Below are 144179 nucleotides of genomic sequence, written 5' to 3' on the forward strand. Positions count from 1 at the left end.
GGCTCCAGCCAACTCCAATAGCACATTCTTAGGAAGTTGATGTCTTTGTTTAATTCCGCATATTTCTCCTCTTAGAGAGAGAGGGCAAATGAGGACAGCTATCAGTTACAAGATGTGTGGAACACATAGATAATCTAGCACTCTATTGAGAAGATCATTTGTGTGAAGAAGATCCAGTAACTTTCCACTTACATCACCCATTCTCTTAAATCTTGCTCCTTCCCAACCTCCCTGCCTCCTCTGACCCCATCCCGCCCCTACTTTCTTTCATCCTAGAACAGAAGGTTTACATCAATTAAAAGGTTGACTTAAGAGACCTTTGATTCTCTATTAGGCTATTTTTTTTTTCTTATTTACTGTTGTTTTATAGCATTCAAGAGGCTATTTCATCCTAGAGGCTTTGCCTACATTTGGAGTGGGTCCAAAAGAATGTCACCAAAGAGTGTCACCAAAAGAATCTTGGTTTTGTCCTTGGAGTCTGAACAGCTTGGTTTCTCCTAAGCAAGGATGCGTTAAATATATGTGTGCTTTTATTTATAAGATTGTTTTAAAATAAAGGTTTAATACAAAGATCTAAGATTATTTTTCAGAGGACCTTTCAGCAATGTTTTCCAGACTACAGATATTCCTCATTACTGGATTGTGAAATAAATGATTTGGTGATTCCTGACCAGCACTGTTTTTAGTAGATGGGAAGAATGGAGGAGAGAAGACAAAATATCAGAGAGTATCTCACATTCTAAGTGTAATCTTCTTTTTCTTCTTCTCTGACAGAACTCCCATTTCAATCATAGAACTGTAAATTGTATTACTGTGAGTTGTGTTAAAAAAGATTGAAAGCCACTGACCCAAAAAAAATCATCTGCCAGCCCACCTTTATTCAGAATCTTCCAAAAACAATTATAATTTAATGATAATTCATTATGATTTTAAGATGCTCAGATAAGAGATCAGCCTGCTATTTCTGCACAAAAAGGCAATCTGCACAAAAATAGCCCTCTCAAAAATAAATAGTCCTCTCATAGATTAAAACCTCCAATTTCCATTTTTAATCAGATTGGAACTTTGGGTTTTATTTGGTTCACTTTTGTGCAGACTCCTCTTAGTCTATCAGGCTTCCTAACCACAGATATTTTTCTTGTCTTCAGTTTACACTTGTTTTTTTTTTGAGACCCTCTTTAAAGTTTTTGAAGCTGCTGTGTCTTAACATTGGTGGTTCTGAAAATCAAAGGCTCAAAAGGAACTGAAATCCCATAGTTCAGCACTGTTCTGGACTGCTGTTACCCCTGGGAGTTCACAAGACTTCCCAACAGATAGAATGGTTTGAAGGGAATCAGGTTGGATCTTCACCCTTCACATATTTTCATTCTTGAAATTGAATGGACTGGGAACATTATTACAGTCAAGCCATCCCATTTACAAATGCCCTCTTCCACTTTACAGAAGAGTGACATACATTCCACCGTATCCTATATGGTGCATTGCTCCAGGGTGTGAAAACCCATAAGACACCAAATGAATTCAAAACGTTGGTAGAGTACTGGGAAAGTGAGTGACCCAAATGGCTGAATAACAAATTTGTGTGCCTATCGGGTAGTTTCCAAGGCATGCTTTAAAAAAAAAAAAAGTGAAAATACAAAACTGTGTTGTTGGATTGTAGATCATTAAAAATAACTTTTCAAAACATATCTTGTGATTTTTGACAATAGCTTGAAAGGAGTTCCCAGAAAATTAGAAAAAGCTCTGTGTACAGAAGTGGGGCTTGTCTGCTAGAGGGTGTTGCTTTAGGCTAAACAGATAAGGAGTCAGCTATTATGTTTGGACACTCCCAAATTTCAGATAAGAAGGATTTTGCTCTAGGGTCTTAATAGCCATGTTTAGAAGATATACTGAGAAAATTTCTAAGAATACAGAACAAAGAGAGACAGAAAAATAGGAGAATAAAGAAAAATGACAATAAGGATATATCTAGGGGTCCCAATATCTATCTGATGTAAGTTCTAGAAAGACTGACTAGAGAAAATGGAAGAGAATATTTCAAAGAAACAGAAGAAGTCAATTTTCTACAGCTAAAGAAGAATAAGGATACCTATATCGAATGGGCCTCTTGAGTGTCCAGCTAAATGAATAGGAAGAAACCCACAGATGTGCCATCATGATATTTCAAAAGATCAAAAATAAAGAAAGGGTCCTTAGAAGGTTTTAGGTCAAATCTCCACCAGCCAAAAAAAAAAAAAAAAAAAAAAAAAAAAAAGAAAAGAAAAAAAGAAAAGAAAAAGAAAAAGTCCATCAACAATTAAATGCTAGAAAACTAAGCAGTATTCTCAATGTTCTGAGAGGACTATATTCAGTCAAACTATCAATCATGTACAAAGGTAGAATAAATATATAGACAAATCTTACCTTCTAGCATAAAGATATATAGACAAATATTACCCTCTTAGTAGTAATTTGAAGATATGCTTGTGATATTGGGATTTATAATAAGAAATATATATTTGGTCTTTGTCCTTGTTTCTGGCACAGATTTCTAAAACCCTTGAAATTACCTAAATGATGAGAGCATAAAGGTGTCTTCTGTTATGTGAATGAAGTGACTTCTGGACAGCACTTAAGGAAGGGGGCTGGGCGTCAGGAGAATCAACCATGTGATTAAAGGGTTGTGGCTTTCAGTCCCATCCCACTGACTTTGCTGGGGAGGAAGAGGGGGATCAAACCATTTTGGAGGGAAAATCATTTGCCAATGACCTATGATCTAATAGCTCAAGTCTCCATAAAAAAATAAAAAGAGAAGTTTGGACCACTTCTAAGTTAATGAGCATATGGAGATTTAGGGAGACTGGCACACGGTGGGAGGGCATGGAAGCTCCACACGCTTCTCCCATACCTTGCTCTGTGCATCTCTTCCATTGATTTATTCCCCAATTGTATCCTTTTGTAGTAATCTGATAATCTAGTAAATGAAAGATTTCTCCAAGTTCTGGAGAAAATTAATAGCAAATTAATCCAATCCCAGGAGAAGGTTGTTGGAACCTTTGCTCTATGGTCACTTGGTCAGAAGCCCAGGTGTCAAGCTGAACTTGCAACTGACTTCTGAAAATGGGGTGGGGGGCAGGCTTGTGGGGCTGAGCCCTTAACCTGTGAGAACTGATACTATCTCTGAGTAGACAGTGTCAAAATTGAATTGATTTGTAGTACAAATCAGCAGGTATCAGAGAATTGTACATTGGTGATATGTGGGAAACTACTCCCTCCCCCAACCCATGCACACACATTGGAAATTGCCTCAGAACATCTTTCACACTTGGAAAAAATGAGAGAACAAACCCAGAAAGAAGAAAATATGAGATCCAGCAAAATGATCAATCTAACCCAGGAGACCAGAGAAGGGAAGTCCTGAGGTGGTAAATTTGCAACAGAAATAGAGCAAAGTTCTGATTCTAGGAGATCTCTGTGGGGGGAAATAAAATGTTAAAAGTTGTCCAGGGGTGCCTGGGTGGCTCAGTGGGTTAAGCCTCTGCTTTCGGCTCAGGTCATGGTCTCAGGGTCCTGGGATCAAGCCCCACATTGGGCTCTCTGCTCAGCAGGGAGCCTGCTTCCCCCTCTCTCTCTGCCTCCTTGTGATCTCTCTCTCTCTCTGTGTCAAATAAATAAATAAAATCTTTCAAAAAAAAAAAAAAAAGTTGTCCAGTGCCTCTCAACCTTTCTCACATCATGGCACGAATTAAAAAAATGATGATATGTAATATACATCAGATACACTGAAGTAAAGGGAGAAGGCTACATGTCCATAAAAGCTTCTTTGTACACCTTGAGCCTTGGGTCCCCCTGGCTGACCTGCGGGCTGAGGGATGGAGAACCTGGCTGACCTGGAATGCATTCATGAAATCAGTCGTTGGGAAGCTCTAAATTATACTATGTGATTAACATCATGGTGTGACTTGATAATATAATAAGGTAATTGATGGCTTATTTTTAAAAAGAGAGAGAATCCAAACTTTGAACCAGAATAATTGCCTTGTAATGACATTGACTCATAGAGAAAAAACATGAAATCTGGGCACACTCTTTGAGTCTGCAGCAAAACATATTTACATAGTCATAATATATTATTTATTGATTTTTACCTTTTTAGAATCAACAATGATAAATCAAGAGAAAGGGTATAAAATGTAAATATTCTTAATATTACCCATAATTAAAAGAAAGACATAGCTAATGGAGGCTGTAGGGGTACAAGAGGCTGAGGATCACGGAGAGAGCACTAATGACTTTATTTTATGAATTTGGGAGCCAAGAGATACTGTTCATAAAGAGAGAGGCTTCCCTCAGATTTCTGCCATCTGCTTCTGCTATTGGGGTCTCCATGAAATATTAAGCCTTTCACTCTTCGATGTCCTTCACCGAGAAAGAAGCAATGCGAAAAGGAGTGCCACCCCAAGGCACCAAAGGGTGAAAATTAAAAGCAACTAAAAAGAGCATTGGAAAACTCCCAAAGACATGAGAAAGATTTCATATTTCTGTTGCCAAATTGCTATTAGGAATCCAATAAATGCTAAATGCTGAGAAGGAGAGAGAATGTGTATGAGTGTTAATCTGTGGTTTATTAAATAAGAAACAAAAAAACAGATTTAAATTCCTATTTGAGGGGAGACTGGGTGGCTCAGACAGTTAAGCTTCCTACTCTTGATCTCAGTTCAGGTCCTGATCTCAGGTTCATGAGTTCAAGACCCACGATGACAAAAAACAAACCACCAAAAAACAAAAACAAAACAAACAAAAACAAAAAAACAAAAACAACAACAACAAAAAACAAAACAAAGAAAGAAAAAGAAAAAATCAATTCCTATTTGAAAATAGGGGGGAAAATAGGTACCATATATATATATGGAGAGAGGTAGGAGAGATGGCTAAGATATAAAATAGCTAAATCCTTATGATTCATGGCAGGAAGTCAAAAGACAATGCCTAAGTTTGATATATCAAGAAACTGTACCATAAGCATATAATTTAGCATATGGAATAACACAAGGAGAAGTAAAAACTGAAATTTCTTACTGTGTCCCCAGTACCTAGAACAGTGCCTGGCTTATTGTACATAATAAATATCGCTGAACAAATGCATTTGGGGAATAATGTGCAGTAATGGGGGGAGGGGATGGCGGACTTTGATACTGATGCTTAAGTGCTTTCTAAACCTGGAGGAGTTCCATTCATGTACCTCTTTCCTTGCAAACAGAATTCAGATTTCTACTCCGGGGAGAATATGATCTATGTCTGACTAAGGGGGAAATCCCGATTAGTCCAACCAATCATGATAATCCTTTGCCGCTAACCTGTGATTGGACTAGAGGGTGTCAGGTTGTCCCATTCTGCCCAATGAGATATGAAGGGAGGACTCTTAAGAGATTGCTATCTTCTTCATTCTCTCAAAACTGACATGTCTGAATTTGATGCCTGGATTGAGACATTTATCTCAAGAATAAGAGGAAGTTAGTCTGGGGGTGGGGGACGACCAGCCACAGAATGGCAGGGCCTGGAAGGAAAGTGAGTGCTGAATGACATCACCAAGCTGTGGGTTAGACAGCCCTATCTTGACATGGTTTGTAGGTGACATATTAAAATTTCCCTTTTTGTTCCAACTAGTTGAGCTGGGGACTACTGTTATTTATTCTCAAGGCATAGCAACAGATGAGGATCTTTCTGTATCTTCTGGTATCAGTAAACATATGCCTGTGTTAATGTTTCTGAAAATAAAAAATAAAGCTGGGAATAATTTCATCGTATTACAATAGAAGAGTATTTTTAAAGATCTGTATATAAATCATCTTGTCTTCTAAATTTCAGTGGCTGGGTTTCCAGCCCCAGTAACCCTTCCCTTTATTTTCACTGTGATTCTTGTTTTCCAAGACAAATTTTACAAAAGTTCTTCTCCAATCTGATAACCTCAGAAATTTCACCACAATCAACTCTAGTTGAAAGGACAGACCTCTTCCTGGAAACAAAGAGGAGAACAGAGAATATGGCTACATTTGCCTATTTAGTTTTCTTATCATGATATTTATTCTTTCAACAAAGTGTGAGGCAAAGTCAACAGCTGAGAGGGAATGAAAGAAAATGAGCACAAGATACAAAGTGAAAGGAAAAGGCATAAAATAGTCATCTCAGGGACTAAAGGAAATAAATTACAGAGGTAAAAGGATTTTAAATGGGATATTTCCTATTATTTCTGAGTTTCACTTAGAGCCCAAAAGCTGAGAGAGGGTCTGCTAGACCCTTGTATGAAAGGTTTACGAGAAGTAACAAAATGGCCTAGTAATCATCATGTTATACAGCCTATATAACATGGTCAAAGAATTCACAAAGGAGGATTGTTTGGAAGGGAGTTTGGAGAAAAGGAGTTTATAATTAATCAATTCAGGTTAATTCTATTGCCTTCCCATAGGCAGTAGAAGGTTTGTAGGGCCCCAAGGGAGCCATCAGATGGATTCTCAAGGAAAAAAAGAGAGAGAGAGAGAGAGAGAGAGAGAGCACGCCAAAAGCCTTGAGCAGGTGCTTGCTTCTGACTTTCACTTATCCATGATGAGAGCACAAGAGAAGAGTTCAGTAGAGTAATCATCCAGAAATGTGCTGATCCAGTAGACCAAGGGTGGTACTTTGGTCTGGAAGATGAGTGGTTGCTGTAGAGGGGGCTCAGATATGAATATCTTATAGCATTTTTTGCTCAAAGAATTTTCTGCCTTTAAGGCACAAGACACTCAAGGCTTAAAGGGACTTCTGGGTGGCTCAGTTGGTTAACTGTCTGCCTTTGGCTCAGGTCTCGATGCAGGAGTCATGGGCTCCCTGCTTAGCTGGGAGTCTGTTTCTCCCTCTGCCCCTCCCCCTTGCTCGTGCCTGTTCTGTTCTCTCTCTCTCTCTCTCTCAAATAAATTATTAAAAATCTTTAAAGAAAAAAAAATAAAAGGCTGTTTTCTTACCTCTTGTCATGGAGGCAGTGGAGGTGGTAGGGTGTTGAGACTGGTGGTAGACTGAGGTGGTAGACTGAGGTGGTGGGTTTCCCTCTGCTGGGGGAAGGGGTCATTACAGACAACAAAAGAACTGGCAATTTGAAGACCTGACCCAGGTTCAACTGGCAGACAAGCAACAACTTCCATTAGCCTGAGCTGAGTGATAAGGTCCTTCCCTATTTTCAATTCATTCATCCTTTCCTGATCTTGAGTCTCCAGGAGCCAGAAGAAACATGACAAGTTGGGGGTGGGAGTGAGGGTAGGGAGAAGAGAAATGGAAGAGCAGGGTGAAGAGACATTGAAAATGCACACTATGCTCTTCTTCCCCACTGAAAAACTTCACGCTGTGGGTTCGTCCTGAGCTGGGGAATAGGAGAAACTCTGAACCGAGTGATAAGCTTGAGTTGTCATTTAGACTGGACTACACTTTTTCCTTTGACCTGAGAATGTGTCTGCTTATGACTGAAAGTGGTCAGACAGCATAGAATATGCCTGAGCCGATATCAGGGGGTAGGGAACATAGATCCTACCTACTAGGTTGGAAAGCAGTGGCTGGAGAAATTAAAAAGCTCTCTGCTTTGTCCCTGTGAAGAGAAGCCTATTCGTTAAGCCTGCCACGCTCCGTGAAGGCATTGTAACAGGAGTGCCAAGCAGTACCCATTTTGGGTTTCTAGTCATGGATTTGAGATGATGCCAGCCAGCCATATTGTGATTTTCCCCCAAATACCCTGTTCCTCCAGGATAGGCATAGAAGTAAAAAAGAAGAAAGCTGGGTTTGACCAAGGTTGAGATTTTGTTACATGAACACATTGGGAGGGAGTGAGGAGACGTGAACAGAAGATGTTTTCAAGGAAGTAACTACAGTGAGGGATTAAGGATGGAATCCAAATGGAATGAGGAGGAAAATAGAGACAGCAGGGAGAGGGCTAGAGGAGAGGAAGTGGAGTAAAGGGGCAGAGGCATCAACCAAGGCAAGAACTGTTACAGTTAGGAAACTACTGGAAATAACTGGAAGAATAAGTCATGGTGTCCGAGAATGATTTGCTTGACATGGAAACTTCAGAGCCTATACAACTTTTCATGGTGGCAAGATTTAGGATGAGGTTCATTGATGAAAAGTCATGGGAGATGAGGCAGTTAAGTAACTGAGTGGTTAAAAGTGTAATTGTATAGGTTAGTTAGAACTGGTTTGAGTTAGTTTTGACTTTAAAAGAGTGACCAGATTTTCAGTCTGAACCAATAGATTTATCTATTTGTAATTATATACTTTATTGGTTTTACCATGATAAAAATACCTAATTTAATACCTAATTTTAAAATACTTACATTAAATTATGTAGTACATTAGTATTAAGTATTGTTTTTTACTATGATTCGTAATTTAGAAGATTAGATTAGCATGATAGTGACCTTGACTTTATTTAGAAAATCCATGCAAGTGTTAAGGAACATTCCCACTAATTAGAGAATCCTTTTGAAGAACATACAAAATGGTTTCACCAAGTGGGTCAATCCACTGTAAGGATAATAAAAATCTTAAGAATCCATCGTGCTTTCTTCTCTTCCAAAATGTGAAAATTGTCCTGTAGTTTGAATTTGCCCTGCAAATTTTGACCATTTTTCTTAGTGTGAAAGACCCTCTCCTCAGACTATACCTAATAAGCCTTACTTACATCTCATTTGGTCCATTTGATGGTATTGTTTCTCAGCTATAAGCCTATATATCTGTGATTACCTTCACTTAAACAAAAAATACTTTCCTTGTAACTAAAAGAACCTATTTGTAAACAAATTGAAACACTGTCTACCAGTGAAAACATATTTCCATCAACACTCTGAGAATCATTTAACTGTGTCATTATTAAGTGAAAATGTGCAAGAAATTGAAGGGGATATGGTTGGGTCCTCCTTTCCTTCATTTCAAGTGGGCTGGGCCACAGCTCTCTGACTGTCCCAACGGTGGGTTCCTTACTGCTTTCAAGCCATGAACACTATGTTTTAAGGTGCAAATGCCTCTTCCTGTTAGTTATAATCACAGGGTGATTATAACGCTGCTTTATTATACCATATCCATGAACACAGCCCATTCAACAATCACAAATTACAAAGACCAAAAATTAATTTGAAAACAGATTAGTTTGCTAGAAACATACTTAACATCTGGATGTCTCATTCCTCCTATTATTGGTGCTTTGACATAAACCAATATTCCTTTCAAGTATAGTTTTAGGAACCTACATCTGAAGCATCTGGGATTATTTTCAAAGTGCAGAATCCAGGATCAAACCACAACCTAAATGATTTAGACTCTCTGAGGGGGAGGGAAGGCCTGGGAATTTGCAATTTTAAAAAATCCCCCAGCTAGTTTTTGCATGGGAGACAATTTGGGAACTGTCTTTTAATCAAGATAAAATACCCTTATCCCAATAAATCAAGAAAACCAGGCATTAAAGTTACAGACTTTAAAAAGCCCATATATTTAAGTGCACACATGAACTCAAATTCAGATAAATAAAGGTTCTTCAACAATTGTCCTTTGAAGTATTGAAGTGGGCTTATTTCCATAGGATTTATCAGTAACACATCTTTATGGACAAATCCAAATAGAGATTGAGAAAAAAGTTGGATAATTCCATCTCCCTCCCTCTCTTCCTCTGTCCCAAATTCAAATCCCTTTATTCTTATCATCTGAAGGTTTGGCTCTGAGTCATTGAAAAAATTTTCCTTAATTCTGATATTCTAATTTCCTATGCAAATTTTTGGGTAAAAAAAAAAAAGAACAAAATTATTTCAGATTCCTTCTTGGTGAGAAGTGAAAGGTTGCACTGTAAATTAGAATTCAAGTACATTTTTTAAAAAATGTATTTATTCATTGGGGAGAGACAGAGCATGTGAGCAGGGGGAGGGGCAGAAGGTCAAGCAGACTCCCCCTGAGTGTGGAGCCTGACGTCTCGGTCTCATGACCCTGAGATCATGACCTGAGCTGAAATTAAAAGTTGGAGGCTTAACCCACTGAACCACTCAGGTGCTCCAGAATTCAAATACATTTAAGGCACTTTCCCCCCCTAGATACTTCTGCTCAAATGATTCTCTTTGTCTCCTGCCTCCTCAGTCTTCACTGGCTCTTTTCAACCTCTGTTACCTGACTGAGTAAAGTCATGAACATTTCAGCTCTTTCTCGTTTTTGGCTCTTACTAACACTTCTCTTCCTGCCCAAGGTCACTCACCTCATTTTTAATTTGCCCAGACCTATTCTACTCTGCAGAGATTAGAATTTTTTTTTCCTGGCTCCTTAAAATGCTCTTCCTGTACTCATAAGTGTTTGTCTTTCAAGACTTTCAGCCACATCGGTTCTCCCCCTGAACCTGAGCAATGTAGATGAGCTACAGAGGGAACATTTGCAGTCAGTTTAGAGATTTTTAAGTCTGGTTCTCTATGCTTTTTAGAGGAGCCATTCAGCTTTGCAGTCTTTTCATTTGGATAGTTGCTCCAGGAAGAAATGGCAGAGTAATTAAGTTTTAGAAATTGGCTCTTCAGAAAGTGGAAAGACTCAACGGCCATTTATATCATCTAAAACAACTCACTTCCCCCCAACAATCTGTGTGTGTGCATGTGTGCGTGTGTGTGTGTGCACGCAGGCCAGTGCACATGTTTATAAACAGAGAGGAGAGAGAGAATATGACAGTGAGAGAGAGAACATCTACTTCTTGTCAAGCACCATGATGATTGCCCTCAGAGGCTCAGAGATAATCACAAAACATTCTGTACTTCCAGAAGTGTTTTCAATATAAATTTGGACACAGAGAGGTCCACAAACACTAAGAGAAAACTAAAAAACAGACGCCTGAGTGGGACTGCTGAATCTAAGTTTTCATGCACAGCTGCGCGGAAAGAGCCCAGGGGTTGGGCGGGGGGAGGCACCTGATTTCCTATCCCAGCTCAGCTTTTCTGGGACCCTGGGGAAGTGGTTAACATTTGCTGAGCCTCAGTTTCTAGATCTCTAGAGGACAGCAGCATCTAGCTCCTGGGGTGGCTAGAAGGAACAGAGAGCAAGTAGGTAACGTGTCTAATGCATGGAAGGGGCTTCAGAAAGAGGAGTTATTTGTATGGAAATAGCCAGCAGGTGCAAGTTTACAGATTGAGCTCTCCCTAACTGTACCCGGAAAGCAAACTCCATAGCCCTGGCCCCCAGATGCAAACCTATTTTTATTTCAGGAAAGGTAGGCTCCAAATTAGAATGTAGTTTTGAGGGTGGGATCAGCTTGCTATGCCTCTTGAAGCCTCGTGGGCCAGGTTAGAGACTGGGGTTGTGGAACAGGTGGAAACAAAGGGATGACTAAAAACCCTGTACTTTAGAATCACCTTAGGCTAAACAGATAAGAAAAAGGTCCAGGATAACTTTCCTTGCTAAGAGAGGTTCTGACCTCTAGTTATTTCATCCATATTCAGAAACTGCTGCACCATATTTAAAGGCTAAATCTGCAGGCGCCATAAAAGAAGGTCCATGACACGCTCATGCATGAAGTTAGAACGCGTATCTGAGGTTTTTGCTTTACAAATCCATTGCCTCAGCTTCTGGCTATGGAAATGTATTTTGTCTGAAGACCATCCCTTACCCCTTTTCAGTCAAGATGCCTTGGCCAAGAGGCAGGTTCATGAGTCAGGTGAAAGTAATTGGATGCTTTCCCAAGAGTCTGGACCTCAAATGAGGTGAACACAGCCTGAAAAGGGACAGAGCAGATGCATGCCTGTCTCAGTATCCTGAAGAGACTCCTTGGGCTCCTGCTACCACAATGCAGAACTACTGACTCCTGTCTTTTCCAAAGATCTTCACCTAGCTCTCCCACCTTTGCTTCAATTCTTCCTAAAGGAAGAAATACGCTTTACTACCTTAATGGCCTTTCTTGTGCATCCCCGATATACAGATCTAATCCCTTAAAATTGCTTCCAATAAACTTCTTTCCTTTTAAGTTAACCAGGGGAAACTTTTGTGGCTTTCATGCAGGAGACCCTAAAATACAGTGATAAAGTAATAAACACAGCATTTAGTTTCATATGCATATTTTAATTCATTCACTTTATAAATTCTGCAACTAAACTTTTCTTGCAACATGTATTTTTGTAAGTAAAAAGTACTGATGGTTTCAAAAGAAATCTAGGGAACTGGGAGTGTCCTCTGAGATGGAGATAAATTTCTCTTGAATCCTCTTGGCAAGCTAGGAGCAGTTTTCCCTGGGACGGTGAGGGCTGTGTGTACGGCAAACTGCCGGGAAGCACCAGAAGGAGGTGGGGAGCAGTCCTGACAGGGGGGAAAGGGACTGCACTGGGGGAGGTTCAAGTACCAGTTACTCCATGCTTTACTATTATTTATGTATGAAAAGGCCATCAGATCAAGAGACAACTGACACTGAAAAGAAAGCTGTTATAATTATAGATCCCAAGAAGAGCCTGCATATCACACCATGGGGGGCCCATATGGAAAGAACTGGGATTGATTGGAGGCGGTGGTGGGGGTAAGGTGGGGTGGGGGAATCTGCTGGCAAGAGCCCTTATTGTGGCTTACCTTTAAAAGACACATTTATGAGGGCACCTGGGTGGCTCAGTTGGTTAAGCATCTGTCTTCAGCTCAGGTCATGATCTCAGGGTCCTGGGATGGAGCCCCACATTGGGCTCCCTACTCAGCCTGGAGCCTACTTCTCCCTCTCCCTCTGCCTGCCCCCACTTGTTCTTCTTCTCTCTCTCTCTCTCTCTCAAATAAATAAATAAAATCAATAAAAAAATAAATAAAAGACACCCTTATGGGCAACCTATTTACTCCCTTTAGGAATTGGCTAGCTCTTGGAGGGGCAGTCCCTCCGGAATCAGCACAGCCTTGGATGTCAGAGCATCAGAACTCAGAACATACAAGCTGTGGTTAATACACCTCACAATCTAGATAGGACTGGAACTCCTGCCCCTTCCACAACCCACAGAAGTTCAAAACCCTCCCTGGCAGTTCTGTACGTTTTCAAGAATGCTAACATTTTATTCTCAGAGTAATCCCGATCTCTGGGATTCTGCATTTTTGCATGTTGCTTCTGTTCTCTAACATATCACCGCAACGGAGAATGCAGTCAATGAATCATTGAACACCACATCAGATGTACTATATGATGGCTAACTGAAGATAATAAAAACATTAAAAATTTTAAAAATTAAAAAAAAATTGTTAATCATTAAAAAAAAAAGAATGCAGTTCTCTCTTCAGTTTCGGGGTAGAGAAGGAGGAGTCAAGTTAAACATGCTTTTGGGAAACTAGAAATCTTTACTCAGATGGGTAAAGGGGGGGGTCCCAAAGGTGTTATATCACCTTGGGCCTAACATTCTACTGGCTGTTCTCTTCTTATCCCCCACTCCTTGCCAGATTGGCCCCCACAACTCCAAATGTCTCAGCTTCTCTTGTACAAAGTGATTTCCTCTCCCTATCACGTTTTTGCCCTAGATGGTGCGTCTTTAATACATTTTCTGGCATAGACCAAAGTCGATTCTCATGGTATCTTTCCAAAAGAAGACAGTTCCTCTTGCTAAGAGGAGTTCTGGTACCACCTGTTAGGAATAAACTTTCCACCAGCACCCCCCCAGATTCACATGTAACATAGAGCAAGATATTAAGCTTTGTGTAGGAAATATATACTGTGCAGTGTCCATAGGGACGAAGCAAGAGGATGGGACCCTGAGATTTTGAGAAGAGAAAAAGGATTTACCAGAAAATTGCCTTAGCCACAGAACTTCCATAACTGCATATCCTTTGTTGATGAATTCCACAAATATTTACTGGGTGCTTACTATGTGCCAAGAGGTATTCAGCTACGGGCTTGGGAATAAATAAGATAAATAAGACATGATTTGAGGAACAAATGCCAGAAGGAAATATAGATACATAAACAGATAGGAAGAAGTGTTACAATGGGAGGCCATAAAAAGTTGGAGTGATTTGTACGTACAAGCCTAAGCTTCTCCCAGATATTTGGAGCCTAAGCAGAGTATAAATGGAGGTCCATGTATCCTCTTCCTCAATATTTCAAATATATAAATCGAGCTAACAGATTGCTAAATAAAACACACTCTGCTCTTCTCATGTGACAAACAGAACTTCGTAAGACCTGAAAGGCCAGGTGTGAGTTTGGAATTCTCAGACTTCTGAGACCCAATGGCTCCCAGTTCAAGGCCCTTGGCATTCTTCCCACCTTTTTATTTGCCAATTCCTTTCCATACTTGCTCCCATACATGTGGACACCCAGGCCATGTGCGTAAGTGCCAGCCTCAGTCTCCACAAACAGCCATCCTTAGTCACTACTTAGTCCAGGCTATACCCACCACGGGAGCCATTTTTCCCTTAGGAGCAAAGCCCAAAGGAATAGACTTACCCAGACTCTGAAAATAGGGTCAAGGTCATTTAGATAGAAATTCTAGAGTCCTGGGGCGCCTGGGTGGCTCAGTGGCTTAAGCCTCTGCCTTCAGCTCAGGTTGTGATCCCAGCGTCCCGGGATTGAGCCCCGCATCGGGCTCTCTGCTCAGTGGGGAGCCTGCTTCCCCCTCTCTCTCTGCCTGCTTCTCTGCCTACTTGTGATCTCTCTCTGTCAAATAAATAAACAAAATCTTAAAATTAATTAATTAATTAATTAATTAATTAATTCCAGAGTCCTAAATATCAGGGGAGGATCTAAAATGGGGGTATATCTTTGGACTGGCCTACCACATTGGCTGCAGGGACTATAGCCTGCACTACAAGGCACAAGATGAGAGCTACCATGAGGCTTTCTGAAGTATGGTCACTCTCTTGCCTGGGTCATCAAAATGAAATATTGCTTAGCCATTTCATCATACTTTCTCAAGATGAATCATCCTAAAATTCATGCAGCAGTCCAGTTTTGGATGCACTGGTTTTGTGCAAGGGTAGAACCAGTGTGCTGATTTGATTTTTAGTTCCCACCTGATGGATCCTTGAAGACCTATTATTTCTGGACTCGTGAGCACGACAATTCTATTTTCCAATGGCAATGGCAGCTCATGAGCTACCACCAGGGAAGAGACAATAGGGAGAAATTCTTCTTTTTGACTGGAAATCCCAATGTATAGTCCCTAACCCTAACCCTAACCCATCTTCAAAGACAAAGGGCCATGTGTTTTCAAGCATTTCTTTCAACCAGGCATTTTCCCGGCAACTACCTGTTTTCACTTATGACCATGTGCAGGCCAGACTCGTCCTGAACTGGTTTGTCTCAGGGTCATGGGGAAATAACACAGCTCAGATAGAGCAGGGTGATTCCTTCCCTGCAGGGGTGCCGCATCTGTTCCCCCGTCATCTTGTCTTCCCCTCAGTTCCTGGTTGTGCCTGACTTTCTGATTATTTTTTAATCGTTCTTTCGATTTTTCTCAGTGTCTATGGATCTTCTAGATGCTTACTGTCCCTATCAACTTCTGGCCACTTGCCACGTTTTGTTCTTTAGTACTTATATTCTCCTGGCTTCTATTGGCTTCCAGGCCTGATACATTGCTATCTTGACCCCTAAGTTTCTTGTGGTTTGTGAAGACCTAAGGCAACCTCATCACCCTAACAGTTCCCTGACCTGTAGCTACCCAGGCATTACCTAGCGGAGTGAACGTAAACAACAAGTCGTGTCTTAAAGCAAAATCCCCTCCTCCTTTCTTAATGTTCTTGTATCATAGTGCCAGTAATGAGAGGATTTTCACTTGCATATACTTGGCTGCCTCTTTCCCAATAACATTTCCTCCACTCAGCCCCAAGAAATCTATCTCCACCCATCACACTGTGGATATCAACGTTATGTAAGACCACTCTGTCTTCACATCATGAATCACACATGACCTTGTGACCCTGACCGCACACTCCCAACTATTCCCACTTTGGATTCACGAGAACCTCTAGTCTACTGACCCCTCTCTGCTAAGCAGTCCTCCAGTCTGTTAATCTCTTCACTTCTCTCCTTTTCCTGTTTGCATGCTATAATCCTTTATTTCAAAACCACTCTCTTGGGGCGCCTGGGTGGCTCAATGGGTTGAAGCCTCTGCCTTTGGCTCAGGTCATAATCCCAGGGTCCTGGGATCAAGCCCCGCATCGGGCTCTCTGCTCAACGGGAAGCCTACTTCTCTTCCTCTCTCTCTCTGCCTACTTGTGATCTCTGTCTGTCAAAGAAATAAATAAAATCTTTAAAAACAAAACAAAACAAAACCACTCTCATTGTTATCTCAGATTCCTCTGTGCCTTTGCATTTTGTCACATTCAACCTGGGATCAACCCCACTGTCAGGCTTTCACACTTACACATCTGACAATTACTGGGGAAGAACACCATAAAGTAAATTGTTATTATTATAAATCCATAATCACTAGCCTCAAGTGAGCCCTTAACAGTGCCCATCAATCCTACCTATTTCTCCTAGCCAACTGATCTGGCCCTCACATTTCACAATTTTTCCCAAATCCAAGGATGGCCTCAACCCTATTTGTGAACAGCCATCTTTGTTCCTTCTTTCATGGAGACAATGGAAGTTGTACGAAAAAAAAATCCCCTCAATTTTTAGTTATCAAATCTACAAACCTCCCTAATGTTCTCAGGATAACGACCAACACACTGACATAGCCTGCCCCCCATCCCACAAGCCCTCAGTCTTCATGCTACGGCCACAATGGCCTTCTTTTAGGTCCCTACTAATGTCATGTCTGAACTTCCCTGATAACAAGAATCACTCAAGTTATAAGATAAGTTAAAATTTCCAAGCCCACTAGATGATACCTCAACAGGAAGAGCCTAGAGAGTGATATACTTAAAAAGAGTTTCAAGTCATTCTTACGGTCAGGAAAGATTGAAAAACACAACCTATAATCTCTCCTTCCACTGCACTTTTCAAATGTTTTTCACAGTCCTAGGAATCTCTTCCATCTTCCCTTTCTCTCCCTGTCCCTCTTCCCATTACACCAGACTTAACCTTACTCACCTTCCAACTTTCTCCTCAAGCAGCACACCTTCACAACTGCCAACTCCACCAGCACCAAGTTCAGGAGGTGTCCTTTCTCGTACCCTCTTATTGGACCACATCCCTCCCTTCCTGATGCTCATCCCAAGTACTCATTGTGGGATTATCTGGTAACTCTCTCTCTCCCTGCCAGCCTGTGAGGTTAGGGACCATATCCATTGTCATTGTCATTGTTTCTACAATAATTCTTAAGAATCATTAGTACTTGAATGAATGTAGAATAAATTAATGAATTAATTGGCTCAAAATGGATAAGAGGTATCGGAGAGCAACAAATTACAAAATTACTTTCCTCAACAGAAAGTACTCTAGCCTCTACTTGGATATTTTTAATTCTGGGAAATCTGTTCCATTGTTGGACAATATTAGAAAATTCATTTTCTATTAAATTCAAGTCTGCCCCCATGTAACCTCCCACACCAATACTAACAGTTCAGCCTTGTTGGAAATACAATCTGTCTGTTTCTTCTTAATGATATTCTCTTCCAATATTTGAATACTTTTAGCATGTGTCCCCTAAGTTTTTTCTTCTTCAACATGAATTAAAAATTTTGCTTCAGCAGCTCTTGATTTGAGATAGTTCTCGGACTTAACTATCCCCTCTCCAGTTTGAGCACACTAATAAACACCGAAACAAGATAGAGACCACAGAGCCACGGAGCTCTTCAGGACAGTAGCTTTAAGTCATTACTTTGAGACGATGAGGATGTTTCTCCTTCCTTCTGCTGGCCACGGTTGAAATTACAGAGTCATTACAAATTACCAAACTGCTTATCTCCAAGAAGGATGGTATTTATAAAATGATGAATCCACAGGACACATGGGATTTATTACAAGCACTTTTATTGGAGCAATTTGTTGACAAATGCCCAAAGAGAAAGACATAGTGATCAGTAACAATAAAACCTTATGAAGATCATTTCCCCAAATGCTGTCTGAGAAAGGGAGTCAGATTCCTTAACTGAATCTCAGTTTTCTGTACCCTTCCTCTAGTAGTTTTTATATGTCATCTCTGGAGAAATTTCAGATGTTTCAAAACTAAACCTTTATCAAAGTTGTGATTTATAAAAATAGCAAAGGGCTTCTATTTATCTCTATTTGCTAATCCTAGCCAGCTGCTGAGAAGAATTGGAGTTTAAATCCTATTACTCTCCTGTGGACCCACCTCCCAAACCATTATGTCAAGTTGATACAATTACTTTTGGAATGAATGAGGAGGTCTGTCACACTGACTGACCGTTTCCAGTGCTCAGGAAAAGAAACAGTTTGGTCTTCTAGATTAAGAGAATTACATGTCCCCCCTAATGGGGGGGGGGACCTTTCCCAGGGTCATTCTTTCAGGCTGCCCTGAAAACCAGAGGCAGAAAAAACCATGTCATTGCTTGGCTTCGGCCCAGGGGGCCAAATGCCACTTACGAGAGAGTGTTGAGAGCTACTTAATATGGTATGGTTTAAGATAGTGATACTACTAACTTATAGTAAAATATGGCAATAAATGACAGCCTACAATTTGTGCCTAACTAAATTGCTCTTTGGGTCAGGATGATGCAGGACAATACCGATCCAGTATTTTTAAACCAAGAAAATTAGGAACATACCTGGGGCACTTGCTATGGGGACTAATTTATAAGAAGGAGAATCCACAATCAGAATTGACAAAAACTGCAGTTGTGTCTTACGCTACAAACTTCACACTGCCCCACACCCAACCTTCCTTCCTCTCTCCTTCCTGCCCTCCCTTCCTTCCTTCTATTGCATAATTATTTTTTAAAGAAATTTTAAACATTTCCATAATGAAACAGTCAAAAGTAAATAAAAGGCTATTCTCAAAGAGATCACACTTCTAGTCCAATTCTATGCCTTTGTGCCCACTCACCTCCCATAGTCATTTTCATTTGCTTCTGGCTTATATATACATCTTGTATAACTTCTTACCAAGAAAAAAAATACATATTTATATTTTACTTATCAACATATCCTGGAAATCACTGTATCAGCTCAGCAAGATCGTCCTCATTCTCACTCACAACTGCGGAGTACTCCATTTCGTGAACATCCCACCACTTATTCACTTAATCTCTTTAAGAACGGACACATGATATGAGGAAGTGGTGATGCAACATGGGGGCTTAAGTGGGTAGGAGAAGAATAAATGAAACAAGATGGGATTGGGAGGGAGACAAACCATAAGTGACTCTTAATCTCACAAAACAAACTGAGGGTTGCTGGGGGGAGGGGGTTTGGGAGAAGGGGGTGGGGTTATGGACATTGGGGAGGGTATGTGCTTTGGTGAGTGCTGTGAAGTGTGTAAACCTGATGATTCACAGACCTGTACCCCTGAGGATAAAAATATATGTTTATAAAAAATAAAAAATTAAAAAAAAAAGAACGGACACATGTTGTTTCCAATATTTTGTTTATATAAACAATGCCACAGGGATGAATCTTCTGCATGTGTTGTTGTGTTTTTTTTTTTTCCCACGTTTGCAGAGTGTATTTTCTGGCTAAAATTCCCAAAGGAGGGGGGTGCTCTATAAAAGGGCAAATGCATATGAACTTGTGTTAAGCATTGCCAAATTTTTCACCAAGGGTTTACACCTCTTAGCATTCAAAAGAAGGCATAGTTGTGAGTGGCAGAGTGTTTGGGAAGGAGTGAGAGGGGGATAGAGACAGGAGAACTCTTTTCTGATGTCCTTTACAAAATTCTTTGCCCTGTCCAGCCTGGCTTTGTGGTTAAATCTCCTTTGCCAAGAATGCTTTCTCCTAAATTTGCTGTTTTACCTTCAGGAAGCTACTGATAACTGAACCTAAAAGCTGGTGATCGCAGCTCTGTTGTACACTCATAGGAGTCTTCTCTCCTGCGAGGCCAACACAGAGATGAGGAAAAGGCCCAAAGAGCCTTCACCATCTACCATACCTACTTTTCTGGCCATGCAACACGTGCCTCACTCAGGACTAAGCTTCTCTGGGCTCCGGACCCCACCCTTTCTCACCTTCTCACGGACTTCCTTTCTCGCAGGTCCCTGCTCTATGTTTTAGAGCATCAATTTCCACACCACCACCCTCTCCCCACGCCCACTGGCCATTTACCATCAGGAGACCAACACTGTGTAACACCTTCCAGCTTTAGAAAGCAGAAGAAACCTTCCTTGAGCTCCCATCTGTCTTGTTACTGCCTCATTTTTGCTCCCTGCTTAGCCCAACTTTTCAGAAGTGTTATCCCACTGCCTCATTTCCCGTGGCATAACTCTATCTGTTCCAGAGCGTGTTTCTCCTCCAATTTCAATCTTCCCTGTTTCAAATGACCAGCAAACACCATGCTGCCTGGTCTCATGGATGTTTCTCGCTTGTTTCCAAGATCCTCTGACAACTGTTGACACTGCTGATTCCCCTCCTTCCTGAGCTGCGCTCCTTTGATAGATCCAAAAAACACAATGTCTTTACTTCCCCTTCCTTTACAGACTTTTTTGATGGTTGTTTCTGTGGGACCTACTCTTGTGACTTCCCAGTCATGGAGTTCCCTAGGACTCAGAACTACACCATTTTATTGTTTCTTCTGTCTCTAGTGATCACACCTGTTCTTGTGACCTCTCCTAATGGGGCCCATATTAACTTGTCTCCAAGCCCTCCTCCTTGAGCTCGAAACTTGTTATTTGACAACTCTTCTTTGTGGCTTTACTGACATCTTAGTACAGGGTGGCCAAAACGGAATTCCTGATACTCATCCCTAAACCTATGTCCCCAACACAGGGGCCATCCTTAATTTTTTCATTTCCTTCAATTCCCACAGAGAGTTCATTAGGGAATTCTGCTTTTTCCTACCTTCAAGATGCTTCCCAGTCAGTTGGATCTCCCTGCTTTCCCTGCCTCCACTGTAGGCCAGGGCTCATGACCTCTTGCCTGAGACACTCAACATGCCATTGACTGACCTTCCTCTTACATTCCTGCCCCTCAATCCATGCTTCATCAAATGGCTGGAAAGATGTTCTAGACATAAATCAGGTTAAGTTCAGTAGCTTTTGCTTGAACTCAGAATAACCAAACTTAAGGGCCTTGCATGCCTGGCCTTTGAATAGTTCCCCAGTGGTCATCTCATTCTACCGTTATCTCTATTGACTTTCTTTCTGTTACTCAGATGCACTCAGGCTCCTCTCTGCCTCGCTACATACTTTCATTTTGTCTTTAAGATTGAGCACAAGTGTCATTTTTATAAGAAAGCCTCCCCCGAGTTCCTTATAAAGGACCTAGCTCCTAACTTACTATTCTCTCATTTTCATGTTTGTTTCATTCGTTATACTTATTGCTGTTTGCTGGAGCTTTTTGGCCAACTGCCCCCAACTCTACACATATTTGCTGATGCATCCCCAGACCTACCACACTGGCTGCAGATGATAGGAACTTAATGACATTTTTGAATAAGTGAATGAATTAATGGATGAATGTAAATGCCACAACAGTAGGGACAATTTCTGCCTTGCCCATTCCAGGGTTCTCATCACTCAACACAAGAGAAAAACTCAACAAATATGTGTTGGATTAATTCTGCAGCCCGCATCTTAGAGCCAATGAAATTGAGTCTTAGTAACCTTGAGCAACCTCCTCCTGATCACTCCACTTGTAAAAAGGAAGAACCAGGACCTGAAACTGCACATCTCACAACTCAATTCTTAAAACATTCATGCTGGCAGGGTCTTTGGAGATTATTTTATCTAACAGCTGAATTCTATAAATGGAGAAGTTGAAGTTCAGGACAGTGAAATGACAGATTCAACTCATCTGGTTTTCACCTATTTTGTAGGACCAGCTCTATGATCAACTAGCATGGTGAAGCTAGTTACATTACCTTCCCTGCCGTTCACTGTCCATATCTGTACAAGGAGTTGAGAGAGGCTGGATGGCATTATTGTAGCATTCCTAGATTTCAGGGTTCTTTCCAGCCCTGAACTTCTGACTCTTCTTTTCTCAGTTTGCTCTGGCTCCACCCCCACTGTTTCTGTCTCATTTTAAAGTGAAAGAGAAAATTAAGTTGCATGATACGCAGTTTGCTCTCTACTCCAATAAGACCATGAGGGGGGAAGAAAAGGAAAAAAATAATAATAATCATAAAGTTTTCCAATCTTTATGTACCTGAGGAAGAACAAGAGTGCCACCTGAAAACCACCTTAAGGGAAGGTGAAAAATATCTCTAGGTGAAAAAGTCTGTCTATAATAGTCATCCAGAAGAAATATCATTATCAATCCCTGTAATGAGGCAATAAATTGGAAAAGCAAAGGGTAAAATGATGTTCATGGTAATAACTGAATATAAAATTCCTTGGTGTATATGCAAGAAAATGAATAACCCTACATTTCTGTAGTTTTCACTTTATTTTCACTGCTGGTAAGGAGTGACTTATACTGCAAGAGGACAAACCATTCTTATTTACACTCAAAATGTCAAATCCATTTGCACTCAAAATGCCATCACCTTGCATAACTCTACCAATTTAACCTGCACAGAAAATAAGAGCTAAAAGCAGAATATGAGGAGACCTGGAATATTAAATCTGCTCTCTTTTCTTGCAGGCTTGATCAAACACCCTGATTTGCAGCAACCATTCCAAGATGGAAGTGTTTTGAATTCTAAAATAGCTTAGCACCAAATGTGTCATAATTATCTGAACCTATATTTAGAATGATGAAATTTGCCATGAAATCCGAAATATGCTTCAAATGTCAGTCTTATTTTTAATTAATATGCCAATCCACCTTTGCAATAATCAAGTTTTACAGTCTCCCAGTGCTAGAGAACTTGGACGCTGTTTGTATGTGTGGTTTTTTTAATCTCACAATTATGAAAATGTAGTTCTCCAACAGATCCTTCCTTCTCTACAGACTGTCAAAGGAAATCGGATTGCGTCCCCATGGTATATTTCATCTATAAAGCCCAATGATATGAAATGAAGTGTCCCGTCATCATGGTCACAAGTTAACAAAATCACTAACACTATCACATCCACCATTCTTATGATCTGATATTTGTTGAAAGCGGGTAATAGGTGATAGTGCTTTGGTCAATCCATTTCTTTTTACTTACATTTGAGGGTAATGGTTCTGGAAGTCCTGGATTTAAAAGAAATGTGTCTTTTATTTTTTAAAGCAGATATGGCTTTTGAAAACATGATCAAATATAAATTGTGACAATTCATTTCACACTCCTTTTTAGGTCTCTTTAGTGCTTTTCATTGCATTTTTGAATATCTCATATTTGATAGAAACTTTAAAGAACAGTTATGTGGAGTCCTTGAACTGTAACAAGTCTGTTACTGCCTCAAATTATGGTGTATAAATAGAAAGCTTTCTGCTAATACTGATTTTCTTACCTTCACATACTCATTTGGTGAGAGAGACAATAGTTTTCCAGAAGAGTCATACACATCTTGAGACTTGCCTGCCACTGCAAACAGGAAGACACTGGTTATAGAAGAAGTAAGAATGCCTGAAAAACAGAAAAAATAATGGTGGAGAGTGTCTAGAAACTCTGTTTTTATCAACCAGACAAAGTAATTTTATGTTTTTTGTACCTAAAAAAAATTTAAGCTTATAGATATAAAGATAGATATAGTTTATTTCGGTTTACTTTTAGTTTATTGTACTTTAAAAGATACTCTTTGACAATTTGGAAATTCAGAAACTTGTACTTCCCCAGCGATGGTCTGAAAATCACATTATAGAAGATGTCTTACTTTACATAGAAGATGTCTGTCTTTATAGAACTATGTCACTAGGACTAGAGATTACAAATAGTCCAAAAGCCATTAGTACCTATGAGAAGCTGAGTATGCATATAAGAACAATGATATTCACTTGGTTCTTGCTCAACTGACCTGAAATGGAACATGCAAGCTTTGAACTCAGGTATCTTGAGACATCACGGTGTTGCCAAGAACAGAAACTCCAATCATTCCGTAATGATTCTCCAAATCCTAAGGCTGGAGGGCTTTGTTCTGTTCTGTTCTTAGGTCATGATGTAGGCCTCATATTTCTCTGATGTGGATGAACACCTGTTCACCGTCTATTACCTTTAGGAAGATAACACAATCTTCATTAGAAGAGCACAGTAGTATTGAAAAGCACCCCACTGGGGATTTTGTGCTTATGAATTTATTTATCAGTCAATATCCAATTTATACATAGCAAATAGGACACTGGGTGGGAAAAACCTTGCCCTCATGGAGCTTGCAGTCCGACAGGGAAGGCATACGGAGCAAGCAACTGTGTAAATACATTTAAGACTCAAACTATGATAAATGCTATGCAAGAAAGGGAAAGGATGATATTTATTGCACAGGGACTCTAACCTGGTTTAATGGATTAGGAAAGACTCGCCCGGGGGATACATCTTTCGCTGGGATGCAAGAAGAACTAAGACAGCAGTGGAGAGTAGCAGGGTGAGCAGTCCAGCAGAAAAAAGCTAGGTCTCTTTTCCTTGCTGCCACAGAACCTGTTTTACTGTGTGTGTATTCATTTCTCAGTGGAAAACACTGGCTCCATACAATCATACTTGAATCATTAAAACCTTGCTCTTAAATTCCACAGCTTCCCTGAAGTTTTTTCCCCCCAGTTCTATAATTCTACTTTGTACCAGTGCTATACAGATGTGGGCAAGACTGGGGTTTTCCTTTAACCAAGGCAGCTTCTAAGGCTTGTCCTTCCACAAACCCTCTTTGCCTAAGATTTCAGTTGCTGCCTCTCAAATCTCCCCGGTAAGATCTTAATGTGCAATGAGCATTAGTCTGGCAGTTGCCCTCTCCTCAGCTCTTGCTCCATCATTCCGAGATATAGGGGTGGAGCCCAAGACCTAGGCTTGCCAAGTAAGCAATGCACCATCCTGATCCATTGTGACAAGGTTATGAGAACCGACCCAAAAGATGAACATTTCCAAGGTAGGAGAAAAAAGACAGAGATGGAGAGAAATAATTTTTCATTATGTTGTTTTGAGCCTTGATACAGATTTACTGATATATATTTGACACACAACACTGTGAAAATTTAAGGTATACGACATGTTTGTATACATTTATATAAAATAAATACATTTATATATTGCAACACGACTGCCATTGTAGTACTCATTAGCACCTCTATCACGGCATATCATTATCATTTCTTTTTAGTGGTTAGATCGTTAAATTTTAGTCTCTTAGCAAGTTTGATGGTTATAATACATTGTTTACATTCACTACACTGTGAATTAGATCTGTAGGATTTATTTACTATTCACTGCATGATTATACCCTTAAGCACTATCTCTCCTATCCCCACTCCTACCTGCTGGTAATCAACACTTACTCTCTGTTTTTACAAGTCCAGCTCTTTTAGATTCCACGTGTAATTGATACCATACAGTATTTTCTTTCTCTGTCTGACTGATTTTACTTAGCATAAAATCCTCAAGGTCTATCCATGGTGCTACAAATGTCAGGTTATCTTTCATTCACATAGACTTTCTTTTTAAAAAAAAAAAAAAAAAGATTTATTTATCTATTTGAGAGAGAGTGAGTGAGAGAGAGCATGAGTAGGAGGGGCAGAAGGAGAGGGAGAGAGAATCTCTAGCAGAGTCTACACTAAGTGTGGAGCTGACATGGGGCTCAATCCCATGACCCCAAGATCACGACCCGAACCAAATTCAAAAGTCAGACACTCGGGCGCCTGGGTGGCTCAGTGGGTTGGGCCACTGCCTTCGGCTCAGGTCATGATCTCGGGGTCCTGGGATTGAGTCCCGCGTCGGGCTCTCTGCTCAGCAGGGAGCCTGCTTCCTCCTCTCTCTCTCTCTCTGCCTGCTTCTCTGCCTACTTGTGATGTCTCTCTGTCAAATAAATTAAAAAAAAAAAAAAAGTCAGACACTCAACCGACTATACCACCCCGGTGCCTCCAATACAGATTTTCTTGAAGCCAGACACATCCCTGGAATTTTTCATTAGATGAGATAATGACTTTCCCCACCTTATATTATTACCTTAGTGAGTTTTTTTTTTATTTGCAAATCAGAGTCCAGATATATATATATATATATAACATACACTTATAATATAGTATTTATTATATAAATTTAGTATAAATATTCATGTTAAATATACATTTAATATAAATATACATTTATTTATATATAGATAAATTACATTTATCTATATATAGTATTCTCTCTTGATATATATATATAGCCTGTGTCAGTCTTCTATCTGGTTTGTGTCGTGAGCTCTAGCTATGTGCAAGGCTCTGCCTGAAGTCCTGAAGCCTTCCACAAAAGACAAAATTATTCTAATTCAGCAACAGTGGAATGTCAATTCACTCCAACCAAAGGCCACCAAGAACACACCTAGGGATGGCTAAGCTGAGGGGTTTATTTAGCAAGGGAGAGTGGACATCACAAGAACTGTGAGTGTCTCACTAGGAGACTGTTAGAAAGGGCTTATGGTCACCTGAAGGAGAGACTAAGGAAGCAGGAGCTCTCTTAGGATTGGAGGCTGTCTGAAAATGGCGACAATTCTACGGTTGGCTCTCTCAAAACATAACTCTTCCCTCTAGGGAGGGCAGGCTAGAACGACAAGCAAGCTGTACTTGGTATAAAAGAGGCCACACCCCATATTAGCCAACAGAGGGGATGGCTGGTATTTTGTGAGTTACACAGTGATTTTATTTTTCTGTGCGTCTGACAAAATTACAAAGTCTTGAATGTTCTCATGGGATCATGGGCTGAAAGGGAACTTGCCTGATGCTGGCATGTCAGTGAGATGGTGTATGTCCCTACAGGAGAACAACACAGTAGGGCTGTGAGCTCGAGGCCAGTGTCTCACAATACTGAGTCCTGGCTGTGACCATCAAACTGGTTCCTGGATGTTTGGGGCTGCTGTTTTGTTGTGGTTTTTTTTCCCTATCTTTCTTGAAGGTTAAAAGATGTAGAATCACAGTGAGAGCCTCTAGATCTCTTTTAGGTTAAACCCTACCGTTCTGTTCCTAACAGTCCATGCACAGGCAGAGAAGGAAGGTGGCCCCCCGATTCTGTTTGGGAAGAGCTAAGAAGGCCTTGGTAAAACCTCTTAATTTCTCTGTGGTTCAATAATGATGCCAGATTCCCATTAACAGGGATCAAAGTCTCTCACTTCCTAATGAAAGAAATGCCATAAAATACAAATACCCTGAGGAAAGACAACACATTGTTTACCTTTTCACCTCTCCCAATAAGGACATGGTGACCCACAAGACAGAACATATTGGGATCATCATTCCAGAAGGAAGCACAAAGGAATTTTATGTTCCTTTACTGAGCACAACATGAATAGAGGAATCCTAAGTTCTTTCCCACACAGAGGGTGACCTAGTTCCCCTTGGTGATTCCCTGTTCTCTTCCATTTACCTCGAGAAAACCACCAATAGAGAGAAGAAAGGCTATTCTGGGTCCAAATTAGCTCAACCAAGAGGCTAAGCTCCCACCTCAAGGAAGTGTAGCTTCATGATCTATACAGAGTGGGCAGGAAATGCAACAGGCTTGCCTAACCCAGAACCTTTCTGGGTTACTATGAACTGATCTTTTTAATTTCCAAGAACCACCTTGACTTCTTTCCTTCCTGCTATAGAATACATCATCATGCCCTAGTAATTTCCCTCCTGAACCATCCTTTGCCCTCACTAATGACATCAGACCAGAACAGGTGGGAAGGAACTGAAGGAATTCGATTTCTACCAGAAGGTTCAGCTATCTCTCTCCTCTCGCCAGTCATTATTCTTCTCCTAAAACAGGTATCCATTTCACTTAACCACTTTCTTCCCATCTGCCTGATGAAGAAGACTGGCGTTGCAAAAATGAAAGTGTGATTTATTTATTCTTTTATTGCCAAAAAGATCTGTTCATACTGAATGACCCATTTCACCCTTTTTAATCTTTCTTTCCAATTAGTCTCTCCGAACTGGAATAAAAAAGAATAAATGAAACAAGATGGGATTGGGAGGGAGACAAACCACAAGTGACTCTTAATCTCACAAAATAAACTGAGGGTTGCCCGGGGGAGGGTGGGGAGGGAGAGCGGTGTGGGATGATGGACATTGGGGAGGGTATGTGCTACGGTGAGTGCTGTGAAGTGTGTAAACCTGGCGATTCACAGACCTGTACCCTTGGGGCTAATAATACATTATATGTTAATATAAAAAAAGATTCATTCATTCATTTATTCATTCAGTAACAAAAAAACTTATTGAGAGCCTCCCACCAGTGAAGGAAACTGATTATCAGAGAGCTTCCTGATAAATAAAAGGAAGAGAAAAGAGCTCTCTGGAGGGGATGTGAGCAGGAAGTCATGGAGGGAGACAAAGTGCAAAGAAAAGAGAGCACTGTCTTTCATCATTCCCTCTATGAAGGTTGGGTCCTGTTGGGATGTTCAGGCTCAGACTTTCTATCACTTCACTGTGAGCCAACGAATCCAAAACTCCTAGGGAAAAACTTTAATATGCAATCCTCAGGATATGAAGACCCTGGCCCCAGCCACTTCGGCAGTGACTTGGGAGAATTTCAACATTCTCATTTGAGAGCACAGGACAGTTACTGGGCTACCGTGGAAATAAAAACTAAACACTAAAAAATGCAGCTCTGAAATAGTGTGGTCCAAGAAATTGCTGAGGTTTGGAATGAAATATGTTTGTTGTAGGATAAGAATAGGTATGTTAATCTCATGCAATTTTATCCTTTGGGTTTCTCTGGCATTTTTAAGTGAAGTGATCTTATTTTCATTTTCAATAACTTTAATAAAATTTGAGTTTGAGAGAAGCATAAAAAAATCCATACTTCATCCCAGGTCAATGTTCTGCTCTATTTTAATTTTTAAGGCAATGTGGGGGGAAAAAAGTGCAAAAAATAAAACAAAGAAAGTCTCTGTTAATGGTGAGGAAGGATGAGCAGGGCGGTATGTATTTTGAAACACATTCATTTCCAACCTGAGTGAGATTTTTGTGGCTTGCCCCCAGGTGGGAAAAATGTCATTGGAAAAATTGCTTACATTGTCTTCAAAATTATGATATATTTAGCAGAAAGAAAATGAAATTTGTACTATAAACTTTTGTGGGCTTGACTGGTATGTTATCTGTGTGCTTTTTTCTGTTTTATATTCTTTATTTTTATAGAAAATTATAGCATTTTCAGTATCTGCATAGAAGAAGCCACAGAGAGCTAAGGTAAGTAAATACCCGGCTATCTAAATCAGTTTCAATCTGCCTTTTGCATATATCTGCCCCATTTTAGTCTGCCCATGTTTCTGTTATTCATCTACTGTTGAAGAAAACTCCCACTGGTATCGTACACAATGTCCATAGGTATTATAAATATCCTTTCATTTTTCTCCGCTGAGGGATAAAGCACGGGGTCAATTCAAAGTCAATCTTAAATTTTTAAGGCAGGCGAGTATATCATTTGCATACAGATCAGCAAGCTGTCCTTTAGTTAGGGAAAGATTTACAGATACTTTAAAATCAGGTCTAATCTATAAAACAAACAAGCACAGAGCTAAAGCGAAGCCAGAGAAAGAGAGGAGAGAGAGAGAGAGAGAAAGAGAACACATCAGATTGTAATAGCTTTGAATGTTGGTCACAGAAGAAATTTCTTCCTGTATATTGCTTTTGGGTAAGATTCCAGAAGCCCCAGTGTGACCTAAACTGGGGAGCCTAAACTGGGGAGCCTGATCTGGGAGCAGCTTCCAGGTGCCAGGCATCACTGAATTGCCACTTAAACTCACCACCATAAAGTGTAGATTTCAGGCACCCCTTGGTTTGGGGTTTTGTTGTTGTTATTTAAATAAAACCTTTCTTCCCCCCAATTATCTCTGGCTTAATCAATGCATGCTTGCAATTTGCTTTGGTCAAACAGAACTTAGCCGTAAAGGTCATCCTCTGAAAGTCATTCGTGTTCCTCTGGCCACCCCGAGGGAAAAACACAGTATCCTAGGAACAGCCAGGGCAGATGGCCGGGACCCAGGCACGTGTTCTGCTCCAGGACTTAGTCATGGAGATGGCTCTCTCAGATCTCCTTAAGGGGCTGCCTGCGTGGCCCCAAGTCAGAAGATTAGGGACAGAAAGAAATAAAAGGGCAGAAGAGAGACAGCGACACGACAACTGCACTTAGTGATGATGTGGGTGTCTGGGAGCCAGGCCAGACCCTGGAGACTCGAGACGTATTGCTCTCATAGAACTTCTCTTCTCACCTCCCATCCCCCACATCACTACCTTGAGGTTGACCCTCTCCCTCTTCTCTGGACTCGCACGAGTCCTGATTTAAACCCAATGTGCAGAAAGGATCAGCTCTTCACACTTTCTAAGGTGTCAGTGAGGAATCACAGCTTGGAGGGTAACGTCCCTATAGCAAATGATTAGTCTCCTAATCATTACAAAGAAATACCCTTCAAAATGATAACTACAAAGTACAAAAACTTACAGTGTTATTTATGGTTAGCTCTCCCAAATCACATAATTACAAAATTATTTTTAAAATTATGAGAAAAAAAAGGAAAAGAGCCCTGACAGTTTGGTTTTATAGGAGGAAAGGGTGGAGGGTCTCTCCCCAGCATCCAGCAGACACGATCATTATTTCCTGCACATGCTCAGGAAGCACCCTTTGGCCTGAGCTGTTAGTAGGTATTTTACACACAGATGAACAAACACAAAGATGACTGAAACTCTAAGGGAAAGAGAGTACAGGCTTTCCCTGAGCTGTCAATATGTTTAGGTGGACTTTGGGTCTCTAAATTACAGGTAGTACGTACATCATTTTCCAAACCTCTTTATCCACAGAAACTGTTTTGAGGCATATATCTAGGTAGAATCCTTTTTTTCTGTGGCCATGTCAGCTCAACCATGAGATAATCGGACGAAGTATACTTTCAAGATCCCTCCTTTAATTTTTTAAGACCTTCGTTGAACACCTTATCACGTGCCCTTCCACTCCTACCGCTTTTGCGTCTTCCTCCTATTCCCACTCCCAGCTCATTTCAGCTGGTCACTCCAGCTCTGCTTTCCGGACTTCATTCAGACACGATCTCTTCCAGAAGTGTTCCTTGACTTCTCCCAGATTCTGCCCTGTATTAGTTTCCTAGGCGACTGCAGCAAATCACCAACAACTGGGTGTCTTATTGCAACAGAAATTTATTCTCTCGGAGCTCTGGAGACCAGAAGTCTGAAATCAAGGGGCTGGGAGGGGCACGCTCCCTCTGGAACCTCCAGAAGACAGTCCTTCCTCTGATGGCTGTTGACATTTCTTGGCTTTGGAAATAAGACTCTAATCTCTGCCTCCATCTTTGCATGTCCTTTTCCCCACGTGTCTATATCTTCTCCTCTTCCGTCCATCCTAGGGACACACTGTCATTGGATTAAGACCAACCCTAACTCAGGATGATCTCATCCCAGATCCTCAACTTAATTACATCTGGGAAGAGCTTTTCCAAATAAGGTTCTGGGTGGACACACCTTTGGCGGCAGGGGGTGGGGGCATCATCCAACCTACTACACACCCCAGGCTCCTTCACTTACCTCACTTACCTCCCCCATGCTTTCTCGGTACCTCTGGCTTGTGTTTGCCTTGGCATTTACTGTACTGTGTTGAAATGACTTGCCTCCCTGCCCCCACCCCTGCATCATACCTCTCTATCCTGTGAGGTGCTGGTGGGCAGCATCAGTGCCTTATAGGTCTTCAAATCTTTATCACCTCTGCAAATGGTTTTTATAAATGTCTGAACGAGCACATGATTGACCCTTCATGCAAACAGCTTCCTGCTCTCTTAAGGCTTCCTGCTCTCCTTCCTTTCCCTACATGATAGTCAATGATTTCTACATTGTAACTGTTCCCCCACAGTTACCTTCTTTATTATTTATTTTTCTTACTTGAGTAGAGTTGCCATACACAGTCACATTAGCGTCAGGTGTACAAAACAGGGATTCAACTTCCCTACATGTTAGGCTACGCTCACCACAAGTCCAGCTGCCATCCCTCACCATCATCAGTTACCTTTTAAAAATTTTGCAAGGGACTGATTCGTAATTTTGCCATTTGGTGGAAAATGGTTACCTTGTCCTAAAAAGGCTGGCATTGATGCACGGACATTGCTTTGGTAACTGGCATCATTATAATTTTTTTTAAGATTTTATTTATTTATTTGTCAGAGAAAGTATGTGTGTGAAAGAAGGGGGAGCAGCTGGCAGGTGGAGAGGAAGAAGCAGGCTCCCCACTGAGCAGGGAGCCCAATGTGGACTTTGATCCCAGGACCCTAGTATCTTGACCTGAGCCAAAGGCAGACACTCAACCGACTGAGCTACCCAGGAATCCCTAGCATCATTATTTTTATTAATGTATCAAAAGGAAAGTGAAATGCCTTGAAATGTGCATTTTTGTCCAAAGAACCAACTACTGCACTGTTCACCTACTGCGATTATTATCCGCTGATGGTTTGGAAACCATAAAAAGTTGGCAGGTTTGGTGGTTGCCTTATTTTGAGGTGACTAAGGTTTTTGCCTAGGTGTCTTTGCCTGGGTTCTAGCCTCGACATAGCAACCCCCAGTAGGTTCTTTTCTATTGGGAAATACATTTACAAAACCTGCTCTTTGCCCTTCAGAAACTGATCATGGATTTGGGGTGAAGGGAAATATAAACAAAGTTTGGTGCCTAATGGAGAGGTACCACATGTGTGTTGTGACTGACCTCTTTTCCATGGAATCCACATAATGCAAATGTTCTAAACCCATCCGGAGCGGAGGCTTTGAGACTCCTTGGTACAATTCAAACACCCTCCCACGATTACAAGGGTCTTTTCCTTCTCTCTTCAGCCTCATCTTCCTCCTCCCAGAACAGGTGTCTGCCACATTGCAGTCCCTGTTCCTTCCCCATGTGCTCCCTCCTCCTTCTCCTCCAAGTTTCTGATCATGCTGTGAGCTCTTCCGATGCCATAATTCATGGCTTTCTCTCTGCTCCCCTGCTCCCCTCTGTCCACACAACTGGGGTGTCACCTGGCTTATTCACCCTTTGAACATCAACCTAGTTTCCACCTCCCGTACAAAGCCTTCCCTGAACTCCCCAAGTTGGAAGTGAATACATCCCTCCTGAATACACTCTTAGAGCTCTTACATGTGGCCGCTGATTCTCTGTCCCCTCCATAAGACTGTCAGCAACCTAAGTGTTGCCAAACCTTGCTCACCTTCTTGTCCCCGGTGCTAATAAATGCCCTGGTACATAGAAGATACTCAGTACAGACTCACAGAAGGGAGGAAGGAAGGAAGGAAGAAGGAAGTGTCTTCCAGAATTAGCTGGGTGTTTGCCTGTTCTGCTTGGAAAGTGGCCAAGCCAGCCCTCAACCTCTCCTCCTCCCGGCAAGTTTGAGCTCCCAGCAGGGTGTGGATGTGTGTGAGAGGAGCCCCAGTAACACCCAGCAGAATGTAGCCACTCATCTGCTTCTGTATGCTTCTAGCCATGAGAAAACGATGATCTATTTTCTGACTTTGATGCTTGTTGCATTTTAATGAAAATAAAAATACCATTTCCTTTTCTCACACTAACGAGAGGAGGCTTCCGGATAGGCAGAGATGCCAAACTTTCTTTCCTGATTTCTTTGCCTCCCTTACCTCATTTAGATTCCATTGCTTATTGCATCAGAATAAATCATCAGAGCCTGCCCGAATTGAAGCAGCTGCTAGCTTCCCTGGTTTTCCCTAAAGGCTAGATAGGTTTTTTGCTAAGGTGCCCTCATATGGAAAAGGCTGCTGCGAGATGTGTTCCCCAGGCCTGCAGAATGTGGTTAGGCCCCCTAACTGGCACTCTTTCATTTGTTGATTCAACAGAAGCTCTCAGAATGAGTGAATGAATGGACGGGTGGAGGATGTCTTCCAGAACTGAGTGCCATCTCTTTCTTTGCCCCTCCAATACTTAGCCATCTGGCTTGGAGCCTGTTCTAGAAAAGGTTAGAACAAGATATCTATTCATCTTCAGGATCCATCATTTTTAAGAACTAAAACTTAATCACCCTGTTTTCTGACCCTTTGAAGACTAAGCAGGATCTGCAGTTAGTATCCTTTTGTTTCATAATTAAACACATTCTTAATTCTCTGGGCTGTAAATCAAATTATCATAGATTTAAAAAAAAATTTTTTTTTAAATTTTAAAGACTATTCTCAGAGCACATCCTTGCCAGCCTTTGGTGTGGTCAGGGGGTACTGACCACACTCACCATTCCGGTGAAGTGTTATCTCTTTGTTGTTAGCTTGCCTTTTCCTATGACAGACGATGCACACCTTTTTTCAAGGAAGAGAAGTCTTCCTGCCTCCAGACCCTGCTTAGAAACTCCAGAAAGAAGGTTACCTCTTCAGTTCCCAGCTGCCTGCCTTGAGGGTAAAGATAGGAAAACGGTGATAACAGGATTTTAGATCTGTTTTTTTCAGGTTCAGATCCTGACCGATAAAGGCCCGGGAGCAAGATATCCTTCAACGACGGGCAACCATGCTCTGTCAGATGATTCTTTTACATGAAGAGCAAAAATTTTGTTTTAAAATATGAACTTAAACAAGAAAGGTTTGGCAATGAGAAAGAAGGGCTACAAAACAAGGTAATTGGCCCCTTTATTGCAGTCTCTGGATAGCTGCCCAGAGGGGATTACATTCCGTGGGGCCAGAGTTCCGAATCAATTTATGGTCCTGGTGGTCTGGATGGCACAATAGATTTCCTACTTGCTACTTGATCTGTAAAACCCAGACGGTCCTAATTTAAAGCCAGAGTTCGCCAAAAATCATTCCAATAGACGAACTCCTGTGATCCCAAGTGAAATGAATTTAGATGTCACAGATAAAATGTTTTGTGAAGGTCTGTGATAATTAAACATCTAATGAAAATGCAGTATGACCTATTGTCTCCTGCAGCAAGTGGAAGAAAGATGTGTTTATGTAGGTCTTTAGATAAATAGTACTTTGGGTACCATTCTTAGTGTTAGAGAACCTTATGAGATATACTGAGATGTGTAACTGCAGTAAATATCTATTTGTTTTTAAGCCTTTAACATGCATTTAACTTGGGATCAGTAAGTTTACACCACTTAGCTTTACTTTATGTTCTTCACTAAATTCTTAGCAACTGGCCCCTTTTAATGGGCACCTTGCTTTCTCCAAAGATGAGTGATCTAATCCTCCCACTAGGCTTCCCTCTGGGTGAAGAGAAAATTGCTTGAACTGCATACTACCAGATACCCCTAGCCTTGTCCCAGTGCCATTAGCGCAATGACATCTGTCTTCACACTGTTCGATGGAATTCCTCTGAGCACATGAGAGACATAGTACAATGGAGAGGTGACCTCCCTAGCCTGGGTTCTTTAGAATATGATAGTAGATATTTTCACAAGCTAGTCAAAAATATTTATCCTTATCAAGAATTGACTGAGGGCAAATAGGCCATAAATGAGATAATCCACAATATTCACCAAATTATTCTGAACAGAGGGAGAAAAGAATTCCAGCTTCTGTCATGTGTAAAACAAGAGTAGTCTTTTTGAGAGAATGCTAAACTCTCCATACTGGAACCAGATTTTCCCCTGGGGACTGACAATCTCTAACTCAGAAAGGAAAGCTAATGACAACCCCTTAGCCAGAGTTCACCAGGAGCCAGACCAAAATCAGCTCTATGTCACTCCCACTCTCCAGTAGACCTAGAGAGCCACTTAAGACAAAAAATGTTCATCTTACTTTGGCTGTGCTTGGAAGATCTCAGCGTTGTGAATTTAACTGGCCCTTCATAAACTGACAGGAAACAACTGTCAGAAGGTTGCCAAATAAATAATAGAGAAGTCACTTGCAAAGAGTTTTAATGCATGTCTTATTGACAAGCTATTAACAAGTGCATGTAGATACCAGAATCACGCTCTATCACCCACCCTCAGAGGTCTTCCATATGCTAGGCACTTACAGCTGCAAACAAAGGTATTCTTCCTGCCCTCAGCAAGTTGAAGGACCAATGAAAATTATACACAAATAATTACAGTAGAAAACAACAACTGATGTAATAGAAGCAGATTCCAACGTCTTTAGGTGCCCAGATGAAAGAAGATTAATATTTCCTTCTTCAGGAAGGAAGGCATTCACCACCAGGCTAAAACTCCCCAAACTACACATATCCATAGCAACAAGGACACCCAAAGCCTTGCTATTCACAGCATGCTGCCCAGGCCAGCCACACTGGCATCACCTAAGAACATGTTAGAAATCCTCCAAACTTCAGAGTCCTCTACTAACTCAGTCTGCATTTTAATGAGGTCCACAAGAGTTTCATACACCCATTCATTTGGGGAAGCATTAGTCTAGAACAGTGTTTCTCAAGCTTTAGCATGCTTCAGAATCGCCTGCAAGGCTTGTTAAAGACAGATTCCCTTATGCTAACCCCAGCATTTCTGATGCTGTGAGTCTGGGTAGGGCTCTAGTATTGGCACGTCCAGCAAGTTCCCAGAGGATGCTGATGCTATGATCTAGGGATCATCTTGATAATTACAGATGTAGATCATGCTTAATATTGAATCCAGAGAAAGAAGAGAGCATGGAATATCTCTATGGCGATTTAAGAAAACTACCATGTGACTCTGATATCTTGTGTACTCAGGAGCAAACCTGCTGGTCAGTGGTTCATCAAGAATGATACTTCCATCCCGTGTGCCCTGCCCAGATTATAAGATGTGCAGTGGTGAAGGACAGGACCTCTTTTGCTTGCCATTTTATCCCCAGACCCTAGAGCAGAGTAGGTGCTCAATAATATGACGTTTTCTTTTTCCATGAGTCAAGCATAGAAGATCCTGTTCTCTGACAGATTGTCCATCCTTATCTACATCACTGGTCGGAAAAGGAGACACTGAGTCTCCTGGAATAGGCCACATGTTCAACTTGCCAGAAAATCTCGGCAATGAGAGGACATTGAACACTTATCCTGCTATTAATAAAATAACCCTGGGTTTCTCATTTGTTTATGGTGAACACCCATCTTCTAACACACACCAGAGAGGGCAGGCCAGGAGTTGATCACAGAAAGTCATCTCAAAAGCTTAACATCATAGACAACAGCCTAGGCCAAACCAAGTAGTTTAAATTCGTAACTGTTCAGGCAAAACAAATTGCCAAGGGTTAGAGTCCACTACTTAGAGTGGTCCTTCAAAAGTTCTATTACTTGGAAATCTCCCCTAGATGTTTAATTTATGTTGAATTTTCAGGACAACTACATCATTTAGTGGTAGATTACAATGGTCTGTGTACAGGAGAGAAGCTAAGAGAGCTTTCCCCACATCCTCCATAGACTCTCATGCTTTATCAAGGTTATGATCATTTCTACATTAATTTTTTATGCTGAAAATTTCATAAGAAATACAAATCATGAATCCTTGGATGTACCATTACCCCCATGCGGTGTTTATTCATTGACCCTACTTATCTTGCTTTTTTTGGTCCATTTCCGCTGCCTTTTCTAGTCCACACAAGCTCCAGGAAATAAGAGGCTAGGTTGGAAAGCTTCTGCCTGGCATTCTGGATGTGTCTACTTCGATTATTATTCAATAATTCCAACCAGTCATACATAATGTAATATGATTTATGGCATGTTGAATGATAATGCTGAAACATGCATTTATCTCAGCAGTTAAGAATCAGGAAAAATAAGAACAAGAAAATAATATCCTCACCCACATGAAGTAAATCCATTACTCTAAATACTGTATGTATTTCCCAGGCCCTGAAGATAGAGTCCATCTTCCTTATTTTGTTGAAGAAATACAAAGTTGGTTTTTTTTTTTTCTTCTCAAAATGTTCCAGAGTTGTCAACAAAGCCTCTAAAAGCTTAAGCTGTGAGGGAGCTATGAACTCTGTTAACACTTATTTATTCAAAATAATTGGAAAAGGCAACTGACTTTTATTCCTTTATATTATCAAACCTTTAGAATCACCATCTTTGAAGGATGGGCTGATGTCTTAAGGGGAAAAAAAAAAAAACCTTAAACCACTCTCGCTACTCATCTTGGATAACTGCTGACATCCGTGTCATCACGGACTCGCTCCTTCCAATATCAGAAGGGAAATGCATATGGTAGGTAAGGGGGCTGGTATATGATATGCTCAGCTTGGGAGCATGTGGGTGGGCTCAGTCAGTTAAACTCCTGACTCTTGATCTGGGCTCAGGTCATGGCCTCAGAGTCCTGGGATGAAGCCTGGGGTCGATTCTCTCTCTCCTTCCCCTCTGCCCCTCCCCCCACTCATGCACATGATCTCTCATCCTCTTAAAAAAATGATGATGAGGAGGAGGAGGAGATTCTCAGCTTGGCCATCACAAATATATACACTACTCATCCTACCCCTAATATCAGGGAGGACTAGCTATACCCAGTCTATATGAATATGCACACACACACACACACACACTCAAGCAATACGGATGTTTGTGGAAAGGAAAAGTTAAAAACCAACTTTTCTTTTTATTTCCCCCCTCCCAAAGGAAGAAATCAAAGGCTGAAGAGAGTTTTTACATTATCCATATAATTACCTAACCTGCCCCCTTCTTTTTGCCTGGGCAGAACTAGCTGTGGGGACCAAAGAATGACAGACCCTTAAAGGGCTTAATTGGTCTCATATTGCCAGAAGTTGCTGCTGGTTGTTAAATGTTACTGCACTTTCCTTCTCTCCCTGACATTTCCTTTTCTACCACTGCTAATTGCTAAGATAAGTTTTCTCTAATGACACACCTTTGTCCTTCACCTTACTCAACGGTGTGAAGAAAATAAAGAGACCCACAGAAAACAGGCGAGACATTGTACACTGAAGGTTGATAATATATGATACTGTCATTTCAATTCTTTCACGACATTTGTGGTACATTTTATGCAAAGAATAATGAACAAAAATATCTTAGAGAAATTTCCTGAACTTCGTCCTATACACATAGACATTTTCTTGCAATATTATGAGGGGTGAGAGGGGGTGAAAGGGGGTTGGGGAAAATCAAAAAAGACACTAAATTCAAGGAATTGTCCTTTTAATGGAGTCCATTTGGCAATTGAGCAAATAAATCTCTTTACCCAGAACCAAAAGGAAGCTGGATGATGGTGAGTTCTGTTCTGCAGGTAAAGTATTAAAATGAGCTTTTAAAGTATGCTCATTTTATACAAATCTATGGACTTAAGTCAGCAGGGATATAAGCAAATTCCAATCTTTCTTGGCCCTTCTGTCTTGGGAACTCTTTCTAGGAATTACCCATTTTCACTGACTATAATATGACCTATTTGGCCACCTGCCTTCAGTTATACAAAAACAGTGATTAAAACTTGCCTGTGAACTCGGTCTGCAGCCTTTATCTACCGCCTGCTATTCCAAGGTGGGTAGAAGGAGAAACTGGAAAGATTCAGAATGATGGGGAACTATCCACAAAGAGATAGACTGACGTTTGAAGAGCTGACCCGGAGCCATCCGTGCTCCAAGGCAACAAGTGATGTGTGGAACATGGAAAGAAATGGATCGTAACCCTCTATCCCAAATTTGCTTTGTAGTCTCAGATGCTCTTTTATTTCTAGTGGAGCTATGCTGCTGTAGAGACAAGAACAGGGAACAGTGAGTCCTTCTACTATTTATTAACTGGATGATCCTTTTGCCTTGCTGAAGGATGCCTTCTTTATCGAGAAAGGGAAATTAGTATTACCCACTCAAACTGGGCAATTCTAGAGCTCCAAATTCTCTATGAATGTGAATATCCACAGAGCTATCAGTGAACTGAAGTACTCTTGGAATGCAGAGATTTGCAGGGATTTCCTTTTTTCTCTGAGACTTTCTTCCGAGAAGATAAAGGGAGATAATAAATACATTGTGTTCAGAAGCAATAAAGTAGACCATCAATAAAATCACCTTTTATTGCTACAAAAGCTATTCTGGGCTAACACAACTCTAAGAGACTACAACCCACAAACATAAGAATTCATACAGGAAAAAAAAAAATCAACTCTGGACCCCAGTATACATACTACTTTTGAAACATCAAAGGCACCTGAAAATGTAAGGTGGTGAGTTATGGCACAGAAGGGTTCTAGAATCACTCAGATTCCCAAGAATTCTCTCTGGACCTTGCACTTTACTCATTAATTACAAAAAATATGGCATTGTATCCCATGGTAACTGCTCTGATGATGTCTTTATTTAGTGCGTGAAGAAGAAACATGATCATTGATTCAGGTCTCATCTGTCTGTTTCCTCTTGTATAATGCAATCCCTGAATGGGTCCTTCAATGTTCAGTGGTGTCATTTTACATCTTATTTATGCCCTATAAACAAAGAGAATTCAGGTAAAGTGATGTGTGTGCTGAGCAAAATGACAAAACTATCAGCTTTATACAATAATTCCCATAGTCTAAACACTATTTATCAAGGCATTTTGTCCCTATGAATTATATTGTCAAGGCCCTCCGTGTGGTCCTCCCTTTGTTGTGGGTTGTTCATAAAGTTTTAAGCTGTTTATGTTTGCAGAGGAGAGAAGCTGAATAAGATATTAGAGTTGTATGAGAAAATTCTTACGCTCAGCAAAACCTAGCCTATTTAAGGGACAATCTTAATGGGCGAGGTATTTTTCATTCTGACCTTTAATGACTCAAGAAAACAAAATCAATGTGATGGTTTTCCACGGAGGAAAGTGTCGATTTTCACTTTAGTGCGAATTTGAACTTGTGTTTGCATCTTTTCTTATTAGAATGAGTTAAGGATAATGAGTCTCCGCTTTCACCTTTGTGCCATGCTCTTACCCACTTTCCACTTTTTTAAGCAGAGGATGTCTTTCAATGGTGCATTGAGATCTTGGCAATGAAAACATCACCCAGGTCTTCCAAGGGCATTGAGCCAAGGTCAGAACGTGCTGCGTCACTTTCTAACGACAGCAGAAAGCTAAGAAAACTGCTTTATCTGCTATCAAATTCAGTACTCTTAGGACCTAGCTTAGGTGTTAAGGTTGGGAATTGGGTGGGTAGAAGACTGAATGATGTAAAGTCGAAGACAAGTTTATTTATTTGTTTAAAGTATTTCTTGTTATTTCTAAAATGAACTATACTTCAAATGATCAATGAAATAAAAATACATAACTCACATTCAGATAGCATCAAAATCTTCTAAACTATCCCACCTACTTGGAAATAGCTAATTGCCATTGCTGGTGAGGCTGTGGGGAAAATGGCAGGCTCACTCATTGCCATGGCAGCAGCAATTGGGAGGGCCATTTCTACTTTCTTACCCACTTCTAGAAATTCATCGTACGGCAGTAATTCAAAACGCCGCAAAAGCTATAAATGTTAAAATATTGACTGCCATTATTACCTCTGGCTATAGAATGTAAATGAACTTGTGAATCCAACAATAGGGGAATAGTTAAATCAATTTAGTAGTTTAACAGCATAGAATACTATAAAGTCATTAAAAATAATTATGAATACTACGTGACAGCATGGAAAATATTTATGATGTACTATTAACTGAAAAAGCAGAATATAAAGTTACTATGATTGCTATAATTACAACTACATAAAATATGTGTTCAAAGAGTGAAAGAGGACATAACAAAAGTGATAGAAAAAATGTTTTGTGGTGGTCCGAATAAAGGTACAATTTTCAACATTATATTTACTTTAGTGACTTTAAAATTATTTTTTGGCAATTAAAAATACTTTTTTTATCTGTAAACATTTTTTTATTGTGTTAGTCACCATACACTACATCATTAGTTTTTGATGTCGTGTTCCATAATTCATTGTTTGAATATAACATACAGTGTTCCATGCAATACCTGCCCTCCTTAATATCAATCACTGGGCTCACCCATCCCCCTACCTCCCTCCTCTCTAAAACCTACAGTTTGTTTCTCAGAGTCCACAGTATCTCACAGTTTGTATCCCCTTCTGATTTGGCCCAATTCAATATTCCTTTCCTTCTCCCAATGTCCTCTATATTATTTCTTATGTTCCACAAGTAAGTAAAAACAACAGGGAAATAGAAACAATCATCAGAAATTACTAGCAGCAGTTATATGCCAATAAGTTAAGCAGGCTAGATGAAATGGATGCATTCCTGGAAACCTATAAACTTCCAAAACTGAATCAGAAAGAAACTGACAACCTGAATAGACCAAAATCTAGTAACAAGATTGAAGCAGGAATCAAAATCCTCCCAAAAAACCCAAAAAACAAGAGTCCAGAACCTGACCGATTCCCTGGGGAATTCTACCAAATATTTAAAGAAGAAATAATACCTATTCTCCTGAACCTGTTTCAAAAGATAGAAACAGAAGGAAAACTTCCAGACTCTCTTTATGAAGCCAGCATTACCCTGATCCCCAAACCAGGCAAAGACCCCACCAAAAAGGAGAATTTCAGGCTAATATCCCTGATGAACGAGGATGTTAAGATTCTCAACAAGATCCTAGCTAATGGGATCCAACAGGACATTAAAAAGATTATCCACCATGACCAGGTGGGATTTATCCCTGGGATACAAGGGTGGTTCATCACTCACAAATCGATTAATGCAATAGAACAAATCAATAAGAGAAGAGAGAAGAACCACATGGTCTTCTCAGTTGATGCAGAAAAAGCATTTGACAAGATACAGCATCTGTTCCTGATTAAAATGATTCAAAGTATGGGGCTAGAGGAAAAATTCCTCAACTTCATAAAATCTATCTATGAAAAACCCACAGTGAATATCATTCTCAGTGGGGAAAAGCTGACAGCCTTCCCTTTGAGATCAGGAACGCGACAAGGAGGCCCACTCTCGCCACTCTTGTTCAACATAGTATTAGAAGTCCTAGCAACAGCCATCAGACAACAAAGAGAAATAAAAGGTATTCAAATTGGCAATGAAGAAGTCAAACCCTCTCTGTTTGCAGATGACATAACGCTTTATATGGAAAACCTAAAAGACTCTGCCCCTAAACTATTAGAATTCATACAGCAATTCAGTAATGTGGGAGGATACAAATTCAATGTACAGAAATCAGTTGCTTTCTTATACACTAACAATGAAAATACAGAAAGGGAAATAAGAGAATCTATTCCATTTACTATAGCACTAAAAACCATAAGATACCTTGGAATAAACATAACCAAAGAGCTATCAGGGAGATTCAAATCAAAACCACACTGAGATATCACCTTACAGCAGTCAGAATGGCCCAAATCAACAAGACAGTAAACAACAAGTGCTAGAGAGGATGTGGAGAAGGGGGAACCCTCTTACACTGTTGGTGGGAATGCAAGTTGGTGCAGCCACTTTGGAAAACAGCGTGGAAATTCCTTAAGAAATTAAAAATAGAGCTTCCCGGGCACCCAGGTGGCTCAGTGGATTAAGCCAGTGCCTTTCTCAGGTCATGATCTCAGGGTCCTGGGATTGAGTCCCACATTGGGCTCTCTGCTCAGCAGGGAGCCTGCTTCCTCCTCTCTCTCTCTGCCTGCCTCTCTGCCTACTTGTGATCTCTCTGTCAAATAAATAAATAAAACCTTAAAAAAAAAAATAGAGCTTCCCTATGACCCTGCAATTGCACTACCAGGTATTTACCCCAAAGATACAGATGTAGTGAAAAGAAAGGCCATCTATACCCCAATGTTCATAGCAGCAATGGCTGCTGTCACCAAACTGTGGAAAGAACCAAGATGCCCTTCAACAGACGAATGGATAAAGAAGATATGGTCCATATATACAATGGAGTATTAAGGCTCCATCAGAAAGGATGAATACTCTTGTGTCAACATGGACGGGACTGGAAGAGATTTTGCTGAGTGAAATAAGTCAAGCAGAGAGAGCCAATTATCATATGGTTTCACTTACTTGTGGAGCATAAGGAATAACATGGAGGACATTGGGAGATGGTGAGGAGAAGTGAGTTGGAAGAAATCAGAAGGGGAGACAAACCATAAGAGACTATGGACTCTGAGAGATAAACTGAGGGTTTTGGAGGGGTGGTGATGGGTATTGTGGAGGGCACGTATTGCATGGAGCACTGGGTGTGGTGCAGAAACAATGCATTTTGGAACAGTGAAAAATAAAATTTTAAAAAATATATGATAATTGACTTTCTCTGCTTGACTTATTTGACTCAGCATAATCTCCTCCAGTCCCGTCCATGCTGATCCAAAAGTTGGGTATTCATTCTTTCTGATGGTTGAGTAATAATCCATTGTATATATGGACCACATCTTCTTTATCCATTCATCTGTTGAAGGGCATTTCAGCTCTTTACAGTTTGGTTATTGTGGCCATTGCTGCTATGAACATTGGTACATATGGCCCTTCATTTCACTGCATCTGTATCTTTGGGGTAAATACCTGGTATTGCAATTGCTGGGTCACAGGGAAGCTCTATTTTTTTTTTTTTTTAAGAATCTCCACACTGTTTTCCAAAGTAGCTGCACCAATTTGCATTCCCACCAATAGTGTATGAGGGTTCCCCAGCTGGTATCAGGGGGTATCTCAATGTGTGTGTTTTTTTTTTTAAGATTTTATTTATTTATTTGACAAACAGAAATCACAGGTAGGCAGAGAGGCAAGCAGAGAGAGAGGAGGAAGCAGGCTCCCTGCTGAGCAGAGAGCTCAATGCGGGGCTCGATCCCAGGACCTTGGAATCATGACCTGACCCGAAGGCAGAGGCTTTAACCCACTGAGCCACTCAAGCGCCCCCTCAATGTGGTTTTGATTTGAATTTCCCTGATGGCTAATGATGGCAGACATTTTTTCTTGTGTCTGCTAGCCATTTGTATGTCTTCTTTGGAGAAGTGTCTGTTCATGTCTTCTGCCCATTTTTTGACATGATTATCTGTTTTGTGTGTGTTGAGCTTGAGGAGTTCTTTATAGATACTGGATATCAGCCCTTTGTCTGTACTGTCATTTGTGAATATCTTCTCCCATTCCATGGGTTGCCGCTTTGTTTTGTTGACGGTTCCCTTTGTTGTGCAGAAGCTTTTGATCTTGATGAAACCCAAAATTTCAATTTCGCTTTTGTTTCCTTTGCCTCTGGAGACATGTCTTGAAAGAAGTTGCTATGGCCAGTGTGGAAGAGGTTGCTGCCTGTGCAGTGTTGAAGAGGTTGCTGCCTCCTCTAGGATCTTGATAGATTCCTGCCTCACATTGAGGTCTTTCATCCATTTTGAGTTTATCTTTGTCTATGATGTAAGAAAATGGTCATTTCATTCTTCTATACATAGCTGTCCAATTTTCCCAGCACCATTTATTGAAGAGACTGTCTTTTTTCCACTGTATATTTTTTTCCTGCTTTGTCAAAGATTATTCGACCATAGAGATGAGGGTCCATATCTGGGCTCTCTACTCTGTTCCACTGGTCTGTCTGTCTGTTTTTGAGCCAGTACCATGCAGTCTTGGTGATCACAGCTTTGTAGTAAAGCTTGAAATCAGGCAATGTGATGCCCCCAGTTTTGTTTTTCTTTTTCAACATTTCCTTAGCAATTCAGGGTCTTTTCTGGTTCCATACAAATTTTAGGATTGTTTGTTCCAGCTCTTTGAAAAATGCCAGTGGAATTTTGGTCGGAATAGCATTGAAAGTACAGATTGCTCAAGGCAGTATAGACATTTTGACAATGTTTATTCTTCCTATCCATGAGCATGGAATGGTCTTCCATCTTTTTGTGTCTTCTTCAATTTCTTTCATGAGTATTCTGTCCTGCACTCAATTGTCCTTAAGTACAGATCCTTTACCTCTTTGGTTATGTTTATTCCAAGGTATCTTATGGTTTTTTGTGCTATTGTAAATCAATTCTCTAATTGAGTGACTTTAAAATTATTAAAAATTTTGGCATTAGGAGAGATATTTGGGTCCACTAAATGATCCATGGATGCAGTCTAGCAGTTACTTAATGAAATCTCTCTCTTTCTAACTCTCCAGCCTCTGGGGCAGGACTATATGCTTTAAAAACCAGACACTACCCATCTTGCAAGAAATGCTGGGCAAGTCGTTTAACACTGGGGTTCTCAGCTTCCCTCCTTAAAATGGAGATATATCCATTCCTATCTCATAAAATTACTTTGAGGATTAATAGTTTTATACAAGTAAATAGCCTGATACCTAGTAACCACTCGATACAGGTTAACAATGATTATCATCTCAATAGAGCTTGGGCTTAAATGCTTTGGGGAACTTGGAACTAAGGTTACCATAGGAAGCGGCTTAATTTAATTTTAAATTATGAAAGCTCCTTCCTTTAGAGTGGTGGGATGCTATAGGAAGTGGAGGGTAATTACATAGAGGTGTCATTCGTAAAATGTCAGCAGTTTCTTACACTGAAGGTAGTGTGGATGGACCAAAATAGTCAAGAAAACTTTTTGCAAGGCTAATTTAACCAAAAGCATGATCTATGATGAGATAAACAAAAACGGAAATCTCTTTATACTCCACCTGGGAGTCACTGAATAAAATTACAGATGCAAATTATGTTCACAGTCTGAAAATGCACCAATCTGTTCTAGTTTGCCTTATTGCACTGCTTCTCTCCCTTCAAATTGCCATAATGTGTGGCCTTCCTTGATGACATTGATTAACCTCACTTTATAATGCATGGCTCTGTGGGTAGAAACAGATTCACATCGGACATTTATCGTCAAAGCAACTGGACAGTGATGTGGAATTGAGGGTGGGCAATTGCTCTTTCTTGGCGATTTACAACCTGGTACTTTTTTGTAGCTCCCATCACCAGATGGGGGTTTTATTTCTTCCTGGATTTGTGGGACACAATGCTCAGGTTTGGATGGATCATGTCCTTTATCCCCTTGTCTCCAAACAGTGGACTTCACACAACGGGGCTTTTCTTTGCCCTTGAACGAGTAAGACACTGCACTATCTTAAACTAGTCACCTCCTTCATGTATTCACTTAGAACTCCCAAATCATGGGGCACCTGGGTGGCTCAGTGGGTTAAAGCCTCTGCCTTCAGCTCAGGTCATGATCCCAGAGTCCTGGGATCGAGCCCCACATCAGGCTCTCTGCTCAGCAGGGAGCCTGCTTCCTCCTCTCTCTCTTCCTGCCTCTCTGCCTACTTGTGATCTCTCTCTGTCAAATAAGTAAATAAAATATTAAAATAAAAAAGAACTCCCAAATGAAAGATCGCAGAGTGCAGAGGGAAGTGGAAGTGGGAGGAAGATACTGATATGTAAACAATGACACAATATACAATTTTTTTTTACCTCTTGCACTGGCAAAAATCTAAAAAGTTTGATGCTATGCTCTTTTGGCAAGGCTGTGGGGAAGCGGGCACTTACATCTTTCTGGTGTGAATATAAATTTGCACAACCCATATGGAGGGCTTTTGGCAATAACCACAAAAATTATAAATGCATGTACCCTTTCAGTCGGTAATTCCATTTATGGGAATTTACTCTACAAGGAAGCTTACACCCTTGTGACATGATGTGTATGCAAAGTTATTCATTACAGCATTGTTCATCAGACAGTTGAGGGGAGTTTGGATAAACCAATGTCCATCAATACTATGCAGCTTAGTAAAAAGAAGGAGAACACAAAATAATAAGGACAGATTTTTAATATATGTTATCAAATGGAAAAAGCAGCACAAAAACAACCAATGTGACATTCTTTCTGTAAAAGGAGGGGAGGATAAGAAAATATATTTGAATTTGCTTACTTTTATAGTAAAAACTCTAGGAAATACATAAGGACTTAATTTTAAAAGCTGTTGTTCCTCAAGTACAGATCCTTTACCTCTTTGGTTAGGTTTATTCCCAGGTATCTTATGGTTCTTGGTGCTATAGTAAATGGAATTGATTCTCTAATTTCCCTTTCTGTATTTTCATTGTTAGTGTATAAGAAGGCCACTGATTTCTGCACATTGACTTTGTATCCTGCCACGTTGCTGAAATGCTGTATGAGTTCTAGTAGTTTGGGGGTGAAGTCTTTTGGGTTTTCCATATAAAGAATCATGTCATCTGCGAATAGAGAGAGTTTGACTTCTTCTTTGCCAATTTGGATACCTTTTATTTCTCTTTGTTTTCTGATTTCTGTTGCTAGGACTTCTAATACTATGTTGAACAAGAGTGGTGAAAGTGGGCATCCTTGTCTTATTCCTGATCTCAACGGGAAGGCTGCAAGCTTTTTCCCATTGAGGATGATATTTGCTGTGGGTCTTTCATAGATAGATTTGATGAGGTTCAGGAATGTTCCCTCTATCCCTATACTCTCATGAAAGAAATTGAAGAAGACACAAAAAGATGGAAGACCATTCCATGCTCTTGGATCGGAAGAATAAACATTGTTAAAATGTCTATACTGCCTAGAGAAATCTATACTTTTAATGCCATTCCGATCAAAATTCCACCAGTATTCTTCAAAGAGCTGGAGCAAATAATCCAAAAATTTGTATGGAATCAGAAGAGACCCCGAATCACTAAGGAAATGTTGAAAAACAAAAATAAAACCGGGGGCATCATGTTACCTGATTTCAAGCTTTATTACAAAGCTGTGATCACCAAGACAGCATGGTACTGGCATAAAAACAGACACATAGACCAGTGGAACAGAGTAGAGAGCCCAGATATGGACCCTCAACTCTATGGTCAATTAATCTTTGACAAAACAGGGAAAAATACATAGTGGAAAAAAAGACAGTCTCTTCAATAAATGGTGCTGGGAAAATTGGGCAGCTATATGTAGAAGAATGAAACTCGACCATTCTCTTACACCGTACACAAAGATAAACTCAAAATGGATAAAAGACCTCAACGTGAGACAGGAATCCATCAGAATCCTAAAGGAGAACATAGGCAGTAATCTCTTCGATATCAGCCACAGCAACTTTTTTCAAGATATGTCTCCAAAGGCAAAGGAAACAAAAGCGAAGATGAACTTTTGGGACTTCATCAAAATCAAAAGCTTCTGCACAGCAAAGGAAACAGTCAAGAAAACAAAGAGGCAACCCACGGAATGGGAGAAGATATTTGCAAATGACAGTACAGACAAAAGGTTGATATCCAGGATCTATAATGAACTCCTCAAACTCAACACACATGATACAGGCAATCATATCAAAAAATGGGCAGAAGATATGAACAGACACTTCTCCAATGAAGACATACAAATGGCTATCAGACACATGAAAAAATGTTCATCATCACTAGCCCTCAGGGAGATTCAAATTAAAACCACATTGAGATATCACCTTACACCAGTTAGAATGGCCAAAATTAGCAAAACAGGAAACAACATGTGTTGGAGGGGATGTGGAGAAAGGGGAACCCTCTTACTCTGTTGCTGGGAATGCAAGTTGGTGCAGCCTCTTTGGAGAACAATGTGGAGATTCCTCAAGAAATTAAAAATAGAACTTCGCTATGACCCTGCCATTGCACTCCTAGGTATTTACCCCAAAGATACAGATGTCATGAAAAGAAGGGCCATCTGTACCCCAATGTTTATAGCAGCAATGGCCACGGTCGCCAAACTATGGAAAGAACCAAGATGCCCTTCAATGGACGAATGGATAAGGAAGATGTGGTCCATATACACTATGGAGTATTATGCCTCCGTCAGAAAGGATGAATACCCAACTTTTGTAGCAACATGGACGGGACTGGAAGAGATTATGCTGAGTGAAATAAGTCAAGCAGAGAGAGTCAATTATCATATGGTTTCACTTATTTGTGGAGCATAACAAATATCATGGAGGACAAGGGGTGTTAGAGAGGAGAGGGGAGTTGGGGTAAATTGGAAGGGGAGGTGAATCATGAGAGACTATGGACTCTGAAAAAACAATCTGAGGGGTGTGAAGTGGCGGGGGGGTGGGAGGTTGGGGTACCAGATGGTGGGTATTCTAGAGGGCACGGATTGCATGGAGCACTGGGTGTGGTGAAAAAATAATGAATACTGTTATGCTGAAAATAAATTAATTAATTTAATTAAAAACAAAACAAAACTAAAAAAGCTGTTATTTCGTGTGTCTAGAGGCAGAACTAAATCGTTGAAGGACAGGAGTCTAAGGAGAAACAACATAATTGGATTAGTGTTTAAAGGAAATCTAAATAACACTTTTTAGAAAATAATATATATGTGTGGAGCTAGAACTTATTCTCAAGTAATTTGATGGCTGCCACCAAAGTATCCCAAGCCACTCTTCATTGGCTGCCCTGATCATTTTTATGAGTTCATGGACTCATCCCTCTGCTGGCTTGTTGAGACCTTCCTTACTAAGTGTCTACTGTATGTCCTGTACTGCTGTTAGCACTGAACGTGAACCAGGACATAAGCGACATTCCCTTTCTGGCCCCAAAGCGTGCTCAGACTCTGGATCCCATGACCCAAGCAAACATCAGTTGCTGATCTCAATAGAGCTGAATGGAGCACATGGAGGCCCCTAGAATTTCTTCTCCTGCTTGAGATCCAGGAGAGAACCACCAAGAGAAGGAATTTCTGGAAAAGAACAGAAGGAATCATTTCCAACACTCCTGAAGCTGGGCTACCTAGTAAAGTCTGGGAATGCTTCAGAGTCACTCATTGAAAAAGAGGATTCCATAATCTTCCTACCCTCCAAGAGCCAGGAGGCAAATGGGAGCAGGTGCATAGGCCACAGCAGCTGTGGATCCCAGCTTATAGGGCACCTGGTGCCGCAGACACGGAGCCAACTCTTCCAGAGTGTCCTCATCTGTAAGAGTCTTGGACTGTCTTCATCTCAGGTAGCTCTTCCCCAATAGAGACTCCACTGTTTTATTCAGGGGCCATCTTGTGGTCCTCAGTCCTAACACAGATTAAGGGATCTCTCTACCTTCTCACTGCCTGGAGCTTGCCCCATCCCACATCCACTCTGCAGGTTGGCTGACACCCACCTCCTGCCTAGGCATGAGCAAGACCCAGCATCAATCCTATTCTTACTTGTCTTACTTCTTCTGCATTGCAGATTATGGCCCATGAAGTAACCTTCTCTGGAGCACTGAGTTATGTCTATCACTCCCACCAAAAGTGAGCATCTTAAGTAGTTCTTATTGCAAAAGGCATTACAGAGTTCATATAATGTCTTGCCAGTTGTCTATAAATCTTGGGAATCCTTGGGTCTTCTCTTGCTGCTGCTTTGCCTCCCAGACCTGTTTGCCCATTTCCATCTTCCTGGACGTTTTACAACCAGTAAAAATAAGAAGGGTTGGCAAGTAACTAGAACACCACCCTTTAAAAAAGGTGTGTCCAACATCTGTGGGGTTTCACCCTGGGGCTTGAGTGTCCTGGGCCCAGGTATGGCCCCAAGGTGAATTATCAGGAACAACATCTCAGTCAAAGAAAGACATGTGTCCTTGTGGCCATCTGAGTTTAAAGGAGGCCAGAGCAGCAAGGATTTGGGGGAGATTGAATTGTTACCCAGGAAATTTTCATGGGAGGGGCCCAGAAGAGCTTCATCTAAAGACACATGGAAGGATCTCAGGAATGACCTAGAGAGGAATTTGACAAATCCCATAATAAGGGGCTCTACATGCTACCTCCTGATAGGACTGGGGCTGCCCCTGAGAAGGAGACAGGTGACTGCTGAGTCATTCAAGGGGATGCTGAGGGAATGAGCTCTCAGGAGGCAAAGGGAGAACCTCAGCCAGGAGCGACTAGATGTGGCAAGAGGCAGAGAAGATCCATCAGGGATGGGCCTCTGTGTGGCACGTTGTCGTGGCCAGCTGCCCACTCTGTTGTTGTTGGCTTCCAGGGAGACCAGCCAGCAACCTCAGGACACTGTCTCCATCTTTGGGGATATTTCCCATTGTCAGTCAGAGTTCTCCTCCAACCCCACTTGAGAAGAAGAGTTTTCTTCAGCTCTGAGAAAGAAAGTTCAGCTTCAGTTTTGCCAGAGTGTCTGCTCTGACTTCTAAAGCATGGCCCAGTGCATGGAGAGAGTTGAGAAGGGCCTGGCATACCTATCACCACCCAGGACCTCTTCATTTCTACCTGCTCACATGAGCTTGGAGAATTTTCACTCAGAAATTCCATTGGCTCTGGGAGCCTGAGCCTAAATAAGCCTATTATTTTCTTACAGCCACATGGGGAGCTTTGGGTTTCTTTAGGGGTGCCAATGGGCAGTTGGGACACTTGGGACAGCGGCATCCCCACCTCTCCCCTGAGAATCAGGGTCTGATTCTTCCTTATGTTGGAGAGGCTTGGGAGGGTGAGCACTACAGTGGAGCTTCAGGGGTCTAGCCAATCTCTGGTATGGGGTGGAGTTTAGATTGACAGTGATGGGAAGTGGTTACTTCTTTCTACAGGTATTTCTCATCTACCTTAATCTGCACCAGATAATTTACATATATTACAGGTCAACATCCCAAACTACAAATTGCTGTCCTGAGTCTCTGAAGAGGGTACCCCAGGAGGATAAAGAGTTCACTTTTTCCATTCAGTTGCTAGAAAGTTCTGGGCTTCTGGAATTAAGGCTAATTCATGGAGTTTCTTTCTTCTGGTCCTAAACAACATGTTAGGTGCTTGGTCTCTTATCCATCTCTATCCTAGGGTCTCTGGTAGCTGGGTGCTCCTGAGAGGAAGGCGATGGGATCGGAGGTGGGGGGCAGGGTGCTAGCCTGAAAGAAAGAATGATACTTCCAGAGGTGGCAAGAGCTCCGGGGACTTGAGGAAGCCTTGTGGAGAGCAGTTCCAGAGGCAGAAGGGGCCTACGGAGGTCGCAACAGTTCTGATATGGAGAGTGGATGTTTTAGCTCGAGTAAGTGAGCTGAATAATGTTCATTTTATCCCCAAATGAAAGGAACTGGAAAACTAATGGAAAAATAAATGCAAAGAAGCAGTGTGTACATGCATTCAGGAGGCTTCTGCGAGCTTCTCAGGGTATAGGTTGCTCTGCTTTTGAGGGGGTCTGAGACCAATCTCCCCTTAACATCCTTCCCTGGGTGTTGTTGCCCTGGGTCACATTTCTAGAAATATAAAGACACGCCTACCAAAGGCTAGATGCCACCTCAGAGTCAGCTCTGATGTTCCTGCAGGGTGGGTGTCCAGGGTGGAAATGCCTCTTGAGCAGATTGGCTTTGGAAAGACCACACTCATCCAGCTGATACTTGCCTATGTTACTCCTTGTTGGTTTTAAAAATAAATTCTTTGTGGACTATGTATGGCATGCCAGGGGCTGCCAAGTGCTGGGGCCAAGGCCAGCTGCAGGGATCGCAGGGCCCTGTGCAAAACCAGAACGTGGAGAACCTCATTCAAACAGCAGGAAACAAGAGTGTAGCTGAAGGTACTAAAATAGAGACACATTCCTTTCTTTGTGGTCTCTCAACTTCTTGGGATGTCTTTAACTTTGCTATTTTATATTGTTCCAAGTAAGGAAATATTGAGAATGCTGTTCTAGCATGAATTTTGACATTTTCTTTATATTTTGCAATTCCATCTTCGAGGCAGACCCAAGCATTGAACTCACATGCAGAGTCACAGAAATCCCACAGGTATTTGGTAGCTCGGTTACACCTACGTACTTTGTTCTTAGTAGAGTCATGCCAAACCTTCCTAGTCAAGGGACTTTCTGTTTATTTTGCTTTTGATGTGCTCACGTTCAAACACCACTATACCAGCAGCTCCTGTCGAGTAAGGAGGGACTGATCTGTCAAGGAGCTGTGGGTGTCTTGCCTTTCCCTCTCCTTTCGGTGCCATCATTTTCAGCACAGACAGGTGTCTGATAGAAGAAAGGGGTATGGCCAAGACAGGATGTGGGAGGGTGTTGTTCATTTTCTATGGCTCCTGTAATAAACTACCACAAACGTATGGACTTAAAACAACACAAATGTATTATCTTACAGTTCTGGAAGTCAGAAATCTGAGAAGGGTTTCACTAGGCTAAAATCAAGGTGTCAGCAGGACCATATTCCTTGCAGAGGCTCCAGGGAAGAAGCTCTTCCTTTGCCTTTTCCAGGCTTTAAAGGTCACCCTCATTCCTTGGCTCGTGGCTCTTCCTCCTAGCTTCTAAGCCAGAAAGATTGGACCAAGTCTTTCTCCTGTAGTCACATACCAGCTTTTTTCTCTTCTGCTGTCACTCTTGAGAACTCTTGTGGTGACCCAGACCATCAGATGGTCCAATGATGGTCCCATCTCAAAGTCAGCTGACTAGCAACCTTCATTCCCCCTTTGCCACATAATCTAATGCATTCTACTTTACAGATATTAGGATTTGGCATCTTTGTTGGGGGGATAATGAGGGGACAGTTCTTGTTCCTAAGAATGTCAATGCCTCTGTGCTATATTCAAAGCAAGTCTGGTTCCAGTGGAAGTAAAAGAGTGGCCTCTTGAGGCTGCCAATGTTCCCCCTTGGCCACAGACCTAATACATTGACTTTGTACTCGCTTTCAGTCTTGCCAAACTCCCAAGCATGATGGGTCCCCTGAAACACTGCACCCGTGGGCATTGCAGACACTACACATGCACGGGGCAGCCAGGAATTGTGGGAGATACAGACCACTTTATATCTACACTGCAATGCTCCATTGTCCCATCAGACTTCACTTACAGAACACCAATTCCAAGACAAAAGTGTCAAGAATTTTAAGATGGTGATAGAAAACTTTAAACCAGCTAGAGGGCCTTCTGAGACTGCAAAGTTCACACACCCAGGCAGCTGGCCTTGCCCTCTCAAATTCTGGCAGCATTACTGATGAACTGAAAGTAACTTTTTTTTAAAAAATCACATTAAAAACAATAAGGTTTGGGGCATCTGGCTGGCTCAGTTGTTAAGCGCCTGCCTTCGGCTCAGGTCATGATCCCAGGGTGCTGGGATTGAGCCCCGCATCGGGCTCCCTGCTATGGAAGGAGCCTGCTTCTCCCTCTCCTACTGCCCCTGCTAGTGTTCCTTCTCTCACTATCTCTCTCTGTCAAATAAATAAATAAAATCTTAAAAAAAAAATAAGACTTGAATACAATAACAACAGAAACAGACTTATGATTTGCAGCAGATTTTCAATTACAAATTTTCCCTCCCAGATGCAAACACACATACCTCTCCCCTTTCAGTTGTATATATGTTCAGTGATTCACTCAAATGCGCCACTTATGGATAAAGAGGAGAAATAAATGGTCTTCATGGTACCAGATGAGCTCTCTTTTCAAGTACTATTGGGTCTAGTTAGTAAGGTTTAAAAAAGAAATTTAAATTAGAAATTACAAAAAATACATAAACACCATAAACTTCTTCCTTGGAACTTAAAGTATATAAATCTACATTCATTGGCAATCTTTTGATATAGGATCATGGTCTTTACTTTGAGTATGAAAATTCTGCTCGGTCTTCCAAATCTTTCTCCTATAAATGACAGCCATGATTCATATTCTTTTTGCAATTTTGCAATTAATTACTTAACTCTTTTGTATCAGTTATTTTTTTTATGATTTTATTATTTGAGAGAAAGAGAGAGACAGCCTGAGCAGGGGGAGGAGGAAAGGCAGAGGGAGAAGCTGACTCCCTGCCGAGCCGGATCCCAGGACCCCAAGATCATGACCTGAGCCAAAGTCAGACGCTTAACCGACTAAGCCACCCAGACACCCCATTCTCAGCTTCTTTAAAGTGAGATAAGACACTTTAATGGAAATATTTAGGGACTGTTGAATACAATTTTGGCACAATATGAGCTCAGAATCTTTGTAGTTTCATAATCCCTTCCCTGAACTGATATAACAGTTGTCCATACATAATTAATTCATCAGAATATTTTTACTTGGTGACTGGTCTTTATGGAGTCTCTTCAAAGCATTCAATTATGTTTTACAAGGAATAATGACTTTTCTTTTTTTACTTACATTTCATTGATCTATTTAATATTTAATTAAAGTTCTAATTACATAAGTACAATGGGCATACATATTTAATCAAATTATGTCATTTGCTAAGTATAACTGCCATATGAAGTTTAAGAACAAAGTAAACTGACTTCAATGAGCAGGTGGCTTACCTGGTGGGAGTCTGGAAGTGCTCAGGTTCCAAGAGATTAGCAGAAGACACATGAACACCAGTCATCATGTCTTACAGCGGATAATGGAGAATGTCATTTGATTTGGAAGTGTGGTTCAGAGGAAAAGAGTTTCAAAATATTTCCATTTCAAAGAAATGCCCCCAAAAGATCCCATTTCCTTACTTTCTTTATGCAAAATTCAGGCTAACCGAGGCCCCTGTTTATTCACTGTCCTCTTAGGGGTCATTTTCCTCTGCTAGGCTCTCCCTCCTTCCCCGTGTATGAAATTACTCCCTGCTTTATCCTCTTACGGTCTATCTCAGACTTGGTCACGTTGTATGCAATTATCTGCCTTTTTGTCTTACTCCCTACTTGAGAAGATGCTCCATAAATACCCCATGACGTGTCTGGGCTCCCGGCATGTCTGGGCTTAGAGTCTCTTTTTCCAGCTATGAAGGTTTACTTTATTGAAAACATTTGATTCTATTATCTGGTGTTCTTTGAATTAACTCTTCTTTTTTTTGTTTTTTAAGATTTTATTTATTTGACAGACAGAGATCATAAGTAGGCAGAGAGTCAGGCAGAGAGAGAGAGGGAAGCAGGCTTCCCGCTGAGCAGAGAGCCCAATGCAGGGCTCGATCCCAGGACCCTGGGATCAGGACCTGAACCGAGGGCAGAGGCTTTAACCCACTGAGCCACCCAGGCACCCCTGAATTAACTCTTCTTCATTAAATCATATTTTAATTTTAATTTACTTTAATTAATTTTTTTTTTTTTTTGAGAGAGAAAGGATGAGTGAGGAGACAAGGAGAGGGAGAGAGAGAATATTAAGCAGGCTCCATGCTCAGCGCAGATCCCATCACAGGGCTTCATTTCAGGAACTTGACGTCAAGATTTGAGCTGAAACCAAGAGCCAGATGCTTAACCAACTGAACCACCCAGGCACCCCTCGCTAAGTGATACTTGAAAACTTGCCAATGTGCATCCAGTGTTTAGAACAGTGTCTGGCACATGGTAAGTTCCTGATGGGTCTGGTATAATTATCTTTTCACCTCTATATTAACTTTGATCTTACATTTCTTTTTCCATATATTTCCACTTCTAATCAGTTCTTTTTTATCTTTGGGGACTGATCTGTAAGCATAAATGCCATTGCTCACTTGCTAGTAGCCTCAGCACTTAGTTTCTATTGGAACCTATGTGTGTAGCAGTTACCGCAAACCTTTTGATTATGACTTATCATTTTAATGGTCACTTTTATAAGTTGGTGAGAAAAGTAGAAAAGGCAATATCACCAACTGAAAAAAATTGAAAGAATGCAGTATATGCCATTTACCCAAAGTACATAATGAACCAAAACAGGCAGCTGGAAAAAGAATTCCAAGTAATCTTTTTGTTATTAGATTCTGATTTCACAGGACCAAATACTTCCTTTATATTAAGTGGCACACAGAAAAAGGCATATAAACTCTTTAATTTCAGTACCAATACTATGACAAGCGCTAACAAACTGTAATTTGAACTATGATCTAGAAGGTCTAAAAGTATATATCTGATTGATTGCATTTCATAGCATTATAGCTCATCACGCTTCACCCTCAGGCACATCCTACAGATGCTAAATCCTGAGCCATTCTCCAATCTGTGTTTGCACCTTCCCCAGGCCTGTTCCTCACTCCCCTGGCATCATTCTCTGATTTAATACACTCTATCATCTTGATCACACCTCTGGCTCCTTAGGCTGGCAATATATCCCCAATGACCCCTAATTGATAGAGTTGATCAAAATGATCAAACTATTACAAATCCTTTTTAGGACAAGCCTCCTAACACAGTCTACAAGCTATACAACCATGTACGATAGCCCTGGGTGCAGTGTGTTTAGTGCAATACATGGACATTACTTGTCCTTTCTAGTGGAACCCTAAAATCCTGATTTTTGTTTGTTCATTTGTTTTTGTTTTTTTACTTCTTAAAGCAATCATTACCTGCAAGAACTGTTGGGTTGTTTTAATGTCTTCTCATCTGACATTAATATTAGCTTGCATATACAAGTCACAGTAGAAGGGAGAAAGAGATGGATGACAGTGACACAGCCTAGATAACCAGAAAGGAAGACATGGAGTCAAGAGGGAGGACATGGTCCACAAAGTAGGGCCCTGCCCTCAACACTGATGGGTGGTTACCATCAGTGAGTCATATTTTCATATTTTCAAATCTAAAACATGGGGCAGGAAAGCCATGTAGACAGTAAGACGGACTATTTCAGTCATAATTGGTCTAGAAAACTTGGTGGCCATACATTTGGGCATTTACTTAAGTCTGTAGAGCAAAATGAACACTGGTTCCTGATTTGCACCTTTGCCAATTTATACTGAACGGCAGTCCTATATCATAACAGACTAAAATAGAAAATATGAGCACTGAGACCAGAGGGAAAAGGCTGTGTTCCAAGAAATGACTGAAGAAAATCTCACATCATAAGGACAAATACAAACTTAATCTTAATGTAATTATGTATATATACATATGTATACCCATACATCTATCTATCCATCTATCCACCTACATATGTGTGTGTGTGTGTGTGTGTATTCTCTCTCTCTCTCTCTCTCTCTCCCTATCTCTCTCTCTCTCTCTCTCTCTCTCTCTATATATATATATATATATATATATATCAGAAATCGAGGGTGTTACTTAATGGGAAAAAATAATGGAAGCCTTATTATCAGGGTCAGGGACAAGTCAAGAATGCACACTAACTCCATGACTATTTAACATGATATTAGTGTTATTAGTAAATGCAATCAGAAAAGAAAAACAATTAGAGCTATGACAGAAATAAATTATCTTAATTTGTAGATGGCAAGATAACATACCTGAGAAACACTAGAGAATTAATGATAAAATGACTTCAAAAGGTGGAAGACAAAAAAAAAAAAAAGGTAGAAGACATAAAATAACATGAAAAAATAGCTTGCACATACACCAATAATATCTAAATAGAAGAAGTGATGGAAGAGAAACTCAATGAACTCAATATACTAGCAAAAAGATGAGTTTAAAAATAAATTTAAAAACTGAGAAATAAGCTTGAATAATATTCAAAGATCTGTGAAAAGAAAACTATAATACATCCTTCCTCCCACCTTGTTCTCTTTTGGACATCTGAACATCACCAAGATATCAGTTCTTCAGAGTTAAAATACCAAGAAATTGCTTCTTAGTGTTGAACAACTAAATTAAGTTTATATTGATTATAAGCATGCAAGAATATAACTATGAAAATGCTGGAAAAGAAGAGAGATGAGAGGGGAGTAGCCTTCCCAGATACTAAAATGTGATAAAGTCACTGTAACTGAAACAGTAGAATGGTACAGGGAGAGATGACCAGACCAACAGACTAGAAAAGAAGGTTGGAATAGACTTAACATTGTATGGAAATCTAGTGTGTAATAAAGATTACAGCTCACAAGATAAAGGTAACCATCTGCTATGGGGCAAGCAGAGACTTTCAAAAAATTATGTTGGGATAATAGGATAACCATTTGAAAAAGATAAAACTTTAAATAAGCACTATTCTTCACATCATATACTAGAATAGAATCTAAATTAATTAAAGATCTATATGAAAATTTTTCTATAAGTAATAGAAGAAAATAGAAGTAGAGCCTCTATAATTTTGGTATAGGAAAAGTCTTTCTAACCACAACTAAAAATGCAGATGGAATAAAATACTGATGAATTTAACTACATAATTTCTTAATGCATGGCAAACAAAACAAACAAAAACACTACAAGCAGAGTCAAAAGAAAAATGACAAATTTAAAGAAGATATTTAAAATATGTATCATAAAAAAGATATCCTCAATATATCAAAATTAAGGGGGAAAAGACCAAATATGATTTAAATATGAGTAAAAGACATGTATAGACACTGAAATGGCTTTTAAATATATTAAAAGATATTCAATTCAAACTATACTTAGACATCATTTCTTACCCACCAGATGGGCAAAAAATTAAGAATACTAACAATGTAGTCTATTGGAGAGGATGTGGATAACAAACACTTTCATGCATTATTGGTAGAAATGAAAAATGGCACAATTTCTACAGAGAGAATTTGACAATATCTACAAAATTACGTATGTGTTTACCTTTGTAACCAGTTAATTCTACTTCTGGGAATTTACTCCGAAGATACACATCAAAAAGTATGAAAATACATATGTACATAGATTATTCACTGCAACATTGTTTCTAATTGCAAAATATTGGAAAGTACCTAAAGGTCAAAATAGGAGATGAATTAATACATACTGCTATGTTATGCAGTTAAAGAAGAAAAAGGAATGAGGAAAATCTCCATAAGTTGTTATGGATGTTTTTTAGGCTGTATTAACTGAAAAATAGAAAAGTGAGAAAAATTTAATGGAGAAGGAATAGGAAGAACATAAATCTGTTGGTTTTTTTCTTTTTTTCAGAAAGCAACACAGGAAGAATAAACAGAAGTCAATGAAGTCAATGAAGTTGGTTACCTACAGAGGTAGTAGTTATGAGCTCATACATATATATACATACACACACATATGTGTATACATATGTGTATACACATGTGTGTGTGTATGTATATATATATATATATACATAGTTTTAACTTTGGAAAGAATTTTAGTCATCTAGAATGGGGGTTGGCAAACAACAGCCCATAGGAAAAATATAGCCTGCGTTCTGTTTTTTTTTTTTTTTTTGAGATGTTATTTATGTATTTGATAAACAGAGATCACAAGTAGGTGGAGAGGCAGGCAGAGAGGAGGAAGCAGGTTCCCTGCTATGCAGAGATCCCGATGCGGGGCTTGATCCCAGGACCCTGTGATCATGACCTGACGGAAGGCAGAGGCTTAACCCACTGAGCCACCCAGGTGCCCCTGCGTTCTGTTTTTGTAAATAAAGTTTTATTTAAACTCAGCCATGCCCATTTGGTTGTGTATGGCCTATAGAGGCTTTCATGATAAGCCATTAGATTTGAGTAGTTGCAATAGAGACTCTATAACCCATGAAGCCTAAAATGTTTACTATCTGGCAGATAGAAAAGTTTTTCTTACCCCATTATAGAAACTAAAAATAAATAAAATCCACAGAGATTGGAAGAAAAATAAAACGTAATTGAATGCAAACAGCAACACATGATCCCAGCTGTATTCCAAATGAATAATATAATCATACTGCAAAGAAGAAGAAAAAACTAATTAAAATGCCTATGGAACTTAATAGTTGGACTTACACCCTCAGCCTACAGAGAAAAGGACATTGCAAACTGATCTCAAACTCCTCTTACAGGTTTGTGTTACATAAGGATATTGGTGCAGAAATTCTGAAAGTAATGTATGTGCATTGTGGAATTAGGGAAATGATGGAGAAAGTGCTGCTGGTGTTAGAAGTGCCAGATTATCTCTACAGAAGAAGGAAGTTACAGAATGGAACAGAAGAGGGCCAGAAAGAGCCCTGCAGGGTTGGACCAAGGCTACGTACCCATAAAAATCTCTATCCATATCTGATCTATATCTCGTAAATGCAGAAAGCACCTAAGATCGATCAATGACATCTTCATCTCAATAAGCTGACTCAGTGCTCACATACTAGTTTCAAAACACCTCTTCTAGTCAAGGGGACAGGGGTTTTTTGGAGAAAAGGCAAACTGTATGGGGTAGGAGAGTTAACAAAAGGAACCTGAAACATCTCGTGCCAGAAAGTAGAGAAGTACCCCAAAAGTAAATAATTGGGCATGTCAGAAGGACAGGACAGTACTCTTCAAAACAAGGATGGCATTAAAACTACCACAAACAAGAAGGCACAGCGACTCAATGTAATGTGGAATCCCGGGTGGGATTTTGGAATACAAAAGGACATTGGGAAAAAGTAGTGCAACTTGAATACATTGTAGAGTTTGGTTCATATTAATGTATCAATGTCGGTTCCTTAGTTAAATGAATCATAGTGATACAAGATGGTAACAACAGGGCGAAATGGGTGCAGGTAGGCAGGAAATCTGTGTTATCTTTGCAACTTTTCCGTACAATTATTTTAAAACTAAGAGATTTTTTAAATGTACTTAAAAAAAAAAAAAAACACGAATGATACCCCTCTCCACCTCTCCTGCACTCCTGCACACACACAAAGGAACTTGCTTCAAGAGGCTCCCACAGGACAAATCAAGCAAAATTTCGGCATAAATATTAAGGATAGTGATGGATTCAGATGCATTGAATAAAACAGGAATCCAAGAGTCCATTTGATGATAAATAAATATTCTTAGGGGCAAAAGTATGGCTCTTCCTTGCAGTAGAATGTCAATGGACAAAGTGTGAAACGAGTGCCCAAATTGAAAAGTCACCACCCTGCAAACCATAAGCATCAAGACTGCATCAAATAAGAATCACTAATGGATGATAATCTACTGGTAGGACAGAGGATGCATAGTTTGATGAAGATCATTATATCTACATGGTCTCAAGTATCTCCCCAGAGATTAAAGATGATATTCAAGGTGGAAAAATGTTAACTTTACAGTGCGGCGGGGAGCAATCTCTCAGCTGGAGTGATTAACATAAAGCAACTCTTGTGATTGACAGATGGATATACATACATTCAGATGTGATAGCCTAATAAGGACATATATACTTTTTCAGAATTCTGACCACAAATATAGTCTTTAATAAGAAAGAAGTATTAAAAAGCACACCAAAAAAACAAAATCTAAACCAAGAAACATTTTATAAAATAACTGGCCTATAATCTTAAAATATGTCAGCCATGAAACACACACACACACACATACACACACACACAAACACAATGAAAACAAACAATAAAAACAAGCCTAAAGAAGAAGAAAGAGACTCAGTCATCAAAATCAATACTAGATCCTGACCTGGAGAAACAAAGTTGCTACAGAAATTATGGGACAGCTGGTAAAATGGGAATATGAACAGCAGGTTAAAATGTATGAATGACAAATTTCTTAGATATGATAACTATACTATGGATATATATAAGCAAATATCCTTGTTTTGAGGAAAGACACATTGGAGGCTATCGGAGGTTAAACTAGTTGAAGGCTAAAGGATTATTAGACATGCAACCCACTTTTTTTTTTTTTCTCTTTCCAAAGATTTTATTTATTTATTTGTAAGAGAGAGAGAGAGTGAGAGCGAGCACAGGCAGACAGAGTGGAAGGCAGAGTCAGAGGGAGAAGCAGGCTCCCTGCGGAGCAAGTAGCCCGATGTGGGACTCGATCCCAGGATGCTGGGATCATGACCTGAGCCGAAGGCAGCTGCTTAACCAACTGAGCCACCCAGGCGTCCCGCAACCCACTTTTAATTGGTTTAAAAAAGTAATATGAGAATGAAAGAGAGAAACAATTATATTAAGAGTATTTAAAAAGTTGTATGAAAGAAAATTTTTAAAATTATGAGAATGATAGAGATAGAAAATTATAAAGGCTATTTGGTCAGTTAGAAATCTAGGTGATAGGTACTTAGGAGCTTTCTGTACTATTCTTGCAACTTTTCCTTAGGCTTCAAACTATTTTAAAATGGAACGTCAAAAAATACTTCCAAAAAGATATATATGAACATGCCTAGCACAAGAAGAAATTCAACAAATGTTAGTGGGGCTTTTTTCTGTCTTATTAATTTGATCAATTGAAATTCATTGTAGAACGTGACTGTGCTGGAAAGAACATGACTGTCAAAATTTTCTACATTTAGAAGGTAAGGAAAACAAACATTTGATATCCCAGTTTCTCCCCAAAGAAAGGAATATAAATATTTGAGGATTTGGAACATAAACCATGCCTATATTGGCTTCTTTTCCTTGGTAGCTACCAGCTTAAAAATCTTTGGAAGGAAATATGATAAGGAAGCTTGTGGTTTCTTAAATAAATGGACAGAATAAATGGATTACTGAAAAATGTAAAGATTGATGCATTGATAGGTCAATAGAACTAAATGCTGTTTTAGAACAATCTATGACTTTGATGCAAAAGAATATTTAATCTTCATTTCTTTCTTTTTTTTAAGATTTTATTTATTTATTTGAGAGAGAGTGAGAGAGAGAACGCGCACATACAAGGGGGGGGGGTGTTGCTGGAGGCAGAGGGAGAAGCAGGCTTCCTGCTGAGCAGGGAGCCCTGATGCAGGACTTCAGGACTTGATCCCAGGACCCTGGGATCATGAGCTGAGCAGAAGCAGATGTTTAACCCACAGAGTCACATGGGCACCCTAATCTGCCTTTCTAACACACACACTGCATTAGAATTCAGCTGCCCCTTATCCTGAGAAATACCAGGAAGAGAGTCCTGGTAATTGAGCTGGGCAACTTTCCTTTCCCTACAGAAATCTAGGGGGAGTTGACAATGTTATTTCCTTAAAATACACCAATTTACTTGAATTCAGATTAAAAAATGCAGAAGTCTACATTTGGTGGGGCACCTAGGGGGTTCAGTCATCAAGCATCTGCCTTTGGCTCAGGTCATAATCCCAGAGTCCTAGGATCGAGCCCAGCATCAGGCTCCCTGCTTCTCCCTCTCCCACTCTCACTGCTTGTGTTCCTTCTCTCGCTGTGTCTCTGTCAGGTAATAAATAAAATCTTAAAAAAAAAAAAAAAAAGTCCACTTTCAGTTAAAGGTGGAACAGGCTCTGTGAGATAAAAATCATCCAAAAAAGAAAAACCTCAGCTGAGATAAAAGTTTACAACTAGGTTGACATGGATTGTATGTTCTGAATCTATGAGTCTTTAATTATCCTTCCACACCACATAAACTCCTCCAGAACATTCTTAGATTAAAGTCAACTTAATTATTTGCTCTTTTCCATTTTTGGCCTTACACAAATTCAGAGGAAACTTTCTTAGCTCTAAGCAAGGCGTAATGACTATTACATCCATGATCGAGAGGAAAAAAAAACCCACAAAAACTTGGGTTTTTCTTCCCATAAACATTAATTGGGTAACAAAATGCCAGGCTCTCAGTCTTCGTTGCCACATTCACATTACTATTCCTAGGTCTGATGCCTCCTTGATAGCTAATAGCTCTGATGCTCCTTTAATATCTTTATATTTTGGATACATTGTATCAGAAGCGAACACCACCTAAGAACCACAGTATGATTAAATGTCATATTTGCACAGCTTTATTTTACTCACACCAAGCACATGCAAGTAGGATCTGCATTTCCACTGACACAACACTACTCCAAACTACCATTTTCTTTCACTTGGGTTAAAAGAACCGCCTTCAAACTGATCTCCAATGTGCAATCACAAATAAAACAAATCATCTACTAATATCCCCCGTAGACATAAGATTTGCTCAAAATTATCTGATCTCTAGTAAGTATTGCTTGGGGACCTCAGTTAGGCAAGTTGGGCACATTCTTGCCCACACACGACTCTACCTGTTTGTCCAAAATTTGTATTCACTTAAGGTTCTGCTCTGTTTCTTCCCCTCAATTTAATAAAGCATTTTTCAACTTCCTGAAAGTCACTAGAAGGCAAGTATATGGGTTGGGTCCCTCGGACCTGTATTTCTTGATGCAGCCCCAATTGGTTAAATTTTAAATCTACCCTCTTGTTTCTATAATCTCTTGAGCTTTGAGTTCTACCTTGAGTTTTTTGCTTACTGGGTCTTCATATAAGCATTTGTTTCTTCGTTTTCTTTCACCTGTTTTTAAAAGTATATCTTAATTTACATGTAATTACACAATCACTATTTTCATATTTAATTTTAATATCCAGAAAATATTATACCATTATGGGAGTGCCCATTGTGTGAATTAAATATCAATACGACGTTGAGGTTTCACGGGCCTGCCAGACTCTAGAATGGATGTCAACAACACTATCCTCTGCTATGAAGACTAAAGCAGCAATTCTAGAAGAAATAGAAACCACCAAAGGGGGGGTTGTCCATTGTTACAAGGGTTTCAGAGTTTGACCTCAAATGCTGATCTGAGTTCTCACACCTGAAAGAGGCATTAGGCATCTGTGATATTGTGATTTATTATAAGAAATATATATGTTTATATTTGGACTTCTTCCATTGTTCCTGGCACATAGCTCCTAAAACCCTTCTTTGGAATTTCCTAGTGAAGAGAGAAGTTAAAGTGTCTCTTGTTATACAATGAGGTGAGTTCTAGATCCCAAATAAAGCTCAAGGTTGGTTGCCACAAGAAACAACCATGTGATTAGAGGGTTGGAGCTTTCAGTCCCACACCCTTCACCTTTGGGAGGGGAGTGGAGCTAGGGGTTGAGTGAATCATCAATGGCCTACAGCCGAATCAACTGTGCCTAAAAGCAACAAAACCTCCATTAAAAGCCCAAAGGATGGGGGTGTCTGGGTGGCTCAGTGGGTTAAAGCCTTTGCCTTCAGCTCTTGTCATGATCCCAGGGTCCTGGGATCAAGCACAGCATCAGGCTCTCTGCTCAGTGGGGAGGCCTGCCTCCCCCTCTCTCTCTGCCTGCCTCTCTGCCTACTTGTGATCTCTCTCTGTCAAATAAGGAAATAAAATTTAAAAAAAAAAAAAAAGCCCAAAGGATGGGCTTTGGAGAGCTTCCAGGTTGGTGAACATGGGGAGAGTGGTACTTCTGGATGGAATAGAAGATCGGCACCCCTTCCCATGTACCTTGCCCTATGAAACACTTCCATTTCCTGTTCACGAGTTACATCCTTATAATAAACCATTAATCTAGTAAATGAAATGTTTCTCCGAGTTGTGTAAGCCACTCTAGCAAATTAATCAAACCCAGGAGAGCTGGGTTCCAACTGTTGGAACCTCTGATCTATAGCTGATCGGTTAGAAGCACAGGTGATGACCTGACTTGAGATAGGCATCTTAATCAGAGGGTTAGGGGGCAGTCCTATAGGACACTGTGTCTGGAAGATTGTGTTGTAACTGTGTTAGATTTGTTAAAATGGAAACGGAGATCAATCTCAAAAATTCCCTGAGCAGACAAAGCAAGTTTAGTCATACCAGCAAAGTATATTTAGCTTATCTTGCAAGGCTAACTTGACCTGAGTCATTTCTTGCTTATGCCTCTGGAAATCATAAGCAAACTTGAACTGTTTCCCAAGGTTGATATAGAGTAACCACTGGCCCATTTTCTATAATTTATATTTTTTAATATTTATTTATTTTTAGAGAGAGAGAGAGCATGTAGGGGGGGAGGGCTAGGAGAGACAGAGTCTCAAGCAGACCCTGCACTGAGTGTGAACCCCATGTGGGGATTAATCCCAGGAGCCTCAAATCACAACCTAAGCCAAAACCAAAGAGGCAGATTCTCAACCAACTGTAGCACTTAAGTGCCCCCAATTTTGTATCATTTTTAAAAATTCTAATACTATAACCAATCACCTTGACAAACAGTCACTGCCTTCTCACTATATAAGCGGCATTGTAGCAATGTACCTCTGAGCCTCAGCATGTTTGGGTTTGAATTCTCCATATTCATAAACTGCTTTGTTGTTGTTCTTGTTGTAGTTTTGGTGTGTATACAATAATACACAATATTTTTAGTCATTTCTACTTTGGTGACTCATTGGTTTTACCTTTGTTGTTTCTGAACATTTGGCATTCCGTGGTGCCGGAGGGTTCAACAAAGATGACGGACCAAAGACTGAGGGTAGCAAGCAATCAGCTGCTGGTACCCAGAGAGCCCACTGAGGTTGCAGCTTTCTTGCTAAGCCTGGAGTTTGAGAGTAAGTCTCTCTTAGATCTGAGTTCTGCTGCCTTTGGATCCTGGGTTCACCAATTTTACTGTGCACATTTGCTTTCTTTCTGTCAAACCTGTTTGTGGAAGCTTCTTGGTAAACTAACCTATTCTGTTCAAAGTCTTTAATAAAAGACTTTTCAAGCCATCTGAGCAGGTAACCTTAGTCTATCTGCCTGAAACATAATTTAGATCTCACTGTTCTTTTGAGTTTTTTATTACTGTACCTGAGACATGGCTAAAATTTTTAAAACAAAAGCTAGAAGATCTCTATTTGTGTCTGTCTGTATGTTTATGTATGTGTGCATGTACATATTATAGATATGTAATATTTTTCTACCTCCAGATGGTATTGTCAAAATTAATTGGTAAAGAGCTCTATTTAATTGGCTCAAAGAACATTAAGGATTTATGTAAATCAAGAATAATGTTAGAAATATAGACACTAACTTAAATGTTTTTCAAGTTCACATAATCTGGGATAATCTTTGATAAATAAAAGCTAGTTTAAGTTTGTTGGTTTAATAAAAGCAGGTGTAACCTGAAAATTTGTCAAGAAAAGTTTAAGATGACAGCTAGGTATCCGCTGGCTAATCAAGCATAGTTCTTAAAAGCAAGTCATTTAAATAAATATAAATAAGATAAAGGTTTATACTAAGCTAAACTAAATAACAGATAGTCACTGAATATCTAAATCACTTCCAAATAAGATAAGCATTAAATGCTAACCATCAGCCTGTCGTCTCCTTTTTTAGCTTTTTATAGAGAGACAAAAAGATGTGTGGGCCTATGCACAAGCATGTTTTATGCCACATTAAAAATTTTACTCTGAGGAAGAAGAAAAGAGATTAGAGAAGGTTATGCAGGTGTTCACTACTCTGCCAGCCTAGGGGCTAGCCAACAGGTGGGAGAACAGAACAGAATTATATGTTAGAGACCTCACTGTTCCATTTTGCAAGGCTAGGAGAGCCCAAGATGCTATGAATTAAGATCCAGGTGGTTAAGACAAAGCCTGATTAGGATGCTAGGAGTTGAAGTCTCTAAGAAAGTAATGAAAATAAAAGGAGGATATTATGGTGATTGATGAGACAACCCATGCCATTCAAACCCCCCCCCCCCCGTGCAAAGGAAAATTTTAAATAGCAAATACCTCAAAATGCCTAGGAGAAAATTCACATTTTTTTCCTCTGTCCCTTGAAGTTGTAAATCTTATCATGTCTTTGAAATGTAAACACCCCAGGAGATAACCAAAACTTTGCTCACAAAGCCTGAATAAAAAATACACCTTTGTGAACAAAGATAAAACAATTACTATTTCTCTCTACCTGAGCCTGTTGGAATTCAGAAATTCTTATTAAATTTTCTTATTTTTCATGACAATATATGTGCTTGCATAAATTCAGTAAGAATCTGTTCTTGTGGGGCGCCTCGGTGGTTCAGTGGTTTGGGCTGCTGCCTTCGGCTCGGGTCGTGATCTCAGGGTCCTGGGATCGAGCCCCGCATCGGGCTCCCTGCTCCGCAGGAAGCCTGCTTCCCTCTCTCTCTCTCTCTCTGCCTGCCTCTCTGCCTACTTGTGATCTCTGTCTGTCAAATAAATAAATAAAATCTTAAAAAAAAAAAAAGAATCTGTTCTTGTGGGGCGCCTGGGTGGCTCAGTGGGTTAAAGCCTCTGCCTTCGGCTCAGGTCATGATCCCAGGGTCCTGGGATGGAGCCTCGAATCGGGCTCTCTGCTTACCAGGCAGCCTGCTTCCTCCTCTCTCTCTCTCTCTGTCTGCCTCCCTGCCTACTTGTGATCTCTGTCTGTCAAATAAATGAATAAAATCTTTAAAAAAAAAAAAAAAAGAATCTCTTCTTGCAACAGGACACAATTGGACAAGTCCTTGGCTTGGGTTCCTTGCCAAGGGGCTTCTGAAATCCCAATCTGAGACACCTTATAAAAATTTCCAGGAAAGCAGATTTAAGAGATCTATAGGGTTAATCATTGTTCTGGCTGCATTTATGTAAATAATCAGGCCAAATTTATTAAAACTGGACTTAATTTGCAAGCAAGTCAGTCTTAACTGTGGTTACCTTTGATGGAAATGGAGACGCTTATAGAGAGAAAAATTAAATTTTAGTAATACGACTTTGTAGATACCAGATTCTAGTGCTGTTCACTGTCTTTGAGGTTTGGTTTTCTACCTGTAAATTGGGCTGCATCCTGAATTCTTCCAATTTTCCCCAGTATTTGGAAAGAACTCTCCAAATTATCATTTGTCATTTTCTCCCACTATTTTGACTTGGAATCAGTAGGAAGGAAACCAACACTGCGCTTTTTCCAAAATCACACCTGCTAAAGCTGGATGACTTAGCATAAACTTCAGAGACATCGCCACAACAGCTCATGTGCAGACCATCTTCATGCCCGTTGCTATGCAGCCACTCAGAAAGATCACTAGAGACATTCACTCTGCAAACCAGGACACTCTGATCAATTGCCACCACCTGTCCTCTCTCCATCTAAAAATGCTTAGAACCTGACATCCGCAAATCTTCTCAGCTGGCTGCTCTCCAAGCTCAGACACCAAATTTATAATTTGCTCCAACTATTAATTTCTGCTTTTCTTTCATTTCCATAGAAATACCTCTCATTAAATTATCAGACTGCTCACATCATATGGATATCCTATAGTAAAACCACACCTGCAACATCACCTCTGGAAGGACAACATCCCCGTATTCATCTGTCCTAAGTAATCTTGAGGCTGTGTGATTGTTCATACATCATGTTGTGCCTGTGTAAATACCTTTTTAAGAAAGTAAAACCCGTTTGATTTATTTAATTGGTTGAATCTTGGCTCCAGGGAATTTCTGCTCTGGAGAATTTTTCAGTCTTGGCTCTTGCTCTCCTTCTAGTTAGCATATGAAACTCTGTGGTGTGTTGGATACTCCCAAGGGCTTTCGGTGTCTGCTGGCAGCCACTCTCAAGCCAAATGGTATCCATCAGGACCAGACAACTGGATGAAATCAACGAAATCAACAACAACCACATCAATAATGACAATGACTACAGAGCCCTCCGGCCTGATGACTCAACAGGAGAAACAATGAATATGTTGATTCTTCAGCCTGCCTGCATCAGTGGTGGTGACCAAGAATAATGGTTGGTCTAGCCTACTGAGAGCATGACCAGAAAGAGGGAAAATCCCATCAAAAGCAAATGGAGACCAACCTTGAAAATCCCCTGAGCAGAAGAGGAAACCAGTTTAGTCATACAAGTAAAGTTGAACACCGCCCATTTTGCACGGCTAACTTGACTTGGGTCATGTCTTGCTTATATCTCAAAATTGTAAGCAAAACTTGAACTGTTTCCCAATGCTGATACAGAGTAACCACTGCCCAATTCCATATTATTTCAGAAAATTCTAGGGGCACCTGGCTGGCTCAGCCAGTGGATCATGCAACTCTTGAATTCAGTTAGAGCCCCAAGTTGGGTATAGCAATTGCTTAATAAAAACAAAAATGGGGCACCTGGGTGGCTCAGCTGGTTGGGTGACCACCTTCAGCTCAGGTCATGATCCCAGAGTCCTGGGATCGAGTCCCACATCCGGCTCCCAGCTACATGGGGAGTCTGCTTCTCCCTCTGACATCCCCTCTCATGCTCTCTCACTCTATCTCTCTCTCTCTCTCAAATAAATAAATAAAATAAAATTTTAAAAAATGCTTTTAAGAAAATTCTAATATTATAACCAATCACTGTGAAGAATAAACAGTCAATGCCTTTTCAATACATAAGCTGCTTTATAGCAATATACTCCTGAGCTTTATGCTGTTATAAATTATCTTTCAGTGTGTATACAATAAAATATTACTAATTGCTACATTGATGATTCATTGATTTTCCTTTGACAAATTTTAGGACACCTGGTTTATGCTGGAGACTTGCTGAGTGTCAGAACTCCCAGAAAACCCACACATTGAAATTGGTGACCAAAATCCATAGCATGCAACAATGATTGATTAAACAACAACAACAACACTCCAGGAGTCCTTAGAACATGGAAAGGAAACCAAGGGAAAAGATACAGGACGCTCGGCTAAATTGGTGGGTTAAGTTCGCTGTGTCATTGTAATGTGAGTATTAAATAAAATATTGTCTTCTTTGTGGTCACTGGCAGATAAGATAAAGATTTTAGGACTTCCTTTATATTTAGTAACAAAGTATATTTTTGATCAAAAACGAGGACATGGGAGAAGTAACTCTTAGTGAATGAATGAATTACCTTCCTGAAAATTATTGTATATACTGAAAATACATAAAATAAGAATAATGAAAACATCCTTGAGTCGTAGAAACATCTCTTGGTGAGAAGAAGCCCATACTTCTCCCTTTCCTCTCACCCCATTGATCTTTAAACCCAAGTTCTCAGTAGGCTTACAGTGAGATTTCCTAAGTCTGAAAACTCCGGGATCCGTAGTATATTAAGAACTCTTGAACACTGCCTTGCCCCTGTTATGCATTATTCTCTCAGACATTAATTTACTCCCATTGTTTTTGAAATGCTCATTATATCATCCTTTGTTGAAATGATTTAACCCTTCTCAAATGTGGGATTTTCGAGCTCTTTCTATATGCTATCTTTCCCTTTCCTATTTCCATGTTGTTTCGCTTACTTTTAAATTTTTAACTATTATTTTTCCATATGAAAATAACAAAGTACAAACATGCAGAAACACAGCCCCAGCTGTGCTGGCTATAACATACTCTGCCATGAACATAATTTGGAATAAGAAACTTCTATATTTGTGAGCCATAAACTGACACTGTGTTCCCTATTTTTGAAGTCAATTTTTTGCAACACGCATACATTTGAAGATGTCCGATATAGAGAATTAGAACATCTTCAGTATGAATAAATTACAAATAGATTGAAAACAAGTCATGGGGAGGCAGGATCAGGAATATTAGCAGGGTTGCAACAATGCACCGAAAGCACAGTAGAAGAGCTCAGTTTAGGTAGTTGGTTAAATGATTATATTTTTATGACAAGTGACAGATAACCATAAGACTTTCTTGGGCTGGCAAAAAGCTGGCAAAATAAAGCTTAGTGTATAAAAAGAGATTATATTCCATTCCATAGAACAGATAGTCGAAGGTTATGGTGATATAGAAGCATATGGGTTTATTTTCCTTTCATATAAAAGGAACTTAAAGGTAGGCTCTCCAGGGGTCTCCAAAGGACCCATCAGAGACCTAAGTTTTACCTCTCTTTCTAATCTACCATGTTTGGAACTGGCGCCTACCCTAAATGTTACCTCATGCTCCAAGATAGCTGCCAGAACTCCAGTTATCACAACTACATTCCAGGCAGCTGATAGAAAAGGGTAAGGGTGAAAGGACATGAGTCTTTGAAGACATTTCTCAGAAATCTTCAGCTTATGTTTCATTGGCCCAGGTAAAAAATATTGTGGTTGTTCTTACTGTTTTCCCCAACTGCCTAGGAAGAAGAGGAGAAATGAATATTGGGTATGCAGTTGGCTCTCTGCTGAGTTAGAAATGGTAAATAAATGACAAAGTACACTAACTATGATAGACTTGTGGAATTGATTTTTATAGGTGGAAATGCAAATGTTACAGTAATTTCAGTAAGGTATTATCCATTCTCTGAATTACCTATAAATATGTTTTGATTTGCAGGCAATTGGAAAATTACATTCCAAGAAGCCTTTTAAAGCTAATTATTGTCAATAAGCCAAGAAAATTGTTTGAACATATTTTTAGATCTTTAACTCTGAGTTGCTCGCTAAGAATATTATTAAAACAGTTAAATATAATCAGAATAACATTTTGTTTCTTTACTGGTTTACTGAAGAAGAAAAGAATTTTAAAAGCAGAATCAAATCTATAGATACAGAGAACGGATGGTTGCCTGAAGGGAGGGGGTGGGGATGGGTAAAATAGGTGAAGGGGAGTGGAACATACAGACTTCCAGTTACGGAAGGAATAAGTCACGGGAACAAAAGACACAGCATAGGGAATAGAGTCATTGATCTTGCCATAGCATTGTATGGTGACAGATGGTATCTACACCCATGGTGAGCACAGCATAACATAGAGAGAAGCTGAATCACTATGTTGTACACCTGAAAATAATGTAACATTGTGTCTCAACTATACTCCCAAAGAAGAGCTTTGTTTGTTTTTAATCTATGAGTTCTTAGTTGCACAACTTTCAGGCGACAAAAATCAATGTTGATGGGATATTTGCCCAGGGTCCGAGGCCATCCTCCTACATGAGACAAAATGCAAATAATGTCCCTAATTAAAGCAGGATGAAAAGTAAATACACATACACACTGGAACTTATACATTCAAACAAGAGTCATCATTCAAAATAAATCTAAAAAGGTGCACAATTCCTTCTAGTCGTACATACGTATTATTTTCAAGGTTTTTGCCCCTCTTTTCTTCCGGGCGGTTGAGGCAGAGAGGAAGGCAGGGCAGGCCACTGTCTCAGTGGTTGCTATGAGCTTCATGGAGACTTCTGGCCCAAGACTGGTTATCTAACGTGATTAATGACATATCCATTAGAACTAGCTCCAAATGACTTTTCATTGTTTCTACTAAAGATGTGCCACCATTGAGGACCCTGACCTGGGCAAATTAAGGCAAATCAAGTCACTTTATCAGTATTTGTTTCTTCATCTGAAAAATGATGAAGGGGGATTAGACAGATGATCTCTAGGTCCCATTTCAGAATGACATTCTAAGACTCTGTAATCTCCTGTGCTAACCTAATTCTACTTATATCCTACACCTTGAAAATGTAGAATTCATTATTTTAACTCCTTTGATTTCAATAAAAAACATAAATTACCTAAATCCCACATTCATATCATAACAACACATATGTATATACATACATCTTATGTATGTGCATATGTGTGTGTATAACATAAGTGATTATACATTTATATTTAAAATACATGGGAAATAAGAAATATCTACTAGTCAAAACACAAGTTAATGTGGTCAGTTTATGTTACTTTGTTGTTACATTCTCTCAAATCAAGACCTCTAAGAGAGAAAGTAGGGAAGTAAATTAACATGTGTTAAAAATTTCCTAACAATGATGGGGCACCTGGGTGGCTCAGTAGGTTAAAGCCTCTGCCTTCAGCTCAGGTCATGATCGCAGGGGCCTGGGATCAAGCCCCACATCAGACTCTCTGCTCAGCAGGGACCCTGCTTCCCCCTCTCTCTCTGCCTGCCTCTCAGACTATTTGTGATCTCTCTCTCAATCTGTGTCAAATAAATAAATAATAAAATCTTTTAAAAAATTTCCTAAGAACAAGTATTCTGTTGTTTTAGGGTAGAATGTTTTTTGTATATCTATGAGGTCCATCTGGTCCAATGTATCATTCAATGTTCTTGTTTCTTTATTAATTTTCTGCTTGGATCATCTGTCTATTACTGAGTGAGAGTGGTGCGTTAAGATCCCCTACTATTAATGTATTCATATCAATATGACACTTTATCTTGATTAACAGTTTTCTTATGTAGCTGGCTGCTCCTGTATTGGGGGCATAAATATTTACAATTATTAGATCTTCTTGGTGGATAGATCCTTTAAGAATGATGTAGTGTCCTTCTTTATCTCTGACTACTCATTCTTCTCGAGTGCACATGGAACTTTCTCCAGAATAGACCACATACTTGTCACAAATCAGGATTCAACCAATACCAAAAGACTGAGATTATTCCCTGCATATTCTCAGACCACAATGCTTTGAAACTGGAGCGCAACTACAAGAAAAGGTTTGGAAGGAATTCAAACACCTGGAAGATAAAGACTACCTTGCTTAAGAATGTTTAGGTCAACCAGGAAATCAAAGAAGAACTTAAACAATTCATGGAAACCAATAAGAATGAAGATGCTTTGGTCCAAAACCTATAGGATACAGCAAAGACGGTCCTAAGGGGGAAAGACATAGCCATCCAAGCCTCCCTTAAAAAACAAACAAACAAACAAACAAACAAAATAAAATGAAAAATCCAGAATACATCAGCTGTCTTTACTTCTTGAAGAATTGGAGAATCAACAGCAAATTAAGCCAATTGCCCCACATAAGAAGGGAAATAATCAAGATTAGAGCAGAGATCAATGAGATAGAAACTAGAAATACAGTAGAGCACATCAACGAAACTAGAAGCTAGTTTTTTGAAAGAATAAATAAGATCAATAAACCACTGGCCAAACTAATCCAAAAGAAAAGAGAGAGGACCCAAATTAGTAAAATTATGAATAAAAAGGGAGAGATCACAATTAACACCAAGAAACAATCAACGGAAATTATTACTGACAGTTATATGCCAATAAGTTAAGCAACCTAGATGAAATGGATGTATTCCTGGAAACTATAAACTTCCAAAACTGAATCAAGAAGAAATTGATAACCTGAATAGACCAAGATCTAGTAACAAGATTGAAGCAGGGATCAAAAACCTCCCAAAAAACAAGAGCCTGGACTGGACCAATTCCCTGGGGAATTCTACCAAACATTCAAAGAAGAAATAGTATCTATTCTCCTGAAGCTATTTTTAAAAATTGAAGCAGAAGGAAAACATCCAGACTCTCTTTATGAAGCCAGCATTACCCTGATCCCCAAAACAGGCAAAGACCCCACCAAAAAGGAGAATTTCAGACCAATATCCCTGATGAACAAGGATGCCAAGATTCTCAACAAGATCCTAGCTAACAGGATCCAACAGGACATTAAAAAGATTATCCACCATAACCAGGTGGGATTTACCCAGGAGAGGCAAGTGTGGTTCAACATTCACAGACCAATAAATGTGATAGAACAAATCAATAAGAGAAGAGAGAAGAGCCACACGGTCCTCTCAATTGATGCAGAAAAAGCATTTGACAAGATATAGCATCTGTTCCTGATTAAACAATTCAAAGTATAGGGATAGAAGGAACATTTCTCAACTTCATAAAATCTATCTATGAAAAACCCACAGTGAATATCATGCTCAATGAGGAAAAGCTGACAGCATTCCCTTTGATATCAGGAACACAACAAGGAGGCCCACTCTCGCCACTCTTGTTCAACATAGTATTAGAAGTCCAAGCAACAGCCATCAGACAACAAAGAGAAATAAAAGGTATTCGAATTGGCAATGAAGAAGTCAAACTCTCTCTGTTTGCAGATGACATGATACTTTATATGGAAAACATAAAAGACTCCATCCCCAAACTACTAGAACTCATACAGCAATTCAGTAATGTGGGAAGATACAAAATCCCACAGTACTGTGGGAGGATAAAAAATGTAATCAGTTGCTTTCTTATACACTAACAATGAAAATATGGAGAGGGAAATTAGAGAATCAATTCCATTTTCTATAGCACCAGGAACCATAAAATACTGGGAATAAACCTAACCAAAGAGGTAAAGGATCTGTACTCAAGGAACTACAGAACACTCATGAAAGAAATTGAAGAAGACACAAAAAGATGAAAGATCATTCCATGCTCATGGGTCAGAAGAATAAATATTGTTAAAATGTCTGTTCTGCCTAGAACAATCTATACTTTCAATGCCATTCTGATCAAAATTCCACTGGCATTTTTCAAAGAGCTAGAATAAACAATCCTACACTTTTCATGGAACCAGAAGAGATCCCAAAGTGCGAAGGAAATGCTGAAAAAGAAAAACAAAACTGGGGACATCACATTGCCTGATTTCAAGCTTTACTACAAAGCTGTGATCACCAAGACAGCATGGTGTGGGCTCAAAAACAGACACATAGACCAGTGGAACAGAGTAGAGAGTCCAGATATAGACCCTCAACTCTATGGTCAAATAATCTTTGACAAAGTAGGAAAAAATATACAGTGGAAAAAAGACAGTCTCTTCAATAAGTGGTGCTGGGAAAACTGGACAGCTATCTATAGAAGAATGAAACCTGACCATTCTCTTACACCGTACACAAAGATTAACTCAAAATGGATAAAAGACCTCAATGTGAGGCAGGAATCCATCAGAATCCTAGAGGAGAACATAGGCAGTAACTTCTTCAACATCAGCCATAGCAACTTCTTTCAAGACACGTCTCCAAAGGCAAAGGAAACAAAAGCAAAAGTGAACTTTTGGGACTTCATCAAAATCAAAAGCTTCTGCACAGCAAAGGAAACAGTCAACAAAACAAAGAGGCAGCCCATGGAATGGGAGAAGATATTCACAAATGACAGTATAGACAAAGGGCTGATATACAAGATCTATAAAGAACTCCCCAAACTCAACACACACAAAACAGATAATCATGTCCAAAAAATGGGCAGAAGACATGAACAGACACTTCTCCAAGGAAGACATACAAACGGCTAACAGATACATGAAAAAATGTTCATCATCACTAGCCATCAGGGAGATTCAAATCAAAACAGCATTGAGATATTGCCTTACACCAGTCAGAATAGCCAAAATCAACAAGACAACATGTGTTGGAGAGGATGTGGAGAAAGGGGAACCCTCTTAACACTGTTGGTGGGAATGCAAGTTGCTACAGCCACTTCGGAAAATAGTGTGGAGATTCCTTAAGAAATTAAAAATAGAGCTTCCCTATGACCCTGAAATTGAACTATTGGGTATTTACCCCAAAGATACAGATGTAGTGAAAAGAAAAGCCATCTGTACCCCAATGTTCATAGCAGCAATGGCCACGGTCACCAAACTGTGGAAAGAACCAAGATGCCCTTCAAAAGACGAATAGATAAAGAAGATTTGATCCATATATACAATGGAGTATTATGCCTCCATCAGAAAGGATGAAAACCCAACTTTTATATCAACATGGATGGGACTGGAAGAGATTATGCTCAGTGAAGTAAATACAGCAGAGAGAGTCAATTATCACATAGTTTTGCTTACTTGTGAAACATAAGAAGTAACATGGAGGACATGGGGAGATGGAGAGAAGTGAGTTGGGGGATATCAGAGGGGAAGATGGACCATGAGAGACTGTGGACTCTGAGAAACAAACTGAGGGTTATGGAGGGGAGAGGGGTTGGGGGTTTGGCAGGCCTGGTGGTGGGTATTAAGGAGGGCATGTATTGCATGGAGCACTGGGTGTGGTGCATAAACAATGAATTCTGGAACACTGAAAAGAAATTTTAAAAAATAAATAAAAATTTTAAAAAATTTTCCTAAGAGTTAGGCAATGGCTAACAACCGTTGTTTGTTAATCACCATGATCTACAAAGGCTCCTGGAGTCATAAAGTCTACTAATTACTTCCCAAAAAAAACAAAAATTTTTAAAGCAACTTTTAAACACCACCTAGCTTTAACCAACCCACTACTGACTCTGTTCCACTTAATTTTCCCTTTAGTTTACTCTGTATTTCAACACCTCAATAGGCACACCTAATTTCCAGAGTTTTGTGGGTATCAAGTATCAGCAAACAGCTTTCACTCTGCTATGGGACTTCCTACCATGCTTTATCTGAAGAGACACTAAGTGTATACAAATACAAATATAAATTCTAAGCTCTTATGTTCCAAGTATTTCTTTGCCTATTTTCATTAAATTACAAAGTTCATAAGCACAGATATGTCAGCTAACCAAGTCTGTAGGACAGGGTGCTCCCCTGTTACTCCAGCTCAAAGCAGTATATTTTGAACATAAAATCTTTGATACTTGAGATAAGTATTAAATTTACCTGAGAGGTTTCAATTTTAAACCAAATCAGTGTTTCATTTCTCACTTGCTGGATTTTTCTAACTGTTTACCAATGAAAAGAACACTGTGTGCACCGAACCATTCAATCCATTTTGGTCGGATGTATGATATTTTCCTTTCTAACAAAAGTGCCTGTAAGACCCCTGTAAGACCCAGGGCTGCCCCATGCTGTTTTTTTCTTTAATGTAAATTACCGCTGTGGACTGCCACTTACAAAGTTCAGTCAATAGATAAATTTCCTATGTCCCCTCCAGTCTTTCTGAGGGTAATTTCTCCAATCTAGCAAAAGCAGCTAGCTATAAATGAGATTTCTACCTTTAAAACAAAACAAAACATACAAACAAGCTGATTTACACTGAAAACAATGGAACTCTTAGGGAATTATGGGCAGCTGAGCTGATGGCTCTAGGGGGAAACTGTTGTGGGTACAATGTTGCCCACAGCCAGTTTTTTCATATCTCTGAATTCCTGCTTGTGATGGTAAAGGAGGAACAAAGAGGAAAAAAGATGGAGAAATATTGCATTGCTATATAACCACAGATCAGAAGAAGGGAAAGATGTCAAGAGGGAAAGAGTCTAATAAGACATAAGCAAACAAATATTTATCTGAGCCTTGAGGAAATGTTCAAAAAAAAATTAATAAACAGAAAACTAAAAACTAAAAAACAAACAAACAAAAAAACACCCAGCACATGGAATCGTCAGAAATTCATATCCTGGTGAAAGCAAACATTAGCTGTTTGCAATACTAAGAAGATCCACTTGCCCTGTCCATGTCTTGGAAATTCTTAGGACAGCAGCATCCATAATACAACTGAGAATCTTTAGAAGCGTGCTCGGCTCATCATTGACAATTATGATGCCCAATTCTGCTTTTTAGGAGATATTATGATGTTTTTCTAATATACTTGCACATCTCAGAAATATCTTTTCAATGACAATATCTTAAAGTTCATGAAAGCAAAACAAAAAACAAACAAAAAAAAAACCCCTAATGATTAAAAACCAAAAAAGAGACATTTGCAAAATTTTGCAAGAATTTGCAATTTTTGTTTGCAAATGATTGTCTACAACAGCTCTTGGTAATTTCCCCTCCCGCAATAAAAGGAAGGGTCAGAAAAAAAAAAGCTACCTTTGAACACCCCGTAGCTAGGACCTACACGCTGTCCCTTGTTGCGTTTAAGTTTCCTTCCTAAGGCATAGCATTAATCTGAAGAACTCAACTGGGGTAACACAAATACCCCTTTTTGGCTCTGAGGAAATGTGTGTATCTACGCCCCTCCCCAAGTTTAGGATTAACACAGACCACAAAAAAAGTGAAGTGGGAGAGGACTTGAGAGGGAAAGATACAGAGACAGATGGTGTGATGGGTTGAATTGTGTCTCCCCTCACTCTCAAATTCGCAGGCTGAAACCTTAAGCCTGAATGTGACTGTATTTGATATAGGGCTTTGAAGGAGGTAATTAGGCTTAAATGAGGTCATGGTGGGGCCCGAATCCAATAAGGCCCCGTCCTTCTAAGAAGGGTGCAGTGCTGCAGGGGCACAGAGGAGGCTATGTGAACACAAAAAAAGATGGCCATCTGCCAGCCAAAGGAAGAGCCCTGAGGAGAAACCCACCCTGCCAGCACCTTGATCTTGAACTTTCAAGCCTCAGAATCGTGAGAAAATGCATTTTCTGTTGGTTAAGCCGGTGTGGTATTTTGTTATGGCAGCCCTAGCAGACTAATGCATATAAGGGGGGAAAAAATGAACAAGCACAAAGAGAGGGGGAAAATAGCGTGCATTTTTTTTAAATGACTGAATTTGTTACAGTAAATAGGAATGGGTATAAATCGAAGATAGATTTTTGACCATGCTCTGAAAAGTTGGGCTTCTTAAAGAAGATTGATCAGAAAGCCTGAGGACCAGAAGGCTTTCCTCGTTCCCGTGCCTGTAATGGAAAGAAGCTAATAACCTCCTACCCCTAAAAACACTCTGAGATATAAGGACAGAATATTCCAGTGAAGACAATCTGCTTTTCGCTCTCTTCCCGCTGTTGAAACTTTTGCCGCAGTTTGGGAAGTCTTGGCGGCTCATGCTCGTAGAAATGGCCTGAAGCTTGTCAATTCATTGTTTAAATCACTGGACACCTATTGGGAGGTAATAGAACCTGACAAATTGATGGGCTCTAATAAAGCCCAGCTCTAGAAATAAAATGGATTTAATTATCAGTCAAGTGTGTATGGTTCAGATGAGGTATGTTCAAGCTATTCTATAGGATTTCAGGAGAGTGTCAGAAGTCATTTTCTCAGAGAAACGGTGTTACTAATTTGGGTTTCATACTTAGTGTGATTGTAATATTCTTGTTTATAACTCTATATCCACTTTCTGGCTATGGGGGCCATGTCCTGTTTTTCTTTCCCCTGACCTCCCAAGGTCCCAATACCTCACTTGTTCACAACAGCTGTACATGCTTTTTTATTCAAACTTGACTCAATTAAAGTTTGTGAAGTGAGACAGTCTATCAATCAATCAATCACATTTAATGAGAACATCTCTGTGACAGTACGTACACCTGAGCCTTCCTTTCCTTCCAGCCGAAGGTGAGTTCCTTGGCAGTTCTGGGATGATCTGTTTAGCAAGCACAAGGATCAAGGGGGCATTCGCATGTGACTGATGCTTATGGGTTCGCATAGACTCATTAGCCCATCATTTAACGGTGATATGATTTCTTCCTGCCATTCACTTAGAGTAGCTTGTTTAAGTTTTCCCTTTTATTTCTTTTACTTTTACCGTGCAGATGCAGATTCCCATTTGAGATGTTTTAATATCTAATTATTTATAAACTTCTGATGTGCAGATCCTGGAGCCAAGCCTGCTAGAGGTAGATGAAGATTCATCACATGACCCTAGGCAATGTCACTTGCAAAATTTTCCATGTGACATTTACGTGAAACAACCAGATTTTTAAAATGTTAGTCACTCCTTCTATAATCAATTTTTGGGACTGGTTTATATTTGAGACACACTGCAGTATTTAATAATGAAAAATAAGATTCACCTGATTCCTCTGAAATGAATTAGCCTATTTGTCAAGTTACTTTATTTCTGACGATTAACATAACTTTCTTAGATTTTTTTTTATTACATGCATGTACTTTTGATAGTAAATGTGTATTTACTAAATGTGTATTAAGATAACTTTTCTGCTATCCTATAATCCAGTAATCACACGAGCGGATATTTACCGCCAAAATACAAACACACTAATTCAAAGTGATACACACACCACTATGTTTATTGCAGCATTATTTACAATAGCCAAATTAAGGAAGCAGCCCATATCCATTGATAGATGGATAGATGGATAAAGAAGATGTAAGGTAGGTACAGATCTAGATACAGATATGATGGAATGTTATTCAGCCATTAGAAGGAATGAAATCTTGCTATGAACGATGACATGGATGGAGCTACAAAGTATTATACTAAGTGAAATAAGTCAGTCAGGGAAAAACAAATACCATTTGATTTCACTCATATGCGGAATTTAAGAAACAAAACAAACAAGCAAAGGAGAAAAAGAGAGCGAGAGAGACAAACCAAGAAACAGACTCTATAACTATAGATGAACAAACAGATGTTATCAGAGAAGTGGTGGGTGGGGGTTGGGGGAAAGAAGTGATGGGGATTAAAGAGGACACTTACTATGATGAGCACTGGGTAATGCACAGAATTGTTGAATCGCTATATTGTACACATGAAACTAACACTGTATGTTGACTACACTGGAATGAAAATTCAAAACTTAATAAAACAATAACTTGTCTGTTTTTTAATGTTATACGCATACATTTTATAATGATATATATAATTAAGTTGAAAAAAAAAGTCAAATAGTACAGAAAGTAAAGATTTTCTGAAATGCTACCATTTAAGTTCCCAATCCCAGACACATTACCCAATCCTTCTACCAATGAGATCAACAATCTGTATGTATTTTCCATATATTTCTCCCTGTTCATAAAACCATTAAATAACATGATGGTAATGAGGAGTGGCATTTTTGTTGTTGTTATTTCATGAAAATGAGGTCATAGTATATATACTTCCCTCCCCTTATTTTTTTTACGTGATGATATATCCTGAAAATCCCTTCAAACTGACTACTAAAAATCTCATTCCTTTTAGTGGCTATATAGTATTCCCTGGTATGGATCAGCACATTTAATTTTTCTTTTCCTGATAAATTTCATTTTTTTTCTAATTTTTTGAGCACTGCAAACAATGCACACTAAATAATATGCACACATAGCCTTACATATATTGGTGTTTTTATTCCCAAGATTGGTATGTGTTTTTAATTTCAGTAGATGGTTTTATAAATCTAATTCTCAAGCATATGAGGACATAAATCTAGGTCTCTGTTTTAATGATTTGTTTTTTATATCTATGCTATTACCACAAGGTTTAATTCCATGAATTTATAGTATGTTTGTACATTTAATTTTTTTTAAATATTTTATTTATTTAACAGAGAGAAAGAGATCACAAGTAGTCAGAGAGGCAGGCAGAGAGCGGGAATCAGACCCCCTGCTGAGCAGAGAGCCTTATGTGGGGCTTGATCCCAGGACCCTGTGATCACGATCTGAGTTGAAAGCAGAGGCTTAACCCACTGAGCCACCCAGGTGACCCTGTACATTTAATTTTTAATCAAATATTCAGAAATTTAATGAGGCAAGTATTAGTCTACCATTCTTTTTCATACATTTCTTGGCTAGTCCAACATTTTTAATCTCCCAAATAATTTTTAACATGCTAATATCTTATTTCAACAAACTACAAATGAAAAATAAGATTCACCTGATTCCTCTGAAATGAATTAGCCTATTTGTCAAGTTACTTTATTTCTGACGATTAACATAACTTTCTTATCCATAGGTATCCTAATTAAATTCCACCTAACCCACTTATTTTATAAAATATTTAATATTAATTAAATATGTGCAAGAACATATAATTTTTTTTCCAAGTGACCACATCTTGTCTATGTCCTTAAATAAGATTTTACAGCTTTCTTCATTTAGACCCCATACTTCTCTTGCTAAGTTTTTATCTAAGTATCACATAGCTCTCAACATAGTTCTTATATTTAGAAATAGCACCTGTTTTCATAAAGCTAGGTCATCATCATTATAAACTTCTAAGAATTTTCAATATCCTGCATAAGTAAAATTTCCCCCAAAAGTGGGGTTGCGAAATGTTCTGGTTATCAATTACTGTTGTGCAAATTATATCAAAATACAGTAGCTTTAAACAAGTACCATTCTATCTTTTCTCATGATTTTGTGGGTCAGAAATTCTGGAGGGGCTGAGTTGGCCTATTCTCCTGTTCTAGTGGTGTCCAGTAGCATTCTGTAGTGACACTCACCTGAAAACAGGGCTGATTTGAAGGGTCTATGCAGGTTTCACTCACAAACTTCTTATTTTGACAAGGATGGCCATCAGGCAGGTCTCAGCTAGGCGTTCTCCCTCTCTCTGTATTTGCAGAGCCTCTCCACGTGGTCTCTCCAGAAGGATAGCTGAACTTCATACGTGATGACCCGGGTCTGCAAAAGACAAGGATGGAAGATTCCAGTCCTCTTAGAGTAGTCTCCAAACTAGCATCACTTCACATCTGTGACATTCTACTGGCCAGTCCAGGTTCAAGGAAAAAGTAAGCAAACCGTACTTCTCAGTGGAAAAGACGTCAAAGAAGTTCTGACCATCCTTAATTCACCACACTAACCTTTTATTTTTCCAAATAAACAAAAAGCAAAATGACTAAGAGATCTAGAATCATCAGTCCTGCTTTAAGAATATTCTGGTGAGGTGAGGAAGGGATGCTTAGATTTCAGTTGCCAAATTTCTTAGTCCCAAATTTCTCCTGTAACCTCAAACCTGATGAACATTTTTGTTAGCCATGTAGAAATAAAACCAAAATAAGGTAGCCAATTCAGGCTCCTTCCCAGATAAGTACCTTTGTGGTTTTTGTGATAACCTGATTCTTTCCTGACTGCCAGTACCATGTGCTAGCGCAATACAAAATAAGAATTCAGCATAGGACAAAACCCTACTTCTAGATCCACCTTAATACTTGTGTCCAGAAGAAGACATCTGTAGACTCTACCACTGCTGCCTCCTATTTTTGCCTACTGAACACAGCTACAGGGCCTGGAAAAAGGATGATGATTCCTAACACAACAAACACAAATTAAACAGAAATAAACTCAAATAATCACTAGAATGTCTCTAGGGTAACCAAGATCATGTGGCTGTAACTACATGAACCCAGGCCAAAGTCACTAAAAAATGCATTCACTGCCCTATCACTAACTCATAGTACAGGGAAATAAATTTATCTGAAAACAATTCTATGGATAGTAATGCTTTAAGTAGAGGACATTTGAATAATAGCCTCAGCTGCTCCATTGGTCACAAGTAGAAGAAAACCCATTTTAAATAAGCATATATAGGTTAAAAGATTTTACTGGATGAACTAAATGATAATTTGAGAAATAGTTTGGTGTATTAGGGCACTTTTAGTTACATGTAATGAAAACCCCACCCCAAATGGCCAACACCAACACCAAAAAACCCATTGTTGTTTTATATAACCATGAATTCTAAGATAGGGTATCTCTAAGGTAAGTTAAGGCCCATTCCATCATCAAAAATAGTGGTTCTTACATTTTGCCTCCCTCTCTGTTTTCATCTTACTTTATTTTTCCTTTCCTTCCCCTATGTTCCTCTGTTTTGTTTCTTAAATTCCATATCTGAGTCAAATCATATGGTATTTGTCTTTCTTTGAATGACTTATTTTACTTAGCTTAATACCCTCTAGAGTTCCATCCATGTTGCAAATGGCAAGATTTCATTCTTTTTGATGACTGAGTAATATTACATTGTATGTGGGGGATGGGCATTAAAGAGGGCATTTGATGGAACAAGCACTGGGTGTTATATGCAACTGATGAATCATTAAATTCTATCCCCTGAAACTAATGATACAGTATATGTTAACTAAATTGAATTTAAATAAAAAATTTTAAAAAATAAAAGGTAAACATACTTCTCAAAAAAAGGGGGGTGGGGTTCTTTTTGTCTTTCCATCAGGCTTGTCATCCTTATCATGTCAGCATTCTTCTCTGCTAACTCCTTTTGCAGTCCCAAAATAGCAACCACAACATCCAGCCGGTACATGTAGATATTGCAAGATAGTTGATGAAGGGGATATGTGACCACCTTGTGTCACTTTGAAAGAATGATAAAACCTTTCTCAGAACTCCCAGCAAACAATCCCTCCTCTTCCATGGTAACACTGGTAACATGCCCGACATATATCAATAATTTGGCAAAGGGAAGAAGATACCAAGATAGGCATTGAATATTTAGAATTTATTCCTGAGCTGCAGTTTGGTTTATTTTCCTAGAGGAGTCTATACCTAATTAAATTGGAATTAGTTTAGCAAGAAAGGAGAGATCAGGTGGTGTTTAAAGGGCCATCAAAGATAGTTTCTTTCATCTCTGTTTTTCAAAGTGTTCAAGAGGAAGAATGATAGGAAATGAGGTCAGATAATTGATGAGGTGTAAGGGAAAGATCATATTGGTCCCTAAGGTCCATTTTCAAATTTTGGCTCTATGAGTGAAACAAGAAGCCATTTGGAGGTTTTAAGTAGAAGGATGAAATGTATGACTACTGTAGTAAAAGGGTCATTCTAATTTCCATGTGGGAAATAGATCACAGGAAATGGACTGAAAGCAAGGAGACCAGTTAAGAGACTTTAGTCAAGTACAGAATGAGAAGTGGTCAGATTCTGCAGATATATTGATAGTAGGGTTGGCAGCGTTTGATAGCAAATTGAATGCTGGGTGTAAAAGAGAAAGAATAGCTAAGCATAACACCAAAGTTTTTGGCTCAAACACTTGAAAGAATGGAGTTTCTGTCTTCAGAGATGAGGATAAGTACATAAGGAGCAGGTTTACAGTAGATAAGCTCATGGATATGCAATCCAGTCATTTGGCTTTATAAATGTTTGAGATGTTTATCGATAGCCAAGTAAGGATTTCAAGTATAGAGCTCAACAGAGACAGCTGGGGTTGAAACAAATTTGAAAATCCCCAACCAACAGATACCATTTAAAACCATGAAACTAGATGAGATCACCCAATAGAATGGTGTAGATGGAAGAGTGACATCTAGGAACTAAATTGAGGGACACTCTAATAGAGGTCAGGTGCATGAGGAGAAATGAGCAAAGGAGCTGAAAAAGAATATCTAGTGAGAGAGGGGGAGAACCCCAAATAGTTGGTGGTTTCCTAAAAGAAAAAATAAAATTCTTTAAAAAATGAGAAGGGATAAATGGGGTCAAACTAGATAATTGAGAATTGACCACTGGGTTTGACAAGGTGGAGTGATTGAGAGAAAAGGCTAATTAGCATGGAAAGGAGATATGCAAATAGAAACAACTCTTTTAGGAGTCTTGGTGGAACGGAAAGCAGAGAAATGGGGAAGCCCCTGGAATGAATTGTGGGTGAATTAATTTGTTTTTAAGGTAGAAGACATTAACACCATATTTCTATGCTGGTGTGAATGATTCAGGAGAGGAGAAATTTGACAACAAAAAGAGAAGAGGAGAATGACTGGAATGATACCATTAAGTGGTGGACGGTAGGGAGGGAGAGAAGAAGTATAATCAAGTGCAGGAGCTGGTTTTTCAGATAGTTTATCTGATAAGATTTGAGGTTGATTACTTGGTTATTAAGTCTAAAGAGATGAAGTTTTCTTGACATGGGGAAAATCTGAGGCCAATTAAGTTATCCTCCCACACGACCAAAGTCAGAAACACAAAGGAAAATACAGAGCTTAGATATGATATTCAGATGTTTATACTTTTTAGTACATGAATTTTCAACTGTATCTCAGTTTCAAAGCGATTGCCCTTGCTGTTTCTTAGCTGGGGCTCTCCACTTTTTCATTACTTTCTAAGAGACAACTATCCTACCATTAGATATAAAATGGAAGTACCATGAATTACTTGCCTTGGGCATCTTACCAAGCAGATACAAAAAGGCCATTCTTTTAAGTTCAGTCATAGAATAATATAAAGTAAGACCACAAGCCATAAATGGGCAGATCACCACTATGTGATCACCAATATGTGATTTTTGCCCTTCAACCCATCAGGCTACTTTAGAAAAAGACAGCAATGGAGGCTGCTTTTCTGCCAGTTCCTAGTAGGCCATTGTCTGTTTTCCAAAGAGCCTACACATCATCTGACCAATCAGTTATTTCTGAAACTTCCCAGTGTTGACTTCCTTTTCAGCTCCATATTAACACATTCAAAAACAAATGGCCAGTTTGGAAGAAGCTTGATGATAACCAGCTGTGAATCCTTCTCCGCTTCTACCTCCTCCTCTTCAAGTCATTTTTAATAAAAACTCTTGGGTATTTTTGGAAGTTTGTCTTTATTTTTCCCCAAATAGTATGTTTTCTTACCTCTGCATGTTCTATTTCTGCTCAGAATCTGATAGTCAATGCTATTTAGAAGTCTGCTTTGGTATTTGATATATACCATACTACTATGCCTGGATATAAATAAGATCTACCCCTGATTTGCAATGTGAACTTACAAGTGATTTAACTTCCAGATTTTACTATCCCCAGCCAAAGAATAGATAATATTGCCTACTAACAGCTTGCCACAGTGAAGACACTGGCTTTGTGTCATATGAAAGCAAAACTCAGATTTCAGTTCTGCCATCTACTGGCTGTGTGGTCTTAAGCATGCTACTTAACCTACCTGAATCTTTGGTCTCACATGGCGTTACTACTATGAACTTTAGGACTTAAGGGATGATATAATAGGTCAATATCTCCATGCTTGGCAAACTGCAGGCACACAGCAAGTGTCTTTTAGCAAGTTCTTTATAACACACTGGGAACCCACTGGCCTAGGAGTACTACATAACTACAAGGAAGAATTAAGAAGCATTCTCAGTAGATCAGTATGATCCAAAAAGTTTATACAGAGGTGGAGTTACTAATAACTATGTCAGTTCAACCCTAGGGAGGGAGAGGCAGAGTGTACCAAAAATATTTTTATCCATGGATTTAAAACTCCTGAGATATTTCCAGAGATCAGCTTTACCATGCATCAAAATGGCTGCTTGCATCTCTATCAGACAGACCCAGATTGCTGATGCGATGAGAAGGGGGAATGCAATGGGTCCTGCTTTGGAAGAGCCTGTGAAGGGAAAAGAAGACTCCCAAAACACAGAGCACCTAATAGGAACACAGTATAGCCATTATGAGTCATGTAAACTTCATCAGTCCAGGAAGCACACGTTCACTCCAAATTTACTAACTTCTGAACTTGCTCAGTGAAGACTGCTAAACTTTCTTGGCTTTGGTTCTTAGAAAATGAAATTGTTCCAGCTGTGAATCTTTAAAATTGCAGATTAGTTCTTTACACTTAGCAGAATCATTAGGAGGGCAAGCTTGAAGGAGGGAGAGAACTAGCACTGAAAGTATAGGATGCAGCCCAAGAGAGATTTGAGTTGATGTCATTTCCTATTTTTAATCCTTCCTCCAGTCTCGATTGTGAGTACACTTAAGCATGGGTATAGATTGTATAGGATTGTGTTTTCTACCTAGATACATCCTATTACAACCTTGGAAGCCTGTATAAATGCCACCTGCTCCATTAAACTTTTCTAGATCCTTCAAAATGAATGTTACCTCTGCCTTCTCTCATCTTCTCTTTAAGTCACACATACTTTTCATCACATATAAGAAGTAGGATATAATAAGGAAGAGCAAGGACTGGAAGTCCAACAGTCCTGAGTTCAAATTCTGCCTCTACTATCGTTTCATATGTGGCTCAAGCTTGCTGAGCCTTAATTACATCATCTCTAAAATGTGAGAGATTATATCATACAAATAGAGTTAACCTGAGCATTAAATAAAATCATGCATATAAAATATGTAGTAGACTCATAGTGAGCACTTAAAACATTGTATTGGTTGTATTATCAAGGTTGTTGTTACCATTATCATTCTTATCTCTTCTAGCATGACATACTCTCACAGAGAATAAGAATAAGGTTTCATACTACATTGCTTCCCTTGGAAGATTGGCTTAAAATAAATACTCAAAAAGTGTTTGTTGAGTGAACATACATTGAATATACAGAATCATTTGTTTTAGTGAGGATGCTTTTGATTATAACTGATGGAGACCATAATAAAACTGACTTAGGCCAATGGGAAACTTACATGAATAATATTAAATACATCTCACGGAATTGAAGGATATCTGAACAACTAAAACTTGAGCAAGGCAGAAAGTACCTAGGTTCCAGGATGAGTTATAACCAAGAACTTCAAAATGACAAGGGCCAATATGGACCCCCCTTTTTTCCTCTCTTAAAATGTTGACTTTAGTTTCAATAACCAAAAACTAGCTTTTCTCACACAGAGGGAAAGTGGTCACCAACAGAGTGTGAGTTTTACAAATTGTGGTTCTCCTCTGCAGAGAGAAACTAACTCTTCCTCTCACCCATTCACAAAAAGTCCAGAGTGGGAGTCCTATTGGCTAATCTTTGTCATGGTCACGATCTAGCCTTGTAGTCAAAGTGAGGCAGAGTCATGGAAGAAGGTGGCTCCTGAGTAACAATATGGCTGGAGCTGGGAAAGAAGCAATTCCCAAGGGAAGGGAGGAGGGAAGCATATAGAACAGAAGAGACCACGTAGATCACGAAACTAGGATCACAGGGTGCCACAATGTTCTCAGAACACAAGAATGGTATTTGGAGGAGGAGCAAGATGGTGGAGGAGTAGGAGACAGAAATATCATCAGGTCCCAGAAGTTCAGCTAGATATTTATTAAGCCATTCTGAACACCTACAAACTCAACAGGAGAGAGAAGAGAAGAAGAGCAGCAATTCTAGGAACAGAAAATCAACCACTTTCTGGAAGACAGGATGTGCAGAGAAGTAAATCCGAAGCAACGGGAAGACAGACTGCAGGGGGCGGTGGGAGGGGGGGGACTCCTGACGAGCGGTGGAGCACAAAATCGGAACTTTTAGAAGTCTGCTCCACTGAGGGATATTGATCCAGAGGCTAAGCATGGGGTGGAGCCCTCGCTGGGACAGTGTGGTCTCAGGACCCGTGGGGTCACAAAAAGACCAGGAGTGTCTGTGGCAGAGCTCCCAGATATCAGAGCAGGGAAGCTAGCTACAGAGATGGAGCTGAGGAGGGGCTCTCAGCTCAGGGTTACCTTAAACCATGATCTGAGGCACAGTCAGACAACTGCTCTTTGAGCAGGGACCCCCACAAGTGGCAGATCTGGGGAGACTCCCTCCGTCCTCCTCCGGGAAGAGCAGCAAGGGATAAGCAGCAGGAATCTTCAGGGTTTGAAGACTCCAAACAGGGCCATGTGTCAAAGATAGAAGACCCTCAGTCACAGGCCAGGTGAGCTCAGAGTGCGGCCAGGGACCAGGGACATGGGAGGGACTGACTGCTTTTCTCTGAGGGTGCACTGAGGAGTGGGGCCCTGAGCTCTTGGCTCCTCTGGGCCAGAGATTGGGAGGCCTCTCTCTTCATTCCTGTCCTCCAAAGTTATACAGAAAGCATTCAGGAAGAAAAAGCTTCTGAGAGCAAACCCGAGCAGATTTACTTAGCCTGGTCCCTAGCCAGTGCATTTATGCCCCAGGCAAAGACATTTGAGAATCACTGCAGTAGGCCCCTCCTGCAGAAGATCAGCAAGAACAACCAGCCAAGACTAAAGTTTACTGATCAATGAGAACTGTGGAACTCCAGAGCTAGGGGAAAGAAACATAGAATTCATGGCTTTTTTCCCATGATCATTTAGTCTTTCAAAGTGAAATTTTTAAATTTTATTTTCTCTTATTCCAATTTTTAAAATTTTCTTCTTTCTTATTTTAACTTTTAAACTATTTTGTGGATACCTTTATAAAATTTAATTTTCTTTCTTATAGTCATATTTTACCCCTTCATTGTATTTAACCTTATTTTTTGTATAGATATACATTGTCTTTTTCTTTAAAATTTTGGGATACAATTTCTTCTAATAGATCAAAATATACCCTAAATCTTTTGCACGGCTTTGTTCTAGTCTCCAGCCTGATCACAGTCTTTGCTCTTTTTTTTTTCTTTTTTTCAACAAACTTCTTAGCAATTCCTTTTTTAGAATCTTTTTAAATTTTCATCTTTACAGTCATATTCCATCCCTTCATCATTTTTAGCCCCTTATTTTTGTATATATAGTTTTTCTTTCTTTAAAATTTTGGAAGTTAGTTTCTTCTAATAGACCAAAATATACCCATAATTAAGTATGTGACTCTGTTCTACTCACCAGTCTTATATATATATATACATATATATATATATATATATATATATATATGTATATATATATATATATATATATATATATATATATATTTCCCCCTCCTCCTTCTTCTTCTTCCCTGTTTTTGGTCCACCCAGTGGTCTCTTCTGATTTGGGTTAGTGTATATACTTTTCAGGGATCATTGCTACCCTTTTAGTATTTTGCTCTCTGATTCATCTATCCTTATTTGGATAAAATGACAAGGTGGGAAAAACTCACCATGAAAAAAAAGAACAAGAAGCAGTACATATGGCTAGGGACCTAATCAATATGGACATTAGTATTATGTCAGAACTAGAGTTCAGCATGATGATTATCAAGGTGCTAGTTGGGCTCAAAAAAGGCATGGAAGATATTAGAGAATCCCTTTCTAGAGAAATAAAATCCCTTTCTGCAGAAATAAAAGAACTAAAATCTAACCAAGTTGAAAAAAAAAAAGCTATTAATGAGGTGCAATAAAAAATGGAGGCTCTTACTGCTAGGATAAATGAGGCAGAACAGAGAACTAGTGATATAGAAGGCTAAATGACAGAGAATAAAGAAGCTGAGAAAAAGAGAGACAACTACTGGACCATGAGGGGAGAACTCAAGAGAAACAATGTTAGAATAATTGGGATCCCAGAATAAGAAAGAGAAAGGGGGGCAGAGGTATATTGGAGTAAATTACAGTAGGAAATTTCCCTAATTTAGTGAAGGGAACAAGCATCAAAATCCAGGAGGCACAGAGAACCTCCCTCAAAATCAGTAAAAATAGGTCCACACTCTGTCATCTAATAATAAAACCTACTGAGTCTTAGTGACAAAGAGAAAATCCAGAAAGCAGTTCGGGACAAGAAGTCCAAAACATATAATGGTAGAAATATTAGATTAGCAACAGACCTATCCACAGAGACCTGGAAGCCAGAAAGGACTGGAATGATATATTCAGAGCACTAAACAAGAAAAATATGAGCCAAGAATACTATATCCAGCTAGGCTGTCATTGAAAATAGAAGGAGAGGGGCACCTGGGTGGCTCAGTGGGTTAAAGCTTCGGCTTTAACCTTCGGCTCAGGACATGATCCTGGGATCCTGGGATTGAGCCCTGCATCAGGCTCTCTGCTCAGCGGGGAGCTTGCTTCCCCCCATCTCTCTGCCTGCCTCTCTGCCTACTTGTGATCTCTGTCAAATAAATAAATGAAATCTTAAAAAAAAAAAAAGAAAAGAAAAGAAAATAGAAGGAGAGATAAAAAGTTTCCAGTACAAAAAAAAAAAACTAAAAGAATTTGCAAACACCAAATTAGCCCAACAGGAAATATTGAAAGGTGTCCTCTAAGCAAAGAGAGAGCCTAAAAGTAGTAGAACAGAAAGGAACAGAGACAATATACAGTAAGAGTCACCATACATGCAATACAATGACACTAAATTCGTATCTTTCAATAGTTATCCTGAATGTAAATAACCTAAAAGTCCCAGTCAAAAGACATAGGGTATCACAATGGATAAAAAAAAAAACAAAATCCATTGATATGCTGTTTACAAGAAACTCATTTTAGACCCAAAGACACCTCCAGATTTAAAGTGAGGGGGTGGAAAACCATTTACCATGCTAATGGACATCAAAAGAAAGCTGGGGTGCCAATCCTTATATCAGATAAATTAGATTTTAAGCCAAAGACTATCATAGGAGATGAGGAAGGACACTGTATCACACTTAAAGAGTCTGTCCAACAAGAAGATCTAACAATTTTAAATATCTGTGCCCCTAACATGGGAGCAGCCAATTATATAAACCAATTAATAACAAAATCAAAGAAACACATTGACAATAATATAATAATAGTAGGGGACTTTAAACGCCCCCCTCACTGAAATGGACAGATTATCCAAGCAAAAGATAAATGAGGAATTAAAGGCTTTAAATGACACACTGAACCAAATGGACATCCCAGATATATTTAGAACATTCCATCCCAAAACAACAGACTACACATTCTTCTCTAGTGCACATGAAACATTCTCCAGAATAGATCACATCCTGGGTCACAAATCAGGTCTCAACCAGTACCAAAAGACTGGGATCATTCCCTGCATATTTTCAGACCAAAACATTCTGAAGCTAGAACTCAATTACAAGAGGAAAGAACTCAAATACATGGAGGCTAAAGAGCATCCTACTAAAGAGTGGATGGGTCAACCAGGAAATTAAAGAAGAATTGAAAAAAATTCATGGGAACAAATGATAATGAAAACACACCGTTCAAAATATTTGGGACACAGGAAAGGTGGTCTTGAGAGGAAAGTACATAGCGATACAAGCTTTTCTCAAGAAACAAGAATGGTCTCAAGTACACACCTAAAGGAGTTGGAGAAAACAGCAAAGAAAGCTTAAACTCAGCAGGAGAAGAGAAGTCAGAAAGATCAGAGCAGAATCAATGCAATAGAAACCAAAAGAACAGTAGAACAAATCAATAAAACTAGGAGCTGGTTCTTTGAAATAATTAATAAGATTGATAAACCCCTGGCCAGACTTACCAAAAAGAAAAGAGAAAGGACCCAAATTAATAAAAGCATGAATGAAAGAGGAGAGATCACACCATAGAATACAAACAATTTTAAGAACATATTTTGAGCAACTATATGCCAGCAAATATGGCAATCTGGAAGAAATGGATGCATTACTAGAGACAAGTACCAAAACTGAACCAGGAAGAAATAGAAAACCTGAACAGACCCATAACCAGTAAGGAGATTGAAGCAGTCATCAAAAATCTCCCAACAAACAAGACCCCAGGGCCAGATGGCTTCCCAGGGGGAATTCTACCAAACATTTAAAGAATTAATACCTATTCTCCTGAAACCATTCCAAAAAATAGGAATGGAAGGAAAACTTCCAAACTCACTTTATGAGGCCAGCATCACCTTGATCCTAAAACCAGACAAAGATCCCATCAAAAAAGAGAACTACAGACCAATATCCTTGATGAACACAGATGCGAAAATTCTCACCAAAATACTAGCCAATAGGATTCAACAGTACATTAAAAGGATTATTCACCACAACCAGTGGGATTTATTCCTGGGCTTCAAGGTTGGTTCAACATCTGCAAATCAATCAATGTGACTCAATACATTAATAAAAGAAAGAACAAAAACCATATGATATTCTCAATAGATGCTGAAAAAAGCATTTTACAAAGTACAGCATCCTTTCTTGATCAAAACTCTTCATAGTGTAGGCATAGAGGGTATATACCTCAATATCCTAAAGACCATCTATGAAAAACCTACAGCAAATATCACTCTTAATTGGAAAAAACAGAGATTTTCCCCTAAGGTCAGGAACACGGCAGTGATGTCCACTATCTCCACTACTATTCAACATAGTACTAGAATTCCTAGCCTCAGCAATCAGACAACAAAAAGAAACAAAATGCATCCGAATCAGCAAAGAAGTAAAATTCTCACTCTTTTCAGATATGATATTTTATGTGGAAAACCCAAAAAACTCCACTCCAAAAGTGCTAGAACTCATACAGGAATTCAGCAAAGTGTCAGGATATAAAATCAATGCACAAAAATCAGTTACACTTCTATACACCAACAGCAAGACAAAGAGAAATTAAGGAGTCGATCCCATTCACAATGGCACCCAAAACCATAACATACCTAAGAATGAACCTAACCAAAGAGGCAAAGAATCTTTACTCAAAAATCTATAACATGCTCATGAAAGAAATTGAGGAAGACACAAAGAAATGGAAAGATGTTCCATGCTTATGGATTGGAAGAACAAATATTGTGAAAATGTCTATGCTACCTAAAGCAATCTACACATTTAACACAATCCCTATCAAAATACCATCCATTTTTTCAAATAAATGGAACAAATAATCCTAAAATTTATATGGAACCAGAAAAGACCCTGAATAGCCAGTGGAATGTTGAAAAAGAAAACCGAAGATGGTGGCATCATGATTCCTGACTTCAAGCTCTATTACAAAGCTGTGATCATCAAGAAAGTATGGTACTGGCACAAAAACAGACACATAGATCAATGGAACAGAACAGGGAGCCCAGAAGTGCACCCTTAACTCTATGGTCAACTAGTCTTTGACAAAGCACAAAAGAGTGTCCAATGGAAAAAAGACGGTTTCTTCAACAAATGGTGTTGGGAAAACAGGACAACCATATGCAGAAGAATGAAACTGGACAATTTCCTTATACCACAGACAAAAATAGACTCAAAATGGATGAAAGACCTCAATGTGAGATAGGAATCCATCAAAATCCTTGAGGAGAACACAGACACTAACCTCTTCGCCCTCAGCCACAGCAACTTCTTCCTAAAAACATTCGCCAAAGGCAAGGGAAACAAGGGCAAAAATGAATGATTGGAACTTCATCAAGATCAAAAGCTTTTGCACAACAAAGGAAACAGTCAACAAAACCAAAAGACAACTGACAGAATGGGTAAGATATTCACAAATGACATATCAGATAAAGGGCTAGTATCTGAAATCTATAAAAAACTTATCAAACTCAACACCCAAAGAACAAATAATCCAATCAAGAAATGGGCAAAAGAAATGAATAGACATTTCTGCAAAGAAGACATCCAGATGGCCAACAGACACATGAAAAAGTGCTCAACATCACTTGGCAGCAGGGAAATAGAAATCAAAAGCACAGTGAGATACCACTTTACACCAGTCAGAAAGGCTAAAATTAACAAGTCATGAAATGACAGATGTTGGCAAGGATGCAGAGAAAGGGAAACCCTCCTGCACTGTCGGTAGGAATGCAAGCTGGTTCAGGCACTCTGGAAAACAGTATGGAGGTTCCTCAAAAATTTGAAAATAGAGGGGTGCCTGGGTGGGTCCATGGGTTAAGACTCTGCCTTCAGCTCAGGTCATGATCTCAGGGTCCTGGGATCGAGCCCCATGTCGGGCTCTCTGGCTCCCCTCTCTCTGCCTGCCTCTCTGCCTACCTGTGATCTTTCTCTGTCAAGTAAATAAATAAAATCTTAAAAAAAAAAGTTGAAAATAGAGCTACCCTATGACCTAGTAATTGCACTACTGGGTATTTATCCCAAAGATACAAAGATAGTGATACAAAGGTGATACATGTGCAATTGAATGTTTATAGCACCAATGTCCACAACAGCCAGACTATGGGAAGAACCCAGATGTCCATCAATGGATGAATGGATAAATAAGATGTAGTATATATATACAATGGGATATATATACAATGGAATACTATGCAGCCATCAAAAAATGAAATCTTGCCATTTGCAATGATGTGGATAGAACTAGAGGGTATTATGCTAAGCAAAATAAGTTAATTAGAGAAAGACAGTAGTCATATGATCTCTCTGATATAAGGAATTTGAGAGATCATGGGGGTAGGGAGGGAAAAAATGAAACAAGATGGGATTGGGAGGGAGAAAAACCATAAGGGACCCTTGATCTCATGAAACAAACTTAGGGTTGCTAGGCAGTAGAAGGGTAGATATAAGATGGCTGGGTTAAGGACACTGGGGAGGATATGTGCTATATTGAATGCTGTGAAATGTATAAGCCTGATGATTCACAGACCTGTACCCCTGGGGCAAATAATACATTACATATTAATTTAAAAAACACACATACACAAGAATGGTGATTCTAATATACTCTGATATTTTAATGTCCAGATGCACACAGTATGTTGAAGAGTAGAGTGGCAGTAAAGGTGTAGGACTAAAGCACCTCCAGAAAGACAGAGGCATTACAATACTGTACTTTTTAAAGAAATTACAGTGTGTGCTGAGACTTTCATAATATGATATTATCACACAAAGAAATCAAATAAGCCAATTTCAATGGATCATTTGAGTAGAGCAATAAGCTGGTCCACACAACCCTACCACCAAACACTATAAAATTTAAGTGTGTTCATACTGATAAGTGTTGAAAGTGGCTGGATTTTTCTTTGCCTTTTTTTTTTTAAGATTTAAAAAAAATATTTTATTTATTTATTTGACAGAGATCACAAGTAGGCAGAGAGGCAGGCAGAGAGAGAGAGGAGGAAGCAGGCTCCCTGCCAAGCAGAGAGCCCAATGTGGGGCTCCATCCCAGGACCCTGGGACCATGACCTGAGCTGAAGGCAGAGGCTTTAACCCACTGAGCCACCCAGGTACCCCAATTCTTTTTTTTTTCCCAGAGTCTCTATATTGACCTAAATTTGGTGCTTGGAGTGATAGACACCTACTCTAAGTTTAAGCAATAGAAAATTAATAAGGAAACAAGTGTAAAATCAAGGAAAGGTAAGGGGAAAGGGATTTTATTTTTTTATCATGACAAAAGTAGTACCTCATTTTTTTATCCCCCAATAAATACCACAAATAAACCATCCTATGGGGGCGCCTGGGTGGCTCAGTGGGTTAGGCCGCTGCCTTCGGTTCAGGTCATGATCTCAGGGTCCTGGGATCGAGCCCCGCATCGGGCTTTCTGCTCAGCAGGTAGCCTGCTTCCCCTCCTCTCTCTCTGCCCGCCTCTCTGCCTACTTGTGATCTCTCACTGTCAAATAAATAAATAAAATATAAAAAAAAAAAAAAAAAAAAAACCATCCTATGGATTAAGCAATAGTACTTGCAACCTCCTTTCAATACATGACTTGGACCTCACCACAAAAATTGGGCATTGGTATATTGACAATTTTTTTTATGTTTAACATTCTCTTTTTCTTTTTTTAATTTATTTATTTTCTGCATAACAGTATTCATTATTTTTTCACTACACCCAGTATGGGGGGTATTACAGAGGGCACAGATTGCATGGTATATGACATTTTAAGATAGAACTAAGAGAAACCAACCCCTATCAAGAATGTGATGATGAAAAGAGAGGAGCCCCTGTTGTCACTGCAACTGAATGGCATTCCACACAATAGCTATTTGCTATCTGAAGTTAGGTTTGCCCCCATTTGCGGGACCACAGCAACCCAAGCACGCTTGCTTTATCAGAATCTTGGCAGCAAAAAGATTTCACTCTCAAATTGGGATGTGAAGAAAATTTAATAAAGGGACTATTTCCTATTTATAGGTAAGGAATAAGAAAAACACAAAGAGAACTGTTGTAATCTAGGGCTGGCAATGATAGAATGCCATTATTTCCCTAGGTAGGATGCAAGGGGTGAGGGAACCATGGGGCTATTGGAACCAAAGACAGAAAGCTGGGGAGAAGGATTACCTAACAAAGCTGTGGCCTCCCACTAGCCACCTGCAGGGACACAACCAGAGAAACAATTTGCCTCAGTCTCTTCTTTCTATGGATCCCCTGCTGCGGCCCCCATTAGACCATTCCAACTCAAAGCCAGAGGACAAGGGAGTCAGTTGATAAAACCCTTATAGGTCAGTCTCCCAGGGTCCAGGGCAAGGCAAAGACGGGTGGACAGTGGACCCAGTACACCAGAGAATGCTCCCCTTATACACACGGCCCTCTGACTGGGTCCTATCAACACTTTAATACTCTCTCATTGAGATCACTCCAACCACGTGGTTAGAGATTTACAGAACACTCAAAACCTCACATAACTTAATATCCTATGAGTGCTAGGAGAGAGCTGAGAACATGCCCCACTTCAGTCCAGCAATTTAACAAGAACTGTTTGGCTCCCTCCTTCCCTGGAGATCTAGGCTGTCCAGTGGGCATCATTAGTGCCACATCAACCACTAGTGTGTTGGGGAACTGTTACCTCTTCAAGGCAATGGCTCCTATAGCCCTGGGGCCAGATCCCCCTAAGCCCACCCGTTCTATCCCAGTGTTACAGTACATGTTTAACAGCTTCCAGGGATCAAGTCCTAACCCCCGCTCCTGTGGTGTGAGGTGTTGACAGAATTATGGCCTCTTGGCTCAGAGTTTCTGAAAATTCCCACAAGGGAACCAACAGGCTTACAAATCAGGGAGTACAGATGGGCTGCCTTCTAAGTCTCAATGCCTCCTCACATGGACTCCAGAGTGCCTTTTTAGAATATGAAATTAAAGCTGCAAGTGTGTCCAACATAAATTTTCCCGTCTCACGGGGAAGCATTTAAACTGTAACAGCAAAACTAACTCATGGAGTACCAAACTCTAGCACAACTTGCCTCAGCCACCAGTATTTGCTCTGTTCTCTAAGAATCTAGAAGTCTGCTTTGCTTCCCTCCCTTCCACCACCCTTCTCAGCAGAATCACACTCGATGTAAATGATCAGAATACTCACTCCCAAATGAAACTTGCGGATGAGTCAATAACAATGTCAGTCCACCATCACGGTCATGACCAGATAAAATGTGCCATTCACAAAGAAAGAGAAGACAGACAAGGAAAAATACGCCTGGCTCTGATTTACAAAGCACAGACACTGGATTCTGTGCTCTTCACCGCAACGGTGGGAGGGAGCTGTTACCATGGTCTCTGTTTTAAGGTGATTAACTGATACTTGTCAATGTCACGGAACTTTCAAGTGACTTGGAGCCCAGGTGTTAGACAATCAGTGCCATGAACTTTCCCCTGTTTCATGCTGCTTTCTGTGGAATTAGAATGAAGTCATACTCACGAAGGAGCTCCTCTGGGCTACAATGTCACTGAAGCCAACTCATAAATAAAGGAATTATTTCAGCATATTTGTATCGTTGTCATACTTTTTTGTCCCCCAGACAAAAGAAAGATCCCTTGTGCCCTCCGAATATTTTGCCTCTCTACACTAAACATTCTGATATTTGAGAACCAGGTATCCACCATCATTTTTTAGGGTTTTCTTGCCTGGTTGACATACCATTTTGCGTTATATATGAAGAAGAAGAGGAAGGGGAGGGAGAATGGGGGGGGGAAGTGGGGCAGGCAGGGGAGGGGAGTGGGAGGAGAAGAAGAAAACCCAGTAATTAATTTTTTTTTACTCTTCACTTTAAAAGGTCATCATCTTCATTAAGATATAATGGATTGGGAAGGGAATATATGTTTCAATAATGATATAATAGTAAAACAAATAATAGTAGCAAATTGTGTGCAAAGCACAAATTCAGGGAGACAGATTTATCTTTCAGGATAGCTCCTTACTCCTTATAAATTCATCAGACACTAAAGCAGCCTGAATTTATTAGTTAATGTGTGATTTAGTTTGCACATGATTTAGAAGAAAGAAAATGTTATTTTTACAATCTCCCCTTGATAATGAGGGTTCAGCAGGGGAATTGGCTCATTTCGTTACGTGATTCTGTTTCTATAATGACACGAATCATGCCTCAATGATCAATGCTAAATTCTCATTCATGGTCCTTCTGTTTCCCTGTGGCACCAGGCACAAGCTGTAACTCAGTGTGTGTGTGCGTGTGTGTGTGTGTATGCAGTGCTCTACAACTGCGTGATTTAGGTACATAAGCTTAAGAATCATTGATCCTGTTTCAGTCTAACTGTGAGAGATTTAGAGACCTCTGACTGTCCTGTTTTTCATAACTCTCTCCTTTCTCCTTGTTGAATAGATCTGCACTTTTTTTTTTTTTTTTTATCCCCCAGCAGCCTTTTTGGCACTGTGCTCTGTGAAGGTGAAATATCCCTACATGTCCTTCAAAAAAAATTCTTTTCCCAATAATTTCCTATTGAAACTGGTTGGCTCATTAAGTTGGCTTATTGCATTTTTCTCTTGAGGGTTTTTTCAATTCGAGCTCTGCACTCCTTCACATTTTGTTTTCCATCTTATTTTTGGAATAGCTCCACTTAGTTTCCAACCGTATCTGCTTGCTAACTAGGCTGATCTTCTCTACTTGCAAGGGAAGAGGATAAAGAAAACAATTCAATGTGAAATGGAATCCCAGAGAATAAGCAGAAGCAACTAATTAAGACAATCGCCTCTATGTTAGCATTTTGGTCCTTAAAAATAGCGGGGTTAGGGGCGCCTGGGTGGCTCAGTGGGTTGAGCTGCTGCCTTCGGCTCAGGTCATGATCTCAGGGTCCTGGGATCGAGTCCCGCGTCGGGCTCTCTGCTCAGAAGGGAGCCTGCTTCCCTCTCTCTCTCTCTCTCTCTCTGCCTGCCTCTCCATCTACTTGTGATTTCTCTCTGTCAAATAAATGAATAAAATCTTTAAAAAAAAAAAATAAAAAAAAAAAATAAATAAAAAAATAAAAATAGCGGGGTTGATCTGAGTGTCACCCACAGTGGACAAGCAGGCAAAACACCATGCCTTTCCATTGTGCTTCTGTCAGAATCAGTCTACTTTGAGCTGTCACCCAGTGCTTTAAAAAGTTTATCACCAAAAAAAAAAAAAAAAAAAGTTTAGCACCTTTAGAAAATGTACACAGAAAATGGCCGGTAGACAGTGGGTTACATCACTATCACTTGTAAATGGACCCTTCATCCTTCTCTTCCTCCTCCTCCCCCATGACCTGCAGTATTCCACATCTCAGTAAATGGCACTCTCATCCAGCTAGCCAGAATGCCTAGAGTCATCTTTGACCTCTCCAACCTGACCCCCATCACCATCCGATCACCAAGCCCCATATATGCTGCCTCTTTACCATCTTATGAATATACCTCATTTTCTCCATCCCCATTACTTTCACTCCAAATGGACACCAACATCTCATGGCTCGACTATGATAATAAATGTGTCCACAGCTGTCCCCTCATTTTCTACTCAGCAAGCACTGATTGCCTAAAACATAAATCCCAGGGTCGCCTGGGTGGCTCAATTGGTTAAGTGTCAGACTCTTGATTTTGGCTCCCATCATGATCTTGGGGACATGGGATCAAGCCCCGCAGTGGACTCCCCACTGAGTAAGGAGTCTGCTTGCAATTCTCTCCCTCTCCCTCTTCCTCTGCCCCCTCCCCCTGCTCACACACTCCCTTTCTCTCTAAAATAAATAAATAAATCTTTAAAAAAAAAAAAAGCCTAAATCCCAACACACCACTCCTAGGATTAAAACCCTTCAACAGCCTTTTTACTCTCTTTCTCTATTGTAACTTGCAGTTAGGAGAAAAAAAAAAAAGAGGATTTGTACTTATTTCAGGATTTTAAGGTTAACTGAGTGACTATAAATTGATGTGGTAAGTGTAATGGGCCAAGTGAAAAAGAAATCCTGTTCAGAAGGAGGAGAAGAAGGGAGCAGAATAACAATGAATCAAAAAGTGAAATCTAATGCTGGAAGAAGGGAAAAAGGCAATACTGAGAAATCAGCTGGAACCCAAAAGTCCAGATTGATGTGGAGGAACAGTGGGTTCCAGAGAGTATGTTACAAAAAAAGGAAAAGGAATACAGGGATTATTTAATGCATATGATCATGTTGAAGAAAGTTTGAGGAAGAAACAGTAATTGACTTTTTTTAAAAAGATTTTATTTATTTATTTGACAGAGAGAAATCACAAGTAGATGGAGAGGCAGGCAGAGAGAGATAGGGAAGCAGGCTCCCTGCTGAGCAGAGAGCCCGATGCGGGACTGGATCCCAGGACCCTGAGATCATGACCCGAGCCGAAGGCAGCGGCTTAACCCACTGAGCCACCCAGGCGCCCCAGTAATAGACTTTTTAAGAAAACAGCAAAATGAGGCAATTGCTGGCACTAGGAAGAACAACGATAGACAAAAAAGCAAATGCAGTTGTACAATAGCATCCCGTCTTAGCTGTAAACATTATGTAATACTCATGTGATAGAAACTCTGAATAATAATTTAACCAAGAATTGTATCCATCCCCCATAGGAAGATGGGGGAGCAGGTGTAAGTGAATTCTACCATACTTGGAAATCAGTAGTATCACCACAATTAGAAAAAAAGTTAAAATAGTATTTTAAATGTGGTATTTTAAAATATGAAGATAAATATGAAACACAGCTAAAAATAATTTTATGTATTTGCCTTGAAGGGTTTTACTTGGGAACCAGTAAGAAAGAGGACTTCAGGTTTTCATTAAGCATTGTAGCACAATTTGGCTAAATTATGGCCATATATTATGTTTAAGAAAATGTATATAAATACTTAAAATGGTGGGAATGGTAAAATTTGCTGCTAAAATATTAACCAATGAAAGCAGTATCAATATCAATGAAAGCAGCAAAATAAAGTTCTGGACAAAAATGTTATTAGAAAAATGAAAGTTTTATTCAATGATGAAAAAAAAAAACTCACCAGGAATTTATTACAATTCTGTACCCGCATCCTTCTAACAACACTAATTCAGAAGGTAGACATTGAAATTCAACAGCTACCCAAAGAAATATAAAATCCACAAGTGATTTTCAAGAGGAAAGGAATACAGAAATGTGTATACTCAGCTTACAACCCAGCAGTTTCAGTGCAGGTAATTGTTCTTGAGAAATGTTTTGTGCATGATTATTCATAGCAGACTTATTCATAGTAGCCAAAAACTTGAAATATGCCAATATCCGTCCATCAGCTGGTGAGTAGATAAACAAATTGTGGCATATTCATAAATGAAAAGCTTCTGCAAAATAGAAAGGGAGTAACTCCTGACCCCTTTACATTCATAAACCAAAACCATCATTCTGAGTACAAAAGCCAAACACAAAAGACTACATACTTCATGATTCATTTGTTTGAGATCACGGAATGAACAAAATTAATCTATAGTGACAGCAAGCAGATGGCTGGTTTCCTGGAAATGCGGTGGAGGGGGCCTGACAACAAAGAGACACAAGAGAATTTTGCAGGTGACAGAAATGTTCAGGGGCTTGAATGGAATGGTCATACAAGTATGTGCATTTGTCAAGATTCATTCAGATACCTGGATGCCTTATTCTATGTCAAGTGTAATTCAATAAATTAGGCTTTTAATTTTTTAAAGGTAAGGTATGTGTCTTTCTACAGAAGTTTGAACTGCTACATCAAAATGCCCTGCCCTGGAGGGTTCAAACAGCAAATATTCATTGCCCATAGTTTTGGTGGCTGAGGAGTCCAAGATCAAGGTGCTAGTAGATTTGATGTCTGGCGATGGCCATCTTCCTGGTTTGTAGGCAGCCACCAGCCATCTTCTTGTTATATTTTCATACGGTGGAAGGGTGAATAAGGTGGAAGACAATGAGAGAGAGACAGACAGAGAGAGGAAACTCTCCGATCTCTGTCTATAAAGGCACTAATCCCACATGGAGACTCTACCCTTCAGGATATCACCTAAACCTAACTATCTCCCAAAGGTTCCACTCCCAAATACCATCAAATTAAGATTAGGTCTTTCAACATATGAATGGTGGGGTTGGACACAAACATTCAATCCATAGCAACATGGAGCCTTTCAAAGGGCCTCCAGCCTGGGACCTGGCAACTTGTACATATTACTTGGCAGTGGGGACTGACTTGAGAGAGCCAGGCTACTTTAAGCAATCCAATAAAAAAGTGTAAGTGCTGATAGAAAGGGAGAGAACACTTTTCTGAAATGGGAGAAGCAGCATGAGCCAATTAAGGCCAACAAGCAGTATGTTTTGGCACCAGCAGCAAAAGCGAAATTTAATTAGCTTCTGAAGATGTCACTAAAAGCTCCAGTGAATTAGTTATGTTTTATTACCATAATTAATATGATATAAGCCCTTAATATTCTCTCTCCTATCCTATGGCTGATGTGTTCTGGAAAGTGAAATGTACATCTATTTTATGGTGGTGTAATAGGACCTGGAAAAAAACATGAGTAAGACTATAGAGAATTAACTGCCCTTAACCTCAGTTCCTCTTTTTTAAAAACAAAAACATTGGGCGCCTGGGTGGCTCAGTGGGTTAAGCCACTGCCTTCGGCTCAGGTCATGATCTCAGGGTCCTGGGATCAAGTCCCACATCGGGCTCTCTGCTCGGCAGGGAGCCTGCTTCCTCCTCTCTCTCTCTGCCTGCCTCTCTGCTTACTTGTGATCTCTCTCTCTGTCAAATAAATAAATAAATAAATAAATCTTTAAAAAAATAAATAAATAAATAAAATAAAATAAAAACGAAAACATTGGTTTAGGTGATTCCCAAGGTCTCCTTTAATTTTATATTCTAAGGCATAGTACCTTCTCTTCAAGATCATGGAAGAGAATGACATTCATACATATAATAACAATAAATAAATATGACATCAGTCCTTACCTACACAGAAAACTCAAGATAACCCATTATAACTATTATGTCATTATTAATTATCAATATTACATTAACATAATTAATGTTATAACTACAGTACTTATAATTAAAATATTAAATATTTGTGCGATTTTAGTAAAGTGGATAGAAACAAGATAATTATATTTATCTCTCTATGAAGTCAACATAATTTCTGTATACCAGCAATAGCTGGCTAGTAACTAGAATGAGAATAAAAAGATTATATTTAAAATAAGAGAAAAGCATCAGTTAGCCAGGAACCACCATAACAAGAAATTTGCAAAATCCACGTGGCTATAAACTTTCCAGACAGCTATAAAAGATCTGAGTAAATAAAAGGAGAGTCATAAAATATCCCTGCATGGAAATTCTGAACTAAGTTGGTCTCACATCTCCTTTTAGCTATCACTCTCTTATTCTTCCCTTCATGATCCAAATTTTTCGAGTTGTCATCATTGCCCATCTCCATTCGTTTCCTTCCCATTTACTCTCCAACTGAGTGTAATCTGTCATGTGCCCTCTCTCCAGGCCACGAAATCTATACCCTTCGAGGTCATGAACAACATACTTGTTGCTAAAGCTGATGACAACTTTGCAATCCTGTTCTTTCCTGATATCACGGAAGCAACTGACAATGAGGTCAGTCCCCTTTTCTAAGAAACTGTCTTCCTTCTGCTTCCAAGAGACCACACTCTTCTGTTCATCTGCCCTCCTCTGGATGCTTGTTCTTTCTCATTCTGTGGCTCTTCATACCTGCCTGAAACTTAAATACTGTGTTCCTTAGACCGCCTGCTATTTTCATTCTGCAGACCCTAGAAGATCTAGAAGATCACACCCACTCGTATAGATTAACCCACACTTTAAATACCGAAGACACCCAAATTTGTACTCCAGATCATCTCAGTCTCATCCAGACTTTGATAGCCTGTTGGAGGTGTAACTTGGGGTATCTGACACACATCTCAAATTTAACATATACAAAAACCAGCATCTTCCCTTATCACAGTTACTCTTGCTGCACCCCCCCCCCCGCAGTGAATAGAACCACAGGTACTCCACTGCCAGCTCTGATTCCATCTCCCCCCTGACTCCACGTGCCTAATTAATCACCAATTTCTGTTCATTTTTACCTCCTAAATAGCTTTCAAATATGCCACATATGTGAAATCCTCCTGTATCTCTTCATTCCTGGCACCACTACCCTAGCTGAGGCTGGCATCATTTTTCTTCCCTTCTGATTTATCAGGAAAACTGATTTCCCTGTCACAACTTTTTACCTCCGCTCCAAATGACCTTCCATATTGCAATCAAATAGATCATTCCTGAAAGAGAATCTGGTCAATTCACTCTCCTATTTAAATCCTTTCAATGATTCCCCGTGATCCTCAGGGTAAATGAAATGCTCCTTACATGGTTAGGCCCCTCTTGACCTGTCTGGAACCAACCCTCCACCCTCTGCCCCAGGTACACAGAATTATTTGAAGTTTCTCAAATGCATCAGACCTTCCATTTTGCTTGCCTTCCATAAACCTGAGGACTAAACTTAAATGTCATTCATCTAGAAAGCCTCACTCAAACCTGGGGTACACTCTTACCATGTTCCCCTAATACCTGTGCCTCTCTCATCACTCATGTTTCACTGGGCTGTACCTATCAATTACCCTCCTGTTTCCTGCTCTAGAAACCATGAATGGGAGAGCAGGAACTATGACCATCTGGAAGTCCATCTGTGTCCATCTATGTCCAACTACATTGTATATTCTCAGGCCAAGCACAGTTTCTAACACATAGTAGGTGTTCAATAATTATGAGATAAAATAATTTATTAATTGTGACCTATAAGAACAAAGGTAGTAATATTAATATAAGAATAGACAGATCAATGAAATACCATCAAAGGCCAAACAGATCCTTAGGAATTAGAGAATTTGATAGAATTTAATGAAAGTGTCACTGTAAACAAGTGAAGGAAAATAAGAATTTCTAAGTTGCTATTGGTTAGCTTTTTGGGTAAGGAGTGGAGAAAGAGTTTCTAAAGTTACGATTTATGAAAAATGCCACCAGAAAGTGTATTTGAGTCCATAGTCACTTATATGACTGTCACAAATGTCATGATTCAAATTAAAAGGCAAACTGAAAACTGGGGGCAAAAAATGTGTTCATTAAATATGAGAGACAAAGAGTTAAAATCCTTTTTTATATAGTTATCTCAGATTTTAAGAAAACATGATGATCCCAGATAAATCACCAAGGGTATAAGGAAACATAAGAGATACAAATTAAGAATGAGTCAAAAAATTCAACTTCAGTTATAATCAAAGAAAGGCAAATTTTTTAAATGGAAAAACTTTTCTAACCCTTACATTAGTAAACAATTTTAATGTAAAAATCCTAAGTATACAAGACATTATTGGACGAGTGAGAAATTGATATGCCTTTCTCTTAAACAATTTGTAATACATATCAAGACTCCTTAAACTTTCAAGAATCTACAATTACTTGACATTCAAAGAATCAAGCTTAAAGATATAATCCAATGGGGAAAATTTTCATCCACACAAATATTAATCACAGTATTATTTATAGTTATGTAAAATCAGGGAAAAAAGAAGTATTAAGCAGTAAGAAATGGTTAAGTAAATTCTAGCATATCTACAAATGAGAATGTTTTGCAGCCATAGGTAGATAAGTAGTTGAGTAGGTACACAGATGAAAAAGTACATAGAAAACATGAGATTGCCATTGTAAAATTAAGTATGCACAAACACATATACAAACAGGCTACAAAGAAATAAATGTGTTAAATATACTTCTCTCTAGATTAAGAGACTGAGAGGCTATTATTTTCTTCTTTATATGTTTCTGTATTTCTGCATTTTCTATAATGAGTGTGTATTATTTTTATAATTCAGCAAAGCAAAATGACAAAAATGGACTGTGATAGACTCTGATAAAACTAACTTGACCATGTAAAAAAGTGTCTAGACTGATGGAGCCAGGGACTGATTTTTATAGGGGAAAAGTCCTTTGGGATATAAATGTGGATGAATCCTAGAGTCCAGTAATGTGACTAAGGGATGTCTTGTACTGATTGTCAGCATAGTGAGGGCTTAGGAATTAGAAAAGCATTTAGGGAATACCTGAGACTCTAGTAGGGTCTGGAAACCACAAAGAGTGGGAGACAGAGCCTTGGGGAACATCAAAGGGACCCCAAGGGTCCTGAAATTGGGGAACCTGGACTCACAGATGGGGATATAGGTTATGGGCCTGTAGACTTAAGGAGCTGAAGCTTACAACATCCCAGAGCTTCTAGAATATTGGAGAGAACTCGAATGAGCTGGAGATGAGGCTTCTGGGCCACCTTGCTACAAGCCTATTTCAAAGTCAAAACATGGTGATCCAGAACATCCCTTTAAAGTGGTGACGCTGGGGGTGGCTGAGGCACAGTCAGTTGAGTCTCAGACTCCTGGTTTCAGCTTAGGTCGTGATTTCATGGGTCATGGGATCCAGTCCCCAGTCGGGCTCTGCATTCAGTGTGGAGTCTGCTTGAGTTTCTCTCTCATTCTCCCCGGCTTCTACTCCCCGCATGCTCTCTCTCTTCAGCTCTCTCTCTGAAATAAATACCTCTTTAAAAAAAAAAAAAAAAAACTCATGATACTCTGAAAATAAGAATAATGACTTGAAAAGGAGTGTGGACAAACGGGAGCTTCAAGGAACCAAAAATGTCCACATGTGCTAGGGAAACTGGACCATCAGCAGCCTTTGCTCAAAGTTCTACATTCACGCGCATGATACTTGCATTAACATGGACTTTAAAGCACAAAGACAGTGGATTTGTTAGAATTCAGTTCACTGTGAGTGACAGAAACCCTTAAATAAGAATGACTAAATAATCTAGAAGTTTGTTTTTCTCTACACTAGAAATCAAGGAGTGGGCATTCCAATGGTAGGTCTTCTGTGCACAGATTCAGGGATTCAGGGTCCCTCTATCTTGTGCTTTGCCCCGCATCAACTCCAATCTCAATGCCACTTCAGGTCTGGGGACAGCTTCTCTAGCTGCAGCCATCTTATCTCCATACTGTGGAAAAGGCAAAAGCCAAAAGAATGATAAAGAAGATTTCCAGATGCTGCTACCTGACACTACCTGGCCCATCAGCCAGAACTTGATCCCAGGGTCACATCTAGATAAGAAAAGCTGGGAAATGTAGTATTTATTCTGACTAGCTACAGGTCCAGCTCAATGGCCCACTACTATGGAAGCTGGAGGAAAAGGTACTAGAGGATAAGCAGCAGTTTCTCCCAAAGAGAGGTTTCAATAAACGAAGTAAGAGGCAAGAACTCCAGAACACGAGAACATTTTGTGCCAAGTCAGAGAGGAGGGAAGAGCATCTTGTACCCAGGACATGGTGACTACCACCCACCAGCTGGGTGGGGGCTGCCTGATTCAGCCACATGTAAGCCTGAGCTGTAGCGTGAAATGCATATTTGTCTCCTGGGGGTGCGTGAGGGACCAATGATACCAGGACTCATCTTACTTTTCTAGTCTCCTCACTTTCTGAATTTGGTGTAATCTGCACCAGTTAAGATAGTAGTTAAGATAGTAGTGTTGTAGTTTGTTTTTTAAAGCACTGACTGCTTCAAATTTGTTCTCATCTCCAGAGGACTATTAAAATGACTCAAACATCTACAAGGATGCAAACTGCAGACTGCTGGGTATATACTTAGCCTGGATTTAAAAAGCACAGGGTTGCCAATGCTAGCTACCCACAAGCAGAGAGCTATGCCAACCCGCCTGGCCCAAATGGGTAATTTTTGTCCTCTGTAATATTGCATCCAAGAATACAAGTGGAACAGGCATATGACATTCAAAGGTGAGACGACCATGTCATTATCGCATGCCAGATGATTACATCTCCCGGAGCCAGAAAAACAGCATTTTGTGCAGAGTTATGATTGCTTCATTGCTTCGTTTCCAGTAAACTTGATTTGAAACAGGGGAGATCTTTCCCTTAACCCTGTCCCTAAGCCCTGATTCCAGAAAATAAACATGACGACATTTATCCGGCCCTTGGGTGGGTCTCAAAAGTTCTGGACAAACGCCTCTCTATTTTGCTGCAATCAAATGTCTAGAGGAAAGTGTGGTCAGCAATGGGGTGGCGGAAAATGCAATCTCCTTGGGTCCTCAGGGTCAAGGGTTCTCGTCTGCAAAGTGTAGCATCAAGGTGAATTTGTGCTCACTGTCAAAGAGTCTTAGCGATGGGAGCACATCTGTCTCTGAAGAAACCACCAGACAGGTTGCAAATTAGAGCCATCTTTTGCAATATTCAACGTAGAGCTCCTGAAACTAATGCTACTTTGGGGGGAAAGCCTTTGGCAGAGAAGGGCATGGCCAAACAGCTGGAATGAGTTACCTGCTATGTAGAAACTGCTGCCGGCCCCGTTCACACCTCAAACATCTTTATCCCCTCAGTTTAAGATGCATTATCTACAGCTGATATAATCACCGCTTCTCACCACTGTGCTCTGGCATTTTCTTAGAGTGCATGAATTTGCTGCATTAAAATCTTTGCTCTGGAAACAGCTGGCTCAGCTCAAACAGCTGATCGGAAATAAAAAGTCCTGCTTATTCCTTTACCAGTTTCATATTTGAGTGAGAAATCATGGGATCAAATCCCCTAGAGGCCTGGAACTTGTCTGGGGAAAAGGTGTTTCTTATAACACTCTGAGTCTTCTGTTGCTAATTATGATACAGAAGAATTAAGAATCAACTTGTTTGGATCATTTCCGCAGACCGTCTGTATACGACCTTCTCTCACTGGTGTGTCAGTTGCACTCTTCTTCTTGGCCTCTCCAGTCCCATCTCCCAGATGTGTTTCACTGGCAAAAGCCGTGAGCAGACCAGTGGGGTAATGTGCTATCATTTGAGTTTGTGTGGAAGGAGTCAAGATGCCCTTCAACGACAAATGGATAAAGAATATGTGGTCCATATATATACAATGGAATATTACATGGCCATCAGAAAGGATGAATACCCAACTTTTGTATCAACATGGACAGGACTGGAGTAGATTATGCTGAGCGAATTAAGTCAAGCAGAGAAATCCAATTATTATACAGTTTCACTTACTTGTGGAGCATAAGGAATAACATGGAGGACATTAAGAGAAGGAAAGGAAAAAATGAATTGGGGAAAATTGGAGGGGGAGACGAAGCATGAAAGACTGTGGACCCTGAGAAACAAACTGAGGGTTTTGGAGGGGAGGGGAGTGAAGGGTTGGGTGAGCCTGGTGGTGGGTATTAAGTAGGACATGGATTGTATGGAGCACTGAGTGTGGTGTCTACGCACTGAATCTCGGAACACTGAAAAAATAAAATTAAATTAAAAAAATAAAAATAAAAATAAATAAGTAAATTAAAACCCACACCATGGTTTATATATAATTGCTTCCCACCTAAGTTCTTCACATGGGATTATAATATTCAAGAACAGAGACACTAGCCAAAATCAGTCTGGGGTAGCAGGTAGGGGACTTAAGAAACATGGCTTTTCTACTGAGCCATAAAAAAAGAACGAGATCTTGCCATTTGCAACAACATGGATGGACCTAGTGCAGCCAGGAACAAATACCATAGGAATTTACTCATATGTGGAACTAAAGAAACAAGACAAACAAACAAAAAAGGACAAACAAAAACCACAATCTTTTTTTAAGATTTTATTTATTTACTTGAGAGACAGACAGTGAGAGAGAGCATGAACGAGGAGAAGGTCAGAGAGAGAAGCAGACTCCCCATGGAGCTGGGAGTCTGATGCGGGACTCGATCCCGGGACTCCAGGATCATGACCTGAGCCAAAGGCAGTCGTCCAACCAACAGAGCCACCCAGGCGTCCCCAAAAACCACAATCTTAAACACAGCAAACAAACAGATAGTTGCCAGAGGACAGGTGGGTGGGGGATGGGTGAAATAGATCAAAGAGATTCAGAGTACACTAATCACACTAATTGTGATGAGCACCAGTTAAAAACAGGAAGGAAAAAAGAAAGAAGCATGGTGAGGTGAGGCTACTGACTCAGGACTTAGAGAAAGGGTCCCAGGTTTGAGGTCAGATCTGCCCTTTATACAAATACTGTCAAATTTCTAAATTTCTCTGATCCCCAATTTCCCGGCCTAGATGAAATGGAGGTGATAATAATAGTCAACATTATTATTATATTATACTCTCAGAACAGTTGTTAAAATTAACAGAGCGTTTTGAAACTTTGAGGGAGATGTTTAACAAATTAATCAAATGTGCTTTCAGTTGTTTGGATTCTACCCCCGATGGTTGGGAGACATCTATCCTAGACCACCTGTTTCTTGCTTGGGGGCAAAACCTCCTGCCCTTGATGAAAGATTAGCTGAGACCCATGATGTCATTAGGAGCAAATGAGCAGCTTTTCCTCTGCCCCCCCCCCCCACAGAGCTTTACCTCCAGACCTTTGTCACATGCACTAAAGAATTGAGCCAACCAGCCACAATGAAGCGGGTATTTTTGGTTCTCTAAAAACATACCCATTTGCAATAAAACATGCTCAAGTTAATAGAAATTGGCATCTGAGTTTGTTTGTTTGTTTTTAAGTTTCTAATCTGGCCAAATATACTTCTGGTAAAAACATAGCAAGAGAAAAAAAAGCTTAGCCACTAGGTAAGGAAAGAGGTGAGTACTGAGTTTGTGTCAGGCTGACTGCCTATGGCTTGAACAGGACAGCTTTCCCAGATTGCCGCAATTTGTGGACGGGCTGGCACAGACCTCAGCAAATCAGACTATTGGCATCTTTTTGTTAAATCTACCTTAGGTTCCGGAGAGAAAGCCATTCAAAAAAAAAAAAAAAAATCCCCCTTTTGTTAGTTTGATTCATGCTCCAAGCTCCTCTAAACCTTCAGGGGATGAAAATGTTCATTACCACTAGTCCCTCTCTGCAGGTCTTCTCTCTGGTGGGTAAGTGAGGGTCTATTCCTTCCTCTACTTCAAGGAGAACATAAGGAAAAAGTCAATACAAAGGGCAAGAGGAAAAAATCTGAGCAAAGGCCATATGATTAGACCTTATGTAATTATTCAAATTTTTATTTGAAGCAAAATTTTCAGGAACAGGGGCACCTGGGTGGCTCAGTGGGTTAAGCTGCTGCCTTCAGCTCAGGTCATGATCCCAGAGTCCTGGGATCGAGTCCCGCTTCGGGCTCTCTGCTCAGTGGGGAGCCTGCTTCCCTCTCTCTGCCTGCCTCTCCATCTACTTGTGATTTCTCTCTGTCAAATAAATAAATAAATAAAATCTTTAAAAAAAATTTTTTTTTCAGGAACATATCTTGTTTTCATTTAGCAGCAATGGGAAATAGACAACATGGTGTAAAGAGTTGACCAGTCTTCAGTCATCCATAAACCAGTTTCAAAATTGTTGCTATAACTGGGACCTCCAAATACATGTTTGATAGAAAAAAAAAGCAATGTGCAGAATAGCATGACTAGTATACTACCACTTAGGTTAAAAAAAAAACCCTATATATAAACACACACACACACGCACACACACACACACACACGCTACTATGAACATAATATATCCCTGAAAATACCAACAAGAATCCGTTGACTGAAGTTGTCCTTGTAGAAATTTGATAGGCAAAAACCAAGGGTATACCTGTCTGTAATTTTTGAATGTTGTACCATTTGTATATACTATCTGGTCAGTAAATATTTTATTGAGCTATAATTGCCATATAACATGATATTAGTTTCAAGCATAAATGTAATGATTCACTCCATGTATACATTGTGAAATGATCGCCACAGTAAGTCTAGTTAACACCCATCACCTCACATGGCTAAAATTGTTTCTCTTGTGATGAGAAATTCTAAGATCTATTCTCTAAGCAACTTTCAAACATACAACACAGGATTATTAACTGTAGTCACCACACCCTACATTACATCCCCAGGGCTTATGTATTTATTGACTGTAAGTTTGTACCCTTTGACGACCTTCCCCATTTCACTGCCCTCCACCCTCTGCCTCTAGCAACCACCAATCTGTTTCTATGTATTTGGTATTCTATTGTTTTATTTTGATTCCAATTGAGATTATATGGTATTTGTCTTTCTCTGACTTATTTCACTTAGCATAATGCCCTCAAGTTCCATCCATGTTGTCATGTCAAGATTGCATTCATTTTGGGGCGCCTGGGTGGCTCAGTGGGTTAAAGCCTCTGCCTTCAGCTCAGGTCATGATCTCAGGGTTCTGGGATCAAGTCCCGCATAGGGCTCTCTGCTCAGCAGGGAGCCTGCTTCCTCCTCTCTCTCTCTCTGCTTGCCTCTCTGCCTACTTGTGATCTCTCTCTGTCAAATAAATAAAATCTTAAAAAAATAATAAAATAAAAAAATAAATGAGAGGCAGGCTTGGTGGTGAGCACGTCTGCAGATCATTAAAAAAAAAAAAAGATTGCATTCTTTTTTTTTTTTATTACTTTTATTAACATTAGCCCCAGGGGTACAGGTCTGTGAATCGCTAGGTTTACACACTTCACAGCACTCACCATAGCACATACCCTCCCCAATGTCCATAACGCAGCCACCCTATTCCTTCCCCCAACACCCCCCAACCCCCAGCAACCCTCAGTTTGTTTTGTGAGATTAAGAGTCTCTTACGGTTTGTCTCCCTCCTGATCCCATCTTGTTTCATTTTTTTCCTTCCCTCTCCCCCAAACCCCCCACGTTGCCTCTCAAATTCCTCATATCCCGGAGATCAAATGATAATTGTCTTTCTCTGATTGACTTAACTTCACTCAGCATAATACCCTCTAGTTCCATCCACGTCATTTTTATGACTGAATCATATTCCATTGTGTGTGTGTGTGTATGTACATAGATGTCTCACATTTTCTTTATCCATTCATCCACTGATGAATCCTTAGGCTGTTTCCATGTCTTTTCTATTGTAAATAATGCTGCTGTAAACATGGGGGTGCAGATACCTTCTTGAGTTCGTGTCTTCATTTCTTTGGTTAGAGACACAGAATTGCAATTGCAGATATCTTTGCCCATCCTGTAAGTTGCCCTTTCCTGTTGTTGAGGATTTTCTTTACTGTGCAGAAGTGTTTTAGTTCGATGTAGTCTCACTTGCTTTGCTGTTGTTGTTTTGGTTGCTTTGCTTTTGTTGCCTTTGTTTCAGGTGTCAAATCCCCCCCCCCCCAAAAAATCATCGTTATGAGCCAGGTCAAGGAGCTCCCTGCCTACATTTTCTTCTTGGCATTTTATGGCTTTAGGTCTTATGTTCAAGTCTTTCATCCATTTTGAATTGATCTTTGTGTATGATGCAAGACAGTGGTCCATTTCCATTCTTTTGCACGTGGCTGTCCGGTTTCTGCAGCACCATTTATTGGAAACATTATCCTTTCCCTGTTGTACATTCTTGGCTCCTTTGTTGTAAATTAATTGACCATATATGTGTGGATTTATTTCTGGGCTCTCTATTCTATTCCATTATTTAAAAAATATTTTTTAATAAAAAGAAAATTTAATATCACCACAAATAGAAGGTGACTATGAAATGAAACTAATACACTGTTTTTTGTGTCCTGCTCTATATTTTATAAAAAGGGAGATATGCCTATGTTAAAGGGGTCTTAAGACTAGAACCAGAGAATTTCTCCTTCATGTATTTGGAAATTTTGAAGAAATAAATGGAGGGGTGCCTCATGGCTCAGTCGTTTGAGTGTCTGACTCTTGATTTCAGCTCAGGTCATGATTTCAGGATCATGGAATTGAGCCCCACATTGAACTCCCCACTGGGTGTGGAGCCTACCTAAGGTCCTCTCTCTCCCTCTGCCCCTCCCCCATTTTCTCTCCCTCTCTCTCCCTCAAATAAATAGATAAATCTTAAAAAAGAGAAACGAAATCAATCAAGAGAATGAGAAGACCAGCCAAATACTGGGAGAAAAAAATTTGCAAAAAAAAGAAAGAAAAAGAAAAATACACCTGATAAAGGACTGTTTTCTAAAATATACACAGAACTCCTAAAACTCTAAAAGAAAATGAACAACCCAATTTAAAAATGGGCAAAGCCTGGATATCTCACCAAAGCAGATATACAGATGGCAAACAGGCATATTAAAAGATGCTTCGCATCATATGTTGTCAGGGAAATAGGAATTAAAATAAGAGTGAAACACCACTTTGCATTTATTAGAATGGCCTATTGTAACAAATGTACCACTCTAAATAGAGGAGGCTGGTCGTGGGGGAGGCTATGCACGTTCAGGAGTAGTGAGTACGTGGGAACGCTCTGTACTTTCCACTCAGTTTCGCTGGGGACCTACAACACTGCTTAAAAACAAAATTTATTGGGGGGCACCTGGGTGGCTCAGTGGGTTAAAGCCTCTGCCTTCGGCTCAGGTCATGATCTCAGGGTCCTGGGATCGAGTCCCACATCGGGCTCTCTGCTCAGCAGGGAGCCTGCTTTCTCCTCTCTCTCTGCCTGCCTCTCTGCCTACTTCTGATTTCTCTCTGTCAAATAAATAAATAAAATCTTTAAAAAAAAATTTATTGGGATGCCTGGGTGGCTCAGTTGGTTAAGCAGCTGCCTTTGGCTCAGGTCATGATCCTAGCGTCTGGAATTGAGTTCCACATCGGGCTCCTTGCTCAGCAGGGAGCTTGCTTCTCACTTTGCCTCTGTCTGTGTTCATTCTCTCTGACAAATAAATAAATAAAATATTTTTTTAAATTTATTGATTAAAAAAAACAGGACTTGAAACATTTACAACCTTGTGACTTAGTGACATTTAATTCCATGTCCATGCCCTACTTAAAATATGCACCCTTTGGGAACTCCAGTATCACAGAGAAGGCATTCAAGGGAGTCATGGTTTTGGGTCCTAGGCGCTCATCATTTTCCTAATCTATTCAATCTATCAACAGTTAATTCCTCTCAGCCTTCTGTTTTCCAAGGATTGAGCAGAACCAAATGACACTATGCATGTAAAAAGTCTGGAAAGAATATACAGATAAAAGGAACATTATCTCTAGAATGTCTTAGAGTAAATCATTCAAACTGTTCTTAAAAAAAAAAAAATTTTCTCTCTGCAGAGTGTTTGTTGCCTCTTTTGTATCTTCACATAAGTATTTCTAGAAATAGGCTGAGAATAGGGAGAAGCCAGAAACTGGAAAACAGTTGTCCAAATCTCACAATGAACCCACTTAGAGAAACAAATGGGTGAACACATTTCATATCCCGGCAGAAGCAGAACAAAGAAGGAGAGGAAACGTTACACGCAGCAAGAAAGGGGACTGTTCCAGTGGTTTGTGTGATAAGACGCGGGACTATGCTTAGTTCTGAAAGGGAAGAAGAGGAGGCAGTGAGTGCCTTAGCCAAAGGGGTGTGGGGCCCAGACTACCACTCCACGCCGAGGCAGGAAGCGGGGCTCCTCCTGATCAAGCCTTCAGCATGGCAGTGGAGAAACTCGGTCTTAGAGGATTTATTCTTCTATCACAAATATAATCGCATTTTGAGAATAATTGTTCTAGAAGAGATTGTATTTGTATGACACCACAACCTCTCAGTCAGCCATCTTAGACAATGGAAACAACCCGGATGGCTTTCTCTTGCGTTGTGTTCCATGAGGTGTATCGGTATTCACTGGAAATAAAATGGATATCTGTGGTCAAATAAGAACAAAACTCTCTAAACTAAGAAAAGGGAAACACTCATTTTATGGAAAAATACCTCATTGTCTCTAACGAATGCACTTCCTACTTCCTAAAGGGATAGAAGTAAGCAATGATTTCCTAACACCTAATCGTGGTCTTCTCCATTCCACCAGCTTTTCCTTTTCCTTATTTTTTAATGTAACATATATTAACGATATATTTTCAAAGCTTTGAACTAAATATATCGAGCAATACAGACAGAGATTGCCTTTGGCTGTACTGCTCTGAATCCCCCACAGTATATTCAATAAATGGTGGAGGAATAGATAAATAATTTAAACAAGGCAGAATTAACTTCTCTTCTATGACTGTTCTCTTAAAGAGCAAATCTTTGAGGCCCCTTTCAAAAGACTGTACAGAGATCTATTGTTTCATAAATAGCTTTAAGCATACTTATGCAAACACACATACACACCCCATATAAACCCTCATTTTCTTCCAAAGAAGAATACACACACTGATAATAATAATAATAATAATCTCCCCACCTCCCCCAATGCTTTTTTATGATGGTGCTAAGAAATGTATCATAAGAGTGAGTTAACTCAGAGAACACTCCACAGGGATCTTTAGACCTCATTATTTCTCAGCATAATTAAATCTTTATTAGATTAAACTGCACTTTTTCTGGACTTCACAATAAATTTAGTACCCAGCCAACTTTTAATGCACCATTAGATAAAGCTCACAAAGAAATCTGAGGAAGAATATCCCTTACCAATGCATTCAAAATTCTCAAATTTAGATGAATCCCAAGGCAGGTGCTACCCTACGTTGTCATGGCATGACTTCCACAGTGTGTTTTGTTCCAAATAAGAAAAGGAAGGAATCAATAGAATTAGCACAAGAAGGTTTTTCGCTGGCGAGGAAGTAAAAGGTAAAAATGGAAAGACTTTACATAAGGAGGATGTGGTTTCTGACAACCAGACATATTGGCCCAATTATGAAGCCAAGCAAAACGAGCAAAACTACAGCTTTGAACCTACAACACTCTCTTTATGATGCTTGGAAAATAAGTACAATGGCCTTAGTGCTCCAGTATTCATTCATTCACCAACCACCACACATCTATACCCCCACCCCAGCACCCTCCCTCCGGCAAAAGGATCAAACAAAAGACAACCATCCCCTCTCCGTGTTATTCCCCATATGCCTCGGTCTGAGCATTTTTGCACTTGAAGGAAGAAAAACTTAAAATTTACCCAGAATTAATGATCAGGAAAGGCTGGGGTCTGATGAACCCGGAAGGCAGGCTCTGGCTTCAACCTCCCAGGGCATCATCAAGAAAATGGCACCAAAGCTTTGCTGCCAAGACAGAGTGCTTCTCAATGCACACAGGCATAGAAGAAAGAACCATAACGGTCTCACTAAATACATTTTTCTTCACTAGTAAGTGAAACTGGCCCAAAATGTTGCTGGGAATCAAGAAACTCAGCACGACTCACCATCCACTCTGCAGCTCCCTTCTCTCCACGTATCACCTGCCTCCATCCAAGTCTGTCTAAGGTGATGTAATCACTTGTACAGTCAAAAGAGTCAAGCAACTGTGTGGGGGACCCCAGTCTATGAATTGACTGATGGTGTGAAATGGGTTTCCATAGGATTCAGTGATCACCCCCACTATAGGATTTCTACATTGCATTAAAATCTGTGTTTCCTCTGTACTACAAACTTCTTAAGGGAAAGGATCATGTCTCAGTCTCCTCTTTTATTCCCCCAAATACACAGCACAATGCTGGGCATGTAATAGGAATTTGGAAAATATTTGTCAAATTGACCCAAAGTGACCTCAACTGGTTCTTGTGACCAGGAAATGCAGGCCACTAATACACGCACCCGAAGGCTCCTTCCAGAAGAAGGTTGCTTCTCATTGGACAGAACACAAGTGACATGAAATCACAGCTTAGACTGTTCTGTGAAACCACTTGTGACTTCCGGGTTCTGGGGCTCCGTCCACCACGGATAGAGCATGGAGAGCTCCCTTCCAGAAAAAAGGGTGATCATCCTCAGATTCTACCTCATTAAACAAACCCACCTCATCCTTCCCAGCCTCCACTGGTGCATGGCTTTTCTCTAGAGATAAATGTTTGCTGGGCTCTGGCTCATTTTCACCTGTGTTCCAAGAGTTTGCTGAACGAATTTGCACACTGCTGAGCTGAAAATGAGACCAGTTATGCTTCCAAAACATTTAGTCCTTCTTAGAAGAGAGAAGCTCCTTTTTAAGAGCTGGAATTTTAGAGGTAGAATTTTATATAGTTTGGTGCGATTCAGTAATGTTCCAGACAGGAGGATGTTTATCCAGTCCCAAAGTCTGTCTTTATAACATAAATGTTCCTTTTTACCATTTATGACAACACTTCTAAAACTCAAGAAATGAACAGATTCCCTGTAAAACACACACACAAACACACACACACACACACACACACACACTTCCCCTTAAGCCTCTGGTGTTAATTTTGTTGAATGCTAACTCAAATCTCTATAACCTTAAACTTCTAGATATAAAAGCCCTTATGCTCATAGTTCTTGAGCCACTGAAAAGAAGAAAAGAAGCTTTAAACTTTGAGCCAATAAATTTTTAAGTAGCCATCCCAATTTAATGTGATGGATGATAGTGGGTTGATGAAGGTTAATCATTTCTTGCAATCTGAATCTGGAGTCTATATGGGTCTTGGTATGGGTCCTTTCGGTTTGGCAGGCTTAAAAGAATAGATGCCATCTGATGACTCACTTCCTTCAACCGGATTACTGCAAAACTTGTGTGTTTGCATCATTTACATATGAAATTCACCTCTAGGATTCTCTTATTAGCTCAAGATAATTAAATAGTACTTCCTGGCACAGGAGATACTGGATAGATAAACACAAACATAGGTAGTAAATTCATCCAAATGATCTATGTACCTGTCAGGATTTCTTCCAGTGGCAAATTTTAAAAATATCATCCAAATTGGTTGGTAGCTGAAAGAATATTTGGCAAATACTCTTCATTGGTTCTAATGGGTTATGTTCTCATCTCTGAGGCCAACGGAATGAACTGGACTGATCACCATCAGAGATAATGTGAAAAGCCATAGCCGGCATTACCTTCCCCCAAGATGTGGGCCTAAAAAAAAGAGAAGTGATTTCTAACGGAAGTTGGCGGTACTGTTATCAAGAAAGAATGGTCATGGGTGTGTCACACAACCAACAATGAATGTCCACTATACTCTAGATCTTAAAATGCTTGTATTAACATTTCAGAGTTATTAAAATATGAACGCAACATTTAAAAAATTATGGTAAAGAACTCTCAGACCCTGTAAAGTGGTCCTTAGACACGTTCAGAATTTCTCAGACTTTTGTTTGAGAAACATTGACCTAGAAGTCATAGGATAAGGAAAGAGTGAAAAGAAACTCAAAACTTGGCATTAAAAGTTCAAGAAAGCAGGTTCTGATAAGCAGAAAGAATGTGACCAACTAAATGCCTAACATTCAGGAGCCTGTAGGGGGAAGCCATTACTATCTTTTAGATAATCCAATCTCCTAATTTATATAAATTAAAAAAAAAAAAGACTTCCATCTCTATCTTATCCTTTTCACATGAAATAGATCTTCACCAAATTCGGAGTTCATATCGGACAGTCTGACTTGAAGCACAGGCTGCAGAACTTGGATGAGATCTGCTCTGGGAGGCTCTCTGGGAGGCATATTACAGAGACCGCAGTCTGTCCAGAGAAACCAGATGACCAGAGGTCATATGGCAGCCAATCATAAGAGGAAGGCCATGGATCAAGAAAACAAATAGCAGTTTCAAATATGAGCCTTAAATTAAAAATCCTAAGAGCAGAAACTCGGTGTAAGAGGTGGTGATTTGCCCCACATATTTCTCAAATTGCTAACATCCTCAAGGCATAGTCCCAGCCACAGTGACAACAGTGGTCTATTTATTAAACAATGGTCAATCCTCTTGAAAAATACAGGGAGGCTACCTGGACTGTAACATGAAATAATGTGGCCTCAGTCACAGCACTCATGGCTTTCCCAGTTCCCGTCAAAGTCCTTTTCTCTTTGTCTCTTTGTACTGATACTCAGTCTTAGTCTCTTGGAAACTGATCTTATGGGGAACCTAAGGCTATCAGCAGCCTTTAATCATTATATGTGGCCACAGCTCTTACTACATGGAATCATCTAGGACTTTGATTTTTGTACAGAATGGACATCTAGGCTATGTTTTTATCCTTTGACTTCCAGGCAGCAATGTCCCTGGACCACTTTAGATGCAAATGTACTATTTAAGAGTTTCTATTCCCTGTGCTCTTGTGACTTTCAGTGGTGTGCTGGGAGTCTAGATACCATTCAGGGTTCTCCTCCTGATTATGCCAGAAACCATCAGAGTAACACAGGACAGGTGACTTAATGGTTTTGTGGCTGAATTTCTCTACGTTTCAAAGAGAACTCCGACATTCACTTTGCCCCACTCATAACGTTGGAAGGAGATTAAATAAAGGAGATCTCAGGTAAGAAAATGACGTAAAATTCATAGCAACCAATATGCATGGAGCTCTACTCAATTATGCAAGTATTTCTTGACTATCCACCCTCTTCCTAGGACTATTAGTGATTCCCCAGTGTAGTCCTACATTGAAAAGCATCCAAATTCAAGTTCAGAAAATTATACTTGGAAAAGGTGACCAAAACTAGAGCTTAAGCTTCGTGGTGATCTATCGATGTTAACACACATTTCCCACAAGTAGTCTCATAGAAACATATCTATATGTATAGCAAACTGGGGGAAAATTGAGCTCACTCTCCATTGTTACAATTACTACTGCAATATTGCTATTTTATTACTATACCTTAATTAAATTCCTCTTACTGGAACTTAAAAACCATGAGAACCCAGACAGATTGAATACAGCAGACCATTAAGTCACCCTCTCTTTACTCAGAGGATTCTGTTTTAGGGCACAAAAGGGACAGTATTATAATGTAATTACTACTCTTAGCAGCAGTGAGTAATACTAACCCATCATCCAAGCACCAGAAATTGACAACAACATTTTGTTATGCTCTGTGGCTGCAGGCTACTTTTTCTTTCCCCACCCAAGACTAAAAATCCAATAATGTCTTTCATAATGGGGGTGATGTGGCTCGAGAAATATCTGTTTATGATTCATGCTAAGGAGTGAGCATAGTCTGCTACATGGCGAGCCGCTATGCCTCAGAGGAAAACATGTTCTACGTTGCCTTGGTTCAGCTCTGAGGCAAAGTATCAGAGACACATCATCAAATTAGAGCCCGAGTGGGCAGCACAATTATCTGCTCATCCTGACATCCCTTTCATATGAGAAACTTGGAAATGAGCTTCCCAATGCCTGTGTGAAAAGTATCATCGATTCCATCTCACAGATGAGGTAGCTGAAAGAGAGCGATGCAGGATGGCTTACATCTTGGTCAGATACTTGCAATTTGTACGATGAAGAAGATTCTAGAAACCTAGAGTCTAATCATAAACTTAAGGAGCCAACAAAAACATTAGCTATGGTCCCATTTTGTGGATTGGGTTCTCCTTCTGGTTAACCCTAGCCTATAGATAGATAGATCGATCTTTATATATTTATATCTTTTATATCTAGGGATATAAAAATTTACATTTTTTATCTAGGGATCTTCCATTCCTCCCCACGCGTAGGCTGTTCTTCTAATTGCCTGCCCAGGATCATCTCTCTTTACAGGCTTGCTTTCAGGTGGCTGCCCCAGAAGAAAGCAATCTATAAACATATTGACTCTTCACTCATTTGTTTCATTCCTAAGGGCATACAGGAAGCTACATTCGAGGCACTGTAGTAGATAGACACTTAGCATTCAGAGAGTAATAGGTTAATACCCTGCCTTTAAAATGTCACAGTCTAATATCATATTGAATAAGTGATAGCACGGTGGGGGGACAGGAGTTAGATTTGATGTGTCACCTGGGAAAAGGAATGCCGTAGGTGGCACTGAAAAACTAGAAAGACTGTTTAAGAAGATGGTAAGGAACGCTAAGGATGAACTTTGTCAAGGCCTGTTCCCCTACCTGGTCCGTTATTTGCCAAACCACCCAATCAGCTCTTGGAACCTAAGGCTTTCCACTTGCATCCTGCCTCCATAACCTTCGTTCAACCATTCAGCATTATTTGGCCCCGACGTAGGGCGGGCACGTGCTTTGAAGTGCCATGTGAAGCCTCCCCTTGAACAGTTCACTGTAGAGCTAGGAGACAGTTGATGAACATGTAACTGCTATATCCTTAGTGTGGAGCGAGCAATACCGGAGGTTTGTACAACACGCTATTAGTAGGACAGAGGGTGCAGAGTGATTTATTCTCTCCATGGGAGTTAAGAACTGTTGCCCGTAGCAGATATATTTGAATACAGTTTTAAAGGATGAGTTGGAATCATACAGCACGAATAGGTAAAGGCATATTATATGTCAGGCATAGGCATTCCTTTGGAAAATCAGAAGATTTGACCACAAATTCCTGCATATGGCAATAATAATTGCTGGAACTGAGACGGGTTGTCTGAACAAGGCTTGTGTTGAACTCAACCCATTTCATTTACTGATGCATTTAGTCCCGTGGACAATTGCATTTGAGATTCCAGCCTGGGTCCACGTGACCACAAGCAATCAATGGAGTCCGTCAACTATATGCAACTATCACTTAATTCTTTTAACTAATTCTTTTTTTAAAAAACAGAAATGCTTATTTGCTACTTTGCAGTAACTGACTTCACACTGAAATAGGTATCTTTTGGCTGCATATACCCATGGTCCAAAGTAAAGAATTAAACATTGATGATCAAAGCAATAGCAAATTACACTGTCAATTTAAATTTTGTCCCACAGAAAGAAATAGCCCAAAAGCCTAAGCATCCCATCTACCTCTACAAATGTCAAGTGCCACCTTCTTGCATAATATTTCCTGGAGTTCTAATTTAAATGTGTATGTGTGGTGGGTATTAAGGAGGCATGTATTGCATGGAGCACTGGGTGTGATGCATGAACAATGGATCTTAGAACACTGAAAAAATAAAATAAAATTTAAAAATAAATGAATGAATGAATATGTGTGTAGTGGGACAGGATCCCACTCCACATTCTGGTGTGATGCAGTCTGCCGTGGCTGTACTAACTCTGAGAACATAGAGACAGGTTCTCAGCAGCTCAAACTGCAACATCGGCCATCTACTGGACCTCAAAAATCATAAACCTGGGGTACCTGGGTAGCTCAGTGGGTTAAAGCCTCTGCCTTCGGCTCAGGTCATGATCTCAGGGTCCTGGGATCAAGCCCCACATGGGGCTCTCTGCTCAGCAGGGAGCCTGCTTTTTCCTTTCTCTCTGCCTACTGTGATCTCTGTCTGTCAAATAAATAAATAAAATCTTAAAAAAAAAAAAAAAATCATAAACCCGTGGCTGTCAGACCAGACTGCAATGACATTCTGGGTTCCAGTGCATCCCCCTGCCTGAAGGTAGATCTGAAGTTGTCTGCATCTGAAAACACCTGAGCAACTGTCTATAAGGTGTGTGTGTGTGTGTGTGTGTGTACCTGCCTTAGAGTCCATATTATTTCCTTATTCAAAAAGTCACATGGGTGTGTTGGAAGGTCTTCCACAGATGTTCATATGAAATCTGTAGAAAAGTTATAATCTCCGAAGAGAACAGCAGAGCTTGCTAAACTAGGTTTTGCCCAGCTCTGTTTCTTGATTAGGTATGACTAGACAAACAGCCTGACTGACATGGTTGACTTCGAGACTTCCTCAGAGTGGAGTAACTTGCACCAAGTCTACCATCATACTTTCCTTCCAGACTCAATCCAAAGAATCTCCTTGTTCCTTGTTGCTTTATTCACTTTTCTAAAAATCATTCTCTCATGGAGGGCAAGAGCTGAAGAGTGGTTTTAGTATTTTCTTTGTACAAGGACATAGACAGCAAAGCAAAAAGGATAGTAATGTGGCAGTGAGTTGAATAAAAATAATGGCTGAGAATAGGTGTGTGTGTGTGTGTGTGTGCGTGCATGTGTGTGTGCGTGCGTCTGTAATTGTTCTAAGAATAAATATATATGATATAAGAAAAATAAGTAAGACTCTAAAGTACTCATTGTAAGTAATGGGATTCCTAAGGAGCATTTTAAATTTTCAGGAAGGTGAGAAAATGTCTGAAAATTGTAGTCATTCCAGACATTTTGCCTGATTCATTTTGCCCTGAGTATACTTGTTCACTGTAATATTAGTCCCACCTATGTGTTTGGAGCTGCCAATTTGGAGGATTTTATAGAAAGCCTCTAACTCCATGACTGCCAAATTCAACTGAAGACCAAAGTTGTGTCTACACGACCAGGTAGAGTTAGAAAAACACATATACACATACACACACACAGTTGGTGCACTTTTTCAATGCCTGTCTCTGTTGGGAGAAGCAGTATCCTTAAGAGGCTGGCCTGACATTTCAAAAAGCTATCCTAACAAACCAGTGGACTGAACCAACTCAATAGACATCACCCTAAGATAGATGAAAAAAAAAAAAAAAGTTTGATTTGTATCCATTCAACACCCCCCAACCCAAGAAATCACAGCCTGAAATCCAGTAGTCATCTGTAATGAAATTCAATGATCTGATGATAGAGCTTTTAGTCATTCCAATATATGGCTGCTAATAAAAATTTTTAAATAATTTTTAAATTTAAAATTTTTAGGCAGTGCTGCTCTTCCTGCCCATGGGTCCTGTTCCTGTGCTTTAATAAAACAACCTTTTTGCACTGAAAAAAAAGTTTTTAAATTTTAAATTAGGAAAATAAATCCCAGTTGTAGCATTTTGACAATTTTTTTCTTTCTAATAAGAATTATGTAAACTTACACTTTTATGTTCAACAGTAGAGTCTTGTGTTTAATATTTTGCCCTTGATTTATTGTGCTTATTTTTAAGATTATTTCTCTCCTTCACAGTAGTTTGTGCTAAGCAACGTTAGGAAGAATAGTGTTTATCTACAGAGTAGAATGTACCACTCAATAATTCAAGATATTTGTTCAACTTTATTTGAAACTGAGAATCATCACATCCATACTTTAAGAGGGTGCCCTGATAACAGAGCTGCTTTATCAGGAAACACAACTAATTAAAAGGAAAAAATATATAGAGCTCACATCTAGAAACTACTAGAACTTACATGGTGCTTCCCCAACCCTGACTCACTGAATGTAAGGGTAAAGAAAAACTTTTAAAACCCTGAGCCCTAAAAACAAAAACAAAAACCTCTCCTTCTCTTTCTTTTCCTCTCTCTTTCATTAATACAATGTTCACTTTACACAGAAGACCTTAGATTTATTTACAAAAGCGTCATGTGTAATGAATTCTCATCTACTAAGGATCTGAGAAGACCATCTGGAAGAAAGAGAATGTACATGAGTCAGTAGGTCCCAACAGCTGGCATCAATGTGCAAACCTTCTGCCACTCTCTGGATTTTCACTGCTAAGTTATTGTATTTCTAAATACACCATTGCTTCTTTAAATAAGCTTCCAACTTCTGGCTTTCTAAAATGTCTTTGGATTTATTTGTCATATGGCACCCAAACAAAAAAAAAAAAAATGCAAACCCAAAAAAGAGTGCTAATTAAGTGTGGGAGTTGCAATGTTAAATGATTTTTTAATAAACATCGAATTTCTGTATTCTCCAGAGAAGGCAGGCCAGCCCACTGGAAAAAGCATGGGCTCTGAGTGAAAAAGATGATGTGTTGATGCCCATATCTGCCAGGCTTGAATTTCTTTTCTGTAAGACTGGGGTGATCATGCCTGCCTGAAGGAGCGTCACAAGCAGTGATTGATACAGAAGATGTAAACTGTTAAGGCAACTCTGAAGTCTTGTGTTAGAATGCCGCAGAGAAGTGTGTGAAGCGAGTCTTCTTTGAAACCACAGTTTTAGACAATTTAAGAGGTCTCTATTTCCCTCCAGTTGGCTGACGGCTCCCATGGCAGCTCTTCTGGGAACCAAGGCGTAGGGGATGGGGAGGCCATGGCACCATGCTTTCAAAGGAGTGTTGAACTTCAGAGCTTAGAGAGAGTCATCTCATTAAGGCTTGGCTGGATCTGTGGGAAGATCTGAATGCCAACACATCCAAAGTAACATAATAGTTCTCTGTGCCTTCTCTGAATACAGAGCAACTCTGAGGAGCAGGGGCAGGGGCTCTTACATTTTTCACTGATGAAAAAGGCCTACCCTTATGTACAATAATGGTCTGGGACTCCTGTGGATTCAAGTTTCCCAAGTTTCTTTCAGGGAGGTGTGTTCCCACACACCTGCTGAGAGGTCACTCTCAGGCAGCAGCCCCGATTGCCTAGAATTTGGATTAGATAAAACCACTCACCATTTTCCCCTTTCTGTTGGACTGGATATCAATGGAGCCCAATGATGTACACAGCAGAACAGTAGTCAGTGACCTCCATCCTGCAGAAACAACCCAAAAAATCCTAGAGACTCATTACCATGAGAAGAGTTAACCCAAGTGCCCAGTCCAGGCAAATAGAACATTTTCTTCATACCATTGAAGTCAAGAGGAAAGGAAAATCTAACAGAGATGAGAAGTATTCCTGACAAAATGGAAGCAAATGAGAACCCAAGACATTCCCATGGGAAGAACCAAACCAATAAATGCTTATTTAATTTCAGCTTTGTAACCAGCACTCAGCAGGGGAAAAAAAGGGGGACTAAAAAGTATAGGATGAAGTCCCTGCCTTTGAAAATATTATGATGCAGATTATAATCTCAAAAAACAAAATTTCCAAAACTATAGAAAGTGAAATAACAGTACATAATTTATGAAGTAGGAGGACCAATGTTAGGGAGATGAGGGAGAGTGAGAGAGAGAGAAAGAGATGAAGAGATGGATGCCAGATAGATAGATGGATGGATAGACGGATGGATGGATAGATGGATGGATGGATAGATGGATGGATGGATAGATGGATGGATGGATGATAGATAGGCAGATGGAGGAAGGAATAAGTGGGTAGATAGATGATAGATGATAGATGACAAATGCAGAGATAAATGATAGCAGTAGAGAAAGAAGTGATAGAGAGATAGATGATAGGTAAACAGGTAATAGAGGAAGAGACAAAGGTGGATGGATGGATGGATGGATGGATGGATGGATGGATGATAGATAAATAGATAATAGAGGAAGGGATAAATGATAGAGGGGGAAATAGATGAAAGGTAGATTATGGATGATGGACAGATGGACAGACATGTGGATGGATACATAGATACTAGCTATTATGTGTCATGTATGAGGATGTACACTTTACATATATTTAATATTAATGGTCACAGCAACTCAACTACATACTTATAAACAGTTCACATATTTACAAAAAATAAATATTGGAGAAGTTAAAAAATCTAATGGGGGGCACATGACCAATGAGGGGTAGGGCTAGGATTTGAAGCCAGGTGTAACTCCAAATACTTTTCCAGAGCTTAACTGATGTTGCATTTCACTTTACAGCGCTGACAGGTGGCACAGTGCCAGGTAGTCAGCTTTATCCTTGATGATTGGGGTATTTCTGCTACATAATTTTATTGCAACTGTCTGCTTCATGTTTTTCCCCTTTTTTTGAAAGAAGGAGGATCTACATAAACAAATTGTATTAAATTGATCCCAAAGCTCACTCTGTCTGTTGTCACATCCTGCATTAAAATAATAGGCCTCAGCAACAATTGAAACTGAAAGGCCGAACAAGGTGTATTGCCAACTACACTATTAAGACTAAAATAATAATAATCAATAATAATAATGGCCATAAATAATCACAGTGGAGAGATCTTTCACTCTCACTCTGAAGGATTCAAGGACAGAGGAGGTAGAATTCCAGCAGGATCACTAAAGTCTGAGAGAAGCAGAAGAGAAGCAGGGATAGGTTTCCACACAGCTCACAGAAGTCTGAAAGAGGATGAAATTAGAATCAGAGAGAAGAGAGAAATTAAATGCCAGCACATAAAAACAATTCAAGCTTGCTGCACTGTCTTCAAAGTCATTAAGTTTCACTTCTTTGGGGGATCCCTGTTTTCGTTTTTTGTTTTTTTTTTTTTTTTAGATTTATTTATTTATTTATTTATTTGACAGAGATCACAAGTAGGCAGAGAGAAAGAGAGGGAAGCAGGCTCCCTGCTGAGCAGAGAGCTCAACGCGGGACTTGATCCCAGGACCCTGGGATCATGACTTGAGCCGAAGGCATCGGCCCAACCCACTGAGCCACCCAGGCACTCAGGGATCCCTATTTTCTGTTTGCTGAATTCCAACCAATACCTACTTTTGGGGGGAAGGCTTTCCTTTCCTTCCCTGGACAGCCTGTCCTGCCCGCAACAGCCTATCCTAAAGACAGAGTAGCAGGCTGTCTAGCCATTTCCTGGCTAAAGGAATTGCCCCTGTGTTCATGCATGTCACCCTGATGGTTTTACCTGTACAGATACATTTTACGAGAGTCCTAGCTGAGAATGCTCAAGCGTTCTCTGGAAAATGAGAAAGAACTTTCCTTCCCTCTCCTTAAAGCTCGGCTAAGGATTCTGTAATTCTGGGAAATCAGCAATATGGTGCCAGTAGCCTCACTTTCTCCACCTCACTCTACTTCCCGGATGGACTCGAGCCTGCAGGTGGTAGACAGAAGTAGTTGGTACTGTCACACAGACTCCCCCATATCCTCACTATCCCCAGAGGAGACCAGTCCTCAGAGGAGGGGTCTATCTTATGATCTAGCAATCCCACTACTAGGTATTTACCCAAAGGAGACACAAATACTGATTCAAAGGGATACATGCACCCCGATGTTTATATCAACATTTTCAACAACAGCCAAATTATGGGAAGAGCTCAAGTGTCCACTGACTGATGAATGGATAAAGAAGATGTGGCATGTATATATGTGTGTATAAATATTCATATATATGTATATAGATATATGTGAATATTACTTAGCCATGAAAAGGAACGAAATCTAGCCATTTGCAATGACGTGGATGGAGTTAGAGAGTATCGTGCTTGGCAAAATAAGGCAGTCAGAGAAAGATAAATACCATATGATTTCACTCATACGTGGAATTTAAGGAGCAAAGGCGGGAAAAAAAGAGCAAGAGTGACAAAATCAAGAAACAGACCCTTCACTACAGAGAACAAACTGATGGCTGTAGCGGGGGAGGGCCGGCTGGGGGTGGGAAGGGGTGAAATCAGTGATGGGGTTGAAGGAGGGGGTTCTTGTTGTGATGAGCACAGGTGTTGTATGGAAATGTTGAATCACTACATTGTACGCCTGCATCTAATATTACACTGTAGGTTAACTAACTAGAATTTAAATAAAAACTTTTGAAAAAACTGCTCACTTAGCTTCCAGGGGCAATCTCAGACCAGAAATATTAAGGGAGTCCACAGCCTCTGCGTAAGCCCGTGTGACTCTCTAATCACCAGAGAGTTCTTCTCATGTATAGGTTTCCTGTGCCAGCACCTGCCAGCTCCTCCTCTCCCAGGGATTCTTTTCCTCATCACTGCTACTATCAAAAAGCCTTCATTAAATATTCCCCTGCATGTTCTGCTGGGTACAATAGAGCACGGAGCCATTTTCTGTTTGAAGTATGGTTCTGTGGGGCCAGCTCATTTACCCTTCTTCCGTCCCCATGATAAACAATGAGTCAGTATCTACTGCCCACAGAGCAGAGGCCTGAGAATCACCAGCCTGAACAGAGTCTTCACCACAGGCCAGGAGAAGGGGCATCTCTTCTACCTGGCACCCTAAGATAGTATGGTGCACGAAAAGGCTGCTCACTTACAGTTTCACAGGGCCCACCCTCCAAGCAAGGAAGCAGGCGGAAGTCTCTTTCCATAGTCCCTTTCTTCACTTTCTGTCCTTTTTTCACTGATTTTTAAAAATCACATAATGCATGATACATGCTAAGGGACGTGTGTAGCAAATATATGAATTAAGAACACAATAATAAAATGTATGAACCTGCCAATGAATTTAATCCTAGGCTTTACTTTGAGCAATGACTCTACTTGCATGGTTTCCTCCTTCCCTACACTACACCTCTCCCTCCAGAGTTCAACACTGCACTGAATTTGGTGTTCATCATTGATTTGCCATATAACTTCAGTACATGTATTTATAAACAAACAGTATATTATTTGCTCTTCACGGGTTTTGAATTTTATATGCAGAGTCTCAGTTTGCCTTTCCCTGCTCACAGATGAAATTAAATCCTCTTCTCTCATATGTATCTGTCATTAATACTGCCTCTGCAGTAACACGTCTTTTCCTCATTTCTTCTGTCAGGTTGATGATCTTTTCTTAAAATGATTTGTAGAAATTTGTAAGGCCTACAGAGGGCTAACAGACACATGAAAACATGCTCAACATCACTGGTTTCAGGGAAATACAAATCAAAACCACAATGAGATACCAGCCCACACCTCTCAGAATGGCTCAAGTCAACAACACAAGAAACGAAGGGTATTGGCGAAGAGGAAGAGAAAGGGGGACCCTCTTGGTCTGTTGGTGGGAATGGGAACTGGAGCAGCCACTCTGGAAAACGGTATGGAGATTCCTCAAAAAGTTAAAAATAGAGCTCCCCTATGACTCAGCAATTGCACTACTAAGTATTTACCCAAAAGCGACAAAAATACTGATTCAAAGGGATATGTGCACCCTGATGTTTATGGCAGCATTATCAACAGTAGCCAAATTAAGGAGAGACCACATATCCATGGACTGATGAATGGATAAAGAAGAGGTGGTATATATGTGTGTATAGAGATACACACAGATACATACTTTGGAACATTATGCAGCCATCAAAAAGAATGAAATCTTGCCATTTGCACTGACATGGATGGAACCAGAGAATATTACGCTTAGTGAAATAAGTAAGTCAGAGAAAGAAAAATACCGCATGCTTTCACTCATATGTGGCACAAATGAACATGGTAGTGGGGAATGAGAGACAAACCAAGAAACAGACTCTTAACTATAGAGAACAAAATGATGGCTGTTGGGGCAGACTCCACGTTAAAACCTGTTAAACCCCTAAGGCCTGCCTGGGCCTACTTAACCACCGTGACTCCATATTGCCTAGGTAGCCATTTTGTTGTTTAACACATGCCTCAGCAGTTACTGATACTGGTTCTGGGTAACCGTTGCTGAAACACATACCTAAAACAAGGCCATTCTGTTGTTTAATAAACACCTCAGCATTTACTAGTATCGGTTCCGGGTACCCGTTACTAAAACACACAGGTAGGAGACATCCAACCAGCCAAAGCCACATACATAGAGGTCTGCAGTTGCACCCTATAAAACTAACCTGTAAGACCAAGGGGGGGTTGCTCTCTTTGGACATGGCTCTGGCCGGTCAGTCTGACTTCTAATGCTTGGCATAGAATAAGGCTTGGCATAACTTTCACTTTGTCTCAGTCTCATTCCTTGGATAACAGAACCAACAGTGGCTACCAGAGGAGAGGTGTGGGGGGAACAGGTGATGGCAAGTTAGGAGAGCACTTATAGTGATAAGCACTGGGTGATGTGTGGAAGTGTTGAATCACCGTATTGTACACCTGAAACTAATACTGGAATTTAAATAAAGACTTGGATTGGATAATTTGTAGAAATTCTCTAAATAATCCAGAAATTAATCTTATTTCAGTTACATGGCACACAAATGTTACCTCCTTGTATTTTCATTTACTTTTTGGTGTCTTCGATAAACAGAAGTTCCTAATTTAACATAGTTGAATTTTTTAAAATTTAACTTAGTGCTTTGTGTGCCTTCTTTGAATAAATGTTTTCTTACCCCAGGATGTAAATTGTGCTATACTTTCTGTGAAAACTTCTGCCATTCAATTATATACGCTTTAATTCAACCAGAATGGAGTTTCTTTAGGATATGGAGTAGAACTCCTCAAGTTTAATTTTTTTCCCACGTGGCTAATCAAGTCTCTCAGCACCATCAACCGAGTGCTACTTCCTTTCCCAGCCATTTGCCAGCCTCCTGTCATATAGTGTCACCTGCGGACAGGTTTGTGAGCTCCCTATTCTCCTTAGCCCAACACGTAACTCCATGGGAATTATAACTCCTGGTCATAATATGCCAGGTTATCTGGGAATACATGGCCTTCCATTATTTCCTTCTTGAGCAGAGTCTTGGTTCTCCTTGGGACTTTGCTCTCTCATTTGAATTTAGAATTAGCTTGTCAAGTTCCCTTAAACACACACACACACACACACACACACACACTGGATTTTGATAAAAACTGTGCTGAATCTATCATTCAATTTAAGGAGAAGGGACAACTATATAATATTGAAGGATTCTCTATATTTCTCTGTTTAGGTCTTCTCAGGGACTTTCAATAAAGTTTTATTGATAAATGAACAATGGTTTTCTTCCTACAGATCTTGCATGTCATTTGTTAGGTATATTTTGGGCTCTATTTGTTTGCTGCCATTGGTATCTCTTTTTGTATTATATTTCTGTTTGCTGCTAGTTTTAGAAGTTTATTTTATTTATTTATTTATTTATTTTACTCTTAATACACTGGTAAGGAGTTCTGTTACTCTCAGTGACACTGCCTTGAAAATTGCCAAAGGCGGTATTCACGTACCTCTGATGTGAATGTCCACCTCCAGCCTCCAGATCTGTGCAAGCTTTGCCAACACACACGAAGGTCTTGCTCACTCTTCTAGTCTCCCACGCCCTCTTGGAGACTGCCAAGATTTGTAAAAAATTCAGGAATGCATCAAAAAGTGTTTGCTGTGATTTCTTCAGGACATAACTGTGTTTAATGAGAATGTCTGCCAGGGTGTCGATCTAAAGTGCCAAGAGCCTATCTCTGCCTCTTGATCCCCTTGCTTTTCTAATTCTCTGCAATCTGGCTTCAGTCCCCTTTGGTCTCACGATCTAGGAATTTCAACTAACACTTGTTGGCAAAACTAAGTATTTATCTTCATTTTTCTCTTAATTATCTGCATGACTGTGTTGTATTTATTATACCTTCCTTCTTGCAACTGCCCCCTTCCTAAACATCGATGATTCTATGTTATCCTGATGCAGTAAATAATATTTAAATATAACTTGTTCCTCTGGTATTCATATTTGCCAGACTTGGGACATCTCATCCCATATCACAGCAAGATCAAACCATATATATATATATATATATATATATATATATATATATATATATACACACATATATATGTATATACACACACTTAGAGTTTCCAAAGGAAAGTTCCAGTATAAGACAGAGGTAACTGGAAAGCTATGTGAATAGGAAAGCCATTCTTTCACCTATTTTCTTTTTTTTTTATCTTTATTTTTTTATAAACATATAATGTATTTTTATCCCCAGGGGTACAGGTCTGTGACTCTCCTTCTCCTATTTTCTGATAAACCGTGTGAACCATAGAAGGTGGAGAAAGAAGAGACAATGAAGCAAGTTTGGTAGCCCCCATAATGGGAGACGACATATGGCCCGGGTCAGAAAGAGCAGGAGGTCTGAGTAAAGTCAATCACCAGAGACCTGAGTGCCTGCCTTTGGGTGTCACCATCTCTTGTCAGCCCCAGAGAGTATGCATGAGCCCTGCCTGTGGCCCAAACCCCCTGGTTTCCATTCTAGTAGACAACGTACATCACCACCCTTGTCACTGGTGTTCAGTGAAAAAACTTCCATCACCAGCAGCCATCACTTTACTTAGGATCATTCAGTAGGAAAGATAGCTGTTTCTGCCCCAGAACTTCACTGCCTTATATAAACAACACTTTTTTTTTTTTTTTTTAAAGTAAGGTTATGTTCATCCTGCTGAGAGTCCTCAGAGCCTATCAACCCTGGGGTGGTCTGATAACACGGAGCACCCGCCTTGAACCCTCTTCCCAGGAAGGGAAGGAGGTGAAAACACTTCCCTTTTGCTGCATCCCTGCTCTCTGACTCTTCCTTGGTGCTCTCCTTAACTGGATTTGCTTCTGCCTCCCATCACCCAAATGCTCACTCACTGAGAGTTTACCTTCAGTCCTCTCCAACTCTATTCTCTCTCCCTCTGATAGCAAACCCAAACCCATACCCACACACATCACATGTTCTGGAAGAGACATGTGTTTAAAAAGTAACACAGATGCACAGAAGAAGGCGAGCTCAAGTTCACCTTGTAAGACAATTCAGTCACTTTCCCAGAGAGTAAGTGACAGAGGAGGGGTGAGGGGCAGCATCACGCAGAGATACAGCTCGATGCCACCAGAGAAACAAGGCGACAGCAGTCACTTGATGAAACGAGGGCCCCATCTGGATGGATAATTGCTTAGTGACTACATTTGATATTTTATGAATATTTCCTCTCCCAGTTTAGGAAAACCACTCCAAAGTCTTTCAAAGTCCCATCAATATGACTACAGCCGGCCATCAGTCTTGGGAGACTTGCGGAAAACTGAGTGAGAAGCTGGGTGCCTGCTCCAATGTAGCAACAAAAACCACGACCCCACCCCACATCCTGAGGTGGTGCCCAAATGATCTGGTCCCAAGTAAACCAGACAAACTGAGAAAGTCCCACTCTCGCGGATCTGTTCATCTTTGAATCAAAGCATAATCAATCATTGTCCAAAGTCAAGGGATAAATCAAACTGTATTTAAAGAAAAAAAAAGGACTCTGTGGCCATTTTATAGTTAAAATAACTTTCCCAATATTTTCATTACTTGGAGATTACAGAGAAAACTAAAAGGGCAAGTGGATTCTCAGGTCATTAAAGTCGGCACTAGAGTCTACGGATCACCTCTGAGATGCGTGTAATGGCCTCCAGCAATGGATACCTTGTCATGTTTTGTTGCCAAAGCTATTAGCAACTCCTCACTGTTTCTTATCAGTCTCCTACTTGGTACAACAAAACTGAGCTTGTTGCAGCCCTGACATTTGCAACAATTTCATTAGTTACTGAAGACAAGACAGAGCGTGGGGCCTCAAAATTTCTGGGAAGCCATGACTGCCAGATGACTCTAGTGAATGGGGGATGGGAGGATGAGTATCCGGAGGTCTGCTCATTAGCTCCCCATCCGTATCACCCTCAAGCCCACATCTCACGGGTTCTCTTCATGCTACAGCACCCCCTTTCATGCATACTTACAGACTTGCACCCCCACACACACACATATAGACACATCACAAAGGACTTCAAAGCATGCAAAAGGCTCTTCCGTCAGATGGATTAGGAGAGGCCAACACCACCATAAAACACGTCTGGATTGTAGAGCACATTTCTTCATCTCAGACACGTGGGTATCAAGCGTATTTCGCATTGTCAGTGAATTCCCACAGGCGCCGAGCTGAGACAGGTGCAAACCCAGCCCAGGGTTGGGAAGCTCTTCTTAGGACTGACCTACCAGACCCTACTCCCTGCACACACGGACACACCAAAGCTGTACTTTATCACAGAAGTTCAGATTCTTGGATTAGTGTGCTATGAAAATTTAAAGTGGGATCATAAAGTTGTCAGAGGATGGATAAAATCCTGACAGTGAGAAGGACATAAGTAAAACAGGTAAGAAGGAACAAAATCCGGCAAGAAGATGCAGATTTGAATGTTTATGTCAGCAAGGCACTTGGGATGACAGGATATCGATTTGAACTCAATGCCATTTATCTGACAGCATTAAGGAAGTCCCTTCTTTTTTAAATGTGACTACCAATATAAAGGAGATTTTTTTTGTTATCACTAAGCAGCAATTCATTGAGACAAGAGGTAGATAACTGACACTTTAATAACCTGTTCAAGTTGAGTCAGTTTTGCAATGTTTTAACTCCAAGTTACCTTTCACAGCTCCTAGATGAGGGTCTTATTTAAGGTATAATGGGAGCATTAAATACCATTCTCAACACAGACTGGCAGAGTCCCACAGGGCCAGGGTCCCAGAGAAAGCTCCCACTGGGTGCAGGCACTTGCTGCATGAAACCTGTTAGAAGGCTTTCAGTTCCAACAGAGAATACCCACCTAAACGTGGCTTCAACAATTAGAAAACTGACCAGAGCACATCTACTATCAGTTAATGAACTGATTGAAAATAAGATTAAAGTCGCACCTTTGCCTACTTTTCCGTCCTGCCCCCTCACACATTCTCTCTCGTCCTCCATCCTTCACAATCTCAAAGCACCTGCCACCTTTCTGGGCATCATATCCTCACGTGACCCCGTCCAAAAGCAAGAAGGGGAGTTTGTCCTTTTATGTCTCATTTTATCAGGGAGAAAACCCTTTTCCAGAAGTCTCTGGGCAGAATTATCTTCCATCATGTTGACCAGGATTAAGTCATGTGCCCATGGCCTTTCTACAAGGGATGCTGGGAAAACAGTATTGACTATTTCCAGCTCGCAGAGGGGAGACGAACACTGATGTCAAAGAAGTAGTATGGGGAGAAGCACTATAACCCTCCTTCTGAATATTTCTCATTTTTCTCTAAAAAGAAAAACATAATGAAATATAGAAAGGAAAGGAAGGGAAGGGAAGAAAAAAAAGAAAAGATAAAAAGAATATGAAAATGAAAATCACCAGCCAAAACACAGTTCATACATTCCTCCCTGAACTGGTTCTAATTTACATATTCTCCGACTGCTTCACTTTTGGTTCTCTTCTTTACTTTTTTATTTATGTCTCCTCCTGGCCATCCTGTCCTTTTCCTTTCGGTGGTGGTGACTGGTGTGATCTGGAATGCCTGCAGGAGAGCAGGAGTTCTGGCTTCAGGAATCAGCCCCACCCCTCGCTAGCCATGTGGTCAAAGTTCCTGGGCTCTGGGCCCCATCTAAGGAGGAGATCATATCCCCTGCCCTACCTATCTCTGGAAGGAATTGTGGGGGCCAAACGAGGTAAGATATGTAAAACAGTTGCAAGCTCTGGAGCACGGTGCATATTCGGTGAGCTGCTGAGACATCTGAGGAAACTTATTTATATTGAGAAACACCTACACCTTGAATGGCCATTCTCGTGCACCACACTGAGCTCATTTTGAAAAGTAAAGTTTTTAATGTGAGTCAGAGATTTCCAAACACTGGCTGGATAGAAGTTAACGTGCTCACACATGAAGAACATTTGAGCAACTGTACTTTAGGGTCTCTCTCCCCCCTCGACTTTATTAGCCTGGACAAGCTGGATAAGCTGGGAGGGTTAATTAATTGAGTAAGAAAAATCTACAATGGGGTTGGCTACAACTGTAGAAGAGATGGTACAGATGGTCAACTATCTGGACATGGGAACCCTCTTTTCAGAAGAATTCTCCTCCATCCGACCTTTCTGGGTAGCCCAGGCAGCTCGCTCAGGACACTCAGCATCTCAAAGACCCAGGTCCCTATGATGGCCTGACCACTGGGCTTCCCATGGAGCAGGGCTGACCTTAAGCAACATCATGCGTTGGGTTCAAAAACTCAGGCTGGCCCTTCTCCTCTGAGCACTCGCCTACCATATTTTTAAAATAGGTGTAAATATAAACTACTATTTATTAGAAAGACTGAGATATAGGACTCACCCTCTGGACTCTGGTGGGGAGATCCTATAAGCACAGCCCCTCGACTCTAGTTCAAGGTATAAGACGGCCACGTACCAAATGCCAACCCCAAGGACTCAGACCTGTTGAATCAAAGTCAAAGCCAAATGGAATGGACCCAGGCAGGAGCACCAGGAAATGGTATTAGAAAGATGGTGTCATGTTTCTGGGTGGCAATGCTGGAAGAAACAGCATAAACAAAGGTTCGAGCTGGAAGAGCAGGATTGTATCTAAGAACAGAAGCTAGTGGAGGATATAGGAAGAGAACGCTGGCAGATTATGGGGAGGCCGGGGTCAGAGGCAAAGGGGTTGGGTGTTAGGCCCTTGTTTTCACATACTCCTTCTAGCAGCTTCCCTCACTTTCCAAACCCTCCTACCCCTTCAGAGTCTTGGTATCATTATCCCTCACCCCTCACCAAAATTGCTATCAGGGAAAGATCTGCTACAGATGATTTATGGTTCAGCAAGAATTGAAGGCAGACTAATACTTCATTTTAAACCTTGGCTCAATTATAAAGTCAAAGGCATTGTTTCCTATCAAAGGAATTCCAGGAATCAAGATGTAGAGACACCAGAGCCCTCTGCTGACCGCAAGCCAGTGAGACCAAAGGAGTATCTGAATTCCAGCCCCGGTTATGTGATTGATTTGTCGTTCGGGCAGGTCGTCTCACCTCTCTTGGCTACGCATCCTTGACTGTTGTAACAAAATCCTGTTATACCTACATCACGGAGCTGTTGTTAAGGTTCATGAAGCCATCTGCATAAAGATGAAAACACTGGGCTCTAAGGAGGCTCACTCCCCCCAGGATCTCTGGGAGTTCACAGGCACCCTGGTGGCATTCCCACCACAGAGCTAACAGCTCAGCTAAGGAAGCGCAGGGAGCTGCATGACCTCTAGGATATTCCTCCTCCAGCTTAACCTTTCTCCCCACCCAGGGTTTCCCAAGTGCATGAGACTCTGGCCTGGGCCGGCCCAATCTAGGTCCCCTGGCCCTGCGGCTCTCTAGGATGGGGTCCACAACAGATCAGACACTAGACCTTGTCCCCCTCACAGCTGCTGAGTGGGGGAGCGCATCATCCAAGCAAGTCTCAAGGAGACCCAATGCAGATCCTGATCTGCCCTCTGGTCCCAGCTCTAACTTTGCCTACTCATAGGCACTGGAATTATCTCTCTATACTTTTGAACGTGACTTCTTCTTTGAAGAAGTCCTATCCACCTTGCAAGCCTCAGATCCATTTCACAAAAGTGTGCTATTATTAGTGTTTGGGTTTCCTTCTGACAGAAGAGCCTTTGCCTCCAAAGCATAGGGTGCTTTGAGGTCTATCTCAAAGGCTGTGGTCTTGATGGTGTCTTCCCCAGTTTCCCCAGTGGCAAAATTCCTTTCCATCCCGTGCTCTCTCTACGTACTCTAGTACTTCCTCTGACACCCGTCCCAGCATCCTCTAATTAGTGCATGTGTCTGCCTTCCCTGGAGGTCCGGGCAGGACCTGGGGGGGCTACGTTTTTCACCTTTGAATCCCCAGGACCTGGCACCGGTCTTGCACATGGCGTTGGCGCGGGAAATACCTGGATGAACGAAAGCATTCTCAGACAGTGGATTTCGTCTGGACTTCCTTTCTGCCCGGAGGACACTCCAGGCTTGGAGACAGAACACTTTTTAGATGCTTGGTAAAAGCTGGGCTTGGAGCACCAGAAGGTACCTTTGAGAACATTAGGAGAGGACGAAGAATGTCAAAGGCATCATGAGCTCCTGCATATTTAGTCTTTGTCCCGAGAGCACGAAGGCAGAGATGTCCTGACACCTTTTTGTATTTTCCTATCTTAGAAATTGTGTCCCCACAATATTTTTGCCTGAAACACTGGAATTAGAAATGAGGCCGCCTGGTCATATTGACGGGGCCACTAAAGTGAAGTGCCAATAAATGACTTAACGGCACACACCGTGGCGCGCTCAGGCTCCATTAACCACGCAATATTCTCCCCCACAAATGCCAAGAGACTGAAATGAGATACTTTCATTGTCAAGCAGAGGAATGTGAAATAGCTAAACCAAAAATTTTGCTTGCATTTTCTCGCCCCCTCCCTCAATGTGATCTCAAGATGGAATGTAATCCAGGATTGAAAATGGAACAATTTGATGGTGTTTTGTTCCAATGCATGAAACATGCAAAAATATAGTCTGGAGAATGTGGAGCCAGGCTGGCAGTGAGGTTCACCAAGCCATTCTTGGGTACTTTTTCAGGAGAAGTATTATCGAGGCTCAGCTGAGCTGGGCAAAGTCTCAGGAAATGTTAACATCACTTGCCCCATTGCTTCTTGTAGTAAGAAGAACACAGCGTAATGGTTTGTAATGCACAATGTTGTGTCTAAAGACATGGTTTATTAAGGAGGAAATGGTCACTGATGGGTCTCTCTATGTAATAAAGCACTTATAACCAAAAGCCACCAGGGCAAACAGAATAGCAAAAATGATGCTGAAGGCTATAGAGAGTTAAAACAAATGGATATCTGTGCTTCCGGTTGGTTTTCTGTGCTTTGTAATAAAATTGTCTCCTAAAGAGAAATGTGTGTTGTTTGAGGTGAGGAGGACATGCCTCTAAGCTTCCGTTCAACAAATCAGAATCTTTTTCATCACGTGCAGTTGCTAGATTTCAAGAAATCATTTACAACACCATGACAGACAGGCAAGGCTTCCATTATTAAGATGACTTATTTAATCAGCTCGACAATATTATCAGACACTATGATTATGTCCATTTTGGGTCATAAAATCACTTTAGGTCCTAAAATTGAGGTTTAAAGAGATGATCTACCTGCCTCGATCTCACACAACTAGTCAATAGAAAA

General features: G+C 40.0%; 1 long non-coding RNA gene across 1 annotated transcript; it reads right to left on the minus strand.

Moving 5' to 3' along the window:
• Window positions 1-23405: 23405 nt before the first annotated feature.
• LOC123393441 lies at window positions 23406-85055 on the minus strand. The gene is made up of 3 exons (XR_006608225.1): window positions 84910-85055; window positions 23911-24105; window positions 23406-23522 (listed from the first exon to the last, which is right to left on the minus strand). It is a non-coding gene; the product is annotated as an uncharacterized LOC123393441 (long non-coding RNA).
• Window positions 85056-144179: the final 59124 nt, after the last annotated feature.

Source organism: Mustela putorius, unplaced genomic scaffold, assembly GCF_011764305.1.
Source record: "Mustela putorius furo isolate JIRA1106 unplaced genomic scaffold, ASM1176430v1.1 tig00000854_pilon_pilon_pilon, whole genome shotgun sequence".
Lineage (NCBI taxonomy): Eukaryota > Metazoa > Chordata > Mammalia > Carnivora > Mustelidae > Mustela > Mustela putorius.